General features: G+C 39.6%; 2 protein-coding genes and 1 pseudogene across 3 annotated transcripts; 1 reads left to right on the top strand and 2 right to left on the bottom strand.

Annotated features, from left to right (window-relative positions):
• The first annotated feature begins 16,418 nt into the window (after nt 1-16,418).
• On the top strand, nt 16,419-90,885 carry YLPM1 (YLP motif containing 1). The gene is given in 22 exon segments (XM_040641652.1): nt 16,419-17,073; nt 17,075-17,497; nt 26,168-26,404; nt 27,578-27,757; nt 28,516-29,510; nt 45,770-47,890; nt 50,507-50,627; nt 57,291-57,711; nt 57,824-57,916; nt 58,142-58,337; nt 58,838-58,956; nt 60,561-60,715; nt 63,922-63,984; nt 64,276-64,395; nt 64,634-64,810; nt 64,890-64,973; nt 65,262-65,345; nt 68,972-69,052; nt 72,190-72,241; nt 77,250-77,380; nt 89,967-90,149; nt 90,470-90,885. Coding segments are annotated over 21 exon segments (6,465 nt in total). The 5' UTR covers nt 16,419-16,608; the 3' UTR covers nt 90,114-90,149; nt 90,470-90,885.
• LOC121105167 lies at nt 54,784-55,657 on the bottom strand (annotated as a pseudogene).
• A 20,733-nt stretch (nt 90,886-111,618) lies between the features above and the next one.
• On the bottom strand, nt 111,619-122,625 carry PROX2 (prospero homeobox 2). 2 transcript variants are annotated; one of them, XM_008699691.2, is made up of 5 exons: nt 121,306-122,625; nt 118,006-118,017; nt 115,195-115,296; nt 113,785-113,979; nt 111,619-112,351 (listed from the first exon to the last, which is right to left on the bottom strand). In XM_008699691.2, exons 1-5 carry the CDS (start codon nt 122,623-122,625, stop codon nt 112,166-112,168), a joined length of 1,815 nt encoding a protein of 604 aa, XP_008697913.1. In that variant the 3' UTR covers nt 111,619-112,165. The 2 variants fall into 2 exon arrangements, with proteins under 2 accessions (XP_008697913.1, XP_008697907.1); XM_008699685.2 differs by lacking the exons at nt 115,195-115,296; nt 118,006-118,017 and having other exon boundaries at nt 121,870-122,625.
• Nucleotides 122,626-125,866: the final 3,241 nt, after the last annotated feature.

Genomic DNA, 125,866 nt, shown 5'->3' with positions numbered 1-125,866 from the left:
TACTTTTTTTTAAACTACAAAATTATATAACTGTTTGTATGATAATATACATATATGAATAGAAAAAGGTCTGAAAATAATTCTTTTCCTACCCTCCCCTCTCTACTAACAGTATTCCTCTTAGAGAAAACCGTTGTTAATAGGACGGAATTGTGGCTCACTCCTACCCCAGCACATAATATGGGTGTTTCATCTTCCTGGTTGGACCAATCAGAATATTCTTATTCCCTTTGCCATTGTGATTATTTCAAACCTGGAAGATCAAACTGAAGCCAAATAGTCTTAACCAGAGCTTTTACTGGAGAGTTGCTCTCTTTTTCTGTGGGAGAGCTGTTAGGTAATGTAAGTTTTGAAACTGAGTGATCATATCTGCCAATACATTGGAAAAGCCAACCTGGATTTTACTTTGAATAGTCAAATTTAATCCTAATTCATGTAGGATATATGTCTCCTCAACCAACGGAGAGAGGAAATGGAAAGGGGAACTCAGTCATTTTTTTAAAAACTCAAAAAAAGAAACAGGTTTTGTCAAAACCCATTGAACCGCATCACTGGAGATTTGCATATTTTGCTATCTGTAAATCCAAAAAGGAAAAAGAAAAAAATGCAGAAGAGGGAAGGGAAGAAGAAATAATGGTAAATAGAAAACATAAAGTAAGATGGTAGGGAAAGTTCCAAATGCACAGTAGTCACGATGAATGTGACTACGTAAGTTGTCTTATTGAAAGACAAGTGCACGGGGTGCCTGGGTGGCTTAGTCGGTTAAGTGTCTGCCTTCAGCTCATGTCATGATCCCAGGAGTCCTGGGATCGAGTCCCACATCTGGGTCCCTGCTCGGTGGGAAGTCTGCTTCTCCCTCTGCCTCTGCCCCTCCCCCTGCTCGTGTGTGTGCATGCTCTCTCTCTCTCTCCCTCGCTCAAATAATTAAATAAAATCTTTTTTAAAAAGACAAGTGCACAGGTTGGGTATTTTTTAAATCTTAGAACTGTGTGATATTATAAAACATGCCTAAAACAGAATGACACAGAACAGTTGGAAGTGATAGGAAAATACGCTTACTGCACAACCCAGTAATTCTACTCCTAGGAAATCCACCCAAGAAAAATGAAAACAATATTCACACAAAGACTTGTACACCAGTGTTTATATTATCTTTAATCATAAAAGATAAAAACTGGAAACAACCCAAGTATCTGTGGACAAGTAGATGGATAAATTGTGGTGCATTCACACAATGGAAAACTATTTAGGAATAAAAGGAATGAACTGATACAGCAACATAGATGAATCTTAGAATCATCAAGTTGAGCAAAAGAGGCCAGACACAAAAGAATATATACTATATGATTCCATTTATATGAGACTCTAGTCAAGACTGATCTGTAGTGATGGTAAATCATTAATTACCTGAGGTGGGGATGGCAAGCTGGCTGTGTGCAGATACAAAGGAATTTGGGGGGGGGGTATGGAAATGTTCCGTATTTTTATTGTGATGGTTACTTGGATATATTGATTTGTCAAAATGAGTTGACATGTACACAAAATGAGTACATTTTGTGCATAGGTAAGTATATACTTAATTAAGAGATGGGAAAAGATGCAAAAATATGTTTGAATATGCAATATGGAAAATATAGAGGTTTTTTTGGTTTCATAATGCCAACTTCATGAACATTCCATGTACACTTGGAAAGGAGGTACAGTCTCTATTATCAGCGTAAAAGTTTTGATATTTATCCATGCGATCTACTTGATTGTTTAGGTCTTTTGTATCTTATTTTGACTCTGATCTGGTTCAAGCTGAGAGGAATACATTAGAATTTCCTAATATTAGTATGTTTTGTTTATTTCTCCTTGTACTTCTTAAAGTTTCCACTTGATCAAAGTTGCTACTGTGTTTTGTGCATGGGTTCGCATAACTGATATATTTCTTGCGATTTGTAGCCTTTAGCATTATAATGTATCCATTTTGTCTCATTTAATGCATTTGGGCCTGAATTCTGTTTTTTCTGTTATTAAGAACAGGATCTCTGCTTTCTCTTTCTTTTTTCTTTTTTTGTAATACATTTGCCTTATATACCTTGGGCTATCCTTTTATTTTTAGCTTTTTTTGTGAATTCCTTATCCCCAAACTGAGGTGACCTTGTATGGCTTATCTTGTAGACAGAATTGCTAGAAACCAGTCATTTCTATGTGCTCTTTTTTTCTTTCTTTTTCTGAACGAGAGTGTTCACTGTGGTTGTCCTATTCTGTTCTGACAATTGTGTATTTGGTATATGAGGGCAGATAATTTGCCCTCTTGGTGCATAGGTCTTTAGATCAAAAAAAGCCACAGGTCCTGATAGTGATACTACTACATATAGTACGTAATAATATACTACATATACATATATGTATGCTTTACTGGACAAGATTTTGAGGATGTCTCTGTTGGGGGGGGTTGGCCTCTGGTAAGGAAAGTGAGGAAGTGAGCTCAACATTTCGTAACTAAAAGGATGGAGTGTAGCAGTTGATTTGTACCGTTCAGCAAATATTTCCAACTCTCTGTTTTATGGACCCAGGGTAGGACTGCTCTTCCCCACTACCTTTGAAGTTAAGTGTGGCAATGTGAGTGAAGATGACATATTCATTTCTAGGCAGGAGCTTTAAAAGTCATTGTGTGATTAGCTTTGCCCACTTTGTTTTTTCTTGACAGTCATGAAAACAAAGACGGAACCTTGCTTTGCTTGGATCCCAGCCTAATGATGGGAATATTAGAGTGAATGATAAATAAGCATTTGTTATTTTAAGCTATGAGATCGGGGTTGGCTTTTTGTTTGTTTTTATTACTGTAGCATAGCTTAGCCTGTTTCAACTGATAAAGCACATGTTTAAAAGTCTGGGTTAGAAAAATTAGACAAGAAAAAAAATAAAAGGCGGGGCGCCTGGGTGGCACAGCGGTTAAGCGTCTGCCTTCAGCTCAGGGCGTGATCCCGGCGTTATGGGATCGAGCCCCACATCAGGCTCCTCTGCTGTGAGCCTGCTTCTTCCTCTTCCACTCCCCCTGCTTGTGTTCCCTCTCTCGCTGGCTGTCTCTATCTCTGTCGAATAAATAAATAAAATCTTTAAAAAAAAAAAAAAGAAAGAAAAAAATAAAAGGCATCCAAATAGGAAATGAAGAAATAAAATTATCTCAGTTCACAGATGATGTGATCTTATATGCAGAAAACCCTAAAGAAACCATTTTTTTATTTTTTTAAGTTTTTATTTTAATTCTAGTTAACATACAGTGTAATACTAGTTTCAAGTGTACCAAAGAAACTGACTCTGGGAAACAAACTGAGGGCTTCAGAGGGGAGGGGGGTGGGGGATTGGGATAGGCCGGTGATGGGTATTAAGGAGGGCCATATTGCATGGAGTACTGGGTGTTATATGCAAATAATGAATCATGGAACACTACATCAAAAAATAAAATTAAATAAATAAAACTGTTAGAATTAAATAATGCTTTTAGCAAAGTTTCCAGACCCAAAATCAATATGGAAAAATTAGTTGCATCTCAGTATACTAACAATGATCAATTCAAAAGAAGAAATTAAGAAAACAATCTAGTTATTATAGCATCAAAAAGGATAAAATACTTAGGAGTAAACCTAACTGAGGAGGTGAAAGACTTGTACACTGAAAATTACAAAATGTTACTAAAAGAATCAGAGAAGATACAAAGAAATGGAAAGACATCCTGTGTTCTTGGATTGGAAGACTCAATATCATTAAAATGTTCATATTATCCAAAGCGGTCTACAGATTCAGTGCAATTTTTGTCAAAATCTGAATGACATTTGTTTGCAGAAATAAAAAAAATGCTAAAATTCATATGGAATCCCAAGGGATCCCAAATAGCCAAACAATCTTGAAAAAGAAGAACAAAGTTGGAGACCGCACAATTCCTGATTTCAAAACACACTACAAAGCAATAGTAATCAGGACAGTGTTGTACAGACGTAAAGACAGAGATATGGGCCAGTGGAACAGAAGAGACGGCCCAGAAATAAATACTTGCATATATTGCCAAGCGATTTGTGACAAGGGTGCTAAGACTACACAATGGGGAAAGGACAGTCTCTTCAACAGATGGTACTGGGGAAAACTGGATATCCACATACAAAAGAAAGAAAAATGACTCCTACATCATAAAAATTAAAGTGGTTAAAAGACCAAAACATAAGACCCGAAACTAAGAGAATATAGGGGGAAACCTTGAGGACATTGGACTTGGCAATGATTTCTTGGATATGACACCAAAAGCAAAAATAGACAAAAGGAGCCACATCAGATTTAAATGATTCCTTCTTTCAAAGGAAGCAATCAACGGAGTGAAAAGGCAAACTTTGGAATGGGAGAAAATATCTAGAAATCATACATCTGACAAAGGATTAAAATCTGGAATTATAAGGAACTTCTACAACTTGACAACAAAAAAAATAATCCAATTTAAAAATGGGCAAAAGACTTGAATACACAATTATCTGAAGAAGATACATGGATAACCAATAAGCACATGAAAAGATGCTCAGCATCACTAATCATAAGCGAGGTGCAAATTAAAACCATGGTGAGATACCACCTCACATCCATTAGGATGGCCACTATCCAAAGAACAGAAGGTAAGTGCTGGCAAGGATGCAATCAATATCCGATTAATTGGAACACTTGTCACTGTTGGTGGGAATATAAAATGGTACAGCCACTATGGAAAACAGTATAGTGGTTTCTCAAAAAAATCAAAAATAGAACTACCGTGTGATCTGGCAATCCCACATCTGTGTATAGTATAAATCCAATAGAATTCAAAGCAGATCTCAAAGAGATACTTGGCATACCCATGTTCATTACAGCATTATTCACAATAAGCAAGAGGTGGAAGCAACCCAAATATCCATTGATGGATGAACGGATAAAGAAAATGTGGTATATTCACACAATGGACTATTACGCAGATTTTAAAAAGAAGGAGATCCTGTTACATTCTACAACATGGATAAACATCAAACATTATTCTAAGCAAAAGAAGCCAGTAACAAAAGGACAAATACTGTATAATTCCACTCATGAAGTGTCTAAATTAAGCTAAAGTTAGAGACAGAGAGTAGAAACATGGTTGCCAGGTGCAGAAGAGGGGGGGGTAGGGGACATTAGTGTTTAGTGGATATAAAGTTGGTTGTGCAAGATGAAAAGTTGTGTTGCACAGCAATATAAATAGACTTAACACTTACGAGCTGTACACCTAAAAATGATAAAGATGGTAAATTTAATGTGATGTGGTTTTTAGTACAATAAAAAATAGATAGAAGATCGAAGCAATACACAGTGAGAAATTAAAGTTTATCAAAGGAAGTCCCCTTCCCATTAAGAACTGCTGCTTTGTTTGCTATAGGCCTGTGAACATAAGCCCTGTTGGCTTTCAGAGTTAGGTGTTTTGGGGACCCATCCCTGGTGTTGGGGCACTAGATGTGTATCCAAACCCTTCACTCCTCAGGAAGAAGCTGGGAGTTGGGGGTTCCCTCCCAATTATTTGGTGCTATGTTGAGGATGACCTTCATGATGACAATATGTCTCAACCCTTCCTACCCTTTTTGAGGTGAGTATTTCTCATTTGCCTGATGTATAGTAGTCACTCAGCTAGTTTCTGAGTTTCTCTCCGAGGCAATTGCTTCGTGTGTAAATTCTGTGCATCCACGGGAGGAGGGAAGCTCAGGAGCCTTCCATATCAGCATCTTGATCTTTCTCCATAATAAGGAAATTTGCAGTTATAGAAAAATGCAAAAAAGTGCTCAAAACCTGATGGGGACTTGTGAAAAGAAATAGGAACCAGCTTGACAAGGCTCATGCTGGTCAAATTTGAGGCAGTTTAATCATCAAAATTAATAATGACAGTAATGGATTATCACATTGATTTTTAAACTATATTTGACATATAATGTGTATATTTAAGGTGTACAACATGTTAATACATACTGATTATTTATTTATTTATTTATTTATTTATTTATTTATAAAGATTTTATTTATTTGTCAGAGGGAGCACAAGCAGGGGGAGCGGCAGGCAGAGGGAGAAGCAGGCTCCCTGCTGAGCAAGGAGCCCAATTTGGGACTTGATCCCAGGACCCTGGTATCACGACCTGAGCCAAAGGCAGATGCTCAACTGACTGAGCCACTTAGGCATCCCCATACTGATTTTGAATAAAGAATCCATGAGTCCAGAAGATGCTAAGAATAAACAAATAAAATGGGATAGGAGAGCTTTCATATATAGGAATATGACCACTATTAAGTGTAAAAGGAATGATAGAAATATAAAAATCATTGTTTTATAATCACCATTGTACTGTTTCAGGCAAGAATCTTTAGTGGATGCTAGAACCATTGGTGGAAAACTGTGGGGAACAAGATATTTCCAGAGCCTCAAAGTATCACCCCACAGATTAGTTATATATACCTTTGCAATAGAGAAATTTGGCAGTCACTGCCTTTAGCAAATGACCAAACTTGATATTACTATTGAGGGGATGAACTGGCATGTATAGATTGTGATGTATAGAAGGATACAATACCCATGTAATATTTTTTGTCTCCCAAATTAAAAATTTTTCACCTGAATCTAATTATGAAGAAACTATCTGTCAAACCCCAAATTGAGGGACATTCTGCAAAAATTGTTTTAGATTCTTTTTTTTTTAAGATTTGTTTATTTATTTTAGAGAGAGAAAGAGAATCCTGAAGCAGACTCCCCACTGAGTACAGAGCCCAGTGGAGGGCTTGATCCCAGGACCCTGAGATCATGACCTGAACTGGATTGGATTCTTAAAAAATGTCAGTATCATGAGGTGAGGGGGAAGGATGGTGAACTATTTTACATTGAAGGAGACTAACAAGGCATGACAACTAAATGCAATGTGTTATCCTTGACTGGACTCTGAATTAAAAAAAAAAAACACGAAGAGGGGCACCTGGGTGGCTCATCAGTTTAGCATCTGACTCTTGATTTCAGCTCAGGTCTTGATCTCAGGGTCATGAGTTCAAGCCCTGTATTGGGTTCCAAGCTGGGCATGGAGTCTACTTAAAAAACAAAACAGGGGTGTTTAGGTGGCTCAGTCGTTTGAGTGACCAAGTCTTGATTTTGGCTCAGGTCGTGATCTCGGTCATGGGATCAAGCCCCACATCAGGCTCTGTGCTCAGTGGGGAGTCTGCTTCTCCCTCTCCCTCTTCTCCTCCCCCAACTCCCTCTCTCTCTCTCTCTCAAATAAATAAATAGATAAAATCTTTAAACAACAAACAAACAAACAAACCAAGAAGCCATAAAGAATATTGTTGGGACACTTAGGGGAATTTAAATATGGACTGATTGCTAGATAATATAATTGTATTTGTTAAATATCTTTAGCATGAACATTATATCGTAGTTACATGTAAGGGTACCCTTGTTTTAGGAAATACATGCTGAATGTTTATGTATGAAGGGTCACAGTGTCTTCAAGTAACTAATGATTTGGGGAAAGATGGATAGATAGATAGATAGATAGATAGATAGATAGATAGATAGATAGATAGATATAGATAAGAGAGAAAGGAGGAGGGAGAGGGAGAACGTGAGAAAACGTTAACAAATGGTGTGCCTAGATGAAAGGTAGAGGGGTGTTTGTTTACTCTTTTCACTTTTCTCTAGGTTTGGCATTTTTCAAAATAAAAAGTGGTTTAAAAATATGTGAAACACACAGTAGAGAGAAAAGATAACTGACAGAGTAGTGTCAAGGGATGGAATCTAGAACATGAAGACCAGCATTAACTTGGGACAGGAGAAGAGCCACTTGAAACTGGAGGATAGGAGGCTGGGGTGGCTGCCAGTAAAGATTAGTATGTAGAAGTGTGAGCAGAAGTTGAAGGAGTTTGTGTCTATTGGTGTCTCTCTGTAAAGTTGAAAGCTAGGCCATTTATTGAGGGACAAGGCTTGAGGTAGTGGTGAAGGATTGAAATAGCTACTGTACTGAGTGGGAGAGGTCGATGACATAAAATGATGGCAAAGTAATGATGAGAACCTAGAGGGAACTGCAGAACCTGAATCAGTAGTGGGACTAATTGCATGCTGTGTGGTTTCTCCATAACCATTCAGCAAAACAAAGTTCAGTAAGCTATAAGGGGAATTTACAGGGCAAGTACCACAGTAGAACAAAGAGTTGAGGATGCATGCAAGAGAGATTGAATTGATATAATGTAAGTTCAACAATTGATAGGAAAAGAAATAAAACTATTGAGAGGGGCAGTGAACTGGGGGTTAAGGATTGGGGCTCAAGAAGGTTGACTAACAGATATATAAAAAATTAGGAATTGAGAGGGCTATAGAAATAAAAGATTGAGATCTGTAATTAAGGTATCAGAGGTTCCAGCAAAGATAACAGCTGATGTTGTATTACAGGTACCAATTGTGGGTAAAGATTTTGAGATTGATATAATAAAAAAACTTTGAGCCTAAGTTGTTCATTGATTAATACATGTATGTGCTGAACAGAAGTCTAGCATGAATAGCACACACATAGGCCAATTCTAAGAGCTCCTTCAGTAGAAATTGCCAAATTGGTCCTTCATGATCACAAACTTGATTCTGTTAATTGAGTCAAAGTTACGGGCAAATTGCCCACAAATATCCAATGTACAGACTGGCCAAGAGATCATGAGGTGGGCTGTTAGGAAAGTTTTGTCCTAAGGAAGTAGATCCGCTCTTTGGGAAATTTAGATCCAAAGACGTGAAGAGTTGAATAGTTACAGACAGAATAGAAGCCATACATAAAAGCAGCAGTGCATCTAACACCAGAGTACCACAGTGTCAGAGTCCCAGGGTAGGAATTGATCAAGAACCTCCTAATGCTGAGGGAGTAACAGCTACATCTACTTTGGGTCCTAAGCACCACTGAGATCCCTGAAAAACATTCCAATCTCTGCAAGGTCCACGTGCAGCCCTCCTTGTAGTGCCTAATAGGGTTTCTGGTTTCCAAGGGGCCCAACTGTGTGTATGAGATTCCTGTTTCCATATGTATCCTTAGAATATATATCTAGCTTTCAGTTATGGTGCTTTCAGTGCAAAAAATAAGGAAATGCATCTTGAATAACAGGAATTTCAAAAGTAGTGTAGCTCTACGCACAGTACAATCAGCTGAAGCTCTACATCGCTCAATTTTGAACTTTGTCATCAAAGCTCCCAGTTGGCTGTAAACAGCGGAGCAACAAGCTCCTTGTTCACATCCGTTAGAAAGAAAGAGGGCTTCTTTCCCAATCGTGTAATAAAAAACCCTTGTCTTCAGTGTGATTGTACCAACTTTGGGCAGATGCCAACCCTTGGGTGGCCAAAGAAAGGTCACGTGCTGATTAGGTTACTACAGAATCTCCCAATAAATGGCAAGAGGGAATATATAATCATGATTGACTTAAACTAATTGGGACCTACTCTTGGAGCTGGAGATGGTCAGCTTTTTCTGAGTGACATGGTGACATGGGATATATATGGGGAGATGTGAACACCTGAGCAAAATTGGAATTTTATTAAGAAAGAAGGAAGGAAATGGATGTTCTGTAGGCAAACAAAAGTATTCACTACACCTCATTCTCAAACACTTGAGTGTTTGAGGGAGAATTATACAAGTTGAAACTGTTTTAGAGTATAGAACAAGTGTCAACAGTTTTTTTCTAATTTTTCCTCAACCCACTTTATTTTTTTTTTAGATTTTATTTATTTATTTGGGAGAGAGGGAGAGGGAGAAGCAGACTGCCTGCTGAGTAGACAGCCCGATGTGGGACTTGATCCCAGGAACCCGAGATCATGACCCAAGCCAAAGGCAGACACTTAATCAACTGAGCCACCCATGTGTCCCCTCAACCTGCTTTAATATTTCTCCATTCTCCTTTAATTTTCCCACATTAAAGTATGTAATACTTTATGCATTTAAAGGTATCAATTTATGTTATGTATTTAAATATGCTTTTGAATTATGAAATATTGTATGATATAAATATTGCATATATCGAGTATATTTCAGGTATAAAGAATATTGCTAGGGGCACCTGGCTGGCTCAGTTGGTTAAGCATCTGCCTTCAGCCCAGGTCATGATCCCAGGGTCCTGGGATCGAGCCCTGGGGTCAGGCTCCCTGCTCAGCAGTGAGTCTGCTTATACCTCTCTCTCTGCCCCTCACCACCACTCCTGTGTGTGCACGCTCTCTCTCTCTCTCTCTCTCAAATAGATAAAATCTTTAAAAAAAAATTACTAAAATGAACACCCTTGCACCCTCTCCCAATTTAAGAAAAAGAATATTACCCATAACTTTGAAACTTTCTATGTAATCCTCCTTGATTACATTCCCTTCCCTCAACTCCACCCCACCTCTGAGGTAAACACAGTCCTGGATTTTGTATTTTTGTCCTCTTGATTTTCATTATAGTTTTATCCATCATTTGAATACCTTGACTATATGTTTGTAAGGTGTATGTTTTTGAGCTGCCTATAAACAAAATCATATGTACTATTTCTTAATGTGGTAACATAAAATTTACATTTTAACCATTTTTAAGTGTACAGTATGGTTGCATGAAGTGCATTCACATTGTTGTACAACCAGCCAACTCCAGAATTTTTTTTCATTTTCCCAAACCAAAACTCTGTCCCCATTAAACAACCACTCCCCATTCCGCTCTTCCCTCAGCTGCTATCAATAATGATTCAGTTTTTTTGTCTCCATGAATTTTAGTATTCTAGGTACCTTATTTAAGTAGAACTATACAGTATATGTCCTTTTCTGACTGGCTTATTTCACTTAGCGTAATGTTCAAGATTCATCTATGTTGTAATATGTCAGAATTTCCTTCTTTTAAGACTGAGTAATATTCCACTGTATGTATAAACCACTTTTGTTTATCCATTCATCTGTCAATGGACACTTGGGTTGTTTCCACCTTTTGGCTGTTGTGAATAATGCTGCTATGAACACAGGTCTACAAATATCTCTTCAAGTCTCTGCTTTCAGTTCTTTTGGGCATATTCCTAGTATATACGGTCTTTTTGTTGTTATGTTTCTGAGATTCATCCATGGTAATATGTGGAGCTGTCATTCATTCACCTTAATTGCTACATGATATTTCATTGTGTGAATATTAAACATTTTGTTTATCCATTCTCCTCTAGATGGTCATTTGAGTTTCCAGTTTTTGCTGTTACCAACAGGCTACATTCTTTTACATACCTCCTTGTACAAATGTATAAAAGTATCTCTAGTCCCAGATACATACCTAGAAGTGAAATTGTGTCATAAGGCATTGTATATCTTCAGTGATAATAGATATTGTCAAATTACTCTTTACGTAAACATCTGTACTCCCACCAACAGCATATGAGACTTTCCATTGCTCCACAGCCTCATTAGAACTTGGTGTTGTCAAATTCAATACTTGAATACAGATACTGCCAGTTGTCCCCAGTATTCTCTCTTTAATCTTCCTCTAATAATATATCTCATGAGTTTTATCTGTGTTGCCCAGGTGGAAACTATTTCCAAGCCTTCCTGAAGCTAGGAAAGGCCACCCAACTAAGTTGTAGCCAACAGGATGTAACTGAAAGTGATATGTATCTCTTCTGGGTCCTTACCTTAAAAGGCATCCTCCTTAAAAGGTATTCTTCCCTAACCCATCTACTTGCCTACGAAATGGAAGCTTTATGTTGAAGATGACAACTTTGGGCTGCTTACCTCTGAACTGTTCTATGAGTGAAGAATGAACTTCTGTTTAAGCCACTATACTTTAGTGTCTCATTGTTAGAGCAGCTTAGACTGCATCCTAATTAATACATTAGTTATTCAGTTTTAAGTTCATTCCCAATTTTACCCTTGCTCAGAGGGCTTGTGTTTGTTCTCTCTCAAGATCTTTCTGGTGATGTTCTTTCTGCATTTGATTTCTACTGTTAAACTTCTTTTTATGCTCCTGTCCTTAACATATTTGCCTGACAACGGTGGCACAGGGTAGTGGATGTTGGCTGTTGCTTATCCACATCCACTCCTCCTTCCTAACAGCACCCAGACTTTTTTGTTTTGGTTTGATTTTGGAATGTTACATTTTCCCCAATCGTATGCAATTTCCCCCAGTGTTACATTTTCTCCAATTGTATGCAGGATTTAGATCAGAATACCCAGCCCTTTCGCTATAGAAGATGAGGGAAACACTGGAGGCTCTTTCTTCTAGATCCTTCCTCTTACCAGACCATATATCTGCAAAGGCACTGAGTGGCTAAAGGTATATATAAAAAAAAAAGTTGAACTTTGTTTCTTATAGCATCCAGAGCTTTGATGATAGAATAGCTCCTGTCTTGGCTTTTTCCTACTCCTAGATCTAGTTAAATGACCTTCTTTTGCTACATGATATTTCATTGTCTATTTCGTGACTCCCACAGTATCTTTTCAATACATTTTTAAAGTCTCAGCTGTTGCTATGGATAACATCCAAAGAACTGTAATGGATAGGACCACCCTCAAGTTCCAGGCTCTCCTAAACTGTGATCCATTGAGAATGGTTAGAAGGCCTTGCTACATGTTAATTGAGATTACATATGAACACCTATGGGTTTCTTTAGGATAAAATGAGAACATGATTCTGTAATAGAGGAAGAAGCACTAACATTGACAAGGTTATGTGTGATCAAGCTAGTCTTAAGTTTAGACATTATCCATCCAAAATCCTGGTGAAAACCTGCATCCTAAGGATGCATAGGTCCAATAGGAGGCAACTGCCTCTAGATCCTGTTGTTTAGAGCAATACAAGCTGTAAGAGCCAGCAGAGATTTTTTTATTCCTCAAAATGGCACGTAAGCCATCAGCCAATCAGAATATGGCCTCAAACCACTAACCAATCAAATGTCACTTCCTCCTCTCAGCCCTCACCCAAGTCCCCCTAGCAACAGCGAGAATGAAACATAAGAAAGAAGTACTGCTGGGTTATAAACCTAGACCAGAGAAGACTCATGCAAGTTGACTTTGACAGCACTGACAATTAAGAGCTAACCCCCTCTGGAGTCTCCCACACAAAACCTTCTGTGTGATTTGTGCTTTAATTCATCCCTTCGTTCATTTTGAATAGGAGAACTTTATATTTTTGTTGCTACTTTTTTCATCTGAGATTAGTAAAATTCATCTCTAAAAACTTGGCCCAGGATTGGTCATATAATGTGAAATCAGTGTCACTAAAATGTCTTGAGGAGAGCTTCTTTTCAAGAATTTTCTGGTATGGATAGGGTTTCTGTATCATAAAGATGGCTGTGATTTTTTGAAAATTGTGCAGGCTGGAAGGTTTGAGTGGCCAACTATATGTTAGTTCCCTGAGAGTAAGAATCTAGGGGAGAAGATTTCCTATAGCATCTAAAACAATTCCCAATTAGATCTTTATCTTGAAACAATGAGGGGAACGTGGAAGGGCCTATTTAAACAAAGGTGCTGTCTCCCAAGTAGGTGCTGAAAGACCCATGGTTGTTGAGGTATGCAATAGAAGACAGGACAGCTAGAACCTACCAATGCCAGGTGGGAAAGGAAAAGGCGAAGAGAAATCTTTTACTTCCCTCCATCTAATCTCATCTTTCTCTGTCTTCCACTACTATCACTTTTCTCCTTCCCACTTTTTTTTAACTTTTAAAAAAATTGTGAAGTACACCATACAAAGATGAAAGCACAAAGGATAAACATACAGTTCAATAACTTTTAATGAAGCAGATATTTGTGGAATTACTATTTGGTTCAAGAAATACAACATTGTTAGCATTTCAGAAACCCTATTCGTACCCCCTTCCAACCACTACCCTTTCCCTCTCCCCAAAGGCAACCACTAGTCTCACTTTTAACATTATCATTTCATTTTGTCTATTTTTGAACTACATGTAACCCAATTGTACAGTAAATACTCTTTTGAACTTCTATCTTTCAAAAGTTTCTTGGAGATACACTTATTTAATTATACAAACAGAAAAGCGCATAAATCATAAGTCGTAGAGCTGGATGAACTTTTCACAAACAAAACATACCTATGTAACCAGCACCCAGATCAAGACACAGAACATTACCAGCAGCTGCCTTTTATCCCCCCTTTCAATCACTATCTCTTCACCCCAAGGGTAACTACTATCCTGAATTCTAAATGGTTGCATATCAATTATGTCTATTTTTGAAGTTATATATGTGAAAACATACAGTACATATTCTTTTTTGCCTAGCTTCTTTTGTTCAACATTATGTTTGTGAGATTCACCTGTGTTGTTCCATGTGGTTAGTTTGTTCATTTTCATTGTTCTGTATTCCCTTGTATGAATATACCACAATTTCATTATACATTCTAGTGTAGGTAGACATTTGGGTTGCTTTCCAGTTTTTAGCCATTACAAGTAGTGCTGCTATGAACATTCTTGTACATATCTTCTGTATAACATATACATGCATTTCTCTTCATTATGTGCCTAGTGGTGGGATTCCTGGGTCATAGACTATGGGTCTGTTCAGCTTTAGTAGATACTGCCAAATAGTAATTCAGAATGGTCACCCTAATTTACACTTCCACCATCAGTGTAGGAGAATTCCATTTGTTCCACTCTTTAGCTTGCAGCTACCTAACTCCAACCTCAGGTTTCAGCATCACATGGGCATTCTGTCTGTGCATCTGTGTCTTCATGTGGCCATCATTTTATAAGGACACCAGTCGCATTGGATTGACCCTACTACAATATGATCTAAACTAATTACATCTGCAACAAACTTATTTCCAGAGAAAGTCACATTCTGAGGTATTGGAGATTATTTTGTGGGAGAAGGGTGAGACACAATTCAATCCATAACAGATGTGATAATAGTGAACATCTGTTGTTGATCCCAGAGGGAAAACTTTCAACTTTTCACAATCAAGTGTGATGTTTGCTGTAGTTTTTAAAAATAAATACTCTATAAGATTAGGATGTTCCCTTTTATTTCTGGTTTGCTAAGATTTTTAAAAATTGTGAATGGATGTTGAAATTTATTATATTCTTTTTCTTCATTTAATGAAGTGATCATCTCATATTCTCCTTTAGGCTATTACTATGGTAAATTACATGTATTTTTAATATTTTTCAAAAGAATTTCAATAGAAAATGTTAACATTGCAAGTAAGTGGGATCTATGAGTTGGACAATGTTCTGTTTCTTTTTTTCTTTTCTTTTCCTTTTCTCTTTTTGGGAAAAGAAGGGGCATAAGGGCAGGCAGGCATCTATCTGACCTGGCCCTAATGTTCTGTTTCTTGATCAGGGTACTAGTTACACAGTGTGATTGGTTTGTGAAAATTCACTAACCTGTACACTTACGATGTTTAATTTTACGTATATACATTATACTTCAACAAAAAATTAAGAGAAATGCGGCTAAATTCCTATTTGAGAATGAAAACTCTTCTGAGAGATATTTAGATGCCCCACTTTCCACTCACATCTACCTCCTAAGAGAGGTGAAGATCTGGGTTGCTAAGATGGAAGGAAGGTCAAATCTTTAAGTGGTGCACAACTGACACACTGACACACTTAATATTCTCAGACTTAGGTAGTTTTTTTTTTCTTTCCAGAATTCAATGTGTATCAGCCTTGTTTTTTAGTGATTCACTCAAGCCAAAGTTGAGTATTATGTTGACAGATTGTATTATTTTCTAGGTCACCCTCTCCAGACAATCTTTGAATCTGGTTTTTGCTATCTTTGCTTTAGCTGAGATTCTCCAACATGAAATTTTGTGCGTTGAGTTATTCTAAAGAATTCCATTTCCAACCTTTTATAATAACTGCAGATGTTACCTTTCAGATACCTGCAGGAATTGGTGTAGTCTTACATTCTGTCTTCAAAATGTTTCTATTCTTCACAGATTTGTTCCCAATCGGATTTTTTTTGTTAGAATCGAATTAAATTTATTCATTTAATATGAGAAGAACTGACATCTCTACAATTTCTCCCTTTTCATTCAGGATCATGGTAAGCCTCTCCATTATTTCAAGTCTAATTTATTCCCCTCGGATATGGTTCTGTAGTTTTCCTCATATAAGTTCTACATATTTCTTATTAGAATTATTCCTACTTGTTTCATGGTTTTTTTGTTGTTGTTGAGATTGTTGCTATTGTGAATGGAACCTTTTTTTTTTTTTCATTCAAAAATGAACCCGTGGAGCGATAGGATCTCTACCACCCCTTTCAGCTGTGAGACTCTATGGTTCCTCGGTTCTATGAGAACATTCTACTCGCACGTCCATTATCCGAACCTGAAGGAAGATGGCAACCGAGAGTCACCAAGCAAAGGGTCACTCTATCTCGCCTTTGTTCTCCTCTCGGTGGCTACTGCGCAGGCGCAGTCGCTCCAGTGCCGTCCCCGCCTTCCCGGTCGCGGGCCCAGCTCGGTAGCGCCGGCGCACTGGCGCGCTCCGTTTACACGCTCCGGGGCCTGTAGGCGCCGCGAGTTCCGGCTGTCGCCGTCGCCGCCGCAGCTCCTGGAGGTCGGTTGCGACGAGTAACGGCGCCGGGACGAGCCCTGCGCCGCCTTCTCCGATATGTACCCGAATTGGGGCCGGTATGGCGGGAGCAGCCACTATCCGCCGCCGCCGGTCCCGCCGCCGCCACCGCCGGTGGCGCTTCCTGAGGCCTCGCCGGGGCCCGGGTACTCGAGCTCGACGACTCCCGCGGCCCCCTCCTCCTCGGGCTTCATGAGCTTCCGCGAGCAGCACCTGGCGCAGCTCCAGCAGCTGCAGCAGATGCACCAGAAGCAAATGCAGTGCGTGCTCCAGCCCCATCACCTTCCTCCGCCACCCCTGCCGCCCCCGCCGGTGATGCCGGGGGGCGGCTACGGGGACTGGCAGCCACCGCCGCCACCGATGCCCCCGCCACCTGGGCCGGCCCTCAGCTATCAGAAGCAGCAGCAGTACAAACACCAGATGCTCCACCACCAACGAGATGGGTCTCCTGGTTTGGTTCCCATGGAGCTGGATTCCCCCCCTGAATCTCCCCCCGCACCGNNNNCCCCCTGTACCGCCGGGGTCCTATATGCCCCCGTCTCAGTCTTACATGCCCCCACCTCAGCCGCCACCCTCGTACTACCCCCCGGCCTCGTCTCAGCCCTACCTGCCTCCCGCTCAGCCGTCCCCTTCTCAGTCCCCACCTTCCCAATCCTACCTGGCGCCCACCCCTTCTTACTCTTCCTCTTCCTCCTCCTCGCAATCCTATTTGAGCCATTCCCAGTCCTACTTGCCCTCTTCTCAGGCGTCTCCTTCCCGCCCCTCCCAGGGCCATTCTAAATCCCAACTACTAGCTCCACCACCACCGTCCGCCCCTTCTGGGAATAAGACAACTGTCCAGCAAGAGCCTTTGGAGAGTGGGGCCAAGAACAAGAGTGCTGAACAGCAAGCTGCCCCAGAGCCAGATCCCTCAACAATGACTCCACAGGTAAGAAAGCATCTGCCTGAGCCTCATCTTTCACCTCGAGGGCCCTAAGTGAGCAGGCCTCAAGGCTTTAACCGTGCTTAGGCTAATTTCAACACAATGAGTAGCTAATTTACACTCCAAAGGATTCTTTAAGAGTCAGAAGTCTGACATCGCAGCTAAATGTGGATTATTAAAAGAACAGTGTTTGAAGATGTTTCCGAACACCACAGAGTAGCGGGGTGGCTGAAGAGTTACTTCTCAGATATATTCTTTGGTTCCCTTTGACCGACCTCCTAGATTTTGTTGCTTTTGCAAAGCGCTTTGTTTTAAAATTGTATTTTAAACTCAAATTTCCATTTGAGAGGCAGCATAAAGACGTTGTTTCCCAAAGGGCTGGTACTTGAAATGTATACAAACCTTATGACCGGTTAGCTTCTTTAAAAAGTTATTTAGGGGCACCTGATGGCTGTCAGCTTTGTGAATTCCAAAGTGTTAGCAAATGAAGAAGGGAAATCTTGTTCTTATCAGGAGCATCCTAATTATGTGTATAGATACATAATGTAATACATAGGAGGTCTCTTCACCTTTGACCCTCTTGGGAGTCTCTTGGTTATTTTAAGGAATGGACCCATAAATCCTTTTCTTACATCACTTAAAGCAAGTTTTAAGACATAACCAATTTGCTGCATTGCATTGTTACCATTCACTCCAGAGTAACTGCCTTGGAATTTGGCCAAGATGAAAAAAAGTTAGTGATATCTTTTCCTTCATAAGATAGTCATTACTCTAAACTTCTGTTTTAAGTGATCCTTCCTACAGAGCAGTCAAAGATGAATAGAATAGCAGTAACAAATGAATTCCTCCCTTAAGAAAGAAGATAGAACTAAAGTGGAACAAATAACTTGTTATGATTTCTTAAAATAGGCACTTTTAGCAATTACTAATCTACCTCAGATTCCCTAATGAAAAGAGAGTCTTTTAGTCTACAAGCTCAGATTTACATATAAAAGATTTCCAAAAGATAGGGATGTGGTACTCTAATGGTTTGCCATTAGAAATTAAGGACACAAGCAAGTTGTTTTAAGTAAGCAAGATGTTGTGCTTGGCACATCATCAGGAGAAAACACTTGTGATGCTGGAGTAAAATAGGAGAATAAGGGATTCTGTTGGCTTATACCGAATTAGTACCATCCCACCAAGTTATTTCCCCCAGATTCCTCTTGTTATAGAGATCAAATTTCTGTCCTCATTCCCAACCCATTCTGAAATTCCCAGTGCTTTTGTTGTCAAACACTGTCAGAGTTAGTCCAAGCCAAAGTACAATATCCATATCCTTCTCTCTACTAGACTTTCTCTGGCCTTTTGAGAGACAAATGAATTGTTTTTGGAGGGAGGGGAGGAGGAATCAGACCCGTCTTTAATACAAATTCATGAACACTGGTTTGCTGGTTTTGCTTTTCTGCCTTTGCACCCTTGTCTGTATTGAACTTCTTTCATTGCTTTGAGTGTTCATTGCCTCCAGCTCTTTGGTGAGAGCCAGAAAAAAAGAGTGGAAGATGAGGCTTGAGAAGTGTGGGGGCGAGACCAAGAAGGGCCTTTCTTGTAAGCTTGTTTAGGCTTTCTTACCTTTGTCTAGAATTCATCCCAGCTTTCTCAACCCTCTCTCCCTGCCTTATAGTTGTATTGTTTTCAAGGTACATGTCAACTATCAGGGTCTCTGTGAAGCCATCCCTGAGCTCCCTCATCTGGTTGGTTCTGTTTTTCAGATTTTAAGTCCCTTGCAGACAGGGACCATCTCACTCATCTTTTTATCCTCTGTAGCACCTAGGACAGTGCCTTGCAAATTGTAGGCTCTCCACAGAGATTTGTTGAATAAGCGGCAAGAGTTGTCACCTTCTAGACTTAGGATACTTCGGCTTATTAGATTACACGGGTTTTCTTCATGCCAGTGCTGATCTCTGACGATGAACCCTTCTGCAAATTTATTATTCTTTGGTTCATATTTTATTTTTGGAATATGTCATTAGAGATTTTAATGGCGAAAGATTATAAACACACACAAAGGTAGAGAAAATGGTATGGTTTCTTCTCTAAACCCATCATTCAGATTCAACAACTGTCAAGATTTTATCATGTTTACTTCACCTATGCCTTTTTTTTATTGCTGCTGACATATTTTAAAGCAAATCTTAGCTCTCATGTCATTTCATCTCTACATTCTTAGTCATATTTTTTTGAAAAATGGACCTTTTCGTAGGTAAATACATTATAACACCTACAAAAACTAACAACAGTTTCTTTGTATCATCTACTACCTGACCCATTCGGACTTCCCCTATTGTCTCATCATCCTAATTGGAATTAAAAATAATTCCTTGATATCATCCATGTTAAACTTCCCCAGTGGACTCAGTCATGTTTTAATGGTTTATTCAGATCAGGATCCAATATAGACGTTGTGAAGCAGTATCATTCTTTGTTGTGGAAGGAAGTCCTGTGCATTGCACGATGGTTTAGCAGCGTCTCTGGCCTGTAACTACTGAATGTTGGTAGCAGCCTCCGATGGGAAACCAAAATGTTTCCAGACATTGCCAAATATCCCTTGGGGGTTAAAATCACCCTCAGTTGAGAACTTCTCATCTAGATTAGACTCTTCTATTCTCTTTTTCTACCCCATGCCATTGAACTTGATGAGAAATCTATCTCAGGTGTTCTGTAGAATGTCCCACATTCTGGATTTGTCTGCTGTCTGTCTCTTGGTTTCTTATCATTTGACTTGTTCCACTCTCTTTCACGTTTCTGGTAAACTCTGAAAGCTTAGATTTAAGTTCACCTTTCTTCTGGCAAGTGTACTTCATAACCCGGGTGGTGCTATGTACTTCATTTGCATGCAATCAGGAGACACACAATGCCTGGTTGTCCCACTATTAGTGGAGCCAAGATTGATTAGGGGTTAACAGTCTGGTCCCTCCATTGTAAAGCTTCCCATCAGTTTTGCCTCTAATGTTTCATCTGTGATTCATCCGCTGATAGTCTTTGCCTCAGTAAATTAGTTCTTCATTGAAGGTTATTACGTGGTGATTTTTTTCTGCCATTTCTTCTACGTTTACTATGTGGAATTCTGTAAAGAAAAAACTTTCATGACCTAGGACTATTTAATTGGAAATACAGTTGGTATAGGAAAGATAGGATAAGTGCTTAATATTTGATTTAGTTTCTAGTTTTCAGAGTAAAGCATTGGTGATTTAATGGAATGTGTGTTTTGAAGAGTTAACTTTTCTATGTGTTTAAAGGACTGGCTAGATAAGGTGCATACTAGCCTTTTTTTCATAAATTGTGACTTTATTTATCCTTTTATTCTCAAAATACTTAGGTAAGTTGACTTGGATTAGAATTTTTAGTCATTTATTTAACATTCAAGTATTTGAGTATTTGAGTAGCAAGTCTGTGCCAGGTGCCGTGCTTAGTTTAGTACCGGAGATGAAATGGTGAAGAAAATAAGACATGGCACCTGCCCTCATTGACTTGTCCCAGTGGGAAGAACAAGACATTTAATAAGTAATTAAGAGGAGTACAAGGTGCTGTGGGATTATAAAATTCACAATATCACTAGACTGTTCCTTGAGGAATGGGAAAAGGTGAGGGGTTTTCTTTTTGTTTGTTTTCTGGTTTTAAGCTCACCATTGTATTTACAGTGCCTTGCTTAGGGTCTAGCAGGTAGTAGGTGAAGAACAAATATGTTTTCAGTGATTGGATATAGCTGAGAGCTGTAACCTAATTGAAGAGGCCTCCCTTTGTAAGTGATATTTAAGTGAAACCTGAAGAATGAGTAGGAACTAACCAGATAGCATTCAAAGTAAGGCTTACTGAAAGCTCAGGGTGAGAATGGTAGACACAAATCATATCAGGGAGGGCCTCAGGACTTTCAGGCAGTAGGAAGCCATCGAAGGATTTTATATAGTCGAACGTGACACACTGGCATTTTTGAAAGCTCATTGTGTTTGCTGTCTGGAGAGTGGAATTGAGAAGGGCAAGGGTGATTTAGAAAGAATACTGAATAGAATAACCCAGGCAAGAGATAATAGTGGCTTGGACTTGGATAGTGATAGTGGAGGTGGAGGAAGTGGAAAGACTGGAGAAATATTTGTGCACTAGAATCTAATTGGAGATTGAGTAGCAGTGGAGAGGGAGGTGTCAAGGATGATTCCTGAGTTTCTGGAGTAGACTGCCAGGTAGATGGTGGTCCCATTTACTAACAAAATAGGAAAACTTGGAAGAAGAGGAAGAACAGGTCTGGGAATGATGTGAAAGGACGAGTTTAGTTTTAGACCTACTGAGTTTGAGGTCCTTGAGCCACATGATTCCAAATGGAGATGTTCAATTGGAAGTTAGATATAGGTCTGGAGTCTAGAAGTGAGATCTTGGGAGACATGACAGACTTGTGAGTCATCAGCATAAAAATGGTATTTGGGGCACAAAAATAGATGAGGTCTCCTGAGGAGTGTGTGTAGAGTAAGGATAGAGTTTAAAGGACATTGAGCCTAGACCCAAAGAATCTCAGTATCTAGGGGAACCAACAGAAGAAAGACTAAATGGGTAGATGGAAAGTCAGGACAGTGCTGTCCCACAGAAGTGCAAAGAAGACTGTTTCCAGGAGGAGGGAGTGGTCAGCTGTGTCACTACCACTGAGAGGTCAAGCAAGATAAAGACTGTGAGTTATCTTTTGCATTTACTGACATGTAGATTATTGTTGACCTTGGCAGGAGCAGTTTCATAGTGACTGAAGCCATATTGCATTGATTTGAGGAGTGATGGAAGGTGAGGAAATGGGGATGGTGAGTATAGACAACTCTTTCAAGAAGTTTGACTGAAGGAGAGAGAGAGAGAATGAGGGCAGGAGCTGGAGGAAGAGGTGAAGTAAAGGAGCTTTATTTTTTAATTTTAATTTTTTTTAGATGGGACTAAGATTATCTGGTGACCTTAATTCCTGGAGTGGAATGTGAACCTCAAAAATATTGAAAATAAATGTTTTAAATAAGTCTAAAAAATGGAAGACCATAATTTTGCCAGATTTCTCCCCACCACTTGCTTTAGGAAGTAGGACATAGTACATTTAGTGTTACAGGCATTTATGATAACCTGGATAGGAAAGGCAACCTTCCAAAATTAATCTCTAAAACATCTCTCTCTCTCTCTTTCTCTCTCCCTCTCTATCTCTCTCCCTTCCCGCCCCACCTCACACATTCTCTGCTTGGAAAATCATTTAGTACCTAGTTCATTACTGTACTGGTAGCAAGTGGTCAGTAAATGCTTGCTGAATAAATTAGCATCTTTTTGATAATGCTATTTGTGACAAATAGTTCTTACATCCTTTTGAACTCTCTTCATTCAATTTCTTTTTGAATGTGACATATGCAGTGATTTTCCTCTACCTGTGGACTAACATCCCATGTGAGATGGAGTTGTCTGATATGATGGCACAATCAGAAAAACTGGCTACTAGTTTGGCTTTGGCTTCATTAGGAAGTCCAGGCAGGTTTTATTCCTTTCTAAAATAGAACTAAATCACTTTTCTCTTGGGGTCACTGAGGACATGTCTGAATGATGGTCATTTGTAGAGCTTTAAAAATGGGCCGAAGCCTAGTCCTAGGACCGAATTAGATCTGGTTTCTGCTTATCGGGTTCATATGAAATAGAAATTGACCTACAGTGCATATTGTCAGCAAATCAACGAGTACTCGAGCTCCTAATAAGACAAAGACTAGGTCTAAGACAAAGATGGGAAGCATTGACAATAAGGTGGGTACATACAAATTGATCAAGAATCTAGATATGTACCGTTTTCATGTCTGTTGCCATTGGCTTCTAGTTTATGAAAGATGGTTTGCATCTTTGTATCTTTTAGTGATGCTTTCAAAGAAACTAAAAACAAGGGAAACTTTTAACTTCTACTTGAAAGAGACTGAGTTTATTAATTTTTTAAAGCTGAAAGATAAGCCTGTTGCTATTTTCATAAAATAGTGGAAGAAAATTGACGTTGTTTTAATAGTACATTATTGTCAACTATCTTGGTCAGTGTGCTTCGTTTTTTTATGTTCAGTAGGAAAAGTAATTATATCTCTGGAGCTGATGTTTATGTACATGGTAATTAAAAACAGAATAGCCCAGTCATGACCCAGACTTCAAGATGTAGGTAGTGAGATGGAATTTATTCCTCCCAATAATTTGGAGCAAGTTTCAGGTCATAGAAATGAGTGGCCTGGAAGGGAAATCTTCAGTTGATCAATAACCATTAATTGATATTCTCCTGTGCTCTAGCACTATGCTTAAGCACCAGGTAGGATATAAGAAAAGCATGAGACAGCTCTCTCCCGAGAAAATTACATTCTGTGAGTAAGAAAACAGATAATGAAACATTATATTTAGTGAGAAAAGAGTATATATTGTATATATTTTATGCATTTTGTTTGCATGTGGGAAACTGGAGAGGATGTACAATAAAATGTTAACAATATAGGAAATCCTGGTTATCTCAAAAATAATGAATCCCAGTGAATCTAAGCAAAACGAATCCATTTAACACAGGTACCAAAAGTTTGTTGTAAAAAGTAAAAGATTTGATTTGGGACACAATCTTAAAAAACAAAGCCCAAAATCATAAGGAATAGCTGAGTCTTAGAATGAACAAAGGATAGTGTTGATTTGGTTTCTGTACTATAATTTTTGTTATAATACCAACAAAATTATATGGCAGTATTATATGTCATCTTTTATTTTGGTTTTGGATATATTGAAAAAGAAAGTAGAGATTTATCAGTTTTCCTAGGGGCTATTTTCAACCTTTGATACTCATATCATTCTCTTTTGCAGTTCCTATTATAAAAATATTTTGGTTGTTAACTGGCAGGACTTCTGCTAGATCCTCAGCTATCAGTAAGGGGTTCCAAAATTCTCTGCCATCACTTTCATAAAATCCTACATCCTTATAATTGTAGTAGGAATACATGCTGTTGTTAATTATGGAAGTATAAAGGGTAGTACGTGAGTGAGTATTTTAGTGTTATGACAACTTTTTTCCTCATGCACCCTTGTAACCGTAGGGAGTTATATAATGAATACTGGGAAAATGAAGGTCCTGTAGTTATGTCTGAGTGGTGAGATTTTTTTTTTATTTTAATTAATTAGTTATTGCTTATTTGTACAGTCTATTCTCTTTATTTGAGGTATTTGTGTTCCATAAAGTTGCCAAGAACATTGAATTAGTGAATACTAAACCATTGCTCCCAGGGGAAATGCAGGGTTAGGTTCCTGTGAGCCTTTGGTTTGGTCTCATTTTCATCAGCCAGTTAATACACCTTGTTTTATATGTGTTCCTGTTTAATGACACCTTATTTTATACACTTTGCTGATTCATTAACATTGAACTCACAGCCAACAGCGTAACAAATGTCTGAATGAAATTTATCTGACGCGCAGATTTTCTGTGTGAAACACATTACAGATTTCTTGCACTTAGGAACACTAGACAGCACACCACACCATGCTTGCAGCCATTTTAAACAGCAAAGGCACCAACAAAAAGCACAGAAATCTGAAAAATGTGGTTCTAAGTAGACCATGAAAAGGACCCTTATTTACAGTATGAGAGCTAAACAAAAAGGCAGAGCATGGCCTCGTTCTACCACAGCAGGAAATGTGCAAGTCAGGCAACTCCGATTTTTCAGTGCTCTATTACTCATGTCCACAAATGACAGCCAAAGTTTCCTGAGTATTGATTTTGGAGTTAGAAATAAACTTTAGCAAGTAGACATATTTGCAAATATAGAATCCATGAATAATGAGGATCAGCTGTATTTTCTAATTATTTCTGCATTAGACTTGTTATTGTTGTAACTTTTTTCAAGTGGAAGCACAAAACAAGCTTCAGAAAGTTAAATTACAGTATAATTTGGAGGACAAAGCTGAGACTTTTAAAATAAATAGTATTCTGAAACACAGTATGTTCTCATTTATGTGTATGTAGCTGGCATACAACAGGTGTTTAAAAGAGGGAAGAACACTAGAGGAGAGAGAAGGCAGAGAAGAGACAGAACTATTTGGTCATATTCATTAATTACAAGACCCCTTGGATAAACCCACACCAGCCAACGGCAGGTTAAAAATAAGCAGCTGAGAAAACGGAAAGGATTTCCTCTGAGCATTTATCAAAAAGACTGCTCTCACTTTCAAAAGTATGTGTGTTAAAAGAGTAGAGAAGTATGTTGAATTAAGATATATGGTTTAACTTAAATTTATAAACTTGGGGGAGGAATTGAAAGATCTTGTTTACTTATTTGCCTTTCTCAGTCCAGCTTTACCTTTTCTTACATATAGACATGTGAACAGAAATACAAATGCAGGTCTCTGTCAACACCAAGTTGCAGATTTATAGGATTTTCAATTAAAATTCTTTTTTTTTTTTTTTTTAGATTTTATTTATTTATTTGACAGAGAGAGAGAGACAGCAAGTGAGAGAGGGAACACAGGCAGGGGGAGTGGGAGAGGAAGAAGCAGGCTCCCCGCGGAGGAGCCTGATGTGGGGCTCGATCCCAGGACTCTGGGATCACGCCCTGAGCTGAAGGCAGACGCTTAACGACTGAGCCACCCCGGCGCCCCTTCAATTAAAATTCTTAAAAATGCCTTCTGTTGTAGGAACAGCAGCAGTATTGGTATCGGCAGCACCTGCTTAGTTTGCAGCAGAGAACAAAAGTGCATTTGCCAGGACACAAAAAAGGTCCTATCATAGCAAAGGATGCACCTGAGCCGGTAAAAGAAGAAGTTACTGTCCCCGCTACCAGTCAAGTACCAGAACCCTCTTCATCTGAGGAGCCCCCGTTACCACCACCTAATGAGGAGGTACCACCTCCTCTCCCACCTGAGGAACCCCAGGTAACCATAAAATTAATTACTTGGTGTTTAATAAATTATCTAGCTTTGTTTCTGATTCTTTTATATATACCTTTGTCAAAATGGATATATGTTTTTATGTGGTTTTTTCTAAGTACATGTAAAATTCCAATACGGTAAAATTAGACAAATGCCTGATTGAGTTTAGAAAAGACATTTTTCTTTTTTTCTTTCTTTTTTTTTTTTTTTTTTTTTAAAGATTTTGTTTATTTATTTGACAGAGATAGAGACAGTCAGTGAGAGAGGGAACACAGGCAGGGGGAGTGGGAGAGGAAGAAGCAGGCTCCCAGCGGAGGAGCCTGATGTGGGGCTCGATCCCATAACGCTGGGATCACGCCCTGAGCCGAAGGCAGACACTTAACCGCTGTGCCACCCAGGCGCCCCAGAAAAGACATTTTTCTGATGGTTGAAGTGAGTGAAGAATTAGACACTCTTCCGAATTGAGGCTCTGTAAGCACTAACAGGATGCCAGCGTGTTTTCACGTTGGCAGCACAGCGCAGTAGTTACGAGCTTCAGCTTCTGTTGTCAAACTGTGCTCAAGCAGTAGTCGAGGCACTGCCACTTGCTGGAGGCGGTGACTCTGTGCAAGTTAGTTAACCATTCTGTGCTGCAGTGTCCTCATCTGTAAAATGGGTATATTCAAAGAGTGGCTATCTTAGAGCTGTCGAAGCATTCAGTGTGATAATCCTTGTCACTGAACATACTAACTGATACACGGGAAGTTCCCACTTTGGTCCAAAGGTATTTGTTCTCCCAAGAGCCTATGTGGAAACTTTATTGAGCCATAATGATGACATTGTAGTCTATTGGTTAAAAGTGGCTACTGTGAAAAAGAAAAAGATTTCTCCTAGAGTGCAAAGGACATAGCTGTAAACTGACTTTTTTGGGGAAATGGTTGCCCTGTTTAGGAACAGCGAGATGATTATTCCAATGAAGACTATGGAATTTATAAACTCTTTTGTGTTAGTATTCATGACCCACAGTGTAAGTAGAGCCAGGTATTTTCTGTAAACATAAAAACTTTTCTCAGTCAGCCAGAGTTATAGAGATTCTGGACTTTGTAATACAATACTTAATGAAATGTTCAGGTTTTTTGTTAACTTGGTTGCTGTTTTATTACTTACATACAAGCGTATTCTCTCTTCTGTCTTTAGTCCGAAGACCCAGAAGAGGACGCTAGGTTAAAGCAGCTGCAGGCTGCAGCCGCGCACTGGCAGCAGCACCAGCAACACCGGGTTGGCTTCCAGTATCAGGGAATAATGCAGAAGCACACGCAGTTACAGCAGATCTTGCAGCAGTACCAGCAGCTCATACAGCAGCCGCCACATATGCAGGCAAGTGCTTCCTCAGCCGGCACGTGGGAAGTTGTCCCAAGTCACTTAAAGGACTTGTCATTCCTGAAAGAGGTTTAAATGTGCAGAAGGAGAAAAATTAAATTAGATGTTTCCAAGGGGGTTCCAAATAGTTCTCTGGCACCTCACCAGGGACTTGGGAAGTACAGCTTTATGAAAATGCTCTTGGGGTGGGGCAGGTAGAGTGGAGTCTTCTCGTCATGTCAGTCCAGGCAGGTGTTAGAGGACTGTTGCTAAGGTTTTAAGAACCAGAGATTCTTACCATGTGGGTTCAAGTTGCCTACAAATCACTTCAGTGACTGACAAGCAGAAATCCACCAAAAAGGTCACAGCAACCACCACAGAAACCTCAGGAAATGCACCACAAAAGAAACTTGTTCTTCTTGTATCTTGAAGACACAAACTTGTGTCTGTATGTCTATAGGAATAGATCATTTTTCAAATCCTTAAAGTGATCCATGGTAATATGAAAAACTTGAAAAATAATTATTGCCGAGATAGGTATTTGCTTGTGTTCAGTTGGTTTCTCCAACTCTGTGATAACTTACAGAAATGGGTCAAAGGAAGAAAGAACGATCATCCTTAAGGAGATGTAACAAGTTTATCCTTACTAGCCTCCCAAAATCTTTAGTGTTTTCATTCCCTAAGACTACAAATGCTCTTGATTCATTAATATTTTAACTTGTGATTAGTCCTCTTGTATGAATGTCTTGAAATAATTGTCACTCCTTTGTTCGTAGACCATGTCTGTAGACGTGCAGCTGCGGCATTATGAGATGCAGCAGCAACAGTTTCAACATCTCTACCAAGAATGGGAGCGGGAGTTTCAGCTGTGGGAGGAGCAGCTCCATTCTTATCCTCATAAAGATCAGCTTCAGGAGTATGAGAAGCAGTGGAAAACATGGCAGGGACATATGAAAGCAACTCAGACCTATCTCCAGGAGAAAGTCAATTCATTTCAGAACATGAAGAACCAGTATATGGGGAACATGTCAATGCCACCTCCTTTTGTTCCGTATTCTCAGATGCCTCCACCTCTACCAACAATGCCCCCTCCGGTATTGCCTCCATCATTGCCACCACCAGTGATGCCCCCTGCCCTGCCTGCTTCAGTGCCACCGCCTGGCATGCCCCCACCTGTGATGCCACCTTCTCTACCAACCTCTGTGCCCCCACCTGTGATGCCTCCATCTCTCTCTTCTGCGGGGCCACCCCCGGTTCTTCCCCCGCCTTCCCTCTCTTCTGCAGGGCCACCCCCGGTTCTTCCCCCACCATCTCTCTCCTCAACGGCGCCTCCACCTGTCCTGCCCCTCCCACCATTGTCTTTAGCCACACCTCCTCCAGGATTACCTCCCCCTGGGGTTCCACAAGGGATACCTCCTCAGTTAGCAACAGCCCCAGTCCCACCAGCCTCCAGTTCTCAGAGTTCACAGGTTCCAGAGAAACCTAGACCAGCACTGCTTCCCACTCCTGTGTCTTTTGGTTCAGCCCCACCCTCAACCTACCATCCTCCATTGCAATCAGCTGTTAGCCCATCAGAACAAGTGAATTCTAAAGCTCCTCTGAGCAAGTCTACTCTGCCATATAGTTCATTCTCATCTGAGCAAGGACTTGGGGAGTCTTCAGCTGCTCCATCTCAGCCAATCACTGGAGTCAAGGACATGCCAGTGAGGTCAGGTGGACTGCTTCCAGATCCTCCTAGAAGCAGTTACTTGGAAGGCCCAAGAGGCCCAAGGTAGGTCTGCCTTTGTTTGGTTGGTTGGTTTGGTTTGGCTTTTTTGTTGATGTAGGCTGAGTAGGCCTTGATGGTATAAAAAGCTTTATTTACACGATTTTTATGTTCTCTTTGTACTTTTACATACATTCCTGGTTTACAGTTAATAATGTTAGTATTGTTCACTTATTAGACGCGACATAATAAAATCTAGAAGTAGTAACATGCCCCCATTTCTTTGATGTCACTGTTTTTATCCTTTATGTAGAGATTATAGTCCAGGATGAATGTCCTGTTTTAGAGAAATGCTTATCAATTTCTTACTGACTTTTTAGCTTCAAAAGTAATATTTATTAAATTTTATCTTTTTTGTTTTTTTCTCTTAATTTGACAAATAACTGAATTGGTAACTTTTCTTTGTTAGATAATATGCCAGCTGTTTGAGATAAAGATGAATAAGCCAATATTCTAGTGAGATAGGCAACAAAATTTAGTATAAGGGTAAATAGGACTTTTATCCATTTGTTCAGCAAATATTTATTCCTGCTCTGTGCTTATAGCAGTGAATATAACAGAGCAGACAAAATCCCTACCCCATGGAGCTTATTTCCTGTATATTTCCCTCAATTTGGGAGCTGTTTTCCTTTTGTCCGAACCACATTTTTATTTCGAAAAGCACACAGAAAAATTTACTAGTAGTCTAAGTTGGTTTTTTTTTTTTTTTTTTGCTTTGCTTTTTAAAAAGTGTTAAATTCATTTTTCCAAGTTTGTAAAAGTATATTCCCCCCCCCAGGTTGACCTAAATGTTGATTTTCCTATAGAGAAACTTTATCAGTCACATTTTTTTCCCATTGGAAATTGTGATAGAAATACATACTCCTGGGGCGCCTGGGTGGCACAGTGGTTAAGCATCTGCCTTCGGCTCAGGGCGTGATCCCGGCGTTCTGGGATCGAGCCCCACATCAGGCTCCTCCGCTATGAGCCTGCTTCTTCCTCTCCCACTCCCCCTGCTTGTGTTCCCTCTCTCGCTGGCTGTCTCTATCTCTGTCCAATAAATAAATAAAATCTTAAAAAAAAAAAAAAAGAAATACATACTCCTTATACTAAATTTAGATTGTACAGAAAAATATTTTAAAAAGTGAAAGTCACCTAATTCCACAATCTAGAGATAATAATTTAAAAAATACATGTCATAAAAAATGAGATCATACTCAGCATATTATCTTGTAAACTTGCTTTTTCCACTCGTCAGTACATTGGTTAGTTTTCCATCTCAGTGTCAATGTATCTAAAGTATCATTTTTAATTTAACCTTAATTTTGACTTTTGGAAACAAAATATATCTTTTACTTGTTCCCCAAATTTATAACTCTGAAAACAACATGGCACGAAACTCCACCATCTTATAAGGTGTTGACAGTTCTCTAGAAAGTTTATTTCTTGCATTGAACCTAAATGTGTTGCTATAACTTCTACCTGTTGATTCTAGATCTGCCTCTGTGGCAACACATAATTAACATGAATTCCTCTGGGTGCCAGAAGCCTTGCCAGAGGCTTTACATATGTTATCTCATAGAGTCTTTTCAGCAACCTGTGAACTAGGCTAGTTCATACCCTGCATTTACCCTTTACAGACTGGGGCTGAGAGGTTTGAGTAACTTGCTCAGCATCTTACAACTGGGAGAGTAGAGCCTGTCCACACCCAGTGGGAGCAGAGTCCCGGGGGTCCCCAGAGCAAAAGCACTAGTTAAGCACTGTGTTTAATGCCTTGATTCAGTGATACTCATACTGTCAGTGATTACAAGTGCATTTTGTAGTCTTAATTTATTTGGCATGTGTAACTTATTAGAATTCCTACTTATCTCTTGGATTAAGCATTGCCTTTTAGATCTGGTGACTAATTTGCTATCAGAAAAGTACATGTTTAACACCTTGTGAGACATCGATTTCCTGCTCCCATTTTTTCTGTCATTTTACTGTTTTCTGTCTTTTGCCTACCAAATCTTGTTGTAAATTTAGGACCTATTTTAAGTGTTTTCTTACCTTAGGGTGCAGTTAATAATTTCACTGCTAGGAGGATCTTAGCAATTATCTAATGCAATATCCCCTCTATAGCAACTCATATTTGTGTTGCATTTTAGTTTGTCATCCTGGGTCTTGCACATATTACCTTATTATTTCTCCATGATCTCATGAAGTAAACATATAAGGGAAGCTGAGATTTGGAGAGGTTCTAAAGAGATGCCCCAGATGACATTGCTAGTAAATGATTGAGATGGAATTAGAATCCAAGGCCTCTGATCCACTTTTTTCTTTTAAAGATTTATTTATTTATTTTGAGAGAGAGAGCGAGAATGAGCATGTGCGAGTGGTGGGGGTGGGGTGGAGGCATAAAGGGAGAGGGAGGGAGAGTCCCAAGCCAACTCTGGCTGAGCGTGGAGCCCAACGTGGGGCTCAGCCTCACGACCCTGAGATCATGACCTGAGCCGAGACCCAAGAGTCACACACTCAACCGACTGCACCACCCAGATGCCCTGATCCACTTTTGAGTTCATTTTACTTCCTGTGACAAGTCTTTGATGGCCTCTGGTTGAACATTGGCACTGTGATAAGGAATACCGCCGTATAAGGTGTTGACAGTTTTCTGGAAAGTTTATTTGTGTTGAACCTAAATGTGTTGCTATCACTTCTGCCTGTTGATTCTAGATCTGCCTCTGTGGTATAACACATAATGAATTATCCTGTCCCCCTTCCATAGCGTATCCCTACAGTTCTTTAAACACTGCCCTCTTGTCTCCTCCATCTTGCCTTACCTGCCTCTCTCTGCCATCACAGAAACCCAGATTCTTCTTTTCTTTTCACACTAACATTGGTTTTAGCTTCCTCCTGCTACATTGCTCATTGTCTTGCAAAGGGCCTTGGATTTGTCAGTCTCCTTCAGAATGAACACTTACTTCAGATGTAGGGAACCATAGAACCTGTTACCAGCTTTGTTATAAATAATGTACATGTGTAGCTGAACAAATTGCTTTTTTTGGTCAGCGCTCTCACAGTGTTGACTCATGTTGAGCTTAACATCAATTTGGCTTCCCTGGTCTTTTTCCTATTAGATGTTACTAAGCCAAGTCTCTCTCATCCTGAACTTACGTGGTTGTTTTTTATTTTGTTTTGTTTTTCCTCTTTTTCTAGTTAGGTTTGGACCAACATTTTAGTCTGCTGAAATCTTAATAAATGTTGATTATATTGCTTTTAGATACAGGATGTTCCTCTCCAGCTTTTTCACCTGCAACTTTGATAAGGATGGCTTTTTTTGCTTTTGAATTGGATCCTGCTCACATTATCTACCCTGTTTTTAAAACCTTTTCCCAATCTAGCTTATGTCAGTTCCACTTCTCTTACCCTTCTACTTCTTTTGCTCACTTAGCTCATATTGAGTATAGCTTGTGACTATTGCCCAGGCATGGTTCTTTTTCCTCCTGTGTAACTAAAAAAAAAAAATCAGCAGGAAGCTGGTAAGTGAGTGAAAGAGACTGAGGTAGGAATAATCCACACTGTCAAGGAAAATTGTGAATTTTTCTTACTAGTTGAATTCAAGAGTTTGCTATAAATGTAACTGATACAGTAAGCCACTCTGTTTTGTTTTGTTTTTTAAACAAAGCTGGGTAGAAAAACAAGAATGGAGAATACAGATAACTGACTTACCAATAACACACTGTTAAAATAAAGTAATGTAAATTACTTTGAGTTTCTGCAAAATCAGATTTAGGCCACTTTCTAAAAACTGTGGAGTTTTCCAAAAAGTCAAGTGATAGAGCTGCATCGTTTGTAAATACCACACTATGGAGCATCTGGGGTAACTGTTTCGAAATTGTGTGTGTATATGTGTATCATTTGATTCATCAGGTCTTCTAGAAGACTACCACTGCTCTAATAAACTGTTAGGTCAGTGGATGTTGGTTTCCCAGATCCTTTTATTTTTCAGTCATAAAATTTATTTATTAAAGGGTAATATGCAGAGATGTGCACAATCCTGAGCGTATAGCTTAGTGATTTTTCACAAAGTAAACACACTCATGATATCACTACTGAGATCAAGACATAAAGATTAGTAGTGTCTGAGAAGTCCTCATGCCCCTTCCCATTTTCCCTCACCCCAAATATAACCCCAAGATAACCACTATACTGACTTTTTATACCATAGATTAGTTTTGCCTGTTTTTGAAGTTTATATAAATGGAATCCACTGTATGTACTCTTTTGATTCTGGCGTCTTTCCCTTGACATTATGTTATTGTGAGATTCGTCCATGGTGTGCATAGCTGCAGTTTGTTCATTCCCGTTTCTCTACAGTATTCTATTGTGTGAATATACCACAATCTGTTTATTCTAATATTGATGGCTATTTAAGTTTTTTGGTTATTATGAAGAACACTGCTTTGTGTCTTTTTGGCGCTGTATGTGTCCCTTTAGAGGTGTGTGTGTCCCTTTAGAGGTGTGTGTGTGTGTGTGTGTGTGTGTGTATTTAATTTTGTTTAGAGATAACCAACAATTGGAACTGCTTGATTGGGGGGTATGTATGGTTCTACTTTGATGTTGTCAAACAGTTTTCTGAAGTGATTGTGTCCATTTACATTCGCACCAGCAGTTTTTTTGCATCCTCATCAACACTTGGTATTATTAAATTTTTAAATTTTAGCAATCTTGGTGGATGTCTAGTGGTATTGTAGCATGGCTTTAATTTGTATTTCCCTGATGACAAATGAGGTTAACTTCTCTTTCCATATGATTATTGTTAAGTTGAATTTCCTCTTTTATGAAATGCTGATTGAAGTCTTTTCTCAGTTTTTCTATTGGGTTATGTATTTTTCTTACTGATTTGTAGGAGTTCCTTATGAATACTAGATATCATCCTGTGTCTAGATTGTCTCAACTATCTCTCACTCTGCAGCCCTTTGTCTTTCTTATCCTCAGTATACCAAAAAAAAGTATCATATAGATCCAGTGGACCCTTTTTACTTTTTACATTTTAAAGTAATTTTACAAATAATTTACAGAAGTAACAATAAAGGGATAGTGAAAAACAACTTATTAGACATTTTTATAAAAATTTTACAAGAGCAAAACTCTGCATCGAGTGAATTTTGGCACATAAACGTAAACATAAAAGATGAAATAATCCTGTCACATGTTCCTCTGGCAAAGCAGAATGGTCCAGGTTCTTGGCACAAAATATTATGTGATGACACCCTTCCAGTTTAATAACTAAGTGGATGATAGTACATTTCCTTTCTGTCCTTAGAAATATATTGTTCACTCATTGAATCTTGAGTTTGAGAATGTTAATCTAGGGTACTGTCATCTGAGGACTTACAGTTGGAGATTTTACTGATATCGGATTCATATCTTTCTTAGATCCTAGAGTGTTTCTGTCTCTGTGTTTATTTTTTGATTTTGACACAGCTTTCTCTCTCACTTTTCTTTGCCATTCTAGTCAGGAAATGAAAATTTCTAAATTCCCAATGGTGTTCAATGAAGCCTAAAAGTAGGCTGTAATATTTTGGGCAATACAAAGTGGGGTGAGGTGACAGCTGTTTCCACCTTTGCTTCATCCTTTAAACGAATCCATCATTCCTTCATTATCTTCGTATTTTAATCTCCTTTGGCATAGTTAGGGATAATAAGTAATGATGAGTAAGTAATGAATTCTAGGATAAGGAAATTGCAGAATGTTTTAAGATACAGAAAGAAAATCACTTAGGATCCCATAATGTATCTTAAATTTATGAAAGGATCTAATGGACCCATATAGTAATTGCACGAGAATGTAAGTTTTATTCTCTTTTTTAAGAGGTAAATTTTCTCTTTGTTCTTGGGAAAGCCTATAAGAAAAAAGTCAGGAAATAGCAGTCCTCATAACAGAACTGTTTATTTTTATTTTTTAAGTGTTTATTTAAATTCCAGTTAGTTAACATACAGTGTAATATTAGTTTCAGGTCTTACAATAACGGTGATTCAACACTTCCATACAACACCCAGTACTCATCACAGCAAGTGCACTTCCTAATCCCTATCACCTGTTTAACCCATCTCCCCCCATCCACCTCCCCTCTGGTAACCATCAGTTTGTTCTCTATAGTTAGAATCTGTTTTGGGGGCGGGAGGCACCTGGCTGGCTCAGCTGGTAGAGCATGGGACTCTTGATCTCGGGGTCAAGAGTTCAAGCTCCATGTTGGGCATAGAGCCTACTTAAAAAAAAAAGAGTCTGTCTTGGTTTGTCTATTTTTCCCCTTTCTCATTTGTTTTGTTTCTTAGATTCCACATATGAGTGAAATCATATGGTATTTGTCTTTCTGACATTTTGCTTAGCATAATATTCTCTAGCTCCATCCACATTGTTGCAAATGGCAAGATTTCATTCCTTTTTATGGCTGAGTAATATTCCATTATACACACACACACACATATGTATATGTATATATACAAACACACACCCCACACACCCACTTCTTTTTTTTTTTTTTTAAGATTTTATTTATTCATTCGACAGGATAGAGACAGCCAGCGAGAGAGGGAACACAAACAGGGGGAGTGGGAGAAGAAGAAGCAGGCTCATAGCGGAGGAGCCTGATGTGGGGCTCGATCCCATAACGCCGGGATCATGCCCTGAGCTGAAGGCGGACGCTTAACTGCTGTGCCACCCAGGCGCCCCCCATACACCCACTTCTTTATCCATTCATCAGTTGATAGGCACTTGGGCTGTTTCCGTAATTTGGCTATTGTAGACAATGCTGCTGTAAACACTAGGGTGCATGTATCCTTTTGAATTAGTACTTTTGTATTCTTTCGGTAAATACCTAATAGTGCAATTGATGGATCAAAGGGTAGTTGTCTTTTTAACTTTTTGAGGAACCTCCATACTGTCTCCCTTAGTGGCTATACCAGTTTGCGTTCCAACACCAACGGTGCAAGAGGGTTCCCCTTTCTCCACATCCTCACCAACAGCTGTTGTTTCTTGTGTTGTTGATTTTAGCCATTCTCACAGGCGTGAGTGTAATAGACTGTCTAAAACAAAAACAAAACAGAACAGTTCTAAAATTAAGATCCAGTGAACCCAGAGGAACCTCAAAGGTTAATGGTGTCTTTTGATTAATAGAAATTACTGATTTTTTAAAAAGATTTTACTTATTTATTTGACAGAGAGAGAGACAGCCAGCGAGAGAGGGAACACAAGCTGGGGGAGTGGGAGAGGGAGAAGCAGGCTCCCAGCGGAGCAGGGAGCCTGGTGCGGGGGTTGATTCCAGGACCCTGGCATCACGCCCTGAGCCAAAGGCAGACGCTTAACAACTGAGCCACCCAGGCGCCCCTAGAAATTATTGATCTTAATTTAGTAGTCTAATTTATTGATCTTTTCCTTCATGGTTAGTGCTTTTTTGTGTCCTGTTTAAGAAATCTTTGTTTACCCCAAGGCCATAAATATATTATCCTATTTTATCTTTTATTGTTTTACCTTTTATTTTTAGGTCAACAATCTATATAGATTTGATTGTTAATGTATGGTATGAGGTAGGGGTCATTGTTTATTATTTTTCATATGGCTGTCTAGTTGACCCCAGCTCCATTTATTGAAAAAGTCATCTTTTCCTTATTACTTTGGTAGTATCTCTTTCATCATGAGTCAAATGACTATACGTGTGAATTTGTTTCTGGGCTGTCTTTGTCTATCCCTGCACCAGTGTCCTGTTTTAATTACTGTAGCTTTGGTAATAAATTTTGATATCTCATAGTGTAAGTCCTCCAATTCTTTGTTTCTAGATCAGAGGTTGGCAAACTTTCTCTATGAAGGACCAGATGGTAAATATTTTTAGGCTTTGTAGGCCGTGTTTGGTTTCTGTCAAATATTTTTCTTTCTTCCTTTTTTTTTTTTCACCTTTAAAAATGTAAAAAATCACTCTTAACTGGATTTGGCCCATGGGCCGTAGTTTACTGACCCCGGATCTAGATCGACTTGACTACTCTTGGTTCTCTCTGTTTCCCATGTAATGCTTAGAGTCAGCTTGTCAGTTTTCAGAAGCCTGCTGGAATTTTGATGAGTGTTGCATAGAATCTGTTGATCATTTTGCAGAAGAATTGACATCTTTGCATTATCTCAGCTTCTGATCTGTCACATGTACTTTTTGATTGGTTTTGGGATTGAAATTGTGGACCTCTTCCATTCTGTACCTGTCTTATTAGAATTAGCAAGGGATTATAAACATTTCATAATTTTACTCTCTGCTTTCATTTGTCATGGTTGTTCCTGTTTATAGAGATTACTCTTGGGGGGAATTTTGATTTTAGGATCTTGGTTATACATATTAGAAAATAATTAGAAGAATTATCTCACATGAAAACTAAAAGGGTGGGAATTTGATTTCAGAATTTAATATTTTGTAATTCCCATGGCAGCTGATTTGAGTATGTTTATGTAACTGTTGTAACAATAAGATGTTATCTTGTTTAAGGGTATTTGTATTTCTGCATACGTCTTAAGTTTTTATACCCAATTTGGAGTCTTTTTATGTCAAATCTTAAAAGTTTTATACATACCTCTAACGGTTTCATACCTAGTTTTAGGGTTTTTACTTTTTAGAAGCTTATTAAATGCCTAACTGTACAAATTTTTCTAAATATTTAAACACCAAATATTTGTTTTTCTTTTCATCTAATCAATGGGCAATGCATGTGTTTTTGTGATTGTATTTAGTGAATATATGCTATGTTTGTACTTTATTTCAAATGTTTCTAAATGTTAAAAAGGTCATAGCATTTCATTGTATTGATGTAAACATGACTTATTTTTGTGCATACTTTTAAATTGAGTATCTCTTAATATATTTCTTCCAAAGGCTTAAACATTCTTTACTTTTATAAATACAAAAGGTTTTGATAGTCTAACATTTTGTTACATCCTTGAACTTTGAAAATTTGAAAGTGCAGTGTTGATAAATAATTGCCATTTACATGTAGTGTTGAAAGTATATTTCAATTGCTTTAACATTTTCTCCCCCCCCCCAAATAAAAATAAAATGATGACCCTTGGCTGTTGATCAGCAATTTAATCTGAAAGCACAGCGCCCTACCCTTTCATGGAAACCGCATCTTGTATGTGCAGGCACGAGGCTTGCGATAATGAGTTCATTAACTTTTACAGCCTTGCCACTGTGTCCTCTTCTTGCTTATCTGTGCATCTTCTAGTGCCTCTTGCTTCCTTTATCCTTTCCTCTGGCCTTGGCACATGCTCTTCTCTTTGTCTGGAATCCCTTTCCTATCAGTTTTTGCTTTACCAATTCCTATTTTTCCTGCCCTAGGGGGCAGGGAGCACTTCAGTAATTATGTGTTGAGATCCCTCAGTGAGTCAAACAGTGGGGATACCTCCGTGAACAAGGCCAACGTGTCCCATTTTATCAAATTGTGTTCTAATTGTTGATTTACTTGCCTCACTCTTCCCCTGGACTGTGAACTCCTTGAGTTAAGTATCCATTTATTTCCAGCACTAACATAGTACCTGACAGTTAGATGTTCAGTCACTGTTGCTTATGCCAGGATGTCTCAGTTATGGCTAAAATTCTGAAGGCATTCACAGTTTGGTTAGCGAGGCAATTCGTCTGTATTCAGATTTGTTTATAACACTGGATGACGAGCAGACAAGCATTCTTACTGACTCTCGTACCTTGTGGAGGATCGTCTTCTCTTATCACTTACACGAACTAATGATTGCTGAATCAAATACAAAGCCAATGGTTTTACACAATTTTAATGATCTAAGGTGTTCTTCCAGGCACTTTGAATTAATAAATGTAACTTCAACTAAACCCTCACAAGCCCTGAAACAGTATCATAAGTAAATAAGTAAGTAAGTGGCCTCCATCCTGAGCATTGCAGTGTATCCTTTGACAAGTCTCCGGTCGGCTCCTTGCCCTTTGCCCAACAATGCCTGTGCCAAGCCTTCACCACTTTGCAGAGACCAGCTGCACTAGTGCTGCTTTCTTTGTCTCCGCAAACGTTTTTATTTTGCTTTGTATCTTTATTTCAGCTTCCTGCCTCCCAGAGAAAATCAAGGCTTTCTGGCCCAGTGAAATTCACTTCTTGCCCTTCTGTTTCCCTTACCTTACTATCCTCAACTTTCTTCTTCTAGCCACAGAAGAAGCCCTTCTTTCTCCTGGTTGGGGCTAATCTCTCTGTGCCCCTTAAAGAAATTCATTTTACATTTTTATCAAAGTGGTACATCCAGATAGTTTTTAAAAATCAGGAAAAACAGCCAGCCTAGATGTGTTTTCTAATGACATCTTTTCTTTAACTGTTTCTTTTGGTAGTTAACTTTCCTATTACTAAATAATATGTTCCTCCTTTCTTGACTTAGCCATTTTAGATGCTATATATTTACTTACAGGTCTGATAAAGACTTGTTTCTTATACTACTCTAACCCCATCTGTCTAATATATTTATATCACTGTTTTTAGATAAGTAAACCATGTTCGCTGTAGAGATAGGCAGTGTGTTATAATTATATTTTCTTTAGTGTAATGACTTTTCTAGGATTTCCAATTGTCTTCTTGAAAAATGTTTAAAATAATCCTCCAATCCCAGTCTCAAAAACACCAGCTCTTTTTTCCCTGAGGAGATCTCTCTCCCAAATTTATGTATCTTCTTGCTTTTCACCTGGGCGGGTTGGGTGGTTGGTTGCTCAAAAGATCTGCCATATGGCTGTTACTCCAGTATTTCCCTTGACTATCGGCCTGGATTGGATTCACTGTTTACTGAACCTCCTGGCTTCCTGTTTGTGGTTTAGTGCCTCTTTTTCCCAGAGTGCATGCTCAAGTAACTTACTAAGAAATTGTGGGTTGGAGGTAGGTACATTTTCTGAGTCCTTTGTGTCTGAAAATGTTTTTATTCTAACTTCACACTTGATTAATAATTTGGATATAGAATTTGAAGTTGAGCATTAAAAAATTTTTAATTTATTTAAACTAAAAACAAAATTAGTTCACCCATTTCTCCCATATCCCACCCCTACCTCTGGCAGCCACTAGCCTGTTCTCTGTATCTATGAGCTTGGCTTTTTTCTATTTATTTATTTATTTATTTATTTATTTATTTATTTTTACATTACAAATATAAGAGAGATCATACACTATTTGCCTGACTTATTTCACTTAGCATAATGCCCTCAAGCTTTATTCATGTGTCACAAGTGGCAAGATTTCATTCTTTTTTATGGCTGAATAATATTCAGTTCAATATTCAATTTCTTTATCCATTCTTGCATCGATGGACACTGAGGTTGTTTCCATATTTTGGCTATTGTGAATAATGCTGCCGTGAACATGGGATTGCATATATCTTTTCAAGTTAGTTTTTTTGTTTTCTTCAGATATAAATACCCAGAAGTGGAATTGATGTGTCATATGGTAGTTCTACTTTTAATTTTTTGAGGAGCCTTCATACCGTTTTCCCTGCGGCCCCACCAATTTACATTCCCACCAACCGTGTACAAGAGTTCGCTTTTTTCCATATCCTTGCCAACACTTGTTATTTCTAATCTTTTTGAAACTAGCCATTCTAACAGGTGTGGAGTAATATCTCATTGTGGTTTTGATTTGCATTTCCTTAATGAATAATGATGTAGAACATCTTTTCATGTACTTACTGGCTGTCTGTATGTCTTTGGAAAAATATCAGTTCAGATCTTCTGCCCATTTTTATCAGGTTGTCTATATTTTTGCTAGAGTTGTATGAGTTCTTTATTTTGGATGTTAGCCCCTTATCAGATATAATATTTGCACTATTTTCTCCCAATCAGTAGGTCGCCTTTTTGTTTTATTGATGGTTTTCTTTGCTGTACAGAAGCCTGGTAGTTTAATGTGGTCCCGCTTATTTTTGATTTTTGCTTTTAATATCAGATTCAAAAAATCATTGCCAAGACCTACGTCAAGGAGCTTACCACTTATGTTTTTTTCTAGAAGTTTAATGGCTTGGGGTCTTACTTCCAAGTCTTTAATCCATTTCGAGTTAGTTTTTGTCTATAGTGTGAGATAGCATTGTAGTTGCATTCTTCTGTATGTGCTGTTCGATTTTCCCAGGGTCATTTATTGAAGAGACTGTCCTTTCTCCATTGTATATTCTTGGCTCCTTTGTCATAATCTGTTCAGGTTTATTTGGGGGCTCTCTGTTCTGTTCCATTGATCTGTGTGTCTGTTTTTATGTCAGTACCAAACTGTTTAATACCATTTACGTACTACATACTGAAGTTGAACATAATTCTTCCTCAAGGTTTTAGGGTCATCATTCTATTTTCTTCTGTCACTTACAGTAGGTGCTATACTCTTCTGATTCTTTTCCTTTTTAGATGAATTCTCCCTATTGTCAGAAACTATTCCCCGGTATTCTAAAGGTTCATAGTCAGTTTTGTTTTGTTTTGTTTTACTAATTATACTCTGTACTTAGTGAGCTAGGCCCTTTCTGTCTGGAGATTAGAGTCTCAACTCTTAAATATTGATGCCATTTCTTCATTAATTTTTTTTCTTGTTTTCTGTTTTTCTCTTACTGGAACGCCTCATTAGTAGGTTTTTGGACCTGCTAGATTGATTATATTTGTCTCTTTTCTCTTTCATTTGGTTATACTTTCTAAGATACTAATCCTTTTATTGCATCTTATTTGGAGAATTTTTAAAAAATTTCTGTAATTCTTTTGGTTCTGATCCTTTTTTATATATAGCAAATTGATTAATAGCTATAGTATCTTTAAGAATCTCTGAGAATATTATTTGGTGTGTTTTTTTTTAAGTGCTCTTCTGTTTTTTGCATTATCTCTGTGTTCTCCAGATTTATGACCTTACTTACCTTTGGTCTCTTCCTTTCGTTTTGGAGACATTCTGCAAATATCTAGACATTAGAATAAATTAAGTATCCATTTATATTTAATAGTGGGGGACACAGACAAACTAATTGGAAACTCTGTGTGCATATGGGGGGCTTATCAGCTATTGTTGCTCCCACTCAGAAATTCAGGCTTTGATTTTGGTGGTAGGGCAAAGAACTGTTTGCTAATGTTAGAGGACCTTCAGATTCAAGAATTTAGGGACATTCAGCCTAAAGAAAGTCTGGTGATGGTTCTGAATATAGATTTTAATTTACATATTTTTAGCCCCCAAGTCTTATTCCTGTCTTTCATGGTATCTGAGAATTTTGACTCTCTGGGTTTCTGTGAGCAAACCAGCCCCATTTTTATTGTATCCCCTTCTACTACCAGCATTCTAAACTGCAGCTTCTTCTTGCTCCATATGTTACCACTCATGTTTGCTCTTTGTCTTCCAGATTTTAAAACAAAATTCCCATTGCCGGTGGTCCCCTTTCTGTTTATAATGCGTTTATGTATATTGAAATTCCTTGTGATGACTGTGTGGTGTCAGTTTGGCTAGGCTATAGTACCTTTCCCAGAGCTCCCTTATATGTTTCTGATTAGGGTGGGTCACAAGGGAGATTTTTGCATCTGACGTGAAATATTTACCCCTGGACAACTGAAAAAAGATTCTTACCTATTCCCCCAAAAAGGATATAAAGTTCCTTTTTTGTCTTTAGAGAAATCTTCATTCTTCTGGCTGGTTCACAGTCTCTCTTTGATACTCTGTATTTAAACTCTGAGATATAAAATTAACTATTATTGATACATCTTATGTTAGATGATAAAGAAGAAAAATCAACCAAAGATATTTGACTAATACATATGTATATATTTAAACATACCAAATTAAGGTCATAAAGTGTTACAGTCCTTTCTGCAACTGGTCATGTAACCATAGTTAGTATTTATAATTACTTTCCTTCTTCCACTGCCCATTTTGTAGTCCCTTTGTTCTCAGCATGCACCTCAGGTGGTCCTGGTTTTTTCCTGGTGGAGTGACCCAAACCTTCATTCTTGAAGGGTCTGGGCTGTTGACGGTCCTGTCTGAATTGAGTTATTGTAATTTTTTATTGTCTTTAATCACAGGACATGGAAGTGCTAAGAGGTGTTCTAGAGGATCTCCATTCCAGACATAGTCCTCCTTACCCTCATTGTGCAGTAGTAACCCAGTTTCCCCTTGCAGCTCAGGACCAATCACCCCCAGCCAGTACGGTAACTCCGTTCTTCGCCTTCTGATTCAGAACCCAAGGTAGCCAGGTGGCAGTCTCAACTTGAGTTTAATGGAGTTACTGTTGTGTCCCCTGATGGGAGCATTCCTCCCTTTGAAACTAAGACTTCTAGACCAGCTAAACTTGACGTCAACAGGGATAGGAAAGAAATGTTTTATCAGAAAATGAATTTATTATTCTTCATTGATTTCCCAAGCAAATAAGAGAAAAACTCTTCTCTTTCTCATTAAAAACATGAAAGGTATCACCATCCATTTAGGCCTAAGCCAGAAACCTTGGAATCATCCTCAATTCTTCCCTCTTGTCATCATTGTAATCTCAGCTATTAGAAAGTCCTATCCATTTTACCTTTCTTCACATCTCTTACTTTTATCTCCTCTACATCCTCATGTCAGTCACTGTCTTAGAACAGGCTTCACTTTCATTCACCCAAATTGTAGAAACAATCAACAGTAAACTTTTCCCACCTATCCATCTGCTACTTTTCTGCTAGAGCAAGCTTTTAAAAATCAGACCATCTGTAGTGGCTCTAAGTCTCATTAAGTAATTCCCAACTTCTTACCCAGCTGAATTAATTCATCGATGGTAACAAATCCAAAGTCACATGCTTTAATAAATGTAGAGGTTTATTCTTTCTCAGCACTTACGTGATGGCTGTACAATGTCAAGAATCTAGGTTCCTTCTAATTTGTTACTTTTCATCCCCTAGTATATTGCCCTTATCTACATCATCCAAGATGCTTCACCACCATTGTCAGAGCCAGTATGAAAAAGGAAATGGTGAAGAGGAAGATGTGCCCTTCCCTCGAAGGGTATAACCCAGAAGGATGTGCTGGTCATTTTCACTCTCAGCCCATTGGCCAGAGCATGGCTCCAAGTTCTAGCTGCAGGAGAATTTGGGAAAGAGAGTCAGTCTTTAGTTTGGCTAGCTTTTGTGTCCAGCTACAAATGAAGAGGCTCAATTACTGTAGGAAAAGGGGAAATGGCTATTGGAGGAGCACCGGTAGTCTCTGCCGCCCAAGGCATACAAGGTCTCCTGGAGGTTGATTCTTGCCTACTCTTTACCTTGTCTCTTAGTTCCCTCCCTTTCCACTCCTTTCCTGGCTCTCCCTACTCTGTCTCCTCTTTGCTGCAGCCGTGCTGAACTGTTTGCACTTCCAGACATGCCGTGCTGACGTGTGTTTCTCTGCCTTTCCTCACAGTGCTTCCTTATCCGTAGACGTCCTTGCCACCCATTTCCCTTATCTCCACTACACTCCGTTAGCCTGGCCTCAGAGAATTTGTCTTTCAAGACTTAATTTAAGCATCATCTATTGTATAATACCGTTACTGGACAGCAACCCCCCCCTTACCCTGGTAGAATTGACCATCCCCTCCTCTGTTGCCCGTGTTACATGCAGATAGACTTCTGTCATTGCACCTTTGGGGACTTATTTACACTTAGATTCTCTTTCTCCTCAATTGTAAACCCTTTGAGGGCAACAGACGACAGTTTATTTGGATATCCCTTGGATGTACTACATACTAAAAATTTGCAGAATGAGCAAGTAGGTCCATAACAAATTTTCAGGGCACTGTCCAGACTTTAGAATGTCAGGGTGCACTCTTAAGATATAGCTGGCTACTGCCTTTTTGAATTTTTGTCAGTCCAGATGATAATGTTAGTTCCAACAATATTTGTAATCATCCTACAGTATCTTACTGATTGTTTTCTATTTAGTTTGTAGTTATATTTTAATTCTGAAAGTACTCTCAGAATTAGTTGTGGCATTTTTTTCCCCATTAAAAATGAGTGGACTTTTCTGTCTACTAAGTCACAATGTTTATAATTGCTTTTTAACAACTTAGTATATCAGTGACTTGCTGCAGGAGATGTTTTGGAGTGAATTACAATAATACTGACATGATTTCCAAAGCCTGTCCTGAGACCTTCTGAGCACTGCCACTTTAGTGTACTGATTCTAAGATAGATGCCTCAGGATTTATATGATGACTGAAAGAGTCATTTTTGTAAACAGATTCTAAGGCACGATTGCCTTAAATATTCTTACATGGAGAATATTTTTTTCTGCTTTACTGTCTTGAGTAATATCTTTTGTTTTACTTGTAGATTTGATGGTCCTCGAAGATTTGAGGATTTAGGGTCAAGGTGTGAAGGACCGAGACCCAAAGGGCCTCGTTTTGAAGGAAATCGCCCCGATGGGCCAAGACCCAGATATGAAGGTCACCCAACAGAGGGCACTAAAAGCAAATGGGGAATGATTCCCCGGGGGCCAGCATCTCAGTTTTATATTACCCCCAATACATCCCTCAGTCCTCGACAGAGTGGACCACAGTGGAAAGGCCCCAAGCCAGCTTTTGGACAGCAACATCAGCAGCAACCTAAGTCACAAGCAGAACCTCTTTCAGGAAACAAAGAACAATTAGCAGACACCAATAGTAACCAGCAGAAGAATTTTACAATGCAGTCAGCTACATTTTCCATTGCTGCAGATATAAAGGATGCCAAGGCGGCTCAGTCACATGAGAATCTAAGCGACTCTCAACAAGAGCCACCTAAAAGCGAAGTCTCGGAAGGGCCCATAGAGCCTTCTACTTGGGACCAGAATTCTCAAAGTATGGAGACTCAAATGGACAAAGCCCAAGCTGTTACTCAGCCTGTATCCCTTGCAAATAAACCTCTACCTTCTCAATCTGCTTTTCCCTCAAAACCAGGGGGGATGGAGGGAGGAGCAGCAGTGACAACGTCATCATCATTAACTGCAGATAATGATTTTAAACCTTTGGGTATTGGTCTGCCCCATTCAGAAAACAGCCAAGAGAAAGGGCTGCCTCGGCCAGATAACAGAGATAATAGGTTAGAAGGCAATCGAGGCAGCAGCTCATCTTACAGAGGTCCTGGGCAAAGCAGAATGGAAGACACACGGGATAAAGGACTAGTAAATAGAGGCCGAGGCCAGGCACTCAGCCGTGGCCCAGGGTTGGTCAAGCAAGAAGACTTTCGTGATAAAATGATGGGTAGAAGAGAAGACAGTCGAGAGAAGATGAATAGAGGAGAAGGAAGCCGAGATAGAGGGTTGATGAGGCCAGGAGGCAGTCGGGAGAAAGTGCCAGGTGGTCTGCAAGGCAGCCAGGACAGGGGTAGAGCTGGCAGCCGAGAAAGGGGACTACCTCGGAGGGCTGGCAGTCAGGAGAGAGGACCTCCTCGAAGGGCTGGGAGTAGAGAGAGAGTACCACCACGAAGAGCCGGGAGTAGGGAGAGGGGACCACCTCGAGGGCCTGGCAGTAGGGAAAGGGGACTGGGAAGACCAGATTTTGGTCGTGACAGAGGTGCATTTAGACCAGAACCAGGAGATGGTGGGGAAAAAATGTATCCATATCACCGAGATGAGCCTCCTAGGGCTCCATGGAACCATGGAGAAGAGAGAGGGCATGAAGAATTCCCATTAGATGGTAGAAATGCTCCAATGGAACGAGAAAGACTCGATGATTGGGATAGAGAAAGATACTGGAGAGAATGTGAACGTGACTATCAAGAAGATACACTAGATCCATATAACAGAGAGGACAGGTTCTCAGCACCACCATCTCGATCTCATGATGGAGATAGACGAGGCCCTTGGTGGGATGATTGGGAGAGAGATCAGGATATGGATGAGGACTACAACAGGGAAATGGAGAGGGACTTGGACAGGGATGTGGATCGGATTGGAAGACCCATGGATATGTATGATAGAAATTTGGATAATGAGTGGGACAGAGATTATGGGAGACCACTGGATGAACAAGAATCACAGTTTCGTGAACGGGATATTCCATCTCTTCCACCTTTACCACCCCTCCCACCTCTTCCACCTTTGGATAGATATCGGGATGATAGATGGAGAGAAGAAAGAAATCGAGACCATGGGTATGATCGAGATTTTCGTGATAGGGGTGAGTTGAGGATCCGAGAGTATCCAGAAAGAGGAGATACATGGCGGGAAAAGCGAGATTATATCCCTGACAGAATGGACTGGGAAAGAGAACGGTTGTCAGACAGATGGTACCCATCTGATGTGGATAGACATTCCCCCATGGCGGAACATATGCCCTCCTCACATCATTCTTCTGAAATTATGGGGTCGGATACAAACTTAGACTCTGACCAAGGCCTTGGAGGGGTAATGGTTCTCAGTCAGAGGCAGCACGAAATCATTTTGAAAGCTGCACAAGAACTGAAAATGCTTCGGTAAGTTGACTACTTAAGATCATTTCTTTTAGTCAAAACCACGTTCAGACTGCTCTTTTAAAGTGATGTGATTATTTGAATGGAATAATTTTGCTTCAAGTTCTTATCTTGTAATTTTAATTTGTAACCTGGCCATTCAGTGCTGTTTTAGGGTTAGGATATGTATTTAGGAACTATGTTAATTGTAAGCTTATGTCCTGAAATGTGAAAATTTTATAGCCACTCTTGGCTTTTATAGATGTGTTGCTGACATACCATATACTTGTGCATGTTTCAAGTGTCAAACTTCAACTCTCCAGTGCTCTGGACTTGACAGAGCTCATCTGTAACATTTTTTTTTTCCCAGGAGGCATTTTGTTCTTTGGTATTAGATCTGATAGACTTCATATTCACTAATCTTTGATAAAACTCTGGAAAGTGCTGTAAGGTTTTTCTCTGTTGAAGCTAAGAATGGTTTACCTGAAAGCGTCCTCAGATTTGTCTAACCATTGATACTTTCTCTCTGGGGTGTTTTATCTTTCCTTATAACTAGAAGCAGATATCTCCACTTGAGGATGTTACTTGTTTCTGCATAATCAAATATTTTCTTTGTGAAATGGAGACTAGAACTTGGATTTCTTGATTTACAATCATCTAACTATGTACAAATACTTACATAATGCTTCCCAGGTAGTAGCAATTAAAAAAAAAAAAAGCTAACATTGCATGCTTACTGTGTGCCAGGAACTGTACTGAATACTTTGTATATATTCATTTAATCCTTAAACCAACTGTTTCCTAAGATAAGAATTTAGGAGTCATTGATAGATTGTAAGCTTTTTGAGTAATTTCTTAGGAATTAACAGTGTTTTGAGAAAATAAATTAATGATTAGGTTTTGATATATTCCAGTGTATTATGTTTCCTTCATTTTTCAATTCTGGTCTACATTTGTGTATTATACCAATTGAAATTATAACTGAAGCTTTATGACTCGGAAAGTATAATGAGGAAAAATACCTGTAGGTCAAGGTGAGAGATCTGGTACCTCAGGCAGCACAGCAGATTTCTGTCTATAGAAGATATGCTCTGAGGGATTGGACTCTTCCAGATTACTCGTGAAGAAGATGTAAAAGCATGCTAGGGAACATTTAGTTACTATACTGTTCACTTTTTAGTTAGAGACACCTTTAATTTAACCCCCACTGTGTGCTGGGCACTGTGCTAATAATTTAGTGTGTACTATCTCAGTCCTCCTGTCTCAAATCCTTTTATCTCGAAGGCCTGCAAAGATAAGTAGATGTATCCTCCTCGTATCCTTGCTTCACAGATGACACTAAAGCTCAGAGGTTAAGTCCGCTTGGCTAATCAGTGGCAAACCCAGAATTTGAGTGCAGTCTGTCCCACTCTAAAATCTGTTTTGTTTATGGAGAACACCAGGCTGATTGGTGTTGCCACGCTGCCCAGGTTTCTTATCCTTTTCTTTTTAAAATTTCCTTTTCATCCATTATTGCTTTATATGGAAATGCTGAATAAAAGGTGCTTCTTCTTCACTGTCCGTTTTTATAAAGCTCTTTCTAGGCAACATTAAACATAATTAAAATATATGAAATGATGGGTAAGAATTGTCATAGTTGAATACCAGTAAGCTATGTTGTATTGGTATAAAGTCATAATATGATTTCTATGAGGCAGAAAATAAACTTTTTATGTATTTGACCCTCATTTTGTGTCTATTTGAGTCACTACACCCAATGGGGGGAAAATTGTAAAAGGTCTGAAGAGGTTATAGTAGATGTTACACCTGTTTAAGGTGGGCATTGTAAGGAAAAGTTTAAAAAAAGAGAGGGGAGGGGGGATTTGACCAGAGATTTGAAGAAAAGCATGAAGAGTTATAGAATTACTCTTTAGGAATATGAAATGTCATTTTTAAAGGTATAGAATGACATTTGTTCTCACTGTATACAGCAGGGCCATAAACTAAAATATGCACAAGAACCAGACAGGTAACTAAAGTGAGTGAAAGTGGGCCAGTATAACTCTACTTACTGAGCGTGGTGAGGATTGTGCCAAACTGATTGATCTAAAGTGGACAGCCACTACTCCAGTCAGTTCATTGTTGACATGTGGGAACGTAGGCCCATTGTTACCCAATCCCTTTAAAATCTGAATTTATATGTGAAATATTTTGCTTTGTAAATAATGGCAGCTAAGTCAGATTTTAAAAACTGATGTGAAAGCCAAATTAAAAAAAAAAAAACTTTCTAGGCCATATTTGGCCACCATTTTGCAACCTCTGGTCTAGAGCCTTGAACAGAAAACATAGCGAGAGAACTTTTTGTTCAGTGAAAGAAGAACATGACAAATAGATGATTTTTTGGAATAGGCTAACGAGGCAGATTGAAGACTCTGCCCCTGAAGACCCTTAATAATGTGTAGTCATGTATAGGTTGCAGATGACTGGTCAGTTAGCTGTATGAAGGCAAGAGAGTGTTACCCTGCCCATGCTCCGTGGCCCTGTAGAGGGTTTTAGAGCAAGGCTTTTAGGTCTCTTTTTTGTTCTCTGATACCAATTGTAGTCACTTAGGAATGGAGTAAACATGCCTTAATGTACCATGGCAATTTTATTTGTTCACAGGGAACAGAAAGAACAGCTTCAGAAGATGAAAGACTTTGGGTCGGAGCCACAGATGCCTGACCATCTGCCGCCCCCGGACGCCAGGTTGCAGAACGCATCTTCAAGGCCTGGAATGTACCCGGTATGGGAAAATGTGTGCTCAGGAAATGAAATGATTCCTACTTTGTATGTTTGGATGTTGTTTGCTTTTTTTTTTTTTTCTATTGTAGTAAGAGTAAATTTCCTCTATAAAAAATGTAAATTTGGGGAAAGTAAAAAGCTAATGGTAACTGACCTTTGAAAATCTTTTAAATGTGGTCAGAAGTGTGACAGATGCATTTTCCCCCTAGGTTTTGATAAGTACACCAAGCACACCTGAGCCACATGGCTTCATGTTCACAAAACATTAGAATTTTCCTCATCATCTCTTGTTCAAATAGTCCTATTTTCATCTGGGCAGTGCAGGGGCTCCCCATGAACCTTGTTCCTGTAAGCCTCCTCGTCTCCCCACCTCCTCGGGCTACTGGTTCCTCAGCCACAGAAGTGATCAAACATATGCCCCAGTTCAGGCAGTAAAGTTCTGTTAAAGACTTGTTTGATCAAGTTCTCCCTTTGTTTTGCATTTATTTTTGTTGTTATTTGTTGTTTTACCTTTAAGCCAGTGATGGGCTTTAAAAATGTTGTCATGCAAATAACTTTATAACAACACAGTGAGAGAAAAAAGACTCAAACCATTTCGTGAAGTTAACTCTTCATTTTTCAATGTTCCTTTTCATCCTGGTCTAACACATAACACTCATACATAATTGTTAACACCAACGGCCACCATGATGTCACCTCTCCATGTCTCATCTCCCCACTCGTGTGTGCATCCATCTGCACCTGGGTGTCTCCTGTCACTCAGCATATTCAAAGTGGAGCTCATTATCATTCTCCATTAAACTTGTTCTTTCTCCTCACCATCACCTAGTCACCCAAGCTGCAGACCTGAAACTCAGCCTTAACTCTTTCCTTTGTCCTGCCCTTCCATATCCAGTCATTCTGTTGATTGATTTTACTACCTTTTTAATATTATTCAAATACACTGTCCTGCGCTTCCCCACAACCTCAGTTCTAGCCTTCATCAGCTCTTGCCTAGATTATTTCAGAAATGTCCTCGTTCATCTCCCCATCTCACTTCCCTCTGACCCATTCTCCATTCTGCTGCTAGAGTGATTATTTTACTGTATTTCAAATTTTTGAGGTATAGTTTACGTGTCATAACTCATTTTAAGCCTATATAGGTTTGAGTTTTTTTTTTTTTTTAAGATTTTATTTATTTATTTGACAGAGAGACAGCCAGCGAGAGAGGGAACACAAGCAGGGGGAGTGGGAGAGGAAGAAGCAGGCTCATAGCGGAGGAGCCTGATGTGGGGCTCGATCCCATAACGCCGGGATCACGCCCTGAGCCGAAGGCAGACGCTTAACCGCTGCGCCACCCAGGCACCCCCTATGGGTTTGAGTTTTGACAAAGATGAAGAAGAACAAAATTTCCATCACCCCAAAAAGTTCTCTAGTGCCATTCTGTACCCCTACGCTTCACTGATGGGACTTCTGGCCAAAATGGACATGCAAAAACATAAATCTCACTATGTTGCATGTGCCCTGGCTTTAGAATGCTGCCCTATTCCCCCATGGCTTTCAGGATAAAATCTAGAGCTCTTCGCATGACCTTTTATGTTCTTCCTGAATTGGCCGGACCTCCGCTTACTTACCATCACACTCTCCTACACTCTACTTTCCTTCCACATGGAGCTTCTTACAACTCTGAGGTGTGCCAGGCTCTTACCTCTCCATCCCTTTACACATGCATGTTGTTCTCTAAAGCCAGAATTTCTTTTCTTTCTCTTCTTACCCCCTTCTCCAACTAGTTCATTCTTGATCATTTTTTAGAACTCAGCTCTGTATCTTCTCTTCCACTTGTGTAAGATGGTTGCCTTCACATGTACCCCTGTAACACCTTGTACAAGCCTCTGTCATAGCCATTATCCTTTCGTATTTTGTCTGTTACCTTGTCTGTCTTTTCTTCTGGACAGCTCATGGGGCACCTGGGTGGCTCAGTCGGTTGAGTGTCTGCCTTTGGTTCAGGTTGTGATCTCAGGGTCCTGGGATCGAGCCCCACATCGGGCTCCCTGCTCAGTGGGGAGTCTGCTTCTCCCTCTGTCCCTCCCCCTGCTTGTGCATGCGTGCTCTCTCACTCTCTCTCTCTCAAATAAATAAATAATTAAAATCTTTAAAAAAAAAAATCTTAAATTCCCAAAGTGGGATACTTCTGTTATAGAATAAGGACATTTTTAATGATTCCTGGAATACAGCCAATGGCTCTCGAAAATAGTTGTAGAACATGCATACTAGAGCCTTGCAAGTGTCAGCTACTTAATATTTTTGGTAGATTTAATAGTTTTAATAAAATGTTTTAATATGCATTTTTGATAATTAGTGAACATGAGTTTTTTTCCATATTAATTGTATTTCTTCTTGTAAAAATTTTATTTTGTTCTTTACCCATTTATCTCTTTGACTCTTGAGGTTTTTCTTACCAATTTATATTATTATTAATGTAGGTAGTAATCCTTTCTCATATAAATACTGTAAGGATGTTTTGTTTAATGTATCTATTGCTTTCACTGTGTAGTGTGAAAAAAAGACTTCTTGTATTTATAGACATAGTCCCAAGAGTTCTTAAGATATTTGAAACAGGCCTGGATAGCTCCAGACACAATAGTTTTTGTCTTATGTTGGCATTTTCTTGAAGTTTAAAATGCCATAATCGAATGTGTACCCTTAGATAGTAACCCTTTGTCTTTAACTGTAGCTTATAGTGATCTCTAGTTAAACAGCGTTCCTTATGTGTTGGCCAAATCCATTTTGTTACTCAAAAAGTTTGTTTTTAAAGTACAGCCCATACGTGAGTAGATATGTAATTAATATATATTGTTGGCTGGTCTATATAAGGGCTAAAATAGTTGTCAGTGAAGAACAAACAAACCAGAAACAACGAACTAAGAGAAAAGTATAGTGAGCATTTGAATCAAACTTACAAAGATTAAAATAAAATTTGACAGTTGTTCCATGATTCATTGTTTGCATGTATCATGGAGCACTGCATCAAAAGCTAATGATGTACTGTATGGTGACTAACATATCATAATAATAAAAAAATTTTTTCACAGTTGGGTTTCAATATTGAATAGATAGGACCTGTCAAGAGGTTCTATCTCTTTAATACACATTTCTGTTGACATTTGGTGATTGCTTTGGGAAAACAAATGTAAACGTTGCATGCTACAGTGGCACTTCCTCTTGGAGAGGTTACTAAATGTCCTATTCAGTTTCTTTGTTTTGTTGTTTCCTGGTGTTGATGTTGTATGTTGGTACCAATCTTGCCACAAACTACTGTTGTCAACCAGACAACTGAATAGAAATGAGAAGGCTAGCTAGAGTTTCTCTCACTGTAAATTCACTCTTCTTGTAGAGATAGGTCACCAGAGTGAGAAAGATATAGTAGAGATTCTTAACCAAGTGGTCAACATCAGAATTATTTGTGGAGGTTTTGTTTTTAACTAATGCTAGGATCTCCCCCCTACAAAAATTCAGTAGGTGTGGGGTGGACCTGGGACATTTATATATAAGTGGCTACTCCCTAACTTTTTAGGAAGGAGAAAAAAGAGAGGGCGGTACATTGCGGGGGAGGGGATGATAGTGTTGAGGACAAGTTTTTTTAAGTGGGAATTTTATTCGTACTTAAACCTATAAACCAACCAACTGGTACTATTATCATAATACATTAAAATACAAAACATCCTTCTACAAATACTAGAATAATGAACAAATTAGGAGTTATAGTAAAACAACACAAGGGGCAGAGGAAATTCATGAAGCACGTTATAACTTAACCCTTCACCATAACAATTGAGATTATTAACAAGTAAAGCCTCACAATGTCAGAAAATACAAATAATCCTTCATCACACCCCTTTGTATTTTTACTTTCTATTCTTGAGGTAAGAATCTAGAGCCTAAAGACATCAAATTAGTATTGTATCTAGTTATCTATAGCCAGAAACATGCTGTGTTGTTCCTAGCAGCCAATGCTACTGAAACCTCTTTGATGAGACTCTATTCGTACCCCCTCAATTGACATGATAAGCATAGTGAGAAACAGAATATCAAGGCAGAGATACAGGACCCTAGAAGACAAATCCTGGAAGAGGTAATACAGCCACTCCCCAAACTGAGATCGAATAATAATATACTTGTCACACATCTTCAGGCTGTATGTTCACAGAGTCATTTGGGAATAAATCCATTACTTACTGGGTGCTAAGATACTTAGCAGTTTGCTGTATTACACTATGGCTTTCCCCAGCAGTTTCTAAGGTAGACTCCACATTGGTGACCGATGTTGGCTGGAACTGGATCTGGGGCTACAGGGATTCCTCTCCACAGTTGTGGAGCTCATTGTGCCAGGTCTGGTTGTTCCAGGCTTGGGGACACGAAATCTGACTGTTGCAGGAATGGTTGCTCCATATTGAAAGGTTCCAGGAGTGTTCATCAGTTATCCCTGGTGATTAGAAGAGAAGCCTGGGTGTTCTGTTGTTGCTGAGCTGTTCTGAGTCACACTGTTGCTATTTGGCCAGTTCTCTTTCTGCCACCTCTTACATTTCATTCTCTGGTTCTGGAACCAGGTCTTAACCTGCTTATAGCTAACGTTCAGAATGTTGGGAATTTCTTGGATCTGCTGGAGACTGAGGTATTTCTGTCTCTGAAATCTGTCACTGGGTACATATAGTTGGGTCTGAGAGAACAGGGTTCTGTTCTTCTGTTTCTTGCCCAGGGCCATGTCTTCCTTCTTCACTGTTCTTTCCTCTATAGAAGCGGGTAGTAGTTTTACTCTGGGACTGGTGGAAGAATCAGGCTGTCCTGAATAAGCAGATCCATGGAGGGAGGAAGAGGAGAGACGGTCTCCATGTGGGGTGTCTCAGCAGATGACATTTGCAAGGATGCATAATTTTCTTCAGGCCCATAAATATCAGGCATTGGAGAAGAGTCCCTAGAATTGGGTGCTTCAGGGCAAGGTGGACATTGGGGCTGAGCTGGGTCTGCACTCCTGTTGCTGAGTTGAAGGTAGAGGGAAGAAAAAACAAAGAGTGAGATTGGTTTGTTTAAGATTTTATTTGTTTATTATTTGAGAGAGAAAGAGAGAGAGAGAGAGCAGGCAGAGGGACAAAGGGAGAGGGAGAGAATCTCAGTCTCTACCTAGCGTGGAGCTTGACGTGGGGCTTGATGCCACAACCCTGAGATCATGATCTGAGCCAAAATCAAGAGGGGACGCCCAACTAACTGAGCCATCTAGGTGCCCAAAGAGCAAGATTGTAAGAAAAGCCCTAGGCTTATGTATCTAGGTGGGAGAGCTTAGAGAATTATTATCTCCAGATGTAAGAATATCAGATGGGATGAAGTGGGTCACCACCACAATAGCAAGAGCCAACTAGCCCAATCTAGCAAAAGGTTGAAGACAATTTTTTTTCCTTTTTCTAAATAACCAAATTGAGGTATAATTTACATTGCATAGAATTTGCCCATTTTAAGTGTGTGATTCAGTGATTTTTAATAAATTTTACCAAGTTGTGCAGTTGTCACCATAACCCAGTTGTAGAACATATTTATTATCCCAGTAAGATCCCTTTTGCCAATTTGCAGTTTGTCCTCGTTCCTACCCCAGGTTCCAGGCAACAATTAATCTACTTTTTGACTCTGTAGATTTGCCTTTCTGGGCATGTCATTTAAATGGAATTCATACAAAATGTGGTCTTTCATGTTGTAACATGAATCAGCACTTCATTTCTTTTTATTACCAAGTAATATTCTGTTGTGTGGAGATACCATGTTTTGTTATCCATTCACCAATTGATAGACATTTGGGTTATTGAATAATGCTGCTGTGAATACTTGTGCAAGTCCTTGGGTAGATATGTTTTTCTTGGATAGACACCTAGGAATGGAATTGCAGAGTGTATGGTAAATTTATGTTTAACCTTTTGAGCAACTGTTAAGCCATTTACCAAAGTGGCTGTACCATTTTACATTCCTATTAGCAATCTAAGAGGGTTCTTGTTTCTCTATATTCTTTTTTTTTTTTAAGATTTTATTTATTTGACAGAGAGAGACACAGCGAGAGAGGGAAACCAAGAAGAGGGAGTGGGAGAGGGAGAAGCAGGCTTCCCACTGAGCAGGGAGCCTGATGCAGGGCTTGATCCCAGGACGCTGGGATCATGACCTGAGCTGAAGGCAGATGCTTAACGACTGAGCCACCCAGGCGCCCCTGTTTCTCTATATTCTTGCCATCATTTGTTAATGTTTTATTAACTGTAGCCATTCTACTGGGTATGAGATGGTATCTCATTATGGTTTTAATTTGTATTTCCCTAATGACTAATGATGATAAACATCTTTTCAAGTACTTATTCTGGTATCTTCTTTGGAGAAATGTTCAAATTTTTTGCCTGTATCTTTTTTTCTATTGTTTGTCTTATCATTAAGTTCTAAAAATTTTTCATATTCTAAATACAGGCCCTTTATCAGATACATGGATTTGCATATTTCTCTCTGATGTTGTATTTTAAAACACAAAAAGTTTTTTTTGAGTGACTCCAGTTTATCAACTTTTTCTTTTATGGACGGAGAATAGGATTTTAATTTCTACTGATGTGTGTGAATACATGATTGTATGCTTATCCACTAAAGCATTTACTCTGTTCTCCAGCCTCCAGGGTCCTATAGACCACCCCCTCCTATGGGTAAACCACCAGGTTCAATTGTAAGGCCTTCTGCTCCACCAGCAAGATCATCTGTTCCTGTGACCAGGCCGCCTATCCCAATACCACCGCCGCCGCCGCCACCACCTCCACCTCCACCTCCTCCTCCCGTAATAAAGCCACAAACGTCAGCTGTGGAACAGGAACGCTGGGACGAAGATTCTTTCTATGGTCTCTGGGATACAAATGATGAACAAGGACTGAATTCAGAATTTAAACCAGAAACTGGAACAATTCCATCTGCTCCAGTGTTACCACCCCCACATGTTCACCCTTCCATTCCCCCTCCTGGCCCAATGCCTATGGGTATGCCACCAATGTCCAAACCACCGCCAGTGCAGCAGACTGTTGATTATGGCCATGGCCGAGGTGAGTGACGGTGACAGGTTTGTATTTGGGATTCTCAAGAAATTGTTAGCTGCCGCTTTGTCGTCTGTAAGCTTCAGTCTTACAATGTTTTTTCCCTGATTTGGTTCACTAGATATGTCCACTAATAAAGTTGAACAGATACCCTATGGAGAAAGAATAACTTTGCGCCCAGATCCACTACCTGAAAGATCAACTTTTGAGACAGGTGAGAGTCCCAGAGAGATCAGTATTTTTTAACCTTTTAGGACCTAATTATCATGTGATTTTCCTTTTGATAAGATTATCTGGGCCTCCCTTTAATATAGTTAAAAGATTCATAAGTTGAATAGAGAACCATAACTATACTAGTTCTAAAGTTAGATGTGCACCTTTCTGCTTTTATTTCAGCCAAGGGGATGTGACTCTTCCCTTGTACTATTTGTTTTCATAGAGCACACAGGCCAACGTGACCGATACGATAGAGACAGAGACCGCGAGCCTTATTTTGATCGTCAGAGTAATGTCATGGCAGATCATCGAGATTTCAAAAGGGATCGGGAGACACACAGAGACCGAGACCGGGATCGGGGTGTGATTGACTATGACCGGGATCGATTTGATAGAGAACGCCGACCTCGAGATGATAGGTATGTTGTAAAAAATATCTTTTGGCCAGGTGTACAAACTACCATAGGCTTAAGTTCAGGAAAAGTCGTCGTATCTAGAGGAAATTCAGTAAATGATGAATTCTCCTTATACATGTGTATGTATAATTTGAAGAGGGAAGAACAGTTCCAGACCAATCTTCAGAAAACTAGATGCTCGAGCTTTGTGAGCTTTAATTCCAGAGAATTAAATGGGAGGTGGACATAGCCAGTAAGGAAAAGAAATAGTATTGTCAATAAAGGTGCAGTCATTACTTAAGTAGTAGGCAAACAGTGTATTTTTGCAATTCATGAGCTCTTTAGATGTGTGTATGCAAGGCAGATCTAAATGGAAAAGCAGAAAAAATAAATAAAAATATTGATTATATGTAGCAACTAACTACACATGGAGAAAATTGGGCAGATAGTAATATTGCATTGTAAGACAGAGACCTCCAATTTTTTTTTTTATTTTCTAAAGCACTTCCTGTTACATCTTCTAGGACTCAGTCATATCGAGATAAAAAAGACCATTCCTCATCCAGAAGAGGGGGATTTGATAGGCCATCCTATGACCGGAAATCTGACCGACCAGCCTACGAAGGCCCATCCATGTTTGGAGGTATAGCAGTGCCTTATTAACTATGAGGATGTTGAGAATGCAAACCACTGGAGATGTTTGCCACTGTAGCTATGGACTTAAACGTTCAGAATAAAATGTACTCACAGATTTTTCAGAGACGGCAGCATTATTATCAAAAATAGCAGTGTAGGGGCGCCCAGGTGACTCAGTTGCTTAAGCATCCAACTCTTGATTTCAGCTCAGGTCTTGATCTCGGGGTTGTGAGTTCAAGCCCGGAGTTGGGCTCCATGCTGGGTGTACCGCCTACTTAAAAAAAATTTTTTTAATTTAAAAATTTAAAAAAAACAGCAATGTAATTAATGAAAGAAAACATAAATTGGTCTTTTGTATTATTAAAGAAATTTGGAGGGGCGCCTGGGTGGCTCAGTCGTTAAGCGTCTGCCTTTGGCTCAGGGCGTGATCCCAGCATTACGGGATTGAGCCCCGCATCGGGCTCCTCCGCTGGGAGCCTCTTCTTCCTCTCCCACTCCTCTCCCCTGCTTGTGTTCCCTCTCTCGCTGGCTGTCTCTCTGTCTGTCAAATAAATAAATAAAATCCTTAAAAAAAAAAGAAAAAGAAAAGGAAATTTGGAAAACAGAAACAAAATCAGTTAATATCCTACCACCTACCATAGCACAACTATTATCATTTTGTATATTTCTTCTCATTCTCTTTTCATGTACATATCAATGAAGTTGTAATCAAAGTGTAAAAATAATTTTTTATAATAATTTTTTATTATATTATGTTAGTCACCATACAGTACATCCCTAGTTTTTGATGTAAAGTTCCATGATTCATTACTTGTGTATAACACCCAGTGCACCATGCAATACGTGCCCTCCTTAATACCCATCACCAGCCTATCCCATTCCCCCACCTCCCTCCCCTCTGAAGCCCTCAGTTTGTTTCCCAGAGTCCATAGTCTCTCATGGTTCATTCCCCCTTCTCTTTACCCCCTTTTCTTCTTCCCTTTCTTCTCCTACTGATCTTCCTACTTCTTATGTTCCAGAAATGAAAGTGTAAATATAATTTATCATACTTATTCCCAGTGATATTGTACCATATACATTTTTCTATATGTAAACCTATTTTAGTAATGGCCCTATCATATTCCATTGAGTGGATAAAATATAAAACCTTTATTGTTGGACATATAGGTTGCTTTTAGTTTTTCACCAGTATACACTTAAACTAGAAATACATACCTGTTTGTAAAAACAAGCTTTCCAAGTTGGTAACTCTTGTTCATAAAACTGTAAAGCTGAAGTTATAGACAGACTATAAAAATCACACTTGGGACTATCCAGCAAAGTGTGTATTATTATTCTTCCATGTCCTGTTGCTTAACTTTTTCCTAAATTTGATACAAACAAAGATGATTTCAGTATTCTTCAGAACATTCTGTTTGCCTGAAATCATACCTAAATCTTTTTATTTTCTTGATTTTAATAGATTTATATTACTTTAAACTTTCTCTCATTAAGGTTAAAAGTGGCCCCTAAATCATCATGAATTATATTGCCTTAGCATGAGTGAAGACAGTTAAAATTTAAAATAATTACCATATAAATAGTAATTTTGTTCAACTGCTTGCATCCTAGGAGAACGAAGAACTTACCCAGAGGAGCGAATGCCCCTGCCAGCGCCTTCACTAAGCCACCAGCCACCTCCAGCTCCACGGGTTGAGAAGAAACCCGAATCTAAGAATGTGGATGACATTTTGAAACCACCTGGCCGAGAGAGCAGACCTGAGAGAGTGAGTCCTATGTAGTTGACTAGCTTTCTTGCAAATCAGAGGCTGATAGGAGATCTTTTTAATATCCTGAGCAGAATTTCTCTACTTTTCTGTGACTTTTCTGTAATATCAGATTCAAAGTGTCTTACCATCTCCAAATCATCATATTTAAGAAATTAAGAAATTAGAATTCAAGAAATTAGGGATTACTTGCTTGGCAAAAAAAAGATGTTGAAGACTTTAGAAAACAGTTCATAAGAGGTCCATTAATTGCTCTGTTATTTTGAATTAGGGGAAAGTGGATTTGGTTTTATGCCATGTGCAACAAAAAGAGGGAGAATTAGGAGACTTGATTTGCTTGGGTTTATTTTCCTAGTGACCTCCAAACGTGTATGTTCTTTTTTTTTTTTTTTTAAAGTTTTTATTTTCATTCCAGTTAGTTAACACAGTGTTACATTAGTTTCAGGTGTACAATATAGTGATTCAGCACTTCCCTACAATACCCAGTGCTCATCAGAACAAGTACACTCCTTAATCCCCATCACCTGTTTAACCCATCAGTTTGTTCTCTATACTTAAGAGTCTATATATTGATTTGTTTCTCTCTCTCTCTCTTTTTTTACCTTTGCTCATGTTTCTTAAATTCTACGTATGAGTGAAATCATATGGTATTTGTCTTTCACTGACTTATTTCACTTAACATTGTGCTCTTTCCATTTATGTCTTTGCAAATGGCAAGATTTCTTTTTTTTATGGCTAGCTAATATTCTATTATATATATGTACCACATCTTCTTTGTCCACTCATCTATTGATGGATATTTGGGCTGCTTCTATATCTTGGCTATTATAAATAATGCTGTTATAAACACAGGGGCGCATGTATCCCTTTTTATTAGTATTTTTGTATTTTTTGGGTAAACATCCAGTAGTGCGAGTGCTAGATCACAGGGTATTTGTAATTTTAACTTTTGAGGATCCTCTATAGTGTTTTCCACGGTGGCTGCACCAGTTTGCATCCCCACCAACAGTGCACACGGGTTCCTTTTCCTCCACATCCTCACCAACGCCTGTTTTTTCTTGTGTTGTTGATTTTAGCCAGTCTGACAGGTGTCAAATGTATACATTCTTAAGTTTATATTGCAAAATAGTTAGATTCTGTTTCAGTAAACTGATACTAGAGATTTCCATCAGTTATTTTGACTACATCTGACTACACAAATCACTGTTGTAAAGTTTATTTCATCTATTTTTAGTACAGTTATTCCAGCTTTCCTGTGGTTGCTCGTTTGCATGATTTATCTTTTTCATCCTTTTATTTTCAGTCTGTTTGTTTTTGAATCTAAAGTATGTCTCCTTTATACAGCACAGCATATAGTTGGATCATGTTTTTTAATGCAGTCTGACAACTTCTGCCTTTAAATTGGATTGTTTAATCTACTCACATTTTAATATTGTTATTGATACAGTTAGCTTAATTCCATTTTGGGGTTGTTCAGTTGCATAGAAATACAACTGACTTTTGTATATTGACCTTATATCCTCCAACATTGCTAAACTCATTTATCTTAATTAATTTTTAGTGGATTCCCTAGGATTTTCTATATACAAGATCATGTCATCTGCAGATAGGGAAGGTTTTACTTCTTCCTTTCCGATCTGAATGCCTTTTATTTCTTTTTTTTTCCTTTTTTTTGCCTAGTTGCCCTGGCTAGAACCTCCAGTACAGTGTTGAATAGATGTGGTGAGAGTAGGCATCCTTGTTTATTCTTGATCTTAGAAAACTTTCAGTATTTCACCATTAAGTGTGATGTTAGCTTTGGGTTTTCAGTAGATGCCCTTTATTAGGTTGAAGAGGTTCCCTTCCATTCCTAATTTGTTGAATGTTTTTATGATGAAATGATGTTGGATTTTGTTGAATGCTTTTCCTGCATCAGTTGAGATTTTTGTGATTTTTGTTTGTTTTTTCATGTGTGTGATTTTATTCTTTTGCATGTGATTTTTGTTTTTTTATTCTATTGATAATGATATATTGATTACAGTATTTGGTTCTTAGATGTTAATTTGCATCCCTGGGATAAATCCCATTTAGTCATGGTGTATAATTCGTTTTACATGTCGCTGGATTCCCTTTGCCAGTATTTTGTTGGGGATTTTTGCATCCATATTCATAAGAGATAATCTGTAGTTTTCTTGTGATGTTTTTGACAGGTTTTGGTGTTTTGATTTTAGGGCATCTGCTTGATTTGAAATGCTGGACTCACAAAATGAGTAGGGAGTTGTTCCTTCCTGTTCTGTTTTTTGGAAGAGCTTATAAAAAGTTCTTTAAATGTTTGTTGGAATTTAGTGATAAGACTATGTGGGACTCTGAGCTTTTCTTTGCAGGTATTTTTTAATTACTAATTTAATCTCTTCACTCGTCATGGGCATATTCAGATTGTTTATTTTTTCTTGAGTCATTTACAGTTGTCTGTGTCTTTAAAGGGATTCGCCCATTTCACCTAAGGTATCTAATTTGTTGGTATATAACTATTCATAGTATTCCTTTATAACAATTTTTTATTTCTGTAAAGTTGGCAATTGTGTTCCATCCTTCATTTCTGATTCTAGTAATTTGAGTCTTGTCTCTTTTTTCTTAGTCTAGCTAAAGGTTTGTCAATTTTGTTGATCTTTTCAAAGAACCAGCTTTTGGTTCTATTGATTTTTCTTTATTGTCTTTCAGTTGTCTATTTTATTGACTTCTGTTCTAATATTATTTCCTTCTTTCTGCTTTCTTCAGGTTTAGTTTGTTCTTCTTCCAGTGTCTTAAGGTGGAAGGTTAGGTTATTGATCTGAGATCTTTCCTATTAATATAGGCACTTATAGCTGTAAACTTCCTTATAAGCACTGCTTTAGCTGCATCCCATAAGTTTTGGTATTTTTATTTATCTCAAAGTATTTTCTGATGTTTAAATTTCTTCTTTGACCCATTGGTTATTTAGGAGTATGGTGTTTAATTTCCACATACTTGTGAATTTCTCAAGTTTTTCTTACTATTCTAATTTTATTCCACTGTGGTCAGAGACATACTTTGTATTATTTCTGTGCTTTCAAACTTATTAAGGTTTGTTTCATGACCTGTCATGTGGTGTATCCTGGAGAATGATAGGTCACTTAACTATAAGACCTCATTGTAAAAAAAAAAAAAATCTTCCCTAGTGATTTTTTTGGTTTTTCACTGTGTTTCAGATTGTTGTTATAATGAGAGGATTGCCTGGCAGTGGAAAGACACATGTTGCAAAACTTATTCGAGTGAGTATGGGAGAGCCAAAAAATCATTTGCTTTTGTTAGTCACTTTCCTTCTTAGCAAGTAGTGTGATATTGATACACGTATTTCCCATTTGATCCATTCTTCTTGGCCCACGTGGGAGATGCTGTCCCATAAAAATTTTGTTCTGCTTAGACAAATATTTTTGCCTTTGCTTGATTTGAAACCACCAGAAGATTGAGTATTATTTGGCCATCAGAAGGAACTTTAGTGTGAGCATTCATTAATTTATTCTATAGATTCTCTTTAACTCTCTTGACTGTATGATTCATAGGATAAAGAGGTAGAATTTGGAGGACCTGCACCCAGAGTTCTAAGCTTAGATGATTACTTCATCACTGAAGTGGAAAAAGAAGAAAAAGACCCAGATTCTGGAAAGAAAGTGAAAAAGAAGGTATGGCATATTCCTCTCAGGTTGTAATCTGATTCATTAATAATATTGAAAGGAAAACATGTTCAGAGAGCAATGTGGCTTTTTTGAAGACATAGATTTCTCTTTTTTGAACACAAACTTTAGTACTTAGGTGTGAAGGAAAGACTACAAAGTCATCTCTGTCTAGAGGCTAACCAGGGAAGAGGTTTAGGATGGTTCTTTGTTTTTGCTAACTCCATATCTCTTTGCGATATCTTAGGTCATGGAATATGAATACGAAGCTGAGATGGAGGAGACCTACCGCACCAGCATGTTCAAAACTTTCAAAAAGACTCTGGATGATGGCTTTTTCCCCTTTATCATCCTGGATGCCATCAATGACAGAGTTAGACATTTTGACCAGTTTTGGAGTGCAGCAAAAACCAAGGGTTTTGAGGTAAAAGAACTTTACAGTACTTTGTGTTATCATGTAAGTGTTACAGTTGTTTGCTTAATCACTATTCATTCTTTCTTAGGTATATTTGGCTGAAATGAGTGCAGATAACCAGACTTGTGGCAAGAGAAATATTCATGGAAGAAAACTTAAAGAAATAAATAAGGTGATTTTTGGAAACGTAGAAAGTGGTGTATTCTAAACTTCATTTTGTCTGTATGATCACCTTTGTCGGGAAGTTCTTGTTTATCCCCTTTACCTTCAGAAAATCTTTTCTGCCTTCTTTAGCAAATGTTTCTTATCCTTTGTATCTAAGTGAAAGAGGTGTGGCCTAGCTCTTCCAGGAACTGGCCTGTTAGACCTCACAGTATTAGTTAAAATTGTCTCAGATACTCGCTTGGTCTTTCTTTGAGTAGTTTCCCAAGATAACTTGACCTCCTAAATCTTTCAATAGATGGCTGACCACTGGGAAACTGCACCTCGTCATATGATGCGTCTGGACATTCGTTCTTTGCTGCAAGATGCTGCTATTGAAGAGGTGAGTGTCCTTTGCCTTGAAAGCAGTACAAAAGGGACCTTTCTTTCACCTTTTTTACTTGGAAAAATTTTTAACTACAGAAAACTTGCATGAATCATATAAGAGCACCTATACAACTTTCATTGAGATTTTCTGATTGTTAATATTTTGCCACATTTTTCTTCTTTTTTTCATTTAAATTCAATTAATTAACATATAGTGTATTATTAGTTTCAGAGGTAGAGGTCAATGATTCATCAGTCTCATATAACACCCAGTGCTCATTACATCAAGTGCTCTCCTTAATGCCCATCACTGAGGTACTCCGTCCCCCCCACCCCCTCCCCTTCAGCAACCCTCAGTTTGTTTCCTGTGATGAAGAGTCTCTTATGGTTTGTCTCTCTCTCTCTGATTTCATCTTGTTTTATTTTTCTCTCCCTTCCCCTATGCGCTTCTGTTTTGTTTTTTAAGTTCCACATATGAATGAATCATATGATAATTGTCTTTCTCTGATAGACTTATTTCGCTTAGCATAATACCTTCTAGTTCCATCCACATAGTTGCAAATGGCAAGATTTCTTTTTTTTTTATGGCTGAGTAATATTCCATTATGTGTGTGTGTATCTTCCTTATCCATTCATCTGTCGATGGACATCTGGGCTCTTCCCATAGTTTGGCTATTGTGGACATTACTGCTATAAACATTAGAGTGCAGGTGCCCGTTCGGATCTACATTTGTGTCTTTGGGGTAAATATCTAGTAGTGCAATGGCTGGATCATAAGGTAGCTCTATTTTCAACTTTTTGAGAAACCTCCATACTGTTTTCCAGAGTGGCTGCTCCAGTGTGGGAAGTTTGCATTCCCACCAGCAGTGTAAGAGGGTTCCCCTTTCTCTGCATCCTCGCCAACCTCTGTTGTTTCCTGAGTTGTTAATTTTAGCCATTCTGATCGGCGTGAGGTGATACCTCATTGTGGTTTTGATTTGTATTTCCCTGATGCTGAGTGATGTTGAGCATTTTTTCATGTGTCTCTTGGCCATTTGTATGTCTTCTTTGGAGAAATGCCTGTTCACGTCTTCTGCCCATTTCTTGACTGGATTATATGTTTTTTGGGTATTGAGTTTGATAAATTGTTTATAGATTTTAGATATGGCCCTTTATCTGATAAGACATTTGCAAATATCTTCTCCCATTCTGTCGGTTGTCTTTTGGTTTTGTTGACTGTTTCCTTTGCTATGCAAAAGTTTTTAATCTTGATGAAATCCCAATAGTTCATTTTTGGCTTTGTTTCCCTTGCCTTTGGAGATGTGTCTAGCAAGAAGTTGCTGTGGCCAAGGTCAAAGAGTTTGCTGCCTATGTTCTCCTCTAGGATTTTGATGGATGTGACATAGATATATATGTCTTCTTATTACTACTATTGTTATCACTGTAATGGTAGACCCGTTTGAGAGTTAAGTTGTAAACCTCATAACCCTTAACCCTTCACCCCTAATACAGTATTTCAGTATGTATCTCCCAAGAACAAGGGCATTCTCTTACAAAACTAGAAGTCCCAATTATCAGATTCACAAAATGTAACATTGGTAGAGTACTACATTAAGTAGTACAAATTTCCTGAATTAAATTTCCTGAATTATCTCATATATTGTCCATATTCACATTTCACCAAACGTTCGCATAATGTGCTTTACAGCAATTTTTTAAAATCCAGGATACAGTCCTTTAATATAAAATATTACTTTCTTGGGGCACCTGGGTGGCTCAGTTGGTTAAGTGTCTGCCTTTGGATCAGGTCATGATCTCAGGGTCCTGGGACCAAGCCCAGCATTGGACTACTTGCTCAGTGGGGAGCCTGCTTCTCCCTCTCCCTCTTGATGCTCCCCCTGCTTGTGTGTGTTCTCTCTCCCTCTCTCTCTGTGGCAAATAAGTAAATAAATTCTTTAAAAAAAAAAAAACAACTTTCATACCCATGTCATTGTCCAGAAAGACAAAGAATTTTTGAAGAGTATAGGCCAGTTCTAAAGAATACCCCTCAATTTGGGTTTGTCTGGTTGTTTTCACATGATTTGTTTTAGGTTAAACATTACCAGGAATGCTACATAAGTGATGTGGTGTCCTTACTGCATCATCTCAGAAACCATATGATGTCAATTTATTTCATTCCTGGTGATTTAAATGTTGATCGCTTGGTTCAGGTGCTATCCATCAGATTTTTCTACCTTTATCCTTTGTACTAATCTGTAGGGAGATACTTTGTTAATACCCTATTCCTCAACAAATTTCACTCATTGATAATTTTTGCCTAAATCAGTTATTTATTTGGTGGAAGTAAATGTTTATAATGGAAAAGGAGAGATTTTTCTCTTTTAATCAGTTGTGTACTTCTGTTTGGTTTCAGCTCCTGTGAATGAAAGTTTTCTATACTTAATGTTGTCATTGTGTTTTTATGTGTTTTTACCTCCCAATGCCAGTCCTCTACCTATTTCCTCTGGTTTCTGTCCCAGCCATTCTCCAGATACTTTCTCAGCAAAGATTTCCGTGACAGTAGATAATTCTCACTTCTGTTGCTTAATTTTGCAGCTACATATGACTTCGTCAACCATGTCCACCTTCTTGACAACATTTTTCTTTTGGCTGCTGCGAGTCCACCTTCTCTTGGTTCTCCTCTTGCCTCTCTGCCATCCCTTTCCATCTCCTTTGCTGGATTTTCTTGCTACTCAGTCCTAAACTACTGGAGTTCTTTAGGGCTCTATATATCTTAGGATCTTATCATTCTGCACATTCGATATACATAATCTTTCTGGTAGCTTGGATTGTCACATATTTGCCCTTAATATTAAATTGTGAAGAATCAAATTAATTTTATCAGTATCTTAACACTAATTATGTCTTGTGGAGGGATTATGGGTGATTTTTATAATTCTGCCATTATTTTCCATATTCTCTACCAAAAAACATGTTACTTTAGTACATCTCAAATTCAACCTATCCACTATAAAATTCATACAAACCTGTTCCTCTTTTGGTATTCTCTAGCTTAGTAATTAGACCCACCAATCCTTGGTTGCTGAAACCTTGACTCCGCTCTCTGTTATCCTTTGCTCTTTATTCTGTATTATACAAACTTTCAACCTTATCCCTCCAGCATGTAGTCAGTCTACAAGTTTTGTCAATTTTACCTTATAAATACTTCTCTAATCCATCTACTCTCTATTTGCATAGCTACCATTCTGGGCCAAGCTACTATCATCTTACTTTTCACTATACCCTTTCTTACGTTTTGAAATTTGAATCATACACATGTTTTATTTGATTGGAAAAGTACTTGCTAAAGGTTTTAAAAAGAAATCCTAGTAATCATAGGCATTCAGAACAGGTAATCATCAACTTAGCATCGATTATTATACTCTACTTCATACGAAATTATAAAGATGGATATCCCAGGTAAATGAAAGGTAGTACTATCATTCTGTCTTTTTACAAGTTCTATTTCAAAGTTTAGGGTTTAAAAATTACTTAGGATGTAACAGTGATTCTGTGCTGTCTTGCTCTGGGCACCTGTGCTCGTTTCAGATCTCAGTGAGGGACTCAACATTTTCCTAAATGTTAACTCATCTTTTTTTTTTTTTTTTAATTGGGGTGGTGTAGGTAGAGATGGAAGATTTTGATGCAAATATCGAAGAACAGAAGGAAGAAAAGAAAGATGCAGAGGAAGAGGAAAGCGAACTGGTAGGAGACAGACCAACCACTTTGAACAAAGTGTCTCTATTAAAATTTTTAAGGGTTTAATCTCAGATCTATGGTCAGATTACTACTGTTGATTTGCACCTTAATGGTAAAAGTTTCATAATCATCTTCAAGGAGACTTTTGGATACTTTTTCTTTTTCCCCTGACCAAAAGAACCTTCTACTGTGTTGCTACACGAAAATTTTAAGAATGCTAAGAAATTTACCCTGTACTCACTCATCTACTCGTGGGTGGCTTTAGGGGAGAATACTTTTTAAGAAATCAATTACATATGAAAGGGCATTCTTACATTCCAGCAGATATGTGGTACAGCCTACCCAACATATGCATAATTGTCTCTTCTTTGCTACAAGATTTCAGAATTGAGTTTCTGTCAACTGAGGCAGAAGAACCTCTAGAATAAGGCGGCAGAGGGTTGCCACTGACTGCTGGATTTGTTCTTCTGCATTTTATCCTATTAAGTGATGGGGAAAATGATTTGAGTGTGTAGGCAATGCATTTTGTTTAGGCTGATTAGAGGCTTCCGTAGTGTGAGTTCAAAGTTCCCGTGTACCTACTGTAAATGCTTTTGATCACACCTCTGTAGAGATGTTTGCCTTACCCTGTCATTGAAAAATATGCGACCTGTAGAATTATGTTACTTTTCAGTGTTTGCTAATGAGGCACAGAGATTAGCAATGCCTTGAAACAGTGTTGCTTTTTTAATTCAAAATATTATTTGGTTTATTTAATACATCAGCCCTTGCTAAAGCTGCTTCTCATATTCTTCTGGAAATGTACAAAGTGAGAACCCTGATCCCTACCCCTAGAGAATACAGACTCTCTAAGGAGTGGTCCCATCAAACCCATGTGTGATATAGAGGACTCTGAAAAGAAACTGTGTGTACATAGAGATGGTGTCAACCTCTACATTCCTAGATTTCATATGCGGATTAAAAAATAAGCTTTAAAGTTAATTGCATTTGAGTCTCAGTATGTTTTTTCTTTAAACAAAATATTTTTCTTAATTAGTTTGTTTTTTGACATATATGATCTAAAACGTAGGCAGGAAGTTCACTTAAAGGCCCACGCTGTTCTGGAATATGGCTAATGACTTCTTTAGCTACTTGCAGCGTGTGTACTAGAAAGTGATCATGTGAGAAGTCTATAATGTTAGCTTTCTGAAGCTCCGTCTTCCTTTTGTGGAGATTTTAGTTCAGGATAATGGTTCATAACATCTAACTTTTTAGGGGTAGGTCAAAGCTCAAAACTTTTAACTGAATGTACTACTTATTTTGAAAAGTGAAACATGCTGTAATACTCTAATATTACATCAAAAAACATGGCAAGGAAGCCTTAGTACTCTACCCTGCTGGACTATCTCTCTTTTTTCCAAGTGGCCTAACATTCAACCAATGAGAAGATGATACAGTTTCAAGGAAGAACAGGGTGGTTCCAGCAGGAGGAAATTAATATACTCATTTTGCTTATCTTTATGTTGTAAAACTTCTCTTAACCCATTCAAAAATGCAGAATCCAGATCTTCTACTATTGGGTTCTATTCCAAGAGTAAAAGATTCTTGGAGAATTTTAACCAAAGGGTTAAGAGCAAGTCTCATGTCATTCAGACCATTTTAATGGAATTCTCAATAAACTTTGCATTTTCTGCTTTGTACTGATCACTGCAACTGGGCGAAATCCAAACTTTTCTTGGTTAAGAGAATCCTTTTGGGGGATCATTGGTATGATATTTTTCCTTCTTTAGTGCTTCAGTGAACCTAGTAGATATGATTCAGAATTTATAAATATGTAATTCTAGTGATGCTTAAGGTTTTCAGGTGATTTCTGAGATATGACTTGTACAGATCTCATCAGTACTTTTAGCGCCATCACTTCCGCATAGCTTTGGCTTGGTTTGTTCTAGAAATGTATTTGGGAAAGATGGTATGATTTATAACCTGAAGTACTACCTAATAAGTTGAAAGTGAATTATTAGTCTGGCTTAAAGACTAGAAATGTACAACACCTATAGGTTTCCTGGAAGAACTACGATGCTCCAGTACTCTCACACAGCAGCTATTGCCGTGAAGCGTTCAGCATCCTTTCCAACCTACCTTTGTATCAGTCTGTTCCATGCACTTGAAGATTCCCAATAGTAGAGATATTAATTCTTAAAAGACACCTTGGATGAATCTGTTCTATATAATAAGCCCTAGTATTAAAGTTCTGTACGTTAGGATCTAATAGAGAACAGAGTCCAAGTGAAGGAAAAGAGGAATCATAACCGTACACCTGCTAGGTGAATAAGCAGAAAGGATCACTACATAGTTAAATAGGTATATTGGGAAATTTGAAAATCTTACGGGACTTTGTTTGAAATAAACCACCCAGGTTTCTTTTGTTTAATTAAATAAAATGTAAATTGCCTGTGGAGATTTCTGGTTTTTCGTATATTAGGAAAATGTCATTTTAAAAGACATTGAAAATAATAATCTAGGTTCCAACCGATGAAAAAGAAATACTCTCACATTGATTCAGTAAAATCCAGCCTTTGTAAGATCTAACTGGTAAATGGGTTGAGTCATTTTTAAATGAAGTTGGAACTTCATAGTTGTGTTCAGTGATACCATGTTTTCTTCTTTCGAGTACTGAAAATTACACCGCAATATAAAGTAGCTGTCTTGAAGAACACTCTCTGTACCTCATGGCCACGTATCACTTGAGAATCGCAGTTGTATTTAAAAAATAAGCTAGCTAGTTATTATAAATCCTCTGCTACTCTGATGATATTAATACTAGCACAGTAACAACCGTACGTCCTCACCGTAATTTGCTATCCAGCTGTTGTTCGGTCTACAGTTGTGTGTCCCCAACTGTAGCTGCCTCAAAGCGCCTTCATGATACTATTTTGAAGTGACGACTCTGAAATCTGGGCAGTGAAGTTGGGTGAATTGGGTAATTCAGTTTCTTCAGAGATAATGAGACTGTGTTTTCCCTAAGGATATGTATATAGATATATATATAACTAGTGAGTGGAAACTGAATCCGTTCCCAGTTTTAATGCTTTTCCAGTTCAACAGTGATATGCATGTATGTGTCTCTTTCTAACCCTTCGAGCTTCTCTCTGTGTGCGATTTAGGGTTACATTCCGAAAAGCAAATGGGAGATGGACACATCTGAGGCCAAGCTAGGTGGGTATCTCCTTTTTCCTGTTTTTATATGTGATACCTGATGGTAATGGTCATAGATCTTTCTGCTGTAAGAAGAACAAATTTCCCCAAATTTCTGCTTTAAACCAAGATTTTTGGCCTACCTTACATCCTCAGTCTATTTCACTAGCTTTCAGTTTAACTAGTTATATCTTGTGACAGAGTGAAAGAAGAGTATTTAGAAGAATTGCCCTTACTATCACTTCAAGGTTTTAGAGTAAGCACAAGTATGATGAATTTAGCAATAAAATACTGTCACTTCTAAAATCCATTCTGTTATATTAATCAGAAATGTTAGTGCTGATGAGATTTCTGCTTTTTTAAAAGTATATTTAACTGCAGTCCAGAGTTGAACCTGATTATGAATACTTTGGGAAATAATAGTAGTAATAATAATAAATATCGAGGTTTAAACATTCATTAAAAAGCAGTTATTTTCCTTGTATAATAAATTAGAGTTTCTGGGTGGGAGGAGGTAGATATGTAATTCAGGTTTTTGAGGAGCCTGCTTTATAAGATTCTTTCCTTCAACTTGTTTTTAGTGGCAGATTACAAGGTAAACTGGTTAAAATTACTGTCTAAATCAAAAGTTGGAGTTGCTTAATGTGAGGTTGTCTGTCAAGCAGAAAATCAATTATATCCAGTGGACTTTCCTCCAATATTTCATGGTAATAATTGCAAAACGTTTTTTCTTTTCTTTTTTTTTTTTTTATCTCACTTAAAGAGAATCAGTTATCACATTGATTAAGATATATTAATAAATAATCTAAGAAAATGAGATAAGGACTTTCTGGAAGATTGACCTTACTAATGTGTGAAGTATAACTTTCGGTCTCTGCGTTTCTCTTCTTGGTATCATACTGTTACTCCAAAATGAAAGTAACCATCTAAATATCTTAAGTTCATAGAACAAATCTGAGTCATTTAGCTGCTTCACTGTTTGGGATACATTGTATTTCTGACGTAAGAGGAGTGCATTTTACACGAGTTGCATAAGTTTCTGCCTTTTATTTTGCCCAACTGATCATGTTAGCAATTGATGTTCACTAGGTCCTATGTAAAAGGTAGTTCCATAAACTTTGGTATTACTCTGTTATTGGGATAGGTGCTTTGGTATAAAGTCTAGGATTTTTTTCTAGTGTGTGACAGGTGAAAATTATATGTACTTACTGACATATTCTTAAACTAGTCTTCCCTCTTTGGGAAATCTTAGTCAATGATCTCTTCCTCTAAACTTTTAAAACATTTATAAATGTTTAAGTGCAATTAAATACGTAGGAAAATAATAATCACAAATTACTTTTTAAATAATAATGCTTTAGATCTCCTTATTTTGATATTAGATTAAGTCCGTTTGAAGTTCTGTACTGTGTAAGATCATTTCCTTCTTCTGGTTCTCTAAATAGCAATTATCTTTTGGGGCAAAAATCATAAATAAAGAGACAAGAGGATTGTAAAAGTGATCGATATTTTAGCTAAGCATATAATGTTCAGAGGCATCGTGTAATATATGATCTATGATAATGCTTTTTTAAACTCGAGCCAGTCCGTTTTCTATTTTTCTTTCTAATTTCTAAAGAGAAAGGAAAACAGAATTTAGCTGTGAAGAATATTCAAGAAAATATGATATTAAACTTGGTATTGATTTCTGGAAAAAATTCTGGCCTGTCTGCCATTTGCTTCTCAGAAAATACATTTTACACAAATTCAGTCCATCTTAAAGAAAGAGTGTTAGGCAATTAATTCCAGAAGTGGATTTGTTAAATAAACCATTTCAGTTAAAGGCACTGAAGGTCTAGTAATGAGTCTAGAATATAAACCCCACCATGTTTGCTGCTGCTCCTGCCGCTGCTGTTTTAGTAAGAGTGACAGTGATGTTTCATATAATGACTGACGTCTTACAGCACTCTGTTATCCTGAGAGCTAATCTACCTGTGGAGGAAGGCAAATTGAGTGTGAGCATTCTTGAAAGTGCTTGCTTCTTTGAGATTGGTCCATGTAGCCAAATGACACAGTTCTTCTCTAAAACATAAGGCTCTTCATCTGCGAATTAACCTGTTTATGGTGCCTTCCTTACCACAACAAATTCAGTAGATTTGATTACCAGGTACAATTAATTTTTCTGAGTACTTTACCAACATTCTTCAATTACTTTTGGTAACATGATTATGCGAGAGGAAACATATTAAGCTTCATCAGTGTCCCACGTTGAGCCAGAGAGCTAAATCTGTACCTGGGGAGTTTTGATTCACAAATGAGTCTGCCAATGAGAAAACACTCGTTTACCTTTCAAGCAGCTGGTTAAATCTCATTGCAGATTCTTGATCTGTGTTCATTAAGTACAGTATGCAGTTTAGCTGGTGTTTGAGTGTTAAATCAGAAGTGGTGTAATTTTAGAAAGCTTGAGAACTGGCCTGAAATACATCCGGCGCGAGTGTTGTGGAGTTGTTAAAGACTGCCTGTGGCCCACTTCAGTTGCCCCTGACTGGCTCCTTCTCAGCTGGGACACGGGCACCCTAATACAAGGGTGGGCGGTACATGCCACATCAGATGCTTGGATTTGGCATTGAAGCTACTTAAATTCCGACGATACAATTTTGGTTTCTCAAATTGTGAGAAACCAAAAGAAAGTTTGAGAATGCTATCCTAATTTAGGTTTCTCCATACCAAGTACTTTTGCTTTTCTCATCTGTCATTTGTCTCTGCTCATCAGTTATTGTGTATTAGCCTTCTACGTGTCAGGCAACTTCATCTCTTCCCAGTTGGAATGCGGTTATTGATATAGGCACACAACCCTTGTATGTTTATCATGAACAAATTTTCAGAAACACTATTTATGTTTAGAAAATGCATAGACGTATCTACAAAAATTTTCTGTTGTGCTATGTAATATTAACTGTTCTGAAGATGTGGGAAAATTCTGTGACCTGCCAACTTGGATGTTTAAACCTTCATCTTCATCTTAAAACTTCATCTTTTGAAATTCAAACCTCTGAAAATCATTAGTATGGGTATATGGGATACCAGCCGTCTTCTGTAATTAACACCCCAGATTCCTCTTCCCTCACCTTATGCCATACATCTGTGTGTTTGGGTTTCCAGGATGCCATGTGGAAGAGGTATGAACCTTTCTTCAGCCCCAAGAAGGAAGCTTTAAACATGCTGTGCACAATGAAATTTCACATTAAACATTACAAACAAGGGTGTTCAGACTAGAAGTACATGCTCTTCTGATCTTCCATGTTGGAAATATGGGACTCCTGGTCTGTAACTCCTGTCACATACCCAGTGTCTGAGGAAATGTTCTTGCAGTTTTCACACTTGCCCTTCTGCATTGCTGCCTTGGCCATGCTCTATTCTTGGAATTCAGATATGAATTTTTTCCTTTGAAGTATGTTAATATCGAAGTTGATCTTAAGTGTGGAAATCCTCTGAGGTTTATTTGCTAAGTGTGTTAGAGCTTCCTACTCTTTTAGTAATACTGTATACTGTTGAACTAGAACAGTTTTATTGTTTGTGGGACTTCATAGGTTTTCTAACACCATAATCTCTGTCCCTGTGCAATCAAGGGATCACTTCTTTAAGAATTTGTATAATACGTCCTGTCATACACATGAAGATAGAGCCATTTGATACAGCATGTGATTTACAGAGGAGATTAGGAAACTGTTTCTGTTGAACTCATCCATGTAAAAGTTTTTCCAAAGTGATATGATAAAAATTTATTGAGTTTTGTAAAGTACTGTCATTTGCTTGCAGATATTTCAATAATATTGCTTTTATGGGGGAGGATTTTAGGAAATAAAAGCTTTGCCAAGTGTGCGAAATCTTACTGGTTTTTTAAGCCTGTATGGTATGGTACAGTTAGTTGTGTGTGAATCTTTTACATTTGAAGCATAAACTCACCCTCTCTCCTGCCACTGCTTCCATTGTACTTTCCTTTTCATATCAAGTTCTCTCCAACCGGTGCCTAACAGATTTTTATCATAATACACTCTGCACCCTTTATGGAGTTGAATGAAGTATGGTTATTGTGTATTTCTGACGTTTTTTAGGTTTTCTTTTATTGACTTGCTTAATAATTGTGTATATAATCACAGATGATTCAAAAGTTTAGTGCTTCAATGTAGCTAAATATATATATAACTCATTTCACATAGAGAATTCAAAATCAGTATTAACAACCAATAAAAATAACTACACATTTTCGTCGCGTGTTCTTGAAGACACCTAAACTCATGTCTCATAATTTCTGAATCTGCAATCTCTCTTCATTTAATTGGTTACAGTTTGGGGCCCTTGGGAAGCCTAGCCCTCTTAGATTGAGGATTCAGAAAGAAATTTAGATCTGGTCGCTTTGGCTGACTAGCTCTTAGCCTCAGAATGGCCAGTAGCACTTCATAGTATAATCAAAGAAGGTGGTGAGCTGTACAGTCAACTTAGAAACATTAACACATGGCGAATCCTCGCACACTGGTCAAAATCCCAAGGAACTATAAATCTAAAACCTTTTTAAACATTAGCTTGGCTCATTAGGTTGTTGGTACTACCTACTTTTAATATGACACGGTATCACACGTGATTGCAGATCAAATGGGTGGGGTTAATATTGTGTTAAAGAAAAAAAAGAGTGGAAGAAATAGCTTTTAGAACAACCCGTCTTCGCGTTTTCCTTCACAACTTGAGAGCTGAAGTGTGATTTGGTGGGGTGGGAGGCCAGGAGACAAGTGACTTTTCTTGCTCTGCCCGTATTTGTTACCTAAACCAACCTTGTAATGTAATGCCTGCCAGTATGAACACCAAATAAACAATGGAAATGGCACAGAACTATTATCTCAGCCAAGAAGATAGTTTGGATCTGCAAGTGATGCTGCTCTCAGAAATGTGGACCTGCCCTCTGACAGTGTTCCAGACTTCTTTTCCTTTGTTTGTGTGTTGTGTGCAAACTCACACTCTTCCTTAATGCTGCGGCTCTGTGTTTGTCCCTCAGACAAGTTGGATGGCTTGAGAACTGGTACTAAAAGGAAACGTGACTGGGAGGCAATTGCCAGCAGAATGGAGGATTATCTTCAGCTCCCTGATGATTATGACACTCGTGCTTCTGAACCTGGGAAGAAGAGGGTAAGAGACTTTGTCAGGAATTGCCATTAGGTGAAGGGCTCCTTTAGGCCTCTGGGTTTAGAAAGTTACAGGCAGATAAGAACATGAATGCTATTTTTGAGAGCGATTTATACTGTATCATATTACAGATCAAAAAAAAGAGTCATACGTTACAAACTATCAGATTAAAATGTACAGGTAACTTTAAAAATGGAGAACAGAATCTCATGGCCAGCACGTTGTCAACCTTAACGGTGTTTGAAGTGGCCACTTGTGCTGTTTTGTCAGGGGGCAGAATAGCCAGGTGCAGAGTGTAGCGTGTTGAAGAGAATCTGTGGAGTTCTTTTTTTTTTTCCTTAAGATTTATTTATTTATGTGAGAGAGAGTGAGCACAGGGCAGGGGAGGGGCAGAGGGAGAGAGAGAATCTCAAGCAGACTCCCCACTGAGCACAGAGCCCGGCGACACAGGACTTGATCCCACGACCCTGAGGTCATAACGTTAGCCAAAATCAGGAGTGGGACACTTAACCGAGACACCCAGGCGCCCCAAGAATCTGCGGGATTTCTTAATGGATTAGATGTAGAGGGTCCAGGAGTGGATGGAACCAAAGGTGAATCTTCAGGGTTCTGGCCATAAGCACTCCATGTGTGTGGTGCCATTTACTGAGTCAGAGAAAATGGGGGGAGTCCAGTGTAAGACTAAAAAGTGAGGTCAGTGAGGGACCATTTAAGTTAGAAATGATAATAAGATGCAGGACTCCAAAATTTAGGAATTCAGATAGAGGTAAGTGTTTCAAAAGTAAAGAGCAGTCAATTGTTAAATGATACAGAGAAGGCAAGTAAACTGGGAGCAGAGAAATGGCTATTAGTTTTGGCAACATGGAGATCATTGATGATTGATCAGTGATCAGTCAGGTTTTCTTAGAGAGTTGAAGGGTACAGGCAAGCTTGGAGCAGACTAAAAAAGTAATAGGAAATGAAATATAGAACAAAAAATGGGGACACCTTTTTGATGAAGTTTTACTGTGAAAAGGAGCAGAGAAATGTAACCAAAACATTGTATAGGCCTTCCACATAGACATCAAATTCAGGAAAAGTGACCTTTGTGTATATCCTTTAAAACAAAATAATGAAATAAAAAAAGATCATATTATATATCACCTGGATAAGGCTTTTCTAGCTAATTTGTCTTGCTCTTTCTATATATGTATATACAGACCTACCATTCTTTTTATTTTATTTATTTTTTTTTTAAGATCTTTATTTATTTATTCGACAGAGATAGAGACAGCCAGCGAGAGAGGGAACACAAGCAGGGGCAGTGGGAGAGGAAGAAGCAGGCTCATAGCAGAGGAGCCTGATGTGGGGCTCGATCCCGTAACGCTGGGATCACGCCCTGAGCCGAAGGCAGACGCTTAACCGCTATGCCACCCAGGCACCCCTACCATTCTTTTTAAATAGCTCCCTCATATGCCATTGTTTGGTTGTACAGTTATTTATTCAGTCCCTTATTGGTGGATACTTATGCCGTTTTCACTGTATTGTTAATATAAATACTATGGTGAAAGTCATGGTGCATATGTTCTTGGCATCGTTTTGAAAGTATATCCCCAGGGTAGATAGTTAGCACTAAAGCTGCAATCTTATAGAGTATGATATATCATTTTGACAAACACTGTGAGCTTTTTTTCCAAAAAGGTTGTACCTGTTTATACACCCACATGTAAGTAAATGCCTGTTTTCCACACTTGCACCAAAGGTGCTATTTATCAAACTTTTAAACTTTTGACAATTTGGTAGGTAAAACAAAGTATCTGTTTGCATTTCCTTAATTAAAATGAGGTTGTGTATCATTTCTTTATCTTTACACATCATTTCTTTTTTATGAATTTCTTCAGTACTTTTAATTTTGAAAGAGTATTTCTTGTAAGAGAATAAAAATGCCAGTAACACTTCATTACATTGGATAGCATTAGAAAGAACTCCAGTTTTCAAAGCTCTTTTAAATACTTCAGACAGTCCCTAGGTCCACTCTTGTCCATGTGACTTGAGAGGAGGGCAAAGGGAGATTAGGGGCCTTCTGTGTGTGCCTAGCTCCACTCAGGAGCTACGTGTGATGATTCCTCCTATTCCAGTTTTAAGGTTGGGGCAATAGAAATAGAAATAGCTCCTCCTTGGAAATAGTAATTTGGTGTAGTTCAGTAACAATGAATAATCTCAAAATAGAAATATTTTTCTCTAGTTTATTTTTAGTCAAATAACTATTACTCTGTACAGAGAATGTGATCCCATGTAATTTACTTTGTAAGCTGGGTGGACAAAGAGAATTAAGCTGTGCACATCCTAGTTCTTTCTTTTTTTAAGTTTTATTTTCATTCCAGTTAGTTAACATACAGTGTTGTATCAGTTTTAGGTGTACAATGTAGTAATTCAGCACTTCCATACAAGAGCTGGTGCTCTTCATGACAAGTGCACTCCTTAATCCCCATTTGGCTATTTCACACCCCCCCCCCATGGTAATCATCAGTTTGTCCTTTATACTTAAGTCTTTCTTTTCTTTTTTTTAAAGATTTTATTTATTAATTTATTTGAGAGAGAGAGAGTGCGCGCGTAAGCTGGGGTGGTGGGTGCAGAGGAAGAGGGAGAGAATCTCAAGCAGACTTTCCACTGCGCGTAGAGCCTAATGCAGGGCTCAGTCTCAGGACCCATGAGATCATGACCTGAACCAAAACCAGAAGTCGTGTATCCAATTGACTGAGCCACCCAGGTGCTCCAAGAGTCTGTTTCTTGATTTGTCTCTCTCTCTTTATTTTTTCCCCTTTGATCATTTGTTTTGTTTCTTAAATTCCACATATGAGTTAAAATCATATGATATTTGTCTTTCTCTGATTGACTTATTTCACTTAGCATTATATATGTGTGTGTATACACACACACACACACACACATACACACACACTCCCCCCACATGTTTATCCACTCATTAATCAATGGACACTTAGGCTGCTTCCATAATTTGGCTATTGTAAATATGCTGCAATAAACATAGGGGTCCATGTAGCCCTTCAAATTAGTGTTTTTGTATTCTTTGGGTAAATACCCAGTAGTGTGATTGCTAGTTGTATTTTTAACTTTTGGGGAACCTCCATACTGTTTTTCACAGTGGCTGCACCGGCTGGCATTCCCACCAATAGTGTGTATGAGTGTTCCTTTTTCTCCACATCCTTGCCAACACCTGTTGTTTCTTATGCTATTGATTTCAGCCATTCTGACAGATATGAGGTGATATCTCATTGAGTTTTGATTTGCATTTCCCTGATGACAAGTGATGATGAGCATCTTTTCACGTGTCTGTTGGCCATCTGTATGTCTTTGGAGAAATGTCTGTTCATATCTTCTGCCCATGTGTTAATTGGGTTGCTTTTTTGGGTGTTGAGTTTTATAAGTGCTTTATATATTTTGGATACTAACCCTTTATTGGATATGTCAGTTGCAGATATCTTCTCCCACTCCATAGGTTGTCTTTTAGCTTTGCTGATTGTTTCCTTTGTTGTGCAGAAGCTTTTGGTTTTAATGTAGTCCCAGTAGTTTATTTTTGCTTTTGTTTCCCTTGCCTCGGAAGATATAGGAAGAGGTTGCTACAGCCCATGTCATAGAAGTTACTGCCTGTGTTCTCTTCTAGGATTTTTAGGATTTTGGGTCTCACATTTAGATCTTTAATTCATTTTGAATTTATTTTTGTGTATGAAAAGTGGTCCAGTTTCTTTCTTTTACATGTTGCCTTCCAGTTTTCCCAACAGCATTTGTTGAAGAGACTGTCTTTTTCCCACTGGATATTCTTTCCTGCTTTGTTGAAGATTAATTGACCATATAGTTGTAGGTTCATTTCTGGGTTTTCTGTTCTGTTCCATTGCTCTGTATGTCTGTTTTTGTGCCAGTACCATACTGTTTTGATTTCTGCGCTTTATTGCAACTCGAAGTCCAGAATTATGATGGCCTCCAGCTTTGCTTTGCTTTTTCAAGATTGCTTTGGCTATTTGGGATCTTTTGTGGTTCCATACAAATTTTAGAGTTGTTCTAGTTCTGTAAAAAATGGTATTGGTATTTTGATAGAGATTGCATTAAATGTTTAGATTTCTTTGGGTAGGATAGACATTTTAACAAGATTTGTTCTTCCAACCCATGAGAATGGAATGTCTTCCCGTTTCTTTGTGTCATCTTCAATTTCTTTCATCAGTGTTTTATAGTTTTCAAAGTACAGGTCTTTCCTTCTTTGGTTAGGTTTATTCCTAGGAATCTTATTATTTTTGGTGCAGTTGTAAATGGGATTGTTTTCTTAATTTCTTTTTCTGCAGCTTCATTATTGGTGTATAGAAATGTAACAGATTTCTGCACATTGATTTTGTATCCTGTGACTTTACTAAATTCATTTAGCAGTTTTTTGGTGGAGTCTCTCAGATTTTCTTTATGTAGTATCATGTCGTCTGCAAATAGTGAAAGTTTTACTGCTTACTTACTGATTTGGATGCCTTTTATTTCTTTTTGTTGTCTGCTTGCTGTGGTAGGACTTCCAGTACTACATTGGAGAAAAGTGGTGAGAGTGAATATCCTAGTCTTGTTTCTGACCTTAGGGGAAAAGCTCTCCATTTTTTCTCATTAAGGGTGATATTGGCTGTGGGTTTTTCATATATGGCCTTTATTATGTTGAGGTATGTTTCCTCTAAACCTACTTTGTTGAGGGTTTTTATCATAAATGGATTTGTACTTTGTCAGATGGTTTTTCTGCATCTATTGAAGTGATCTGTTGAATGGATAAAGGTTCTTATCCTTTCTCTTACTGATATGACGTTGATTGGTTTGCAAATATGAACCACCCTGGCAACCCAGGAATAAATCCCACTTGATTGTGGTGAATGATTTTTTTTAATGTGTTGTTGGATTCGGTTTGCTAGTATTTTGTTGAGAATTTTACATCTATGTTCATCAGGGATATTGGCCTGTAGTTCTCTTCTTTAGTGGTGTCTTTCTCTGGTTTTGTTATGAGGATAATGCTGCCTCATAGAATGAATTAGGAAGTTTTCCTTTTCTGCTTGTTGGAATAGTTTGAAAAGAATAGCTATTAACTCTTCTTTAGGTGTTTGGGAGAATTCGCCTATGAAACCATCTGGTCCTGGGCTTTTGTTCTTTGGGAGCTTTTTGATTACTGATTCCATTTCTTTGCTGGTTATCAGTCTTCAATTTTCCTATTTCTTCCTATTTTAGCTTTGGTAGTTTATATGTTCATATGTTTCTAGGATTTTATCCATTTCTTCTAGGTTGTCCAATTTGTTGGCATATAGTTTTTCCATGATTCACTATCCATATTCATTTATAATTGTTTGTATTTCTGTGGCGTTGGTTGTTATTTCTCCTCTCTCATTTGTGATTTTATTTGAATCCTTTCTCTTTTTCACTTGGTAAGTCTGGCTAGAGGTTTATCAATTTAATTGATATTGATTGATATTGAACCAGCTCCTGGTTTCATTGATCTGCTCTATTGGGGTTTTTGTTGTTGTTGTTTTGTTTTGTTTTTAGTTTCTGTATCATTTATTTCTGCTCTCTTATTTCTTTTCTTCTTCTGGTTTTAAGTTTTGTTTGTTCTTTTTTTCCTAGCTCCTTTAGGTGTCAGATTAGGTGGTTTATTTGAGATTTTTCTTGCTTCTTGAGCTATGCCTGTAATGCTCTGTACTTCTATCTTAGAACCACTTTTGCTGCATCCCAGAGGTTTTGGACTGTAGTATTTTCATTTTTGTTTGTTTGTTTCTATGTACTTTTTAAAAATTTCTTCTTCTATTTTTTATTTGACCCATTCATTGTTTAATAGCATGTTATTTAACCTCCACATATTTGAGCTCTTTCCAGATTTTTTCTTGTGGTTGACTTTAGTTTCATAGCATTGTGGTCAGAAAAGATGTATGGTATGACTTTGACCTTGAATTTGTTGAGGCTTGTTTTATGGGCTAAATGTGTGATCTATTCTGGAAGATGTTCCGTATGCACTTGAAAAGAATGTGTATTCTACTGTTTTAGGATGGAATGTTCTGAATATATCTGTTAAATCCATCTGTTCCAGTGTCATTCAAAGCCATTGTTTCCTTGTTCATTTTCTGTTTAGATGATCTATTGATGTAAGTGGGGTTTTAAAGTCCCCTACTATTACTATATTATTGATTAGTTCCTTTATGTCTGTTATTAACTGTTTTATGTATTTAGGTGCTCCCTTGTTGGGTGCATAAATATTTATAGTTGTTAATATCTTGTTGGATTGTCCCTTTTGTTATTATATTGTGTCCTTCTTTGTCTCTTGTTACAGTCTTTGTTTTAAAGTCTGTTTTGTCCAATGTAAGTATTGCTACTCTGGCTTTCTTTTGACATCCATTTCAGAATAGATTTTTCTCTGTCCCCTCGCTTTCAATCTGTAGGTGTCCTTAGGTATAAAATGAGTGTCTGGGGATGCCTGGGTGGCTCAGTCAGTTAAGTGTCTGCCTTCAGCTCATGTCATAATCCCAGGGTCCTGGGATCGAGTCCCACATGGGGCTCCTTGCTCAGTGGGGAGCCTGTTTCTTTCTATGCCTGCTGCTCTCCCTGCTTGTGTTTTCTCTCTCTCCCTCTGACAAAAAAATAAATAAAATCTTGAAAAAACAAAACACGTTTAAAATAAATAAATAAATAAAAATAAAAATAAAATAAAACGAGTGTCTGGTAGGCAGCATATAGATGGGTCTCATTTTTTAATCCATTCCATCACCATATGTCTTTTGGAGCATTTAGTCCATTTACCTTCAGAGTAATTATTGATAAATATGTATTTATTGTCATTTTATTATTTGTTTTGTGGTTGTTTCTGGAGATATTCTCTGATCCTTTCTTGTCTTTCATGGTTTGCTGATTTTCTTTAGTGATATATTTGATTTCTTTCTCTTCATTCTTTGCATATTTATTAGTAGTTTTTGATACATGGTTACCATTAGTTTTGTTTATAACCTCTTCGGCACATAGCAATCTATATTAAGTTAATGGTTGTTTAAGTTTGAACCCATTCTTTTTGCCTCTCCTCCCTACATTTTAAGTATATGTTGTTATATTTTACATCCTTTTATTTTATGAGTCCCTTGACTGATTTTTTACAGAAATATTCATTTTTACTGTTTTTGTGTTTCCTACCTTTATACTGTCACTTTTGGCCTCTCCTTTCTACTTAGAGTCCCCTTTAATATTTCTTGCAGAGCTGGTTTAGTGATCATGAACTCCCTTGTTTTTGTTTGTCTGGGAAACTCTTTGTCTGTCCTTCTTTTCTGAATGATAGCCTGGCTGGATAGCGTATTCTTGGCTGCAGATTTTTCCCATTTAGCACTTTGAATATATCATGCCACTCCCTTCTGGCTTGGAAAGTTTCTGCTGAAAAGTCTCCTGCTACCCTTATGAGTTTTCCCTTGTAAGTTACTGCCTTCTTTTGTCTTGCTCCTTTTAAGACTTTTTCTTTATTATTATATTTTGCCAGTTTAATTACAATATGTCTTGGTGTGGATCTGCTTTTGTTGATTTTGATGGGAGTTCTTTGTGCTTCCTGAATCTGGTTATGTTTCCTTCCCCAGATTAGGAAAGTTTTCAGCTATTATTTCTTCAAATAAATTTTCTGTCCCCTTTTCTCTATCTTATTCTTCTGGACTCCTATAATAAGAATGTTTTTACATTTGAGAGAGTCACTGAATTCCCTAAGACTGTTCTTATGTTCCATAATTCTTTTTTCTCTCCTTTGTTCAGCCTGATTACTTTCCAGTACTCTGTCTCCTTAGATCACTAATTCGTCTGCTTCTTCCATCCTGCTCTTCATTCCCTCAGGCATGTTTCTCAATTCATTTCTTGTACTCTTTATCTCTACTATGTTGTTCCTTCTCTCTCTGGTAAGGGTCTCACTGATGCCCTCCACTCTTTTCTGTAGTCTGGTGAGTATCCATAAGATCATTACTTTAAATTCTTTATCAGGCATGTTACTTATATCTGTTTTGCTTAGATTTCTGTCCATGTCCGTGTTCTTTCATTTGGGATAAATTTCTGTCTTCTCATTTTGTCTAAGTCTCTGTGCCTCTTTCTGTGTGTTAGGAAAGTCAGCTACATCTCTCATTCTTGAGGGTAATGGCCTTATGAAGAAGAGGTCCTTTAGTGCCCTGCCGTGTGGTGTCTCCTGTTCTCCAGGGCCTGGTCCTTCCAGGAGTGTATGCTGCATACTTTCTTCTCTTTTGTCCTGGCCATTTTATCCTTCAGGCCAGTTATCTGCAGAGGCTTTTTACCAGTTGTGGGCAATGTTTGGTTCCTGGCCTGAATGTGGTATGTTTTAACTAGGTGTGCTCTGGTCTGTTTGTGAAATGAGACCTGTCGCCACCACTGCCAGAACCGAAGCTCTGCAAAACTCCTGCATCGGGAGATGGCAGTAGGAGCAAGGGTTTGGTTCAGTCTTCTGGGAGAGGGTTTCCACTCACTGCGACTAAGGCTAGTGTGAGTGGGAGAGGCAGTTCCACCAGAGTGCGGGGCGGGGGGGGGGGGGCTCACTTTGGCAAGTTAGGTAGCGAGTGTCAGTGCTGCACCAGTTCCCACAGGTAGTCCTGTACTTATGCTAAGGGTCCAGGGAGGGAAATGGTGCTGGCCAGTTCCTTTGTTCCCAGGGGGTTCTCTCTCTGTGAATGCTGTCTCTCCGGGATTTGATAGAGTTAAAATCTATGTATGATTGAGCAAGATGAGCAAATAACCTTCCCATTGTATGCCACAGGCACTCTTGAGATTGCTGTTTCCATGCTGTATGTTTGCCTGCCTTCTCTCCAAGAGCAGAGCAGTGCCCTCAAGGCTCTCTCCCAGCAAAGCCTGCTGACCTTTAAAACTCCATGCTGGTTGCCAGAAGTCATGAAATTCAGCCCCTCTTACTTTCCAAGGCAATTACTATGGGGATTCATTTTCCCCCTACACTCCCCTGTCTGTTAGTATGTCTCTCGCCCTTCTCCCTGACCACTGCTCCCTCCCCACCCACAGCAGCCACCATCCATTTCTCTCCCAAACCGCCTCTCCATACTTTCTACCTTCTTCAGTGTGACCTCTTCTCTACCTTTAGTTGTGCAGTTTGTTCTGCCAGTCTTCAGATCAGTTTCTGGGGTATTTAGGATGATCTGACAGGTATCTAGTTGTATTTGTGGGCCAAGGCGAGCCTGGGGTCCTCCTACTTTGCTGCCATCTTCTTAACCACCCCCTCCACATCCTAGTTCTTTGAAGTGGCTTATATTTGACTCTTCTCCCCTGCCTCACATCCTCATTTCCAATAGTTTTTAACTCTAAAACCACTTACCAAATCAACACCAGACTACAAGGAGATCCTGTGGGTAGCACTGAATGCAGAATTCATAACTTATTCCTTTCCTGGGGTCTCTTGCTTTCTCTGTAATTTTTTACAAATACCAAGCAGGTTCCTAGGATTAATGTCCACTATAACAAAAAGGTAGTTTTGTAGAGTTAATCATACTAGAATTTTACCAAAATGGCTTGGTTTTTTTAATATAATTTATTTTTTAAAAATTTCAGTTGCTTAGTTGGGCATAAAATGGTAGCTCAAGTGGACTTTGTGTTCCTTTGATGACTGGAAGGTGAATCATTCCCTTGTTTACAGGATTCACACATTTTAGAAATGTTTTTAGTGACAATAGCTAAAACATATGTACCTCAAACCTTTGAGTGTTAGTCAAGACTTTTCTGTATTATACATTTTTTTAATGGTTAAGATTAATGGGGAAAAAAAAAGATGGTAAATCTCAGTAAAAGTACCTCCAGGAAGATTAGGAGAGTCACTAACATTAGAATCCATTTCAAGGGGCGCCTGGGTGATGCAGTCGTTGAGCGTCTGCCTTCGGCTCAGGGCGTGATCCTGGCGTTCTGGGATCGAGCCCCACATCAGGCTCCACTGCTGGGAGCCTGCTTCTTCCTCTCCCACTCCCCCTGCCTGTGTTCCTTCTCTCGCTGGCTGTCTCTCTGTCAAATAAATAAATAAATCTTTAAGAAAAAAAAATCCATTTCAAGTTGAAAGTCATTATTCTGCACCAGTTATACTTCCTGTTTTGGTAGTCATTCATTCATTCTACAGTGTTGAGTGTGTGTCAGGTCTGTGGATGAGGCCACTGAAAGAGCAGACCTCCAGTGGAGGAGTCCAAGATGTGAATAAATAATGTTAGTATAGCACCAATGTATATCAGAGATATGAACAAAATATAGTAGTTTCCAAAATATTTTAATTTCAACTTAAAATTATGGGCATTTGTGCTAAAACATATTGCTTATTTAAAAAATAATTACATACTTTTTCTTCTAATCCTATGTTCTTTATTTTATCTGAATTTTAAAGACTTAATTTAAGCTGTCGGCTTAAAAGTTAGCTCTTAGTTTATTTAGGGTGAGATTGACCAGTGTGTTTAACTCTGTGCCAGAGAGGTACTGTGGACTGGTTACCATTTCTTTCTTCAGTGACCACAATCTGTCCATCTGTCCTTCCTTCATCCTCCTTAACCATAATCATCTTTTGCTAAAGTGTGTCCCCTTTATCCCAAGGGCAACTGAGAGAGTGTATGAATCTGTCAAAATAAATACAATGAGCATAAATACATAGCAGAAAGCCCAGAGACTTCTGTATACAAAAGCCCACATTATTTAGGCTTTTTTTTTTTTTTCTCTAAAGTCCATGAAGGAAATTTAGGTTTTCTACACACTAAAAATCTACTTTAAAAAGAGTTGGGTGTTGGGGCACCTGGGTGGCTCAGTCGGTTAAGAGTCTGCCTTTGGCTCAGGTCAGGGTCCTGGGGTCAAGCCGCGCACCAGGCTCCCTGCTCAGTGGGGATCCTGCTTCTCCCTCTGCCCCTCCCTCTGCTTGTGTTCTCTGTCTGTCTGTCTGTCAGATAAGTAAATAAAGTATTAAAAGAATTTTTTTTTTTAAAAGAAGTTGGGTGTTATCAATTTTTCCCACTGCTATTATTACGTATCTTCTCTTTGACCAAGTGGTTGCTGTGTGGAGAAGCCTAGTCATTTCATTACCAGTCCTGTAAATGGTGATAGGGAAGGTCAGTGTACCTCTAAGAGCAGTAATGCATTTCTATGTCCAGTGTGAAGAGCATGGAGTATTCATGCTCTGGTTTTCTTTCCTTGTCACAGATAATAAATCACAAGCTATATTTAAAATACATCTGGTTGGTGCAGTCAGTTAAGCGTCCAACTCTTGGTTTCAACTCAGGTTGTGATCTCAGGGTCGTGAGATCAAGCCCCATGTCAGACTCCACGCTCAGTGCGGAGTCTGCTTGAAATTCTCTCTCCCTCCCCCTGCCCCTCCCACTTGTGCACTTGCTCGCTCTCTTTCTCTCTCAAATAAATAAATCTTTGAAAAAATACAATCTCTGCAGACTTTGGCACTATGTCCACAGTTTCATAGTTTCTCCTTAAGTATTTCCACTTTTGCAGAATATATCTGCTTATCTTTTTAATTGTTAATATAAGAATCTATATTTGATAATTTACTAAAATTCAAAATGTATCTGCTTACATCTTTAAAATATCAGAATACCAGCCAATGGGAAATATCCCTGATCTATGTATTTATAGTTAAAATCTATGTATTTCCATAAATGCCAGCAGTTGAGTCCATCTCTTTATCTCATGAATGAAAATAGTAATACCAGCTCCCTATTTTCTAAGGTTAGATTTCAAGAAATATTTATTGTGTAGAGATAAGTAAAAGTCCACTGATCTAGGGTATTTATAGTCTGTTAGGGAAGGCAGGTCTATAAATAGATCATTGCAATATAGTGTGGAAGTTCAAAAGTAAACATGTCAAGATCCAGAAGTAGCTCTAAGGAAGCAATGATTGATTAATTATTTGATTGGCAAAGAACAAGAAAGATAAAGCAGGGGTTGATGACTAGACTCCGGCAGGTGGACAGGGTTAGGGGAAGAACACTTCAGGAAGGAGACTAGTATATGTAAGATTACAGAGATGGGAAATAGCCCAATGTGCTCTGAGAGGTAGAAGCCCAATGTACTGCTTATATAAAGGGCTGTAGGCACTGCCTAGAAATGCCACTGGAGAGTAGACGGGGCCAGATCCAGAGAGACCTGTGTGCTTGGATTTTATTCTTTAGGCAGGGGAAAGATTTAAAGCTGTGAGAGTCACAGCCGTGTGTATTTGGGCATCACTCTGGCAGAATGGGTTGGAAGGAGTGAGCATGTAAGGTAGAAAGACTAGGCAGAGGGAAAAATAAGATCAGCAAACCAGAAAGGAGGGACAGAGGAAATGGAGGAGTCAGGACTGAGCTGAGAGCCGAACTGTTCAGGAGCTGGAAGGGTTAGGACTTGGTGACTGACTAGAGAGTTGTCTTTCTGTAACTTAAGATATGTAGCCTTTTCCACTTCTCCCCAGTTAATTCGTAATGTTTTTTTCTCTTCGTTTCAAATCAGTTATCCTACCCCTTAGACTATCTAGAGAGTGAAGCAGCTCTTTGCATATTTTTTTTTTCTAAAGCCCGGCCTAACGCTGTGTTCTTTTTAGGTGAGATGGGCAGACCTGGAAGAAAAGAAGGACGCAGATAGGAAAAGGGCCATAGGTTTTGTGGTCGGACAGACTGATTGGGAGAAGATCACAGATGAAAGTGGTCACCTGGCTGAAAAAGCCCTCAATCGAACCAAATATATATGACACTTAGTTTCTGAGCGGAGTCCTTGTTCCTCTAAGGTGAGATTGCACAGCATGTAAACAGCCTACTGTGTGTGGTTCTGAGGGCTTGAGATAAAGGAGACAGCGTGCTTTGCTCAAAATGCTTCTCGTAGTATTTTCCGGTTCTGAAAAGAGTAAGTATGTGCGACTTGCCAACATGTACAATGTAGGGTGTTGGAAAAGGGAGCAGTTTTCTGCAGCCTGACTTACTTAATTTAAGACTTGAGAAGAGCTTGGATTCTATAGATTTGAGGAGGAGTGGAGTGATGAGATACTAGAGTCTACTGCACTTTCTGCCTGCTGTTCCATGGTGTGACAGCCTTTTCCTTTCTTTCCAGGTGGTTCGCTTTGAGGTGATCTGCAGCCACGGCCTCATGGAGCTTCGTTGTGTGTCACCTTGCCTTCCACGTTTCGGTTTTTGTTTCGTTTCTACCACTTTAGTTTTTTAAAGTTCTCCAGTGTCCCCAAGAGGTATTAGAATCTTGCTGTACCCAAGCAAGACATTAATTTTTCTTTTTAACTATTTTGGGGAGGGAGGGAGTGATAGCTTAACTGCTGAAGCCAGGTGGGGGTCTGCTGGAGGATTCCAACAGAAAATATTTCCTCCGCTGTACAATGTCACAGACTATCTCTATCATCATTGCTTTGTGGCTGTTTTTGTTTTTTACTGTATGTAACTGGTAGCTGATTGTACTAGGATTAAAAACAATAAACTTTCACGATAAAGCCGATGAGATTCATGGGCTATACAGCACGGGCCCCTTTCTCTTGTTTTCTTAATTTTATTTTTTATTGCTTTTTTAATATGGTGTGTTCTAATTACGTGCTTGTCGAACATCCCCAAACCTCTTTCCTATTGAATATTAAATAGCTTAGTGATTCCATAGCACATGTTGTAAACACAAAGAGGGCTCAGTGATCTCTGTTTGATAGCTGATTTCGTTCTCTACCTTTGCGTCTTGAAGACTGGTAGAGACAATTGCAAGTATTCATCGGTTCCCTGGAGTACATCAGTGCTATAGCATGATGTTTTATTGTCTTATTTTTTTGATGCTCTTGTTGTTCCTCCCTCTTTTCATTCTCTCCCTTCATACTGTGTTATGTTTTGATTTTTCCCTCATCTGGCTTTGATTCCTGGTGGGCAGAACTGATGTACTCCATAGAACTCTGGAGCTTGTTGCCTTGTTGCTAAACTTGAATCGTTGATGTTTTCATCAAGATTGCAGGGGAGGACGAGTACAGAGATGTGCAGCCCTCTGGCAGGCAGCCTCTAAGCCTGTCAAGTTTTCAGGTTCTTGCCGGATTGCTCATTATTGGAAAGCATGGACTTCACAGAATTTCCTCTCTTGTGGATAGTACGAGGTGGAACCCAGACATGCACAGAGCTAAAACCCAAGTATCATTCCAATTTAAAAGCAAAAAAACCTCTTTTCCCTTTTCCATTCTGCAAAGAAAAAAACATCATTTTCTAGCATGAGAGAAGACAGAGAGGAGCTTTCTTCCTCAAACACCATTTCCACTTTGTAATCTAACTCAGCAAGTTATAAATTTGTTCACAAAAGGCTTGAATATTTTGAAATATTCACTTTTGGGCTACGGACAAAAACCTTTTAATTTTATGACCTACATTAAATACTGTGTGACCAGAAATGATATTTATTAGCATTCAAATAGTATCGCTTTGGGTTCAAGAATGTGAAATTATAGTACTGAAGACTAATTTAATGGGAATCCTGACAACTTTCTGTTCTTCTGTCTTCTCTGAAGTTCTGAACGTTTACATGTAAGAGGCTTTGAGATCATTAACAAGTGAATATTGAATGTGTAATTTGCCACATTAGATAACTTCCACTGTCTATAGTATTTAACAAGCTACTCTGGTTACTTATTGGCCAACAGTACACTTCCACGTACCCATCTTTCTGGCCGCCTTTATGATGTTGAGTGAAGGTCCTCACAAGATAGCCAATAGAATTAGTGTGTGTACAGAGACCCACTTGAGCCTACTAAATGTCTGTTCCTAATCAAAAACAGTATTTCTAGAATGCATTCTCTAGTTCAGAAGACAATGGAAGCATATATGTTCTTATAAAGGATGGTTCACTTTATTTTTCTTAACCTTTTTATGTTCTAACAGTATTCAGAATGCCAAGGAAATAAGAAGTGGTAATCACCCATGAATCACTTGAAATCTGCCATATTTTTGCCTTGCAGCCATGGCTTTGTGTCTGCAGTCTTGTACCAAAGGGGACAGGGAAGAGGGAACAGAGTCAGAAATGGCCTCTGCTGGTTTTTGGAAGATACAGATTAACATGACTTTAGGGGATGAACATAGAATGTTGGCTGCTTTAGAAAGTTGGTCTAACAAATAACCTCAATGAAAGAAGATTAATGAGAAAAAGATTAGGCCCTAAAAAGAAAGTAATAGAGACTGTCAGTTGATATTTGACTTTGCTAATCTAATGGGACTGTTAAAAAATTCTTGAATTTGCATTATCACTAGATGGAGAGTAGAATAGAAAGCCCAAAAATAACTTGGAGAAATTTGGTGTGGGTAGAAAATGCCTTGATAACACAAATATTTTAAGTTTGTTAAGAGATGTCCTTGGAATACAGAGGACTAAACTTGGGTTTCAGTTATTTGCTAGCATTTTACTGTTGTTGTATTAACATTGTTCTCCTTATCATCTCAGAAAACTGCATGGTGTTTTAAATTTTTTATTTTAATCATATTAAGTTGATTTAAAATCCTGTGTTGTGACTTATTACAAAATAATCTGGTGTTGGGGGAAGTTCCTGGTATCTTTAATGTTTCACATCTTTTAAACTAAATGTGAAAAATCTCACTCTTGTGATTCAGCTCTGATGAGATGCGGAAAATTTTTCTATTTAGAAATCATTTATTTAGGGTTAAGTCGGCATACTCAAAATACATTGTGACTGATTACAGAATCAAAAGCCATCAATTATACACAGTAATCTGTTCGTTGATACTTACTTGATTCACATGATTTTTGAGAAGTTATATTTGATTTAGATATCAGTGATTAATTCAGAAGTTTATTGACAGAAACAAAAATCTTAAATTTTCTAGTTGAATTTCTTTCCTTTATGAAAGAATTCTGGTGGTTGTTCGGGCAAACCAAGTATTAAATTCTGAATTGGATTGACTAAAAATTTCAACCTAGGTTTCCTTACTTCGGAGGTGCCTCAGCTTTTATGATAACCATTTTATCCTGCTGACTGTGCAGATTGCAGGTATTTTGGTAATATTGGTGTCTAGCGCCTGGCTTACTGGTAGGACTGTAAAAGTAATAAGTCGTCAGCTACCAAGAGACTGTATGGCTGTTTCAGAGACAGTTTAGAGCTACCAAAACTGCGATGAATTTTACTAAGCCACAGAAGAATGATTCCTCACTGTTAGTATTGACAGACTCTGGTACAAGTTCAAGTTCCTCTCTCAGAAGTTATGTGACCTTAAGCAAATCATTTAAACTATCTTGAGCTTCCATTTCCTCATCTATAAAGTGAACATAACAAAACTTAACTGGCAAAGGTTGCTGTGAGGAGTAAATTGGGATGACATTTATAAGCCACTTGGCCCAGGACCAAGCACAGAGTAAAAGGTAAAAAACTGGTAGCTGTCATCATCGTCGTCATTACTTTTTGACTTGTTCCTTTTTTTGCTTTTGAAATCTCAAATTTTCACTTGGCTTGAAGATAATCGTCATCTTTTATGGTCAGCTACTATAGACCGAGCTATGGCAAATGAAATAGTGCTGTGTGTGTGTGTGTGTGTGTGTGTGTGTGTGTGTGTGTGTGTGTGTTGGAAGAGTAATTCGGATGCATTTTCAGGTAAGCAGTAAAACTGATCTTCAGAACCAGTATGGCGTCTTAAGAGGCTTAGGTACAAAGGCTAACTACTAAGTACTCAGAGGAGATAAGTAGTAACAGAAGGCAGTGGCCAGACCACAGGTGTGTACAAAGGTGAAGGCACTGAAGCAGGGATTGCCTTTGATTTTCATATATTGAAAAAAAATGGTAATTTTATGAATAAGTAATATAATCATGTGGTATAAAATTTAGAAGGTTCAAGGGCATATGTATTAAAATCTCCCATCTCAAGCCTGAGCCTTCCACATCCCATCAATAGAGGTAACCAGTGTTGCCTGTTTCTTTTGTTTCCTTTCAGAAAAATTCTGTGGATAAGCATTAAGTATTAACATTATTGTTTTTGTTTATTCAAATGGTAGAGTGCTATGCAAACCACCTTATTTTTGTTTTTTCTTTTCAACAGTGTGTCCTAGAGGTCATTCAGATTTTGTATATAGAACATTCCCATTTTCATTCCCCCTTCTCTTCCTCTCTCTTGTCCTGCTTCTATCTTCTCTTTCCTTCTCCTCTCTCTCCCCTTCCCTCCCTCCTTAATTTCCCAAAGGTACCTTCGTATTGTAAGGAGCTTTACTGAAAAATCTTAAGCAATTGCTTCATTTATATTTCTGTTCTTTTCATGGCATGGAATATATATTGTGTAGGTATATTTCTGTACGGTTTTATCACGTGTTGGTTTGTGTATCCACCCCGTCTTCCTCATACCCCCCCACCTCTAGCGGCAACCATTAATCTGTTCTCCATTTCTATAATTCTATCATTTGAAGAATGTTATATAAATGAAATCATTGAAGATGTAACCTTTTGGGATTGGATTTTTGGCCTTTTTTCATGTAGCGTAATTCTCTTGGCATTCATTCAAGTTGTGTGTATCAGTACTTTGTTCCTTTGTATTGCTCAGTAGTTTTCCATCCCTTTTTCCTCTTACAGCTGCAGAACACTGTATGTCTTTAACATATGATCTAACATACCAGATTTCTGTTGATGGATAGCCATGCTGTCTTTTGCTCTTATAAAGTTTGAATTTCATATATCATCATCCCTCTGTGACTTCCTATGCTTGCCTTATTTCTAGCAAAGAAGGAATAGTATCAATGGCATCCTTTACGACGACATCCTCAGAAGGTGATGGGCGCTTAAGAGCCAGCACAGCACAGGGGTGAACTATCAAGAGAGATGCCATAATGAAATGACAAAGACAGATCTTATTTCCTGGAAAATCCTGTGTGATCGGATTCTGACAAAGCAAAGAATCATGATGCATCTTAGAGGGCCTGGTCCACACATGACTGAAAGTTAAATCCTTAGGCCTGGATATCTGTACCTGGATATTTATGCACCTCAGTGACTAATCTGATTCCATTCTCAGGCTCCATTGCTTTCACGTTAAACCGTAGTCAACGGGCATCCTCTTGAGTGGGGCTGAGCTTCTCCAGTTATGCACAGCCCTCTGCCTGCCAACAGGACCTTGCAGCTGTGATCCTATGAAGAGCTTGTAGATTTATGGTTTATTATATAGGGAAGGGCTTGACTTTGAGTCTTCTACTTAAGAAGCTTGCACTTTCTACCAAATATGCACATTCTTGTTTTTGACATTATTGACCTAGATTGCAGATCCTTCTCCTGTATTTCAAGAATGGAAGTAATCTCTTCCACCATAATTTGAAATCCCTCTCACACCTATTATTTCTGATGGTTCTAATTCTTAGGTATGTCTAATGTTTATTTCTTTTACAGCATCTAGCTAGCTCGGTGCATGGCTCATGTATCTCTTGAGTGAATAGAGGAGATGTCTTCCATGAGCATGGCAGTAGTCACATACTTATTCAGTTGGACAGGTACCAAAGGAGTGAGTCAGAGGGTGGAGACTGACAAACTGGAGAACAAGGTAGGTCTGGTTAAAGGGGAGGCAGTGCCTGATCAGCCACAGCAGATTGTGGCCATGTAGGGATGTGGGTCCTTATTGCCAGATTGTCTGGGTTTTCAAGAAAAGTGAAAAATCTGGGTTTTTATGTGAAATCAGTATTTAGGCACTAAGAACTTATTTTGGTTTTAGTTTGGTTGGTTGGGGTTTTTTGGAAATGCTTTGGCCTGAGCAGTTTGTCTGCCATTTCAGACTTGAAGGCTGCCAGTTTGAAACTCTTGATATTTAAAGAGGTTGGAAAGACCTTAGGGCTCATTCCTGTCAAATCGCTGCATTTCAGAGATAATGTTTCTGAGGCTGAAAGAAGACAAATTACTTGCTCAAAGTCCACAATTACTTGATGGCAAAACCAGGCTAGAACTTGGGTTTCCAGGTCCCTGACTTGGCACTTTCTTTTTCCTTGACTTTGAGAACTTCTTTCTGAGGGCCTTCGTAAGTTCTAGGATGGTGAAGTCTCCGGTAGCGTACGTGTTGTGTGTATGTGCTTATGTGCGTGTTTTCTAACTTCCGTGGACCTGGAAGTACATTCCGATGTAGATATATCTATCAGGAGCAAGGTGATTCAGTTGGTTACCTCTAAAACCATCTTCCTTGCACTCCCACGAGTGAAACTGTACATTGGGGTCTCATTTCTTACTTGTTAGATTGTTTGATACCTCTTTTTAATCCCAGAAGTTTAAAAATTTGATGAGTATCGAATTGTGTAAGAACAGAGGACAGGAAATCATGTTTTGCAGTTTGTCTTCTGTAATTTGTAATTTCTTATGTAATATAACTAGTCTATTTGCTCTAGCTCTAATGACAAGCTACTTAACCTCCTTCACTTATAAGTTCCCTATTACCCATCTTATTAAGGACAACTCATTAGCTTCGCAGTGAAGTCTCTCAATAGCATCCCAACAACTTTGCCAACTTCCTCTTTGTCTCTTCTTACCCCAGGTACGCTACACCAGCCACACTGTATGACTTACTGTACCCTCAGCTTTCCTTCAAATTTCCCATTTCCTTTAGAAATTGTGTCTTAAAGCCCAGCTCACATGCTTTCTCCCTGAAGCTGTGGTCTTCCTGTTTTGCTCCCTCTGTCCAGCTCTCACATGGTTTTGCTTGATTCGTTCTATGATCTGTTGTTTGTTTGTTTTTTGGATGTGGCTTTCATGTATTTAATTTTTTTTTAAAGAATTAATATACACAGTTTCAGGTGTATAATATAATGATGCAACAGTTCTATACATTACTCAGTGCTCACCACAGTGAGTGTGGTCACCATCTGTTACCAAACAACTTTATTACCATCTTATTATTGATGAGAATGCAAATTGGTACAGCCACTGTAGAAAGAGTATGGCGGTTCCTCAAAAAATTAAAAATATAAATATCAAATGACCCAGTGATTTTAGTACTGGGTATTCCCCCCCAAAAAAAGGAAAGATGTACGCACCCCTGTGTTTATTGTAGCATTATTCACATTAGCCAAGATATGGAAGCAACCCAAGTGTCCATCCATATATCTGTGATTGCCTCTTAATTTATCTTTCTAGTAGAGTAATTTATTCGCCTGCCTTGTCTTTCTTCCCCATCCCTTCTCATTCCCAAATGCAAACTCCTAGAGGGTAGGAACTACATTTTTGCTCCTCTTCCAACCTTATAACACCAATATGCAATACTTGTTATGCATAGCTAGTGCTCAACAAGCATATTTAGAATTGATGCAATGAATTTAAATATAAAGTTAATTCATATAGGTCAATAATGTGTAATTCACAGATCTCCAATTTTTGTGTTTGCGTTTTCACTGCCTCTGTATCTTCCAGTTGGTGGCATTTCCATAGTATTACATAAATCACGCATCACAAGTTCAAATGCCTGCTATGGACAAGAAGACATAAGTGAGAGAACTGGCCAGTAGTTTCATAATGGCATGTTCTATTCTTTCATCGGGAACATACTTTGTTTGCAAACTAGACGTGTAGGAATATTCTTCATTCTCATGGGAAAATGTCCTCTTTCCAATTTTTCTCAAAACATTCTACACCATGTATCTTTAGTTTTCCCACATTTGGTAGAGATAAAAGTACAAGTGTTCATTTTCTTCTTAACTCTACTGTGAGAAAATCAGTAGTGGAAGCAGAATGATAATGCAACTGGCTCTCAGCCTGGGGAGGCAGTAGGGCATGGTGGGGACTGAGAAGCTGCAGAGTGCTTGTCCTACCTCAATGAGATCATGCTTCTCCAGTCAGTGGTTGCCATGAAGCAAGGTAGACCAGATGTAACCAGATGAAGATAAAGTGGAAAGCTGGATTTTTAGGAGATGCAGTCTTTTCAAAATACTGTGGGAACAGTAGAGTAGTGGCAAAACAAGCCAGCTGGAGGCCACATATTACCTACAGGCCATCATTTTGGGACTTCTGGTGTATATCATAAAAGAGGTCTGAAAGACGATTACTGTAAAGAAGATGTCCATAAGAGAGGAAGCATCAGGTTATAGTACAAAAATTGCTGTAAATATTTTGACCAGTACCTTGTAACTGATATTTTGGAGTAAATCTGTTTTCACTGAGCCAGGTAGCAATACATACATAATACTGATGTTGAATTTGCAATAGGTTATTTTTTGTTCATTGCTTTCTGTCACATGGATGCATGTATATTGCCTCCTCCTTGGGTGACATCCTTTCCATGCCTCCATTCATCAGGATGGCAGGTAAGCAGCTGTGTGTGCACAATTAAGTAGTGTGCACACACTTATCCTAGAGAAAGAAGACAGCAAGAATTCCCTTTGGTTAAGCAGAGCGGCTGAGCAGCCATACCCAGATGTGAGTTTGACCAGAATGTCCTCCTCATAACTCTTCATTGCTTTCTACTATTTCTGCTGGGGAAAGAGGATGGATGTCATTAAAGCTCCTTTGTTGGTACCTGTCAATGTCAAGGTGGGTATACTTTTGCTATGTTCGATTTCTTAAAGTATGTTTGGGGGCATTATCCTTTTCAAATTTATTTCAGCCATAAAATACGAACTCATTCATTCTCATTATTTAAAGAAATTAATAAAACACTGCAGATACTAAAACCCCCATTAAGCAACAAACATTTGAAAATCTTGGAGGTAATTACTGTTATCATTTTGGGGTGTGGCTTTCCAAATCTTTTTCTGTGCATTTATATACATATATATGTACCTACAAGAATATAGTTTTGTTGTTTTTTTACATGAGTGATATTCTTCCCATGTTGTCTGCAGACCCGTTTTGTCTGTGCGTATATACACACACACACACACACACACACACGTATATAAATATATAAATATTTATGTATTTAAATACATATATTAAAAATATGTATATAAATATAAATACACGTGTGTGTGTGTGTATTCCATGATACCTATATAACATAGATTATTTCTCTTATTTGTGACAGTTTTTCACTGTTATGATAGTGTTACATTGAGCATTCTTGTAAATGCCGTTTTGGGGCATAGTTTCAAATTTTCCAGGGAAAATACAGAAGAATGCAATTATTGGGCTGTAGGAAAACAATTCCTCCTTTTATGTCCTCCTAATAATTATCTGTTTATGTGATTTAGAAAGAGTCCTAACTTAATGGCTGGGGTATCATAAGATATTCTTTTCTTGGTACTTTAAAATCCAGTTTTTTATGTTGCTCTCATTTGAATTCAGTCTTTTGAATAAATTTGGAATTGATAAGGATAAACAATGAATCATGGAACTTTATATCAAAAACTAGGGATGTACTGTATGGTGACTAACATAATATAATAAAAATTTATTATTAAAAAAAACATAATCCTTTCAAAGGGAAAAAAAAGGATAAACAAAATAGGTTCAAAGTAGTAACCATACATAGGTCAAAACTATTAAGCTTTTGGGACTAGGTGCTGTGTTTCCATGGTGGGGAAATTAAATTTTCAATTAAGAAAATTATCCCCCTTAATCATGAAGTTCTTTTTTCCAACTCTTTCTCTTCTCCCTTTAGAATTATACCAACTGGATCCACAGGTGCTATGAAAGTATTTTCTCGCATCACACATCTTGTTTAATACTAGTTTGAATAATCCTGGAAAATACAGGTTTTGATATGGTACCCTTGCTTTAAAAAAAAAAGTTTTACTTTGGTCAAATCTGGAATACCCACTTTACATGAGAGGATCTAGTTCATTTTTTTTAGGTATTTAAAGTTTTGTTAAAAGAACATTCTTGGGGTGCTTGGGTGGCTCAGTCAGTGGAGCATGCCACTCTTGATCTCAGGGTTATGAGTTCGAGCCCCATATTGGGTGTAGAGATTACTTAAATAAATAATTTTTTTTAAAAAAAGAATGTTCTTTACACAAATAACTAGTATCAGAAATGAAAAAGGGGACATCACTAAAGAGCCCATAGACACTAAAAGGATAGCAAAGGAATACTAGGAACAACTCTGCCCACAGATTTGATAACCTAGGTGAAATAGAACAGTTACTTGAAAGACACAATCTGCCAAAACTCATAGAAGAAAAAATAGACAATTTGAATAGGTCTGTATCTATTAAGGCAATTGAATCAACACTTAACCAGCCTTCAAAAACAAAAAGCACCAGGCCTAGATGGGTTTACTAGGATTTCTATCAAACATTTTAGGAAGAAATTATACCAATTTCCTATGATCTATTTTAGAAGACAGAAGCAGAGGGAATATTCTGTAACTCATACTATGAGGCCAGCATTATCCTGATATCAAAACCAAAGACATTACAAGAAAAGAAAACTGCAGACTATGGATTTCTCATGAACATATATGCAGAAATCCCTAGCAAAATATTAGCAAATTGAATCCAACAATATATAAAAGGAATTATGCACCACGGCTGAGTGGGATGGTGTGCAAGATACGGTTCAACATTCAAAAATTAGTTAATGTTGTCCATCACAATAGGCTAAAGAAGAAAAATCACATAATATGAGCAAATATAAAAAAAAAACTAGACAAAATCTAACACCCATTCATGATAAAAACCCTCAGTAAAGTAGGAATAGAGGGGAATTTCCTTAACTTGATAAAGAGTAACTGTAAAGAACCTACAGCTAACATATTTCATCATATTTGGTGAGAAACTTGAAGCTTTCCTACTAAGATTAGGAACAATGCAAAGATGTCCCTTCTCTCCGTTGCTTTTCAGAATTGTATTGGAAGTCCTGGATAATGCAATAGGACAAGTAAAGGAAAGAAAAGATACACAGATTGGAACTGAAGAAATAAAACTGTCTTTGCTACAGAAGACACTATCATTTATGTAAAAAAAATCCAGAAGAATCAACAAACTCCTGGAACTAATACTTACAGCAAGGTTACAGGATACAAGGTTAATATGTAAAAGTCAATAGCTTTCCTATGTACCAGCAATAAACAAGTGAAACTTGAAATTTAAAACAATACCTTTTATATTAGCACCCCCAACAACAAAATACCTACTTATAAATCTAACAAGATGTGTACAAGATCCATATGAGGAAAATTACAAAACTCTGATGAAAGAAATCAAAGAACTAAATAAATGCTCATGGATAGGAAGACTCAATATTGTCAAGATGTCGATTCTTCCCAAATTGATCTATAGATTCAATGCAATCCCAGTCAAAATCCCAGCAAGTTTTTTTGTGGATATTGACAAACTGATTCTAAAGATTATATGGAGAGGCAAGAGATCCAGGATAGCCGGCACAATATTGAAGAGGAACAAAGTTGAAGAACTGATATTACCTGACTTCATGACTTACTACAGAGCTACAGTCAAGACAAAAACAGACAAAATAGACAATAGGCAGAACTAAAGGGAACAGAAATGAGATCCCAGTGTAGACCCACACCAATATAATCAACTGATCTCTGACAAAGGAGCAAAGGCAATACAATGGAGCAAAGATAGTATTTTTCTTAAAGATTTATTTATTTGCGAGAGAGAGCACAAGAGGGGGGAGGAGCAGAGGGAGAGGAAGAAGCAGACCCTACTGAGCAAGGAGCCCAATGCGGGGTTTGATCCCAGGACTCCAGGATCATGATCTGAGCCAAAGGTAGACACTTAACCAACTGAGCCACCCAGGCACCCACAAAGATAGTATTTTCAACAAATGGTGCTGGAACAACTGGACATCAATAATCAAATAAGTTGAATCTAGACACAGACTTTACACCCTTTACAAAAATTAACTCAAAATGGATCACAGAACTAAATGTAAAACATAAAACTATAAAGCTCTTAGAAGATAACAGAGGTACGGTAAACCTAAATGACTTTGAGTTTGGCGATGACTTTTTAGATCACCAAAGACAACCCATGAAAGAAAGAATTGGTAGGTTGGACTTGATTCAAATTAAAATTTCTGCTCTATGACAGACACTGTCAAGAGAATTAAAAGGCCACAGACTGGGAGAAAATATGTGCAAAATACAAATCTGATAAAGGACTATTATCCAAAATATACAAAGAACTCTTAAGAATAGGAAAACAACCCAACTTAAAATTGGGCCAAAGAACTTAACAGATCATCAAAAAGATGTAAGTTGGCAAATAAGCATATGAAAAGATGCTTCATATCGTATGTCTCCAGGGAAATGCAAATGAAAACAACGAGGTATCAACACATACCATTAGAATGGCCAAAATCTAGATCACTGATGACACCAAACGCTGGTAAGGATGTGCAGCGACAGGAACTCTTACTCATTGCTGATGAGAATGCAACATGGATACTGCCACTTTGAAAGACAGTTTGGCAGTTTCTTAGAAAAATAAACATATTCTTACCATATTATCCGGGAGTCACACTCCTTGGTATTTATCCAAAGGAATTGAAAACTATGGCCACACAATAACCTGAACATAGATGTTTATAGCAACTCTATTCATAATTGCCAACGTTTGGAAGTAAACAAGATGTCCTTCAGTAGGTGAAAGGATAAGTAAACTGTGGTACATCCAAACAATGGAATATTACTCAACACTAAAAGGAAATGAGCTGTCAAGCCATCAAAAGACATGGAGGAAACTTAAATGCATATTAATAAATGAAAGAAGAATCATACACTACACGTTATATAATCCTAACTATAGACATTGTGGAAAATGTCAAAATTCTGGAAAAGGCAACACTTTGAGGATAGTAGAGATTAGTGGTTGTTAGGGGTTAGTAAGAAGGGAGGGGTTTTTAGGGCAGTGAAACTATTCTGTATGATACTATAGTAGTGGATACATGTCATTTACACTTGTTCAAACTCATAATGTACAACACCAAAAGTGAACCCTAATGAAGACCATGGACTTGGAGTGATGCTGATGTATCAGTGTAGTTTCATCAGTTGTGACAAATAAACCACTCTGGTGGGGATGTTAATAATGAGGGAGCCTGTGCTTACATGGAGAGAGGTAACATATGGGAAACCTATGTATCTTCTGCTTGATTTTGCTGTGAACCCAACATGACTCAGTCTTTTTTTTTTTTTAAAGGATATACTTTAAGGATGTTCTGTTTTTGATAAGAGCCTTCTGCTTTCACTAGATGTGAATCTGAGTGTGTCGATAGGGACTCTACAAGATCTGGAAGGCATTCCTAAAGTTTATTGTCAGGGAAGCGTGTTGACAATGGCAGCCTTCAACCAAGAATGGTTAAGGTTCTAGCTGAATAATTGGTTAGATTCCATAAGCACTTGAGCATAGGAGTACTCTGTGTGTGTGTTTGGAAGAACGGCAAAATATAAACAGTGCTCCATATGAAAAGCCGCATGGTAGAACGGTTCATTATAATACCTTACATCTAAGATTTACCTGGGGAATCTATTAAAACTCCCAAGGCTCAAGCTACATATACCTCATAACAATTAAGAGGCTAGAGGTGGGACTCAGGCATCAGTAATTTAAAAAAATGTTTTTTTAAGTTTTTAAAAAAGATTTTATTATTAGAGTGAGAGAGAGAGCACAAGTGGGGGGAGCTACAGGCAGAGGCAGAGGGAGACACAGACTCCCCACTGAGCAGGGAGCCTGATGCAGGGCTTGATCCCAGGACTCTGGGATCATGACCTGAGCCAAAGGCAGACGCTTAACTGACTGAGCCACCCAGGCACCCGCTAAAGTTGTTTTTTTTTTTTTTAAGATCTTATTTATTTATTTATTTAAAGATTTTATTTATTTATTAGAGAGGGCACAGGCAGGTGGAGCAGCAGGCAGATGGAGAAGGAGAAGCAGGCTCCCGGCTGAGCGGAGAACCTGATGCAGGGCTTGATCCCAGGACCCTGGGGTCATGACTGAGCCAAAGGCAGATACTTAACTGACTAAGCCACCCAGGCCCCCCCACATTGGTAATTTTTAAAGCCTACCAGGTAGTTCCAGTGTGCAGCCCAGTTTGAGAACAGGAGGGCTAAAGGAGATGTTTAATTATATTCCATCTCCATCTAAAGATAAAATCAGTAATCATAATTTCCGAAGGCCCTGGTCTGTTAGTACTTTGCAGGCGTGGAAGATGTTGGAGTAGTTGAAAGGATACTTGTTAATAACAGTAACAATTAATGAAACTCTAAAGTGCAAAATAAAATCCATATAACCTGAAAGTTAATGCTGTTTCCAAAGGTGCTTGATAGACAACAAACAGTCTAGGCACATGGAGAATCTGGCTTCCTGGGAGCAAATAAAGCCAAGATTTAAAATGTCTTTTAATGTGAAACACACATGTGCCTCTGGGCCTGAAAACAAGTCACAACCTTTCCAGTTGTTGTGAAGGCTCCTAACAATAGAAGTGAGTTGTGGTACAATGTTATTTAAACTGGAAAGTTTAGAGAAGTTTGATTTGTAGAGGAGGTCATGCATGGGAGAAGACAAGTGCATTGGGTAGGCAGGACAGGCTGTTTTTCTATGACTCTTCTGATTCTGAGGAGAGCAGAATTAGCTGATAGTTCTGATTATCTGTGTACGCAGAACAAAACCAAATAAACCCTAACAAAATGAAAATTGATATTTAATCAAGAAACTAGAATGTATCTTATTAAATTAACCTGTTTTGGTATTTAAGATAATTAGTTATTTGTGGTTTCAAATGTCCTTATAAAAGTACTCATTTATGGTGATGTGGACTGTTATTTGCTTCTACTTAGGAGACATCAGTCCTTCAGTAGAACTCTGTCAACGATTCTGATTCTACATAGTGTGTGTGTGTGTGTGTGTGTGTGTGTGTGTGTGTGTGTGTTAACTTTGTATTCTGAAATAATTATAGATTCATAGGAAGTCGCAGACAATGTACAGGGAAGTCCTCATGCATCCTTCACCAAGTCCGCCGCTATCGTAACATATATAAATCAGAGATGTCTCAAAACTAAAAAATTGACACTGGAATACTCCATAGAGCTTATTCAGATTTTTACAGGTTTAAAAGCACTCTGTGTGTGTGTGTGTGTGTGTGTGTGTGTGCGCGCGCGTCTGGGTCTGTGCACTGTTATCATGCATAGCTCCATGTAACACACTGTGTTGTAACACACTGTGTTGAAGATACTGTGCTCCACGTGGGGTTCGAAGAACTGTTAAGGAGCATGGAATGAGTCGCTTTGCTTGCAGTCCCATCACCATCTTGAGTTCAGTACTTCGTGTTTTGGGGGACTGCTGCTTTGTGGAGGTAGGTAGCTTAGCTTTTGCCACAGAAAGTGACTTTACTTTTTTTATGTGATCATTATTAAAGGTATTTATCAAGGACTGTGTTTTAAGGAGGTAAATCATGGTCACTTTATGTGAAGGGAGTGAAATGAACAATTTATACCCCCAAACATAAAAATCTGTTATTGGTCTTTATTTTGGGGGCAAATCCACCAGTTCTGGCACAACAGCCGTGGACTGAATGCTAGAAAGTTCCTTCTCTGCCAAGCTTTAGAACATTTGAGACTTGCGCAATAAATGGTGCATCTTTATAGTTCCCGAAGCAGAAGACTGCCTGCCCCCCAGAGAAAAGCCCTGATGTGTTTAGAGTGAAAAGGTATGACTCTGTAATAAAGAAATGGAAACAGTCAATGCACTGTCACTATATTAAACTCCACCTCGCTTATGTTTTGTCGGTAACTGCTGTCTCCAGAGCTTCAGATAATCCTATCTACCATTTACATGGCATGAGGATCTTAATTGTCTTTGCACCTAGTATATCAAAACTAAGGTGTTTAGGAATATAAATTCTGTGTCATTAAACTTTTGTTCCCAGGATCTGCTGATAAATCTACAGTCTAGCAAAACTGCTTATATGTGTGTTTTATTCTAATACCTGCACCCCAGGCTTTCTTGTAAACTCTTATTTCTGACACCATTTTTAGCAAGAGTTCTATAGGAGAGAAGAGTTCTGGAGTTGGTTGGTTGGAAAATTCTGGTTGGTCCAGTAAGCTCAGCTCTGATGAAGTAATGGGGTACGTGATGAGAAATGAAGTGTCTAAACATCAAGATAGTAATCTTGGGCAAAAGCAGCTTGAGGGTATTTATAAAGAATACATGCCACCAGGCATAACTGTGGGGTTTTTGTTAGGGATTTAATATAGTAAGAATTCAGCAAAGCTTATCAAATTGGTAATCTCTATGTCTCATAACACTGGATTTGTAAAAGTCAATTTATTTAGGAACAGAGTAGCCAAAAAAACATTAAGAGTCTTCAATATTCTGAAAAAGATAATCACCAACCCACATTCATGAAAAAGCAGAGGAGGAAAGATCATCAACGTTAATGACTATAAAATGGGGGGAAAAAAACGAAAGGGGGCCAGATTATTTGCAATAAAGAAGCAAGCTTATCTTTATGGAAATGTGATCCTGAACATAGATTTTAAATGTTAGGAGCGGGAAAGCGTGATTGTGTCAGTATATGCTCCCCCTACGTACCCATCCAAACTTTTAAGGGGTAGAACAACTGCAAAGATGTTTTGAACAACTAACTGTACAGGAGTTAATCATGAAAATATTCAAGCCAAACAGCCTGTTCAGTGGACATTGATACAGCCCCCCAAAACAGTTGTTAAAGATGGCAAGTTGAATAATTTTAGAAACACTGCATTAGTTACTAAGCTTGTAGCTAAGAGGGTGTCAGAGTACAATGTATCAGCCTATAAAAGACAAGCCTTTAGTAACCAACCAGTGAATAACGGTACTAGTTACGTTATGTGCCAAGCAGACACGTCAACATAGGATTGTTATAAAGAGTAAATGAGGGAATGCATACCGACTTTCTAGCACACGGCTTTTCTAGCTGGATTTCCTTTCCCTCTCAGAAAACATTGACATCTCCGTGTAAAGCTGTTTTATGTTGTCACCACAGGTGTTTGTGCATTTTACTGTATGGTTATAATAAAAAGAAAATTCAGACTATGTCTTCTATCCATAATGTCACACTTCAGTGCCGTTCTTAAGCTAAGAATTCTTTTTCCACTGTAAAGCAGTGCAAATTCCTGATTTTGCTAACAGTTCAGGACTGCAAAGGAATAATATAGCTAACATCATACTGTGCACTAGGAATGAGCTGAGACTTTCACATGTATTATTTTACCTAAACCTTTTAACAGCACTGTGAGGTAGGTTCTATTTTATTATCTCTGTTTTACAGATGGGAAAGCTGAGGCCCAGAGAGTAACTTGCAGAGATCCATAGCTGGTAGGTGCTGGAGCCTGGTTTCATCATGAGCCTGGGCTCATGCACTTAACCTCAGTACTCTTCTTAAGACAGGTATTGGTGGAGAGGAAAGTGCAGGGGTAGGGGAAGAGGGGGAGGCGGCAGATCGGATCCCTGTGGATAAGGTGGGGAAAAGGTTAGGGTAGAGACAGCATTCTTGCCCAAAACTAAATTCCCAGGCCAGAAGTGGTTATCAAGGAATAAGGAGTCTGAGCCACAGAAATCAGTAAATGGAGGGTGGGGGGGGTTCAAAGGGAAGACTAGGACCTGATGTGCATTTGAGGGGCGAGTGGAGAATTTTGGAAGTAGAAAACAAGTCTGTGAGCATGAAGGGGTGAGATTGTGAGAAACCAAACAACCCGCAAGACTCTTGGTGAAGGAGGGGGCAGATTTCTCAGAGAGCGGGCCGATGTGTGAACTGCTAAAGCTTGGGGTAAATGGTACTCTTACTGTTTTCATTGTGTCTACCTGCCCTCAGCGGTTCCTCAGATAGTCCCTTCTTCTGGAGGCTAACATCTGGGGTTTGGGGGTTGTGTGTGTGTGTGTGTTTATATGACTGAGCATTCAGCTCCGGTATACTTAGATTTGTATAGTCTGAAAGAGTTTCTTCTTGGTTGATAGGACTTGTGTGCCCCTGAAAAATACTTCTCATGAATTATCTTTTTCCACAGGCAAACAGTTAATACATATTTTTTAAATTGTAAGTACTATGATCTACCTCAGAGATACAGCATATATTCTTAATACTCTGAAATAGGTAATCGGAGCTCCTTCTTTACAGTGTGTGTTATATATACTTAAATCTGACCAAGAATATTTTTATACTTTCATAAGAAGTATTATATTTGCTCTATTTTCACAAGCTTATGTTCTCCCCCAAAGCATCAGGCCCAGAAGCAATTGTTAAGAATTGTAGAGCACTCCTCAAATGTAAATGTGCATAATTTAATCATCAGCCTGCTAGAGCTGTAACTTATTTTAGCCAACCTGTTCTTTATCTCTGTCCTACCCATCACTCGTTCATTATTGTTTTTTATTTTCTCACTCCTGAGAAAATGATCTTGCGTTATGTGATGTCTATGCAAATGCCTAATAGAGTTTGTATAAAAAACACCAAAGGGTTTTTTAAATTTCTGTTTTGTTTTGAATGCATGTATCATGAAATTTTTGATCTACTTTACAGAGCAGAGTCAAAACTATAAAGAAAAGAGCTAGAATTAAAGATTATGAAAATCTAGAATATATAGGACTTCATCCCGGAAACTCGTTACCATAATTTTAGCTAATTTTGTAAGGATTTTTTAAAAATATTTTCTAAAGGTAAATGTAAAGTTATGCTCTAGAAGTCTTGTTTTAAATTATCTTTTCTGATGATTCTGTATTTTGTTACTAAAAACAAAGGCAAGGTTTTTTTTAGAGTGGACCCGCGGACCTCCATAAAGCGGTGGGGCTCAGGTGCAGAACCTTATTAAAGAGGGCTTTGTGCCCTCTGCCCTTTATGCTTTGCCCTTCCTTGGCTGGAAAGGAAACAGTTCAGGCGCCATCCATATGCCCAGGAGGTGCCTTTGTCTTCCTCACTGTGCAAATCTGGTTTGGAGCTGTGTATACTATATGAAGCCGGGTTTGAAATAGGGTTCCTAGTGAACCTTTTCCTGCATGCAAAGCCAACTAACTACCTGCTTTTAGTCAGTAATTGGGCATTAACTCCCTAGTAGTGCCATCGTCATAAACCACAGTCCAGGTCCTACTGTCTCCCATTGAAGGATTAGACAATTATGCAGTGTTTGACCAGACTTCGAAAATGTCTCATTTGGTAGAGAATAGTGCCTACATATACCTTAATGGAGAGAATGGCCAGATCTTTGGCGATGTTATGACAGCTAAAGGAACTTAATAACCAGCTCAGAATGTGTTTCCAACAGAGAAAGAGATATATAAAAATATAAAAAATTAGAATTTTTCTGATGGCAGAGCATGTGTATTTATGCATTCTTCTGTGTTTAAGTCAGTGGTTAGAGAACACTTCCTGGAAGGACTGCAGTACACAAATGTTTTCAATTTGAGCTTGTACATTTCATCTAATTGGTCCCTGGGACAAGGTTCACTGCCCTGGAGGTGGCTCCGCTTAAGCTTTCAAACACACGCTAATGAATTTCAGGTTTGGGACAGAAAATGGCTGTTCCACATCAGACAATCATATGATCTTGGAATTGTTTCCCATGAATATCTTCAAGAGCTACGTAATACCGCTCTGGGTAGTGGGTTCTTCTGCCGTCTCCAACCATAGATAACTGCCCTCGCTCAGGATACTCAGTGCTCACCTATTTTAAAACTTAGATTTGAAGATTGCTTCGTTTTTGAAGGGAACATTGTGGGAGAAAATATGACAAAAATTGTCCGAGTGCAACTGGATATATCAAAGGACATTTACAAATAACCTTAAAGCAACCTGAAAAGATTGGTTTGGGCTGAATCCATCTGTTTTGGTTTTCCTCTCAGCTGTTTGAAGTGAGAGGAAATTCAAAAGAAAGTCATTTTTCATATCTTTTTATATGGATACATCTAGCAATAGTTTAGGGATTTTATCTCCTCTGATCCAGCCCACCCAGAAAGTCAAGGAAGTGAGGGTAGTTGAATATAAAAACTTGTTTTACGTAGATGGGGAAAAAGTAAGCTGCTTTTTTTTTCTTTAATAAAGATTTTACCTATTTATTTGACAGAGCACAAGCAGGCAGAGCAGTAGGCAGAGGGAGAGGGAGAAGCAGGCTCCCTGCTCAGCAGGGAGCTCGATGCGGGACTCAATGCCAGGACCCTGGGCTCATGACCTGAGCCAGAGGCAGACGCCTAACGACAGAGCCACCCAGGCACTCCAGCTTCTTACTTCTTAAGTCACAGACATCCCTTAATCAGAATGACAGGCCCTGAGCTCTGTGTGACCCACCCCCACCCCCACCCCAGCCTGCACACCTTTGCAGTGCTTACAAGACTTGGCCCTGACTGGCGTAGAAGACAGATGCGGTTACTCAGCTTTGCACAGGTCTTGCCTATATGCTCAGAGTAAGTCACAGTTTGTGTTGGGCCAGTAGGGAAAACAAAAAAAGGTTGATTTCATGAATTCCTTAATCTAAAAGATTGACCATGGCCTGTGATGTCCTTATGGAGTGGGAGTTTCTGTTACTGTGTGTGATGCCTTCCACCCAGTTACGTCATTTATTGTCTGGAGGCTCTGCACGGGCTGTGCAAGTGTCCTGTCTGGACCTCAGTTCCCTTCTTCCTAACTTAAACAGGGTGGGCCAGATGATCTCCTAAGGCCCCTTCCAGCTTTCAAGTCTGAAGTTCAGTTTCTTCTGCACGTAAAAGGTTGGGGCATCAGTTGCATTGGTCTTCTAGAGCCTAGTCGGGTTGTCCCGCTGATAACCTTCCAGCAGATGAATGAATGAACAGCAACACTCAAGTCCAGCAGAAAGCTTGCTTTGGGCGTGCTGGCATGATCAGCAGAAATCCTGGGTGATGAAGCATTCTTGAGTGCTAGGCAGAGGGGGTCAGATGGCAGTGCCCCATCAGTGCTGGATGCTTCCTGGGGACGGTGGCCTCTTTGAGATCACGAAAGGCAGCACAAGGTGCTCCCGCATATCGTCTGGCATCAGAAGGCCTTGGGTTCCTCCATACTCCTGACCATCCCCGCTGACCCAAATGCCCTAGCCTTATGCTTTGGCAAGTTACCTCATAGTTCTCAAACTTGGGTTTGGTTGTTTTTCAAATGAAGATAGTATCTACTTTTCAGAGTGAAAAGCCTAAAGATAATGTATTTGAAAGTGTCTAGCAGGGGCGCCTGGGTGGCACAGCGGTTAAGCGTCTGCCTCCGGCTCAGGGCGTGATCCCGGCGTTATGGGATCGAGCCCCACATCAGGCTCCTCCACTATGAGCCTGCTTCTTCCTCTCCCACTCCCCCTGCTGTGTTCCCTCTCTCGCTGGCTGTCTCTATCTCTGTTAAATAAATAAATAAAATCTTAAAAAAAAAAAAAAAGAAAGTGTCTAGCAAATAGGTGGAGCTCAATAAATAGGTAATGAAAACCAGCGATTTGTAAAAACAAAACAAAAACACACACACACAAAAGGTAACTTTATCTGAAAGCCCAGGGGGGAGAAAACTAACATTTGTGTAGTAAGTAACATTTCACAGTGTACTTTAGGACAGAATATCTTTTATCCTCACAACCTGGCTTTACAAATGCAGAGATGCTGGCAAATTCCCAGGGTCACAACCCCGGGAAACAGGGGAGTGGAGATTTAAGTTCTGATTCCAAACTGTGATGTCCCTTTTACAATATGCTGCCAACACACCATTACGTTTGGTTGATGTATTTTATAGTTAGGATTAAGACTCTGACGATTCTGAAAAAGGAAATAAATGATCCGAAATGGTAATAGGACCTATGTGGGGGGTTTCTCCTTATGCCCTTTTCATTTGACTACAGCTATACTGACTGCCATTTAAGACAAACCTAGGAAACCCTGGCCAGTTGCTCCTCAGTTGGTGGGATCTTAATTCCGAAACAGCTCCTGGGGATAGCTGGAAGATTTGAATATCTCTGGGATATCACTGTCTAGTTTCGAAATAATTTTATAAATGGGTTTCTTCCAGGAAGGATCTGAGTCTTTCCCCGCGGAGACAGCCCTGAAGAACTCCTGTAACGTCAAGCTGGCAACTTCCAAGAAGCAGTCTGGGACCTGCATTCCCAAAGAGACGCACAAGAAAGAAAAGACATGAGGCCGAGGAGCGCTGGTGCTGTGCAGACCTCAGTGCTGCCTGTTCTGGGGTAGTGGGCTGATAAGAGCATCTCTACTCCTGGCTCTCAGTTTCTACAGCCCTAAGAATCCCCTGCTCTCTCATCAAATACAAACCTTAAAATGATGGTACCCGTGAGACAGCCCTGGCAAAAAGCATATTAGGGACACTCCCTTTGTAGGAGAAGTGGATTCCACTAACTGTGATGCTTTTAGTAAGTGGGAAACTCTGACTCCGATTGAAATTAAATCTGTGGTTCAAAGGAGGTTTTTAGTATTCTCTTCCTTAGTGCCTAATGTGGAAAGTCATGCCCCCAAGTTCACAACTGTTGTACCTCATCCCACCATGTTTTGGGGTTGGATCCAAAAGACTTGGAATCATTCCTGCTTCCAAAGCCAAGCACGAGGTGGAGGGGAACTCAAGCATATGTTGCAGGACCTCACACAGACGGGCACCATAAATGATGGGGAGTCCCACAGGTCCTCCAAATCCAGCCTGGCTTGCCTCCTCTCATGCCAGATGACCACCCCACGTGGAAAGATATGGCAGCCCTGCCCCATCCACATGCCCTGATGCCACAAGCCTCAGAAAGAAGGCTTAGGTTTCCAGACATATTCTGACAAAACATCTGATAGACGCCAACAGTTCTTCCCTCTCTTGGGTACACCCGAGTCAAGTGAGAAAGGCAAGGAGAGGGAAGTGTAGTCAGTGGCCTGCAGAAGGGGACGCCAGCCCAGCAGAGCTGTCGGCCACACACAAGGAAATGCGTGTCTGGATTAGGAGTGCTCACCCATGACATCTAGGCCACTTGCTCACCCTTTCCTGATGCTGTACGTAAGGTGCCAACAGTGTGCCTTCATAGAGATCCCCAAAGGACCGAGAAGCTTGAGTGGTATGTATTCAGTATTTCCAGAAAGAAAGGCTCTGAGGTGACTTGCCATGAAAGGCCCACAAATAGAACTGTTCAAGTGAGAATAAAGAACCAAATGATGAACAGAAATCCTAAAGAAAACGGGGCCAAGTCTAGGTGCTGCCACAGCCCAGCATTGAGTTGTGTGCCTCCTGGCGCTAAGGCGAAAAGGTCAAGTTATGGAATTTTTCATTGCAGAGTATTCGATCTAAAATGGCACAACATCTGGTCAACTTCTGTTTTAGTTTCAGAATGAAGACTGGGTTTATATTCATCTCGTGATATCCACCTGTTGCCTCAGAGAAGATGTTGAGTCTCCTTTTTGTGGGTGATACAGATATTGGCCCCAGGCTGCCCTGGTTCTCAGTGACTTAAGGACAGACACAGAAGGGGATCTTTTCTAAAACTCAATCGCAAAGGGAAGGCACTCATCAGACCTCATGGGACCCAAGTACATGGTCTTACCTCAAAATCATTTCCCTTGTTATAGTGCATATTGAGAGCTCGAAAAAGTTCCGAGTCGCGGAGTACCACCAGCATTTTGGGATTTGTGACACCATCTGAAATCGCTTGCCGGGCAAATTTCTCCATTTGGATGTAATAAAACTCACGAAAGTTGCTGAACCACTTGATCATCTGGGAGGTTATGCAGCGGTTGAACTGTACAAACAACAGGGTCCATCAGGTCAGACATTTGCCATGAGGTGCTCAGAGTCCCAGCTGTCAGCTTCCAATTCAACATAGGGCTCGATAAGGATGGCTTCAACCACCATTAAAAAGGGCTTTCTTTTTTTAAGGGGGGGTGGGGCAGAGGGAGAGAGAGACTTAAGCAAGCTCCACGCCCAGCGTGGACCTGATCCAGGGCTCAGTCTCACAACCCTGAGATCATGACCTGAGCTGAAATAAAGAGTCGGATGCTTAACTGACTGAGCCACCCAGGCACCCCAAAAAGGGCATTCTTTAAAAAGAAGCCACACCTGTTTTCCTAGCCTATTCACTTTTACACAGGAAAATCTCAATTAGCTATAATGGCTATTAGAAAATATTGTTTTTGATATACTGAATTTACGACTTCTTTTTTTTTTTACCCATGAAAAGCTTTCCATGGTGTCTCGTGTGACTTTGGAGAGTCTGGGGTCAAGGCCAGATGCTTCTGCTGCATCTGGGCAGATTACATGGCAGTCCCAGAGCCTTCTGCAGGGTCAAGGGCAAAAGGAAGGGATAAGGGTGTAGAGCAGAGAGCAGGTCATGGCCACCCTGGAGTTACAGAATGAATTGAAATCAGAGTGTGGTGCAGGGGTCAACTGAGCAACTGAATATGAGGGAAAGATCTGGAAAACACAAAGGATGTAGTTACAAAGTATTAGCCGCTCTATCCCAACATCCAGGGTAGAGGAGGCCCTCAGACCGTTTACGGGAACAGGCAAGCTCCGGTTCCAACAATCAGAGCTCGATCTCCCTTATTGTCATGCTTGATCTCTATACACCTTCAGTTAGTTTTGAAATACAGCACTTTGAATATAAACATGACAGTGTCCGGCTCTTTATATAGTCTATCGTGCTCTCCCCCAGAAGAGACAAAACACTAGGCCAAAGATGCTGTTTACTAATGTTTCCCTCTCCCAGCCACCATCCCTCCCCATGTGTTTCTGGGTGTATCTACAGCTCAAAATCTTAAAATTCAGATACCCAACCTTTGTGGCCCAAAGCTATTCATGAAAAGTCTCAGCCCAGAACTGGAAATTGTATATTTCCATCAGCAACATGAAGGGGACGTGACGTGCACATATGACCTGGGACTTGCCTCCCACTGGCCAAAACCCACTGCCTCTTGGGAGTTTTGCAGAGGCTTTCAGAGGTGAAGAATGACTTTACCTGGACATCAGGGAAGTAAGCCTTCAGGAGGTTGGAGCTGGGATAACGTGTGAAGAAAAACATCAGTTTGGCCTTCTTCAAGTGACCAGGATTTAGGCCCTCCTGGATTTATCTCAGCGTCAAGGAAAATTAACACCAGTTAATCAATTTTATTAATTTACCCAAATAATGAATTGTCCTGTTCCTTATGGTTTCTATTTTACTTTTTTTCTATTTGAATGGTGGATTAGTTCCATTTTTCTGTCTCTAGCAAGTCTGATCAGATAAGCTTTTTCTTAAGGTGCCTGGCTGTCTCAGTCGGTAGAAATGTGACTCTTGATCTTGGAAGACCCACGTTGGGCTTAGAGCTTACTGAAAAAACAAAACAAAACAAAAAAAGCTTTTTCCAGACGCTGAATACCATCCATATATGTACAGTAAATTTTCAGAATTTAAAAAACACTTGATGTACAAAAGTTCTATGGCTTCTATGACATCAAATACAGTTTGTCGTACTTTGTGCTTGTGCACTGTCAGAATAGAATGGGAAGAGATGGCAGGTCTGTCCCAGATTTCAAAACCCCGTGTAGAGATTTCCTTCCCCTTCCTTGCCTCAGTTTCCCCATCTGTAAAATGAGATGAGCCGACTTGATGGTCCCCATTCTACTCTCATAGCTCCCTTGGCAGTTTCTAAGCCAGCAAGCACCTAACCAGCCTGAGGAGCAGATCACAGTTTGCTCCCGCTCAGGAAGCTCGAACTTCTCGGCTGTTGTGCCTGCTCCCCGAGTGCCTGGCAGAGCTCTCCTTCACCCCTCCCAGCTCAGCTCGGACACCCCTCCTCTGTGAAATATTTCCTTGCTGAATTAGGCCTTCCTTCCCCTGGGGTATCAAGGCTCTTTGTACAAACCTCTGTTGTAGCAGTGACCTTACTGGAAATTTTACTGCATGTTTGTCTCCCCATTTAGACTGTGAGCTCCTTGAGGGCAAGGACCTTATCTTCTTGTTTTTGTATTCCACATGCCTAGCCCGGTGCTAGGAACATAACAGGTGCTCAATAAATGATTGTTGGCTGAAAGAATGAATGAGTGATTAGATGATCAACCTGAATCCATTATATTCTAACCCATCCCTCACTCTGAGAGTAGACTGCCTCTCCTCTAACAAGAGCAGAGAGCTGTGGTGTGAGTGCCCAGCACCAGCATGGGAGGGAAATAAAGATTCTTACAGAAGAACACATAGCATTCCCAGGGACCGTCCTGGGGCTGGGTGGGAAGCGTTACACAGAGTAACCTCGGAGTTCAGGTCAGAGAGCTGTACCTTTAGGACAATTAGGATGTCTTAGTAGGACGCATCAGTTTACCCAAAGGAGACCAAACCAACTAATCACGGTTACAGATGGCCTGGGCACCCAGGCTGCTGCCCAGAGGACCCCTGCCCTTGCCTCGTTGGACCTACTTCTTATTCTTCTTAAAGGTTCACAAATGCTGTGGAAAGAAGGCTGGATTTAGTAGCCCAAAGACCCAGTTTCGGACACTGATTTTGCCACCTCATTAGGGGCAAGCCTCTGGGCCTCATTTCTAAAATGTAAGTGCAGTAGTTAAAGCTTGTGCTTGTCTCCGACCCTGGGTTTGAATCCTGGCTCCACGTGTGTTTGTCTTGTGACTTTAGGCAAATTAGTTTGCTCCTCTGTCCCTGCCTCGGATACCTGATCTAGAGTGGAGCCTGGAAGATGGTGAGCTCACACAGGCCCACAACCCCTTCTCCGAAACGCTGCGCCAAATGGGCTTCGGATTTCAGAATTTATTATTTTATAATGGCCACACGGTGCATATGCCATATGCTCGTTACGGGCCAGAGCAGGGGCTGTGGCAGCAGTCCGTCATCCGATACATTCCTATTTCCACAGCAAAGTGGATGGTTATTTACAGTAAGTGGGATAGTCAATAAATGGCCTCCAATCAGTGCAGGTCAGGTTTTGCCCCCAAAAATGTTTCCATCAGCCTTAGGGGGAAGAAATCACAGGGACTTCCAGAGCTCCTGAGTCTCAGAACTGTGGCTAAGGGGTGGTGGACAGATCATGTGAACTGCGGCTTCCCTGCCCGCCGCAGGGAAGGGGCGCGGCGCAGCAGGTGCTGCCCCCTACTGTCTGGTCACCGCGCCTGCTCGGCCTGTTGCGCCGGATGTCCTACGGCTGTGAACTTTCTTCAGCGCTTCAAAGTAGCTTGCTCTTAGCGGCTTTCGTGGCCCACAGGAACACATCTCTAATTCTGGAGTGAAGGCAACAGGAATGAGGGACCAGCTGGGGAACCAGGATGCCGCCTGGGGGCCCCAAATCATTCCGTGCAGCCGGACCTCCCAAAGCTGTCTGAGTCCAGTCCTCATTTTACGGAGCGGGGCTAGGCACACAGTAGGTGCCCGAGAAATATCAGCACGCCCCTGCCAGGGGAAGTATAGCAAAGAACCTTTAGGGACTGAGTCCCTTAGGTTCTTCCCCCATTGCCCGACTTTAACCAGTGGCTTCTTACCAAAGGCCCAGAAATAACCTAGCCTTTGTCTCACGGGGCGATTTCCTGTCGATCTGTCTCTGCACCTCCAAGATTTCCTACTGCCTGAGAGGCAGTAGTGGCCCGGGAGCGTTCTTGGCGTTGCCTGCCTGCCCGGACAGCACAGCGGTGCCCAAGCTTTAGGCGCGCCTCCAACACCTGTGACCAGAAGAGGGCGCTCGTGGCCTTTAGGACACAAGAGCCCATCGCGGTGTGGCAGTGAGCGGGTCCCACCCCGTCCTGCCGCCCTTCATACAGCTTCCCAGGCAGAGGACACGACTGTTCACACCTGGATATGCAGCTCCACAGACGCACTGACCTCTGGAAGACTCAATTATAGGCTGCCCATGAGAAGGAGCAGTGTGAGCTCAGCTCGCTATAAAAGCAACATCCAAACTAACGTCGGGAATTTTAGTTCTACAAGGATGCTTGTTGGAAGAGGATCTTCGGTCATGTGAGTTTGAGGCTGCAGACCTTCTCCTCCTAGAGCTTCCCGTGGACATCAGCATGTTAAAGGCTCTGAGAAGTCCCACAAACTACCCAGTAGTAGAAATAGCCAGTATTTACAGGATACAAAATAAATGCTCAGAAATCAGTTGCATTTCTATACACGAATAACGAGACCGAAGAAAGAGAAATTAGGGAATCCATCCCATTTACAATAGCACCAAAAACCATACGTTACCTTGGAATTAACTTAACCAGAGACGTAAAGGACCTATATTCTAGAAACTATAAATCACTATTAAAAGACATTGAGGAAGACATAAAAAGATGGAAAGATATTCCATGCTCATGGATCGGAAGAATTAACATAGTTAAAATGTCCATGCTACCCAGAGCAATCTACACTTTCAATGCTATCCCGATCAAAATACCAAGGACATTTTTCAAAGAACTGGATCAAAATACCGAGGACATTTTTCAAAGAACTGGAACAAATAGTCCTTAAATTTGTATGGAACCAGAAAAGGCCCCGAGTCTCCAAGGAACTGTTGAAAAGGAAAAACAAAGCTGGGGGCATCACAATGCTGGATTTCAAGCTGTACTACAAAGCTGTGATCACAAAGACAGCATGGTACTGGCACAAAAACAGACACATAGACCAATGGAACAGAATAGAGAGCCCAGAAATGGACCCTCGGCTCTTTGGGCAACTAATATTTGATAAAGCAGGAAAAAACATCCGTGGGAAAAGACAGTCTCTTCAATAAATGGTGCTGGGAAAATTGGACAGCTACATGCAAGAGAATGAAACTGCACCACTATCTCACACCATACACAAAAATAAACTCCAAATGGATGAAAGACTCGATGTGAGACAGGAATCCATCAAAATTCTAGAGGAGAACATAGGCAACAACCTCTACGACATCGGCCAAAGCAACCTTTTTCTATGACACATCCCCAAAGGCAAGAGAAACAAAAGATAAAATGAATTTATGGGACTTCATCAAGATTAAAAGTTTCTGCACATCCAAGGAAAAGTCAGAAAAACTAAGAGGCAGCCCACCGAATGGGAGAATATATTTGCAAATGACACTACAGATAAAGGACTGGTATCCAAGATCTACAAAGAACTTCTCAAACTCAATACACGAGAAACAAATAAACAAATCAAAAATGGGCAGAAGATATGAACAGACACTTTTCCAATGGCATACAAATGCTAACAGACACATGAAAAAATGTTCAAAAATCATTAGCCATCAAGAAATTCAAACAAACCCACACTGTAGTACCACCTTACGCCAGTTAGTAGTGGCAAAATGAAAGGCAAGAAACAACAATTGTTGGGAGGATGTGGAGAAAGGGGATCCCTCCTACATTGTTGGTGGGTAATAAGTTGGTACAGCCACTCTGGAAAACAGTGGAGGTCCCTTAAAAGTTAAAAATTGGGGCGCCTAAAGAGTCGTTAAGCGGCCTGCCTCGGCTCAGGGCGTGATCCTGGCGACCGGGATCGAGTCCCACATCAGGCTCCTCCGCTGGGAGCCTGCTTCTTCCTCTCCCACTCCCCCTGCTGTGTTCCCTCTCTTGCTGGCTGTCTCTCTGTCACATAAATAAATAAAATCTTTAACAAAAAAAAAAAAAGTTAAAAATTGAGCTACCCTATGATCCAGCCATTGCACTACTGGGTATTTACCCCAAAGATACAGACGTAGTGAAGAGAAGGGCCATATGCACCCCAATGTTCATAGCAGCAATGTCCACAATAGCTAAATCGTGGAAGGAGCCGAGATGCCCTTCAACAGATGACTGGATTAAGAAGTTGTGGTCCATATATACAATGGAATATTACTCAGCTATCAGAAAGAACGAGTTCTCAACATTTGCTACAACATGGACAGCACTGGAGGAGATAATGCTAAGTGAAATAAGTCAAGCAGAGAAAGACAACTATCATATGATTTCTCTCATCTATGGAACATAAGAACTAGGATGATCGGTAGGGGAGGAAAGGGATAAAGGTGGGGGGGTAATCAGACGGGGGAATGAAACATGAGAGACTATGGACTATGAGAAACAAACTGAGGACTTCAGAGGGGAGGGGGGTGGGGGAATGGGATAGACCGGTGATGGGTAGTAAGGAGGGCACGTATTGCATGGTGCACTGGGTGTTATACACAACTAATGAATCATCGAGCCTTACATCGGAAACCGGGGATGTACTGTATGGTGACTAACATAATATAATAAAAAATCATTAAAAAAAAAAAAAAAAAGAAATAGCCAGTATTTAATAACCAGTAAAAATAATCTAGTATTTACCCAAGCTGCTTTTTTCCTAATTTAATAACCTGAGGGAGGGTTACTCTGGGCAACACTATTTGAGAGAGTGGGGTCTGCCTAAGGATTGCAGTAAGATCCAGATCCCCTCAGACCTGCCCAGCCCCTCAGCCCCTCAGCCTTCCGCATAGGGAAGCCATCCCCATTGCCTCTAGACGCCCAGCCCCCAAGCTCTAGTCCTCTCAGCTGCAGCTTAGAAGCTGTTCCTCAAACTAAAGCCTTCTTACCCCTCCCAGCTGCCTCTTGGGTCTAACCCCTCAAGAAAGCGTCCCCTTTTCCATCTGCCTCAGAAGTTTCTGGCCCCTCATCGCTTCCCTGTGAACTACCTGGACAATGTAGGCTTTTTTGCCTGCGGAGTCAAGAGATTGGGAGAGCCATGCTTCAGATGAGGTCATTCCTTCGACCCTCTCTGCCTAGGTGTACAGGCCTCTGACAACCACATTATGGGGTTTTCCTTCCATCAGGTATTTATCATATTTTGGAAGCCCCTTGAGTTTACAAACAAAACTCTTTCAGACCCAAAGGAAAGAGTCAGTAGTGGTAGAATCCCCCGTGTCACAGAAGAAGGTTAGTGAACCTTCTCAGCATCCTTAAATCCCAGAATGTGGCACCACCCTGTCAAGACCTAACAACTACGAGCCTCAGGGAAGGAGAGCCTGGAAGGAACATTAAGGCCATCGGGAAAGCAAAGCTATTGAATACTATGGAGTTATTTGTCCCTGCCTCCCCTCACCTTCCAGACTGCCCGTTTCTCTGGGCCGTGGCGGTGAGAAGTTCAGTTACCAGTAAAGGATATGTGGACAGAAGGAAAAGGCAGCGCGTCGGGGGCGGCCTGCTGACCGCCCGGTTCCATCTTCACCGAGGGGAGAAGGGGCAGCCTCTCCAAACGGGGGGAAGTGAAGGGCAAGGCGTACTGCTGCTGGCTCAGACCCGAAGGTCGCAGCTTGACCGCTCCCCACGGTCGCAGGGCCGGCTCTGAGGAGGGGTGGCTTTGGGAAGATGAGTCGTGGGAAAGAATGCTGCTCCAGTGACCACTGGGTCCGTGACCCAGTAGCTGGCTAAGGATCTGATTTCCCTGGATGTGGGAAGGCGCCGTCAAAGGGCAGTTTGCTGGAGGACCCTGATAGGATCTGGGGATCATCCTCAGAGAGACAGGGTATCGAGGAGGATCCAGAGACTTGGCCAGTGATAGGTTTCGCAATGGGACCCCAGTCTGTGGCTGGGCCCTCCTGGGCAAGGTGGCCAAAGGAAACAGATCTTTACAGGCTCCTCTCTCAGGAGGTGAGGGCTCACTTCTCCCCTCTGGCACAAGCCCCTGGAAGCTTCTGCCCAGCTGAGTCAGGTGGCCTGGTGGATCCGTTAGTACCTTCTGTAATACTGAGTCCACAGCTTGGGCCACAGCCCCCGTCAGTTCTTTCCTCAGAATCTCCAGCAAAGCCCGTGCTCCACAGGGAAGGAATCTGGGCTCGTCAGACTGGCATTCCACCTCAGATGCCCTGTGTTCTTCCTCCCAGGAGAGGTCCGCACGGGAACCCTGGTAGTGGTCACTGTCCATAGCCCAGGGCCTAGATCCACAGCCCTTCCTCTGCTTTACCCTCAGAGGGCCCTGGTCTGTCTCGGAGCCTCCTGGGTCCTGGGCTGCGTCCCTGGGCTCAGCAGCCTGCAGGATGTGCTTTTGTAAATGTCTTAGCTGTTGCTTCAGCTGATGGAGCTGTTCTCTTACCCGAGGGCCCCCTTTCCTGCTGCCGTGGTCCCCGACAGGGCCTGGCTTCAGAGGGCCCTGCTGCATGGGAAGGCTCTGCTTCCTCTTCCGCTCCCGGGCCTTCTCTGCACAATACGCGCCGTCCCTGGCTCCGGCATTGCCTGGCCCCAGAGCCAGAGCGTGAGGAGAGAGGCACATGCCTTGGACGATGGTCTCCACCCTGGCCCGCTTTGCTTGGATGTTCTCATCCCAAAACCAGTCAGGGTCGGCAAAGGTGGAGCTGGGGCCTGGGCTCCAGGCAAAGGGGGAGTCTCTGCCCTTCTCTCGGGGGGCTGGGCTTCTCTCACCTTCCATACAGGGTTCTGCCAGGTGGGAGCAAGCCCGGGACAGAGGAGGAAGCAAGCCAGAGTTTGGGTCCATCTCCTACTTGCTCAGAGGGTTAGCTGCAGCTCCGTGAAGGAATCCCTTCTCCAAACGTCCTCAGCTGGAGGGGTACCCAGAGTGAGCTGGGGGCTCCCTCTTTGCACTCAGAAGGATGAGAAGCAGCTGTCAAGGATTCAAACTCTGTGATGCTAGGGCTTAGAAACCTGAGCCGACTCTGGAGTTACAGACAGGAAGAAAACAATGGCATATGTGATTTTGAGCAGTGTTTTTCAAACCCGAATGTGCAAACGAATAACCTAGAGCTCTTCTTAACAGTGCAAGGTCACGTTCAGCAGGTCTCGGGTGGGTCAGACTTTCTGTACCTCTAACCAGCTCCCAGGTGATGCCGTGCTGCTGGTGGGGATCCTACTTTAAGAGATTCCTAAGCGTGATCCTTCAGGGAGAAATTCTCTTGCTAGGGCATAACAATAGAATAATAATAATAATAAATATAACAGCAGCCAACTGCACAACTGGCCTCATGCCAAGAACTTCACATCCATGACCTAATTTAATTCTCGTAACAGCTCCCTGAGAATGTTGTCATTCTCACTGAAGAGATAAGGAAAGGGGCTCCTAGAAGTCAAGTTACCTCCCTAAGGTCATACACAACCAGTTAAGTGGCAGGCTGGAGTCAAAACAAGGTTTCTCTGATTCAGAGTAACCTTCTTAGTGTCTACCGCCACAAACCCCCGGGCACCCAGGCACCTGTTAAAAATAGCAAATCCAGGAGCCCCCACCAGTCGCACACAATCAGAATCCCTTCGTACTGGGCCACAGAGCCTGCATTTAAGAGTTTGAGAACCAGCTGTGTGATGGCTCCCCCGTCCGGCTCCTGGAAGAATCAGATGGTACGCTCATTGCTCACGTTTAACAACTATTCATTACGCGCCTCCTAGGCCTCGGGCCTTGGTCTGAGCCCTTGGAGAGACAGTGCTGAACCAGAGCGGCAGAACCCTGCTCTCGTGGAGCTGACTGGCTCCCAGGAGAAGAGGGAATGAACACGTCTATTTTCGGGTCGTGATCCCTGCTATGAAGGAAAAGTGCGATAAGGGGTTGGAAGCTGGGATGAGGGTGTGGGAAGAAACGGGGAGCTATTTTAGGAAAGCCTGCCTAAAGCTATTTTTCCCCCCACAAAGTATCAAAATGCACTTGATACAGGAGGCTTCAGATAGCAAGTTTAAGGCACTGGCAGTTTACAAACGTTTGTACATGCCACCTCATTGCACTGGTGCCAATCCTGAGAATCAGTTAATTCTCCCATTTTACAGACGAAGAAACTGAGGCTCAGTGAGGCTGAGAGTGGCTCGCAGTTGCTAAGATTCCAAATCCTTTGACACAACCACACTTTAGCTGCCTCCCCGGAGATGGAAAGACCTGTGTAAGAGACTGAGTTCGGGGTGCCTGGGTGGTACAGTTGGTTAACTGTCTGACTCTCAGTTTTGGCTCAAGTCCTGGTCTCAGGGTTGTGAGATCGAGCCCCGCGTTGGGCTCCACACTCAGTGTGGAGTCTGCTTAAGACTTTCTCTCCCTTTCCCTCTGCCCCCACTCCGTACTCTCTCTCTCTCACACATCAATAAACCTTTAAAAAAAGAAAAAGAGGCCGACTTCTCTGTCAAGTGGATGCCTCCTTTCCTACAAGAGGTAAATGAATTTTTTTCCTCTAGAAATTTCCACTCTCCTTTGCTTCGCTTACACAAATGCTGGCAGGAGAGAGTCTGCTTGTTTTCTTCCCACTCTCCGTCTGAAGCTTATTTGGAGTTCTCTACCTCGGGCAAACCTTGGCTTTTCAGGAGCCTCTGAGTTCTTGTGTAGACATGGCCCAGCGTCCACCTAATGCTGCCGGGCAACCAGCAGAGACACCCGACAAGCTTCCCATGACCAACGCTGCTCCCAGTGCCAGGGCGGAGGGTGGGAGGTGGTGGCAGCTGCCTGGCCATCACGAGGAAAATGTCACTGAAAGCGAGGTTCGCGGGTCGGAATAACTAGAAGGTGTTTTGCTTTGAGTAAGACATTCGTAAACGACTAAAATGAAATAGATGATTTGCCAAATTAATGTACATTTAAAAGCGTATTGCTACATTCATCCCAACGGTTTGGGTGGTTTAACACCTCTTGAGGAGAGACATGTTTCTTAACTTCCTGTGATCATTTGACAATGAATATATATTATTTGTATAATATGGAAAAGTGACTTTTCCATCAACTCCTACCATCTGCTAGGCATATCTGGGTCATTCATTAAGCACACATTGGCTGCTTTCGAACTAATAATGACCACTGAACTGGCAGAATTGATATTTTAATCACAAGAGACTCACGGGCGTATAAACTATATATATTTGCAGTTAAGTACCTTCCAAAAAGAAGAGGGGATTGGTTTTAGTTATTCTAACTGCTGAGTGAACATCTCCTGCTTACATTCAACATGTTCAAGCCCAAACTCTAGAACTGCCCTTCTGCCTCACCTCTCATACTACCGATCTTGTTTAAGCTGGAAGCAGGGGGCCTTGGACTCCTCCCCAGGTCCTCGTCCTCAACAGTGATGTGGTTACCATGCCCGGTCATTTATGGCAAAAAATTGCTCCGGACTGCATTCCACTGTGCCTTTCCCATTACAGTTTCTTGATTCAGGGTCTCAACTTTTTACCTAGACAATTCCAGTACCTGGACCAGTACTGGTCCCCCACCCTCTAGCCTCTCCTCACTCTGGTCCTTCTACATTCATTCATTCATTCAACAAATGTGGATCGAGTGCTGACAACAGACAAAGTCCTCTGCCCAAGTGGAGCCAACATTCATGCAAAAGGAGCCAGATGACATAACACACTAAGTAAGTATGGAAGGTCATTGTAATAGGGCCGTGCTGGCCACTGTGAAGACGTCGGCCTTTACTCTGACGTAAATGAGGACCCGCTGCCAGTTTATAAGTAATATGACCTGACTCAGTTCTGAAAGGACCATTCTTTACTGGATGGAGAATAGACTGGGGGACAGTCTAGGACACTCGAGGCCTCTAGGCATCTGGGCAGTGACCTAGAGGGTAATAATGGAGGTGAGGTGTCTCAGACCAGGACGGCAGCAATGCAAGTGGGAAGTTACATCAGATCCTGGATATACGTTGAATGTGGAGCCCACAGAATTTGCTAACAGACTGGATGTGGAGCACAAAGGGAAATAAAGTATGACCGATGATGACGCCAAAGCATTTGGCCTCAGCGACTCAAAGGACAAAATT

The sequence above is a fragment of the Ursus maritimus genome, unplaced genomic scaffold (assembly GCF_017311325.1).
Source record: "Ursus maritimus isolate PB19 unplaced genomic scaffold, ASM1731132v1 scaffold_25, whole genome shotgun sequence".
Classification (NCBI taxonomy): domain Eukaryota; kingdom Metazoa; phylum Chordata; class Mammalia; order Carnivora; family Ursidae; genus Ursus; species Ursus maritimus.
The sequence above is the reverse complement of the archived record's forward strand: the minus strand, read 5'-3'. Positions and strand labels throughout refer to the sequence as shown.

Excerpts from the sequence above, each read along its gene's own strand:
- PROX2 (XM_008699691.2), bottom strand. The coding sequence starts at position 122,625 with ATGGACCCAAACTCTGGCTTGCTTCCTCCTCTGTCCCGGGCTTGCTCC. Across the intron at positions 113,980-115,194 it reads CTTACTTCCCTGATGTCCAG|TTCAACCGCTGCATAACCTC; the intron begins GTAAAGTCATTC and ends TTGTTTGTACAG. Across the intron at positions 112,352-113,784 it reads ACAAGGGAAATGATTTTGAG|GTCCCAGACTGCTTCTTGGA; the intron begins GTAAGACCATGT and ends TTGGGAATGCAG.